Source organism: Magallana gigas, chromosome 8, assembly GCF_963853765.1.
Source record: "Magallana gigas chromosome 8, xbMagGiga1.1, whole genome shotgun sequence".
Classification (NCBI taxonomy): Eukaryota; Metazoa; Mollusca; class Bivalvia; order Ostreida; family Ostreidae; genus Magallana; species Magallana gigas.
This window is the reverse complement of record NC_088860.1, coordinates 47,699,311-47,843,489: the sequence shown is the minus strand read 5'-3', so window position 1 is coordinate 47,843,489 and position 144,179 is coordinate 47,699,311. Positions and strand designations below refer to the sequence as shown.

Here is a 144,179-nt window from a genome sequence, read left to right as displayed (position 1 = left end):
AAAAATGGGTGTACCTTGTTTACTTTTAAGTTCAAAACGTATCCACACAACAGTACTACAAAATTGGTCTACAATTGATATGTTCATGTCTAACATGTTTTTAATAAAGATAACAATGCCACCTCCTTTTCCATTTGTTCTATGAAAACTGTAATTATTATATCCATGTAGATCGAAACAATCATCTTGATTTATCCAACATTCTAATAAAATAATTATATCATATTTTATTATAAGTTCTACAAAGTCTAGATTATCTAGTTTAGTTTTTAGGCCTTTATTAACATTCCATGCGATGATAGATAAATCCTCACTCCTACTCCCGAGCCTGTCCTAGTGACCGGTAGAATGTCCAGTGTACGTGTTGGAGGTGACTGTACTGTACGCGGTCGCTGGATGTGTAGTCTGTCTTTCATGCCGTCCTGCTGTTTCGTTGGATCGTCATTGTGCTCCTGTCGATCGAGTTATGTGTTGCGCGTGTGTGGCTGCGTGGCGTTGTTGTCTATTATCTGGAGTTCCTGTGTGGTGTTCGTCTCTGCTTTCTGGACCTTTATATAACTTTCCGTTCACATACAGACGATCTTTCACTAGTTTGGTTCTCTTTCCTTGACTTCTGAGTTCCCTCATGATAGGATAGAGTTGTTTTCGTCTTTCCTCAATAGCGTGCGGGAATTGTTCATTTATGCCGAATCCACTTCCTTTTAATTTATAGGCTCTTTCTAGAACACTTACTCGGTCATTTTCATAAAGGAATTTCGCAACGATGGGTCTGCTCCTGTTCTGTTGAAATCGACCGAACCGATGTACGTTACAGAACTCCACTCTCCAGTCAACTCCTAATTCAAAATATATGAAGTCCCGCAATTTGCCCTCCGTGTCCTCTTCCTTTGTTTCCCCACCTAGCCCCGTAAACACAAGATTGTATTTCATAGAGCGGCATTGTAGAATAGAGAACAGACATACACCCTTAAAAGTAAAAATGAATGCAATAAAAAGAATGCACTGTCCAACCAGGATCTCTTGAAGCTTAAAAATTACTTCCAGTATTATGAACCATTTGAAAATAATAATTTTACATACTCTCTCTCTCTCTCTCTCTCTCTCTCTCTCTCTCTGTTGTAATTGTATACATGTATTAAGTACAACAGTTTGGACTGATAGAAAATACAAGATTCATATATTTTCTATTATTACCTAAACAAAAAAAAATATATATATATATATACATGTATCTTAGATTTTCACACCCGACAGGATCAGGATGCAGTTGAAAGATTAAACCTGTGAAACTTTTATCATATAGTGCAACAGTAATCTTGTATAAGTCATTAAATTTGAACCTGATAGTGAACATGAACCTGTAAATATGTTTATAAACATGTTTTATTTATGAAACATTTACATAAACTCTTTATTTAGCTTTTAAATTACTCTTTTAAAACTTATTGACTTTTCACAAAGTAATGGTAATGGTAATTTAATGCCCTAATTCATAAAGTAATGGTAATGTAATGCATTACTTTACAATGTAATTCGCCCCAAGCCTGAGGACACAATATACATATTTCTGACACCACCAGCCCCACAGATTTCTCTGACACCGGACAACAAGCCATGCTGGATACCTGGCTGTGTCGCGTCACCCTCATTCCATCAGACTGAAATCTGAGGTCGATAGGTCGCATCCATGGAAATTAGGGGCGGAGAATTATTTGTTATATTAATAAAAAAAACTTAGGCCCCAAACAAAATAACCTTTAATTTCTCAGGGGGTTGTTATTGTTTGCACTGGAATCTAAATGGCACATCTGTCATAATAGTTGGATGGTGGGTCTGAATACTGATCTTGCTTGCAGGGGGTGGGGATGGGTAGTCTAAGACTTATTTTTGACAAGTCTAGCATGTTCATTTGGTAATTTTTATTTTTCAAGGGGTGGGGTATCCTGATGCTTGTCTTCCATTTCCTTCTCTAGATCCGCTCTGACATAACTACATGCCATGTAGTTATATAATTGGATAAGCATTTTCAGTAAAAATGTTCAAATTTTGTTCACCACAATGACCTTTAATAATTAATTGGTGATAAGGTCACATTTGCTTTTTTTTTCTTCATATAAACATCCACACATGACACATTTAAATACATTTATACTTCACTAAATTTGTAAGCTGATGGTGGGATTTGAACCCACTCTTCATTCTCAAAGGAATGTGTGCACCATTACATCACATCAGCTTTTATAGAGAAATATCTATTGAACAGCAGAATCTTAAGACAAAACCCAATGTATTATCAAACCAAATGAATAACCTACATTTTAAAGCTGAATTAAATATATCTATAGCTCAGCGGTGATAAAGAATGTCAGATATATTTAAACCTCCCAACAATGGGTGACCTCGATTCTAGACCAACACATATACAAGCACAAGTTTGTAACTGGCATTTAATTTGATCACGTCACTTGCACAGGTAGCAACCAACCAGGAAGAATAAACACCTGACGCCCGCCATGTTGGATCGTGAAGATTTGTAGTTTACCAATGGGGTAGCGTTAGGTAAGTTTTATAATCCACCTTCTTACTGTGTTTTCTAAATAATCTAAAATCTTTGGACTAATGATTTTTATGCCTTATATTTGTTAAATTCATAATTTTTTCATAAATAGTAAAGAAAAAAGCAAATTACTTTCAAATTGTATGACCAAAAATGAAAGTGTACTGCATGCAATGGAATTTCTAATTCCTACTAATACATGTATAGAGATAGAATTACTCAAATCAAGATAATAAACGTATACATCATATATACATACTGAATATTACTTTTCAGGTTTAGTTCCCCTATAGTTACAAGGGTTCCCTGACCATGGACCCCTGGAACAGTGCCCAGGATGTTGTACGCTGCACCCTGTGTCAGGACTCTGTGGCCCCCATGTACTGTGAAGTTTGTCATATACATCTGTGTAAAGACTGTGTAGAGACCCATTTCTCTGATTCCTCTAAAGTCCATAATGTGGTGCCACTTAAACAATACTTAACCACCCTGAACTATCCCAAGTGTAGGAAACACCCCACCAAACAATGTGAACTCCACTGTGAACAATGTGACATTCCTATTTGTGCAAAGTGTATTTCTACTAAAAAACATTTAGGTCATATACAAGTTGACATTTTCCAAAGCTTTGAAAACAAAACAGAAATTTTACAAAAAGATTTGCAAGAATTAGAAAAATTCATTTATGCTAAATACAAAGAGATTGCATCAGACATCCCAGTGCAGAAAGCTGATCTGAGTAAAAACTCCCGGAAATTGACAACAGCAATTGACGAACAAGGAGAAGTCTGGCACAGAGAAATAGACACTATTATCACAAACCTGAAATCTAACGTGGAGGAAATGGAATCCAAACACCTGGTCGTCCTGAATAAACAGGACGATGAAATCACACACACCATTTCTAAAATCACACAGACCATTGCAGAACTGAAGAAGCTACTGAACTCCAACGATGTCAGCCTTGTCTCTGAGTACAAGTCCAGGAACGCTGAATTTAGAAGATTGCCTCCTAAACTCAAAGTGTCCTTACCAAACTTTAGGCCTCAGGAAATCCACACAGATCAGCTGATTAAACAGTTTGGTTCTCTGTCCGCATTATCTTTTACAACAGAGGAACAAGACTACAGCATGCCACCCCAGGGAGCTGAGTCCTCTCCCCCAGACCGGTCACTGATGGATGTACCCCGGGTCATCACAGCTATAGACACATGGTATAGACATCTATACGGTGTGGCGTGTCTGAATGATACAGAAGTATGGACGCGTGGTGATGACGACATGATGAAACTCTTCAACCTGCAGGGGGAACTAGTGGAGTCCATCCAAACCAAGTCAGGGAACCATCCATACGACATAGCAGTGACAAGGAGTGGGGATCTAGTTTATACTGACATCAGTGATAGAACTGTGAACATAGTGAAGAATACACAGATACAGACAGTGATCAGACTACAGGGGTGGGAACCTCGCAGTGTCTGTAGTACCTCCTCTGGTGACCTCCTGGTTGTCATGGACAGTGATGATAAAGATGATAGTGAGAGTGACAGTGATGATGATGATAAACAAACAAAAGTTGTGCGTTACTCTGGCTCCACAGAGAAACAAAGTATTCAGTACGACGACAAAGGACAACCTCTCTATTCATCTGGTTACATTAAATACATCAGTGAGAACAGGAACCTAGATATCTGTGTGTCAGACCGTGTAGCCGGTGCAGTAGTGGTGGTCAATCAGGCCGGGAAACTCCGGTTTACCTACACTGGTCCTCCCTCTACTACCAAGGAATCATTCTATCCACGCGGCATCACAACAGACAGCCAGGGTCGGATCCTGACAGCAGACTTTGACAACCACCGTATCCACATCCTGGATCAGGACGGACAGTTCCTCCGCTACATTGACAACTGTCATTTACAGAATCCACGGGGTTTATGTGTGGACACCAGAGACAACCTCTTTGTGGCTGAGTACACAGGTAAAGTGAAGAAAATACAATATTACATGTAAATCAACTAACTGTATAAACTATAAGACTAGTAAACAAAGCGTATAAGTATACATTACATCCTGTGTGTAGATATAATGTAAACAAACTATACACATGACATGTCATCATACGGTGTGTATCAGCTGTGTATGACGCTGTGTGTGGATAATTTAATGTATCACACATACACTGACCGTGTCTACAAGATGTAAACAGACTGTCTAGCTGTATCTATGTTAGGTTTTCATTAGTCAATCATTCCATTTCTTTAATCTTTATTTGTTTATATATCATATGTTTGTATGTAAACAAATTGTTCTTTAATATTGCATATCAAATCTCAAGGAAACAGACCATGTTTATACATATTTATATATCAAGTGATTCTATGTACATGTATATTACATATAAACAAACTCCTTTTTCTATTTATAGATGTATATATAAAGTGACTGTTTTGACTGTGTCTATAATCTGTGTTTGTTACATTAGAATGAATGGACTGTATTTGTTACATGTGGTTATCAGCAAACTCGGTGTGACATGTTTTAATTACACATAATGGGTTAACAGACAGATAGCACTCGAATCTTTACCAGCAATGGAGCGAGGCCACAAAGGGACTGAGGCCCATCACTTATAAAGAGGAGTGGTACCTGTATATTAACCCAATCAGAATTCACATCCAATGAGACAACTGTTTTGACTTACCTTTAAACCTTTAGAATTAGGGTAGATGTTTGATTTCCTGCTAATCTTGTATCTTTTGTTCTGACTTCATAGAATCCTTGTGTGGAATATTTTGTCCCTTGGTGTTTCCATCTTGGAGTTTTGCAGAACTGATTTAAAGATTCTGAAAATGTATTTAGACAATGAGTATATTGACACAGATATATATAATAATATTGCTTAAGAATACTTGACGATTATTTCATTAATAAAACTTAAAACAAAACAATATCAATGTTTTCTTTAATATCAGCACGTAGCCTTTTAAATTTGGCGTCAACAATATAGTGGCACATCAGATCAGAACTGTGGCGTTAGGGGCACCAATTGTCTTCCTGACATATAATTTCATTTAAAAGAGGGGGACGAATTACAATATATTAAAACATATAAAAGAACAAAATTTGCACATATAAGTACCGGTACCAATTTGTCTTCGTTGAAGCAGCAGTTATACTGCCTATTTGTGGTCAGTGGAGCAGTGAAGTATGAGGCTCTCTCTCCCTCTCAGCGAGTGCAGTAATGAGTGTTGGCTGACAGCGATATCTGAGATGATTTGACTGCTATTTGATGACTGTAACAAGTAAAATACATGTAAAATATGAATGAGCATGTTTGTTATAATATACCCATACGTAAAAGTATCATGAACGAATTGAATAATAAAGACAAGTAACAAAGTTTTCACTTATACTGAGACGTATTTAAATACATGCTGCCAACTGGTTGACATCAAGGTAATTAGCAGACAAAAGTTTCCAGTCTATTTCTTGCATTGTGACGGCATGTATTGATTAACTACCCCCTATACTGAGTTTACTATGTGTCGGGTGACACGCCATCCTAGCCGGCGACAGGCTATGTACTCTATTATCGAAAATGTAAAAATCAACAGACATTTAATAAATTGTCCGGTGGGTTTTTTTTTCTGAGAATCTTAAAAAATTGTTTTGCTTGCAAACAACAGCTTTAACAGTTTATGCATGATATAATTACATTTAAAAATAGCATCTAGCTGTCAAGAAAGGTCAGGCAAGCCTTTTTTAAATTTTCCAATTAAAAAGATTATAAATAGACTGTGATATATCTACATGTATTTGTATTATCTAAAAACCAACTTCTCCATATCCCAAACAAAAATTTTTCTTAAGAAATCATATCAAAATCACTTAAAAATCATATCAAACTCACAAATTCATGATTTTGTTCCATGATTTAAACATGATCCATTAAATGAATCATACCTAAATCATAGGTGACAAATAAGGAAGTATGATCCTGATGTGGTTTGTTTGTTGGTTTTGAGTCTGCTATGATTTTCTTGTGATTCTGGTATGTGCTATTATCTTAGAAGGCAACAGAGCACGCGTTTGAAATGATTTCGTTAATTGCCAGATAAACTGACCACTAAGAATTAAGATTTCTGCATAACAGGAAGTTGAGTTGCAAATTTTGAATGTTCATCTTGGAGCCTAAATGTGATGTACATGTCAGGAAAATTTGTTATTGTTGGGCATCTTGCTCTATCTTGGCATATTTATAAAGTGAATTTATGGAAGTATTTTGGGGGAATATATTCTTATTCACTTGAGGTAAATAATATTTTATAAAGACTAATTTACAATACACTATCAAGTGATTTATTAAGTGAAGCAAGCAACTAATGCATGGATGTACATGTATTATTAGTTCAGACCGGGAGCTACAGACCTGCAGCTAGGTTTTGAAATGCATACGTAATATTTAAATTTGTACAATTCATGTAATGATTGCTAGAAGAGTTTGAAATAACAGTATAATTATCATCTAAATTATTGAAGACTTTGATCCTGTGTTCTAATCCAGATTATATTGGCCTAACGATGCAGTTCATGTGACATATATGTATACTATTTTTCATATTTGGTAATTGACAATGTATTTCAAATATTAAAAGTATATAATTGTCTGTTGCAAATTATAAATTAAGTGGTCATTTTTTTCTTTAAGAAATTATTGTACAATTGTCCTTTAACAGGTCATATAAGGATCATGGTTTTGATATGAGTTGTTAGTTACAACAGATCATACCAGGACCATGGTTTTGATACGAGTCAGGCGCGTAGCTAGGCGTACGCAAGTGCTTCCATATCATTTTCAGAAAAGAAATAAATTAAAAGAATAAAAATAAAATTTAAATAATGCTGATTAATGAAAACTTTCTTTTAGGAATAAAAACTAAACTAAGCCGCTGTTATCTCAGAATTTGCTGAGAAATAGCGCAGACGACTTGCCTTCCTTTTTCAATAAATAAAAAAAAATTGCTCTTCTGTTATATTCACTTATTATTTGCATGCAATTCTATAGCCTGAGTGATAGGTTGACAATGATTATGAATAGATTATCGAGATCGAAATAACGGAATCTTAAAGTTTAAATATATGAGCATTTATGTAGACAAAAATGTTATAGAGCATTAGGAGAGAAAGCACAAGACTTTTTAGATATAGAATAAATTGATTAAATTAACTACATTATAAATAAGGCACTACTTTTTTTTCTTTATCGTTAATATTATGATGATGTTGAAGTAAGCATTTTACACATTAAAAATTAAGGTTATTTTGATGAAACTTCTTTTTATTGATACTCCAAATTAAGTGTTTGAAATGCCGAAAACTCGCCAGCTTCCGGGCGCCCCCTGGGCCCCCATCATGGCTTCGCTCTGAACCCATTGGGGGGGATCAAGGCGGCCCCCAAATCCCCTGCCTTAGTTTGCTTCCACATTAAGGAAGCCTTGGCTACGCCCCTGCGAGTTGTTAGTCACAAAAGATCATACCTGGATCATGATTTTGATATGAGTTGTTAGTTACAACAGATCATACCAGGACCATGGTTTTCTTGCAATTTGTTTAGTTTTACAGATCACCCGAGAATCATGATCCGTTAACTCATTTGCATGTGAAATTTTCCTATACCGAAATCATCTCAAAACCATGATTTACACACAAGCCATTGATATGATCCCGTAGGCTATTTTTTCTGTTTGGGTAATTTTGCATAAATCTTCATTCTTCAACAATACACGAGTTTTGATAAATTACAATGAAAAGAGGTGGTGTTGAAATATAAAATAAACGATGTAAATATAATTCTTAGACGTAGCTAGTATTTTTCCATATGAAAACGTTCAGAAAAACTTGGCATTTATACCATCTGCATCCTGCCCTGACGACTGGTCCCCGAGTCTGTATTCCGAACCCGGCTTCAAATGTACAGCACCCCCCCCCCCCCTTCTTTTCCATTTGAATGATTGACTCCAGTGACTACCTAAAATAAAATATTTATATTATACTGTTGGAGCGTAATACTATAGTAATACTGTATTTTTCGCATAATCCATTTAACATTTTTTTGCTTTCAACTCCTTCCAACATTTGTTGAAAAAAAAACTTTCTGTCGAAAAAACTTTATTTTTAATCATCGATTTAACATGATATATAAATACACTAAATTTCAGTATTTTGCTTTTCCAATACATAAATTCATGATTACATATGCTAATACACTACATGGTATTATATTCACACGTGGATCCATAGAAATGAAAATTTTAAGCGAAAAATGTCGATCGAAGAACTTTGAGACAACAGCAATAATCTGATTAAAATCTTCGATGCTTCTGTTATGGTTTTTGTATTTCGCTACAAGGCGACCTATTAGTTATAAAAGGGAACACCAAGGATATGATTTCAATCAAATTGGAGAGAAAACCAACATGTACATAACAGTTGAGAATCTCTAACCCATTGAAATTTCCAAACCTGTCAGATGGTTTCAATTTTTGTCGGAATTTTTCAGACCAATGTTTTAATTTTCTACATATATAAACATTTACTGAGATGGGTTCATTTAATTTTTTTTTTTTTTGCTCATATCTTAAGATATTGCAAAATAATCGTTATTATTATTATTTTTTTTTTTTTTGTAAAAACAAACTTTATCTCAAGATATATAGTGACATTGCTTAAAAAGCGTTTCACAGATAACATAGCGCCTTTGATACCGCGCGCTATGCCGACATCGGCGACATTTGTCGCGGTACTTAAATCAAACCGCTCGGTGGAGAAACCTTTTATTAAAGGGGCCCGATATCTCCCTTATAAAAACCATATCAGCGAGAGCAGTTTTGTCCTCCGCCAACGTGATGCAGTTAGCCAAGAGATTGGACCACCCCGAGATTTACTTTAAGAAAGCCTGCCTCCAGATTGTGATGCTCAACGAGAAACTTTCCTCTGCCAGTAGACGATACCGAATGGCGCACGCTTCTGGTCGTCGTTCCTTCCGGTACTCGCTACGTCTACGCTTGGCTGCAATCGAAGGTCTACGCAACGCGTTAAAACGTACGTTTACTTTAAATACGCCATGATCAAAGCTCAGGAGATGCAGGAAGTCAGGAGTGACGAGGATGAGGAGGGCGATCGATACGATATGGCCCAGTGATTTACAACATGTCGCACTATCTTAACGACCACAATGATGACAATGAATAAGACTTGATTTGAACATATTTTATTGTGTAAATAACACAAAATGATTGGAATAATGAATAAGAAACGGCTCTTTTCAGAGCCACTCAAATTATTCGAGAAGAATGCCTGTATTACACGTACTATTTAACAAGATTAGGATTCAAAACACATATACATTTCATTTAATTAAAGATATATCACCCAAATACAATTTTATTGCAAAAAAAAAATCATCTTGTTTTGAATGATTAAATCACAATAAAGTTCAAAGTTCGGGCCCAGTTCCGACACATGGCATCAATTCATTATAATGGAGAAGGGGAGGTAGTCATCTACTGAATTCGCCAAACCTGGAAAAATCATACACTGTCTTTTATCTTAAAGCGCAAATGACTATGTGCGGTTTGGTCAAATATCTGCCCCCGATTTTTAAGGACGTTGGATCCTGCGATCAAAAGTCTCCAAGTTTTTTTCTAAAGTATTTTTTTAATATCTACACACATATCTTAACCAAAATTCAAAACAAAATTTTGGGGTCTATATGATCCTTTTGGTGCTATGGTGTATTTAATAAGACCTTTCTGCACTGAAAGTGCAAATTGCACATAAATCGCTTTTCCCTCTATAGTTTTTATCGAAATGAACCATGGTATCAAATACAAATTTAAATTATTTAGAATTAATAAAATTAAAATTGTCATAACGAAAGAGTTTGCAATTTTTTCACCTTATTGATATTTTGACCTTTTTGCACTGAAAAAAAATACTATTTTTATTCATAAACGATTCAACATGCAATCAAATAATTTAAAAGTCTCAAACTTTTTCTCAAATTATAACAGACTTGTCAAAAGAAACTTAAATATTCAGAAAATAAAACCAAAAGTATGGGTCTATAATGTAAATTTTGAGATATGGCATGAAATAAGCTAATTTTAGGTGAAAATTGGAGTTGATTTTTTCTTCACTTTTATGAAATATCACTTAAACATGCCAATATATGTCGATAGAAATATTGAAATATTGTTGAAATATGTTTTTTGAAACAATACAAAGATATCCCAATGCATAAACTATCTGAAAATTTGGTCTGCACGGAAAATAAGAAAGCTAAAATTACGGTACTCTAAAACAACTGAGTTCTGAAAAATGTTCATACCTTCCGCCACAAAATATAGTCCCTTACTACCACACTCTCTAAATATGGAATTTTTTCTTCACTATTTTATTCAATAGAGTTTATATGGCATTGTAAAAAAGGAATTTACAAGTAGAATTCATATATGACAAAGAATTTCCAGACTAGAGGTGACACAAAATGGCTACCCAAAATCAGAGGATCGAACCTCTTTAAATAGTATCGTATTAAAATAAAATCTTCACAAATCATTGCATAGAGGATGCCTATTATGTTTTACGGTGCTACCGTTATGGCGAGCGCAGCAAGAATTATACATACCTTGCATCATTGTCAACTTATAGTTTTATTTAGGTATCAACGAACGTCCAAGAATCTTTATTATTCAACAACATTTTATCTGAGATAAATTCTATATTGGCGTGCGACCAGTATATAAACAATCTGATTAAAATCAGATCTTTGATCTGCTCCGACAAATTCTGATGTCGCTACACTTTGTTCAGCGACTATCAGAATTTCGGAGCGTTACAAAGATCTGATTTTAATCAGATTGGTATATAAATAAATAAAAAATCTTATGAATTATGACATGCATAATGAAAATTTACTGAAAAAAATAGGTATATTTATTTTATTTTGCATTCAAATTAATTGACTTTCGTCTCTACTTTTATTTTTGTTGATTTATCATAATTCAAATTTGATTACCTGCTGCGCTCGCCCCAACGGTCGCACCGTAAAACATATTAGATTCAATTGTCTAAGAAAATATCCATAAAATTATTTTTCCTATGTAAATAAATTTTGCATTTATAGAGTATAAAACATCAAACGTATCATAATCCTATGGTACGAACCATATTTGATTTAGGCCCGGTGGACACAGCTATTGATTCACATCTGTATTATATGTTTTTTATATGTTGAGCGATATCGATTCCAAAACATTTTACTTGAATAAAAGGTTATATTATCTAGTAAAACCTATACCGAAATGATTTCGTGATTACACATTTAAAGCTGCTTGGTCCGATTTTATATCAAATTTTATGCACGCTTTTAAACGATGGTTATGCTAAGCATATGTATAATAATAGACATTGCAGTAGTATCCAAGTCAATTAAGCAAACATTCAATGAAGAAAAATACGTACAAAATTTGCTGACATAAAAGGGTACCGCGTTATTTCGCTTCATGTTAAATTTCACCCCTGACGAGGAGACGGGTATGGTTTTATTACGAGTTTTTCGTCGCTTTGAATAAAGGTCGAAATGATCAGACAAATTACATATAAACATGTGTACGTTGTTCGCTAATATTTCTGAAGTTAAAAATCGATGCATAGCATGCGAGTTGAATGACCTCAATCATTCTGGGGACGAAACCAAACGGTTTCTTTTTCTAAACATTCCCGTGATGCATTTTGGTTTGTTTTTTTCGTTTTCCCAAAAAGAAATTATTTGTATTTACTTTGAATATTTCTAACTTTGAAAGGAGACTGCTGGTGTAAATAGGAAAAGTCCATAATTTCTCAGACAAATGGTTTGTATGAAAAATGTTGATACCGTAATAACAAATAAATCGGACCGAGCAGTTTTAACTTGTTGTTAACATGACTGCAGTGTTTTTTTTTTTTGATAATTCTGAATAATATTGTATCGTTGATAAATACTAATTGCTCATGTATTCACTCTGTATTCATCCTGTTCATGTTTACAGATGACAAGATGGATGCATATGATTGTCCACGAGTATCAGAAGTCGAGGACCTGTACGGGGGTCTGTGTTCTCATATAGGAACACCAACGGAAGTGATCATCAGGAGGGAGTTGATGGATATGGAAGAGATAATACGGAATTCAGTAGGAGTAAATAAGGGGATAATATGCATGCATAGTGGTAGCTACAGAGAAGGATTTAGGTCCTCAGATCAAGATATCATGCATGTTTTTGCTATAAAAGATTTAATATTATCTGTGATGTTTCAAATTCTTCTGATTTTTATCCATGTTCAATGCTCATGGAACACTTCGTTACTCCTCCGGGTTTTGTAAAATTAAAGCTTTTGACTCCAGCAATATGTTTAATAATTAAATGTTCCGTAGTCATGCATATGAATAACTAAGTACTACATATCTAGTACAAAATTCAGGAACACTATGCACCATACTTTAACAAATTCTGGAGCATGGACCTTGTTCCAATTTTTATTGGGGAGGCCATGAGATGGACTATAGTTTATGTATAGCTAGTGAATATTGGCCTCAAACAGCCCAACCTTTGATCGCTAGATGTCAGCTGAAGCAATGGCCAACACAGGCCTTTCTTAGGGAAATACTATTCAATGGATGTCACGTTATGCCCATTGGACGTAAATTAATTGATGATGAGAGTGAACTAGAATGGAGACTCTCTTTTTCTCTAGCAGAACAAAAACTCGTTTATTCACTCAATCATACTCAATTTCTTTGTTATGGAATGTTGAAAATATTTTTAAAAGAGGTTTTGAGTTCAGAGACACAGGAATCGTTAATATGTTCCTACTTTATGAGGACCATTTTGTTCTGGGAGATTCAGAACAATCCGGACGATGCATTTTGGTGTCCTTCTAATTTACTGTCTTGCTTCTGGTTGTGTTTTAAACGTTTGTGTAAGGGTGTTCTTGATGCTTACTGTCCAAACTTTTTCATCCCAGAAAACAATATGTTTAAAAACAAAGTGTTTGGTTCTTCGCGTGAAGTTTTGCTATTCCAGTTTATAAGTTACTATGAGATGGGTGTGACTTGTCTGATGCAAAGTACCACTCTCAATTCCATCCTAGTACCAGCTTTGTGTAATCCGAATTTTCATTTCCTTTCTCAGAAGGGCATGTTTTGCTACTTGCTAATATGGATTTATCTATTAATGCTCAATTACGTGTAACTCATTATGCAATGAAGTCAAAAAAAGAGTGTTATCTAACATTGAAAACGGCATCTAACTTATTGAAGCTATTACTCACTCAGGTCCAATCCTTATCATTACAATATGCGATGTCAGACATTCTTTTTCAGACGGGTTTTATACTGGCAAGTAGCTCTACAAGCAACAGGAATAAAGCATGGTACAAAACAGACAGAATGGCTAAAAACATGTTACGATAGGACCCTTGTCCCAAGTACTTTGTTTGGGTGTTTATTTCTACAACGCAGGTCGATACAACAAAGTTCAAGATATAATCAAAATATTTAAGCAGACATTCTCACAGCCCTTTGTCTTATTTGATGGTCGCGACAAAGACATGCAACAATATATCGAAAATATTTGTAAGTATCCTTTGGGCGAAAGAATGAAGAAAGCCTGGGTAAATGATTTGTTCTTTCCAATCTCCTACCCATCTGAATTTGATTTAGAGCACACTATGTGTCAAGGAGAGATTCTGGATCCACAGATTCCGCTACATGTCTCGTTTCACATGTTAAATGTGCTATCTAATCACAGACAAGGAAACAGATCCCAGTGTCTACAGTCACTGACAGACCTACAGACACTGTCTCTTTGTGATGAAGGGACATATTCACCCTCAGAATACAGAGACATCGCATGGCACAGACTGGGGATCTGTCAGCACGTTGTGGGGACCTTTTCGGGGCGTTACAGTCTTACCAACAGTCATTAAGACAAAAACCATACCATAAACTGCACAGAGCAACTGCGACCAGAATATGCCTTGTTCTTCATCAATTAATTGTGTAATAGTTAATCATTAATTGATAATCAAATGGTGGTATTTCATACATGTGTATTACAGTTGTGCAACTCTGAACAGAATATATTTTAAATTAGTTCTTCTACAGGTAAAAGTGTAGTTGTTATTATCAATCGATTTGTATATGTGAATATAAATTAGAATTGTGTTTCATATATATGATATTTTTGAAACAATAAATGTAATGAAGGGAAATAGTATCATATCGTGTATGACTAAATTTAGTTCTATAAATCGCATGCATTCAGTGAAGTCGTGTTTGTCTTTTTTATTCTTATTTGAGACTGGTTGCTTGGAAAGTGGTTAATGACAGTAAAATATATATCTCATTTCAAAAATCATTTCAAAATCATGAGCATTTACTTGCTATCAACTTACAATGAAAATCATCAAATTGGAACTTTTCAATATGACATTACCTTCCATATGCTAGTACTTCTTTTTTGAAGTTCTTTTAAATGATTTGTAAATAAATCTAATCTGAAGGTTCAGATGATTTGTTCAGATCAGAATTTCCCCTTTATGGAAAGTCGCATTGCATTGTGGGTGAAATTATCCTTCATTTTTGGGAGTTGATTTTAATCAACCCTCCTATGCAGTTACTCCGGCAAACCGGAAGTGAAAATACTAAAAGACCTGAATGACCTGAAACTGAATGTAAACGACATACTTTTATATTTTGATATATCATTTATATACAGCTAAGGAACTACATGCCAAGCAAAATTATAACATATCGTTGATTTTAGGAAAAAAATATTCAGTGAAATGGACTCCCGTTAGTACTTCAGTACTTTGATTGGAGGATAGCATGGGTACATTTCAACGGCTTCGTGCATATCTTTATTGAAAAAATGTGAGAGTCTTCGACTGAAAAAAATAATATGTTTTCTTTAAAAGCAGTCCTGCAATTAATTAAACTTTGATATTTATAAAATATCATCAATGATTATAATTAATGACAGCTATAAAATAAGGTGATTCTAATAATTATATCTTATATCATAGTTGATTACCTTTGTATAGGAAGAGTTAATATCCCTATAATTGAAAAATTCCACCAGGGGGCGCAAGCATCTATTTTCAAATTATATCGGCTTAACACAAGTGATTTCGTGAGAGTGTGAAGTGATAAAAATTGCCATGATTACGGGGAACTACTCGGACGATTAAAACAATGCATTACTGGTCCGATTTACTGACGCCAAAAAATCCGTTGAATGAATGTGCAACTAGTCCGAATTTTCTATTCACACATGCCTAGCCGGTAGAGATCGCTTCGCTCCGGCGAGCTGCGCTCGCTATTAAAGTTTTTCTCTTCATTAAAAATTGGCTGGCATGGTGGCATAGAAAAGTAAACACTAAAGAATGTCTAATTATCATTAATGTTGGTAAGGTTTAACCACTTTAATTCTCTCATTAGAAGAGTCCTAGACGGCCTAAGGTTGAAAGATCGGCGGTTAAAAGATGCTGTAAAGCTTTTATTTCCTGAATGTTTATATTCCGTAGGTTAACTTGCGCGGTATTTAATGTGTCTGCACGGCCTGGTAAGATATCTACACGTAGGCCCTTTTGGATGTAGTATCTTTTCATAAACAATTCATAAACAATCTAAACTTTAAACGCAAAAAGCTGCTATTCAACACCGTTATATAGTTTTATCAAGTACAATGCGTATGAACTATGTAACATCAAGAGACAAAGAGTCAAATAAAATACCACTATACATATATGCATGATAAACCATAATTGCAGAAAACGCTTGTAGTAAGAGTGTATAACGAGCAAAGAGAAATTAACTATACTGGAGCTTATTCCCCGGCCGGGGTTTGAACGTTAGGCCCGCGGAACAAACTCTATAGCAATTTGCGGCCAGCAAGGCAGCAGAAAATTTAAAATAATATGGTAAGGGTGCAGATACATGTATAGACAGCATCATTGCACATTTTATCAATCATCAAACCATGGATGCACTTGTAGGTACATCCTTTGTCGAAATCCAAAACAAAAAGACAGTGAAAAAACTTTTATAAAAACATCTGACATTGCATAACCTATTTAAACTCATTTTGTATAGTTTATTGATTAACATCTCTCATGTCCTATATACTGATTTAAAATGCAGATTCGGAAAAATCCATACATATCAAATGAAAAACCATTGTCTTGAGAGTATTAAACCACCTTTGTTTTAAGTGTTTCTCACCTTACAGGTGAGATATTTACCTTTAAATATTAATGTCCCGTAGGAAAATGATAATTCCCATATTAGAAACGATTCTTCTACAGGAAAAATTGAAAAAAGGAAACATTTTTCTAAACATCCTATAGGAATTATATTTCCTATAGGAATTATATTTCCTATAGGAATTATATTTGATGTAGGAATTTGATTACCATAGGTAGTTTTCCTATTAAAAAATCAAAATTTCCTTTCAGGTATTATCAAATCCAATTGTTTTTCTAATGTTTTATGATTATGTAGATGAGTGTCGATAATGTGAACATGTATTTCAAGGGTAAACTGATGACGGAAGTCAAGGTTAATAAGAAACAAGTGTCTGGCATGAACAATTTTTTTTTTTAATTTCAATATCACACTTGTCAAGAAATCAAGATTGATTATATTGTATTTGTAGATTTAACGTGCAATCAAATATATAATACCTGTGCGCCTTATGTTCAATATAAATAGTTTATAGGACGTAACTGTATTGAAATCAATGAAGGTTTGAACCAACATATATCTTTATCTGGCATGCTGCATGGTCTTAAAACTAAACTCAAGCTGAGGAAGACATGATTGTCCGTTATGATTATCAGACGTGCTCTCATATCGCAGTTGCCACTCGGTTATAATAAATATTTCAACGTTTCCCATTTATTCCAAGTTAGGAGAATTGTATGAGCAAAACTATTGGTGAACGTTTTACAAACATACAAAAATGCACAACAACCAGGAAATCTAAAGCACAGTGAGATATGCTAAATGCACATACCGACCAATCAAGTGTAACAAAATCGAACGGTTTACATACCCAGGTGTTGGTATCGAAGATAAGAAAATTAGAATGACTAGTTCCTATTTATAAACCGGGTTCATTTTTTAGTATGACTTTACTGAAGAGATATTTATTTTGCTTATAACTGTCGACAAATGAAAGTTGTTTTTGAATGTCTATCTCTACGAATCTAGCTTGAAACCAATGGAATCAAAAAAGGAGATTATCTTCATTGATACCAAGCCTTATATATGATAGTGGTTCAGTTTTAGTTGAATATACTTCGTGTACAAACAGGTATGCATGAGTCATTACATATTTTTGATTTTTTTCTCTTAATATTACATCTTCAACGATCTAAAAAAAACAAATGGATGTCTTATAATGTCTTCTTTTCTAATAATGAAATTTAAAGTTTCATTTCACTCTACAAAAAAACTCTAGGCATGTAGTGATTTACTTTCTATACTTGGTTAGCAATATACCTTCATCGCCTGCATATGGTGTGTTTTTCTCTCAGTTAATTCGGTACGCAATGACATGCTCTTCGTATGAACAGCTATCTACGGCGAGGCAAGCAACTGACAGACAAGTTGATAAAACAGGACTATCAACAGTCTCGTTTGAAGTAATTTTTTTCGTAAGTTCTATGGTCGATACAACGACCTTGTCAGCAAATACAATCTTCCACTGGGTTGCCTGCTGACAGACGTTTTTTAATCACATAATTCTCTACGGACTTTTCCGGTGTTTTCCCTCGATTACGACAAAGAGTACGTGGGGGTGGGGGTGGGGGGGGGTGACCGGTCAGCAGAGCATGCTGAATCCGCCTATGCACCTGATCCTACATCTAATGTAATGGAAGTCCGTGTTTTCTCAATGTTTGTATTTTGACCATCACAAACAAACCAAATCATCAACGCTTCGTTTTTTCCCTAATATGCGTTTTTCCGATTTTGACATTTTCCTCAATCATGGCATGCCCAATTGTGACAAGGAGCACACGGCGGGTGTGACCGGTCAGCAGAGGATGCTCACTCCTCTTAGGCACCTGATCGTACCTCTATCTTTTTCGAGGTCCATGTTGCTCTGCTTTGAATTTGAATTTCGTTTTATGGGTTTTGAGATGGTTGACAGTTTGTTATTGTTATTTTTTCACTGTACCTTATTGGAATTGTATGTGATTAAGGCATTGTTTCAATTTGACAAATTTCATTTTCATAAATAAATAAAAATGTCACAGAGAGAGAGATAGAGAGAGGGAGAGAGAGAGAGAGAGAGAGAGAGAGAGAGAGAGAGAGAAAATGGAGATCATGTCTAGTAAACTTTAACAATTACAGATCCGCCTGAAATTATGACCCACGTTTAACATTTTACATATTCATTGACTTATTATATAGATTAAATTGCAGCAGCTGCTTTTTAAAAATAAAATAAGCATCCTCTTAACACATGTTCTAAAGAATTAAATATTTAAAAGTGTATGTCCTTTTTAAAAGCGGATTTAAATTGGCTTCCCTATGTAAATAAATTTCAAACTTGTATATTAAACACTAAAAAAAACACCCTCTAAAAAATTACAGGCTGAATAAAAGAAAGCCATATAAACAAAATTAAATTGTACACTAATTGCTTGGGGGCTATGTTTCGTTAATTTATAAAATGCATTTTGTCATTTTCAAAAATTGATGAGTAAAAAATTAACAGTTTGATTTCCAATCAATATGTGCATTACAATCAGTAAGTTGTTTATATTACACTTTGTTGGACTTATTTTACTACGATGTTTAATGCAGAGGTAATTGTTAACGTAGTTTCAGGTTTTTGTACATATTACAATTGTCAAATACTTTATTTTTGATCATTTTTTATGACTTTTTGTTCTCTCTGATATCATAGTTATTTCAGTATTTCCTTGTGTCTTCATAGTAGACCTTGAGAATGTTGCATGACCAGTAAAATTGGATTTTAGTAATTATTAAAAGATTCATTTTTAAAAACACATATCAAAGATTATTAAAACCTAACCTTTAAACTATTAAAACCTTTCCGTAACCCATTTGATTATGACATTTTAAAGTGTTCATAATTTTGAAGGAAATTTTTCCTACGACCCTGTATAATAACCGTATTGTTGAGCATAAAAATTTAAATGCGTTTTGTCTTGTTTTTTTTTTTTCATCTTTTTTGTTTGTTGTTCAACTGTAGATTACAAGATGGATGATTGTCGACGGGTATCGGAAGCCATGTACGTGGGTTTGTGTCGTCAAATAGGGACACCCACAGAAGTAGTCATCAGGAGGGAGCTAATGGATGTTGATGAGATTATACACAGAAGAGTATATTTAAATGAGGGAGTCATATTCGTACAAAGTGGTAGTTATAGAGAAGGTTTCATATTCAAATCATCAGACATAGATGTAATGTTTTGGCCAACTAGGTGTAAAGTTATCTGTGGGATGTCCAATTTCAATGTTTCCGACATATTTTCAATACTCATGGAACATTCAGACGCCCCTCCAGGTTTTGTGAGATTAAAACTTTTGAATTACACTCAAGGAGAAATAATGGTTTTTTTACAGTCGACAGAAAATCATATCAATGGTTTTTACCTATCAAGTAAAAAATTTAGAGACACGTTACGAAATTATCTGTTTTGGGACCATTGCAAAAAATGTGCAACCTCATGGACCTTGTAATAGTTTTCATGCGTTTGGTTTTGAGAATGATTTCGGTGGATGCATTGCTTGTCAATATTGGCCTCAAACAGCCACACCTTGGATAACTAGATGCCAGTTAAATCGATGGCCAACCGAAATTGTTCTTAATGATATCATACCCAAAGGATGTCATGTTATGCCTATTGGTAATTTAGGCTCTGATGAAAGTGAACTTGAATGGAGACTTTCCTTTACCCAAGCAGAACAAAAAATTATTTATTCATTTAATCATACTCAGTTTCTTTGCTATGGGATTTTGAAAATATTTTTAAATGAAATTCTGTGTTTGGGAAAACGAGAATCATTAATTTGTTCCTACTTTCTGAAAACAATTTTGTTCTGGGAGATTCAAAACTATCCGGACAACATAATTTGGTGTCCTTCTAATTTATTTTGTTGTTTCTGGATGTGTTTCAAACGTTTGTGTAAGTGTGTATTTGATGCTTGCTGCCCAAACTTCTTTGTTCCAGAAAACAACATGTTTATGCACAAAGTGGTTGGTGCTTCCCGCGAAGCGTTGCTCTCCGAACTTTATGATTACTATGAAATAAGCGTGGCCTGTCTGCTTTTTAGTCCTTCTTTGAATTCTATTCTAGCGCCGGCAATTTATAATCCATTGTTTGTTAAACCTTTCACAGAAGGCCATGCTTTATCACAATATAAGTTGGAAAAATATATTTTTAACAGAATAATGCCAAAGGATTATTACATTAACTCTAAAGAAAAATGTCACGTGATACTAAGGGCAGTCACATACCTATTTGAAATACCACTCTCTTGTATCCAAAATTTAGCATTACAACATGCGCTGTCGGACATTCTTGTTCAGACGGGCTTTATACTGGCAAATCACTCTAAAAGCAACAGGAATAAAGCATGTTACAAAGCAAACAAAATGGTCATGAGCATGTTACGACTGTCTTCTAATATAGGCCCCGTGTCCCAAATTCTCTCTATGGGTGTTTATTTCTACAACATAGGCTGTTACCACAGAGTTCAAAATATCATAGAACTCTGTCGGCATAGATTCTCACAACCATTTGTTTTGTTTGTCAAATTTGATGAGCATTGGCAGCAATACCTTAATTGTGTTGGTAAGTACTCTTTGGTACGAAAGCCGAGAAGGATCATTCGAGATTCGAGATTCAAAATACGAGATTCGAAATACGAGATTCGAGATTCAATATCTAAATTAACCAATCAAATCATGGATCTGAAACCTGTATCCTAGCAACATCAAACTGTTCTAAATAAAGATCATTCGTACATGCTCTTTCCTACAAATAAATGTCTTAATAGCTCTTAATAAATGCTATGTTCACTTCTCCCTACCTAACTAAATAATTATGTGTATTTACTTTTACACAGAATATCTAAGTAGACTAGTAATATTGCAGTGTGCTTCGCGGATCTAAGTGATTTTGTTTGCCCTGGTGCATTTCCACCTGATGCATTTGAACCCTGGGGTAATTCACCACCAGTAATAGTTTAAAACCTATAATAATAATATTATTTTATAAAAGCATGCATTAATCATAAGCTAAGTCCCTTAAACCGTAAACCACGTGTGCCCCCTTGCTGAGATCGATGTCGAAATTAACTGCGCTCACTGCGGGTGCAAAGGTTTTTCTGAAGTTTGAGCGGAGAAACGACAACTTTATATCTACTAATTACAGTTAAGATGAGTAATAATTGGAAAAAGAATTTTGCTTTGAAATAAACATGCATAGCGGGAAGCATGGCGGCACTGTGTGATGCATGGCGGGGGATCTTCAATGCATGGCGGTACCGCCATGCAGAAAACACTGTCTAAAAATGGTAGAATCGGGCCATTTTTGTAGGTTAGGTCGGGTTACCCGAAACACACAACTTTTTTTTTAAAGGCCTAAGTATATGTTTTGTGGTGTTTCATTGAAAATTGGAATAAACTGTGGGTGTATAGAGCCACCTTAAGGAACCAATACTTCAAATTAGTTTTAACATGAAAAGTCAAATAACAGCAATTTTAAAACTTCTCTGGTGATGTTGATGATGTAGCCAGGCACGTAGCATCAGGGGGGCCCTGCCCCCCCCCCCCCCCCCCACTTTTTCTCGCATAGCTGCAGCAACAAATTTTTTTAAATTTACATATAAAAAATGAATTATAATGGAGTTGGCCCCCCCAAGTAAGTAAAAAATTGCTAATTGATATGAAAATAAGGAAACGAGGAGTCAAATTGAAGTTACCTCCCCCCCCCCCCCCCCCCCACGGATTAGGAATTTGATGATTTGGAGGGGGAAAAAATTGGTACGGAAGAATTTTTTTTTGAAAGTTTAGTCTAGTACCCCCCCCCCCCCCCCCCCCCCCCCACGGGTTAGGATTTTGAAGATTTTTGGAAAACTTTAATTTTCCTTTTTATTTCTGCTTGTCAAGATTTTTTGGATGGGTCTGGCCCCCCCCCCCACTTTCAAAAACGATGCTACGTGCCTGGTAGCGCTGACGCTAGGTCCCTGTACTTCATCTGGTCCCTCCCCATCACTGGGGGCGTAATCACTGTCTGGATCCTCTCCCTCAATTTCTTGGGTCTTGGGTTTCTTGTAACTATGCCACATTGTGGCTGGCTTAACTTCCTTCTTTTCCTCTGAAACTTTACCCTCTTCACTCTCTGTATCACTTTTATTTTCATGTTTTCTCTTTCGACTTAACCCAGATATATCTATAATTCATAGGCGACACTGTCTACCAGTTGCTTTTGTTTAATGCACGCGCTTAACCAAGATGATTTTACAGTCTTCACATATGGAGGAGGGTGATCTATTTTCAGAAGCCTACACATTCTGTCTGCTTCCATTTTGTCATCGACGACAACAGAGCCCGATCCTGCATCATCTGCCCCTAAATCTTCTATCCCAGACACGAGTGTGCCACCAAATCTCTCCGTCTGTCTTCGTAATATATCACAGCGAGCTTTTTCGATTCCAGCATTTAAAATAAATATGTTAACATTTGTAAAGAACTTCTGCGACTTATCAATCACGTCGCTGAAAGTTTGAGGTAGTTTTTGCGATTTTTTCGCCATTTTAATAGGAAGTAAATAAATGCAAGCTAAATGTAGAAACAAATGTGAACAGAAATGATTCCCGGATAATTTATTTCTGTTGACTACATGCGCGGATCCAGATTTAAATTAGATGAGAGGCTCGGAATAAATACCATTAAGCTTGCCCGAGGCATGCTGGGGGAGGGGGGGGGGGTATACAAAGTTCTACTTTTAAAAATAGCCCTAGGATTCTAATATCATTGTTTTGCATTAACGAAAAAATATTCAGCATAGGTCTGCGGACCTCAAAATGAAGGGGTTGAAAAATGCAACAATATTCATGGTACATTTAAAACTTTTTGACAGTTTTTTAAAGTAGTTTCTGAAAGCTTTGGAGGAGGTTTTTTGCATCAGCATGCAGCAACGACGTACCTAATCGATATATATACGCAGCTTAGTATCCAGCAACGTCTTACTTTAACACTAGGTGATAGTAGGACAAGGGTCAGCAAATGCCGTCAGCCACCAACATATCGAGACGTATATTCAAGTTTTCCTTCTTCCCAAGAACCAATGGGGACTTGAACAGTTTTTAAGATCAGGTCAAAGAAGAGGTTTCAAGCAATCTGATTAAAATCATCCAGGAGCATCGAGGATCTGATTTTAATCAGATTAAGCTAAATGGAACAGATACTAAATTTGCTTTAATTGTCGAAATTTCACATCCGTCTTCTGTTTTTCTTCTTCTAAAATATGCAATTCGTAGTCATGAAGTTTAGGTTTGTCTATTAAATCATCTGTTATAATAATGGGGCCTATTTAGCAAAGCGAGCATAATGCAGAGAGAGCGCATGCGAGCACATCATAATGCATATATATACCCCGGGGGGACCCTGAAAAGGCTTAGCGAAGGGGCGCCACAAGGCAAGCTGACAAGTACTTCAGATAAAAACTTCAAAGTGATGTTATATATGTAAAAGGGTAAAACGGGAGGCGCATCCCCCCCCCCCCCCCGGGGACACTTACAAAACATGAATGCTAAACGTATCGCCTTTAATTTCTATGTAGTTTATAAGTGAGGTCAAATTCTATGGGGGTCAGCTCTCAACGTGTGGGGGTCGTAGATCTACAGGTCTTGAATGGTTTTCTACTGTAGGAAAAGGACCCTACTTGTCATAGAACACACTGACTCTGGATCAGTTTTCTCCGTAGAAATTTAACCCGCGGGTCAATATTCTACGGGGGTCACTTTTCGTCGTTACACCGGTCCTGGCTCGGAGTCAATCTGTAATGCAAGTCGTATATTGAAAAGTGTCTTACTAATAAGTTTTATATTATGACGAAACTCAACTCAGTTCATTCTTACGTCAATACATGAACTGGAATGGGTCATTATCATATCTCTTGCACTTTAGTGGATTGTACTTTAATCAGATTACATTGAACATAGAAAATAGATCGTATTTACTGACTCCACAACTCAGAAGAATCAAATCCCAGGACACCAGGGTTTGGGGTAATGCTAAATGTAATGGTAATGCATTGCAATTCGTTACATATTTTCAAAGTAATGCTAGTAATGTGTAATTTAAGCATTACAAGTAATGGTAATGTAATGCATTACTTCCAAAATCTAGTATAATGCTGGCATTACATGGCATTACTTTGCATTACTATGCTTTTCAATGCATGTTTATTTGTAAAATCGTGATGAATTGAATAACTGTATTTGATTAAAAATTGTTTTTAAAGAAGAAAAATAATTCTTGAGATAAAAATATTTTAGTTGTATGATTAAGCATGTTAAAAAAAATTAAAAATCCATTCTTAAATTGTCAATATAACTAGCTATATCAACACAATTTCATAACATTTTAAGAGTGTCTTATTAAGAAATTCAAATCATTTGAAAAATGTACTCCAATTAGTTGTACATGTACATTCAATGAATTCTTTACTGTGAAGAATGTGTCAACAGTACACAGTGTTGTTCTAAGTATCAAAACATTCTATTGTTTAAAGAGGTGCTAAACACCCCATAACCACCCTTCTATTGGCTACATTAGAATGGAGAACAGACATACACCCTTATTTAAAAGCAAAAATGAATGCAATAAAAAGAATGCACTGTCCAACCAGGATCTCTTGAAGCTTAAAAATTACTTTCAGTATTATGAACCATTTGAAAATAATAATTTTACACACTCTCTCTCTCTCTCTCTCTCTCTCTCTCTCTCTCTCTCTCTCTCTCTCTCTGTTGTAATGTAATTGTATACATGTATTACATGTAAGTACAACAGTTTGGACTGATAGAAAATACAAGATTCATATATTTTCTATTATTACCTAAACAAAAAAATATATATATATATACATGTATCTTAGATTTTCACACCCGACAGGATCAGGATGCAGTTGAAAGATTAAACCTGTGAAACTTTGATCATATAGTGCAACAGTAATCTTGTATAAGTCATTAAATTTGAACCTGATAGTGAACATGAACCTGTAAATATGTTTATAAACATGTTTTATTTTTTGAAACATTTACAAAAACTCTTTATTTAGCTTTTAAATTACTCTTTTAAAACTTATTGACTTTTCACAAAGTAATCATTATGGTAATGGTAATTTAATGCCCTAATTCATGAAGTAATGGTAATGTAATGCATTACTTTACAATGTAATTCGCCCCAAGCCTGAGGACACAATATACATATTTCTGACACCACCAGCCCCACGGATTTCTCTGACACGGGACAACAAGCCACGCTGGATACCCGGCTGTGTCGCGTCACCCTCATTCCATCAGACTGAAATCTGAGGTCGATAGGTCGCATCCATGGAAATTAGGGGCGGAGAATTATTTGTTATATTAATAAAAAAAAACTAGGCCCCAAACAAAATAACCTTTAATTTCTCAGGGGGTTGTTATTGTTTGCACTGGAATCTAAATGGCACATCTGTCATAATAGTTGGATGGTGGGTCTGAATACTGATCTTGCTTGCAGGGGGTGGGGATGGGTAGTCTAAGACTTATTTTTGACAAGTCTAGCATGTTCATTTGGTAATTTTTATTATACCCCCCGCAAACTTCGTTTGCGGGGGTATATAGGAATCACCTTGTCCGTCTGTCCGTCCGTCCGTCCGTCTGTCTGTCCGTCCGTCTGTCTGTGCAATCGTGTCCGGTCCATATCTTTCTTATGGAGAAACATTGGAAGTTCTTACTTCACACAAAGATTGCTTATGACCTAAGGGTGTGTCATGACCTTGACCCAAGGTCATTCGGGCAAGGTCAAGGTCACTGGCAGAAAAAATATATAATTCGTGTCCGGTCCATATCTTTCTTATGGAGAAACATTGGAAGTTCTTACTTCATACAAAGATTGCTTATGACATTAGGGTGTGTCATGACCTTGAACCAAGGTCATTAGAGCAAGGTCAAGGTCACTGGCAGAAAAAGTGCAAAATTTTTGTCCGGTCCAAATCTTTCTTATGGAGAAACATTTGAAGATCTTAATTCATACAAAGATTGTTAATGACCTAAGGGTGTGTCATGACCTTGATCCAAGGTCATTTGGGCAAGGTCAAGGTCGTTGGGAAAAAAGTGCAAAATTCATGTCCGGTCATTATCTTTCTTATTGAGAAGCATTGAATGTTCTAACTTCACACAAATATTGCTTAGGACCAAAGGGTGTGTCATGACCTTGACCCTAGGTCATTTGGGCAAGGTTAAGGTCACTGGCAGAAAAAGTGCAAAATTTGTGTCCGGTCATTATCTTTCTTATGGAGAAGCATTGAATGTTCTTACTTCACACAAATATTGCTTATGACCAACAGTTTAAAAAAAAATAGAGCAGTTGTTATTTAAAGAAATTAGACGGTGAAATAGATTCATCCAATATTTTCTATAATTGGAAAAATACACGCATTATGATTTTTATCTTAGCGGGGGGTATCAATTGTGAGCTTGCTCACAGTACCTCTAGTTTTTCAAGGGGTTGGGTATCCTGATGCTTGTCTTCCATTTCCTTCTCTAGATCCGCTCTGACATAACTACATGCAATGTAGTTATATAATTGGATAAGCATTTTCAGTAAAAATGTTCAAATTTTGTTCACCACAATGACCTTTAATAATTAATTGCTGATAAGGTCACATTTGCGCTTTTTTTCTTCATATAAACATCCACACATTACACATTTAAATACATTTATACTTCACTAAATTTGTAAGCTGATGGTGGGATTTGAACCCACTCTTCATTCTCAAAGGAATGTGTGCACCATTACACCACATCAGCTTTTATAGAGAACTATCTATTGAACAGCAGAATCTTAAGACAAAACCCAATGTATTATCAAACCAAATGAATAACCTACATTTTAAAGCTGAATTAAATATATCTATAGCTCAGCGGTGATAAAGAATGTCAGATATATTTAAACCTCCCAACAATGGGTGACCTCGATTCTAGACCAACACATATACAAGCACAAGTTTGTAACTGGCATTTAATTTGATCACGTCACTTGCACAGGTAGCAACCAACCAGGAAGAATAAACACCTGACGCCTGCCATGTTGGATCGTGAAGATTTGTAGTTTACCAATGGGGTAGCGTTAGGTAAGTTTTATAATCCACCTTCTTACTGTGTTTTCTAAATAATCTAAAATCTTTGGACTAATGATTTTTATGCCTTATATTTGTTAAATTCATAATTTTTTCATAAATAGTAAAGAAAAAAGCAAATGACTTTCAAATTGTATGACCAAAAATGAAAGTGTACTGCATGCAATGGAATTTCTAATTCCTACTAATACATGTATAGAGATAGAATTACTCAAATCAAGATAATAAACGTATACATCATATATACATACTGAATATTACTTTTCAGGTTTAGTTCCCCTATAGTTACAAGGGTTCCCTGACCATGGACCCCTGGAACAGTGCCCAGGATGTTGTACGCTGCACCCTGTGTCAGGACTCTGTGGCCCCCATGTACTGTGAAGTTTGTCATATACATCTGTGTAAAGACTGTGTAGAGACCCATTTCTCTGATTCCTCTAAAGTCCATAATGTGGTGCCACTTAAACAATACTTAACCACTCTGAACTATCCCAAGTGTAGGAAACACCCCACCAAACAATGTGAACTCCACTGTGAACAATGTGACATTCCTATTTGTGCAAAGTGTATTTCTACTAAAAAACATTTAGGTCATATACAAGTTGACATTTTCCAAAGCTTTGAAAACAAAACAGAAATTTTACAAAAAGATTTGCAAGAATTAGAAAAATTCATTTATGCTAAATACAAAGAGATTGCATCAGACATCCCAGTGCAGAAAGCTGATCTGAGTAAAAACTCCCGGAAATTGACAACAGCAATTGACAAACAAGGAAAAGTCTGGCACAGAGAAATAGACATCATTATCACAAAACTGAAATCTAATGTGGAAGAAATGGAATCCAAACACCTGGTCGTCCTGAATAAACAGGACGATGAAATCACACGCACCATTTCTAAAATCACACAGACCATTGCTGAACTGAAGAAGTTACTGAACTCTAAAGATGTCAGCCTTGTCTCTGAGTACAAGTCCAGGAATGCTGAATTTAGAAGATTGCCTCCTAAACTCAAAGTGTCCTTACCAAACTTTAGGCCTCAGGAAATCCACACAGATCAGCTGATTAAACAGTTTGGTTCTCTGTCCGCATTATCTTTTACAACAGAGGAACAAGACTACAGCATGCCGCCCCAGGGAGCCGAGTCCTCTCCCCCAGACCGGTCACTAATGGATGTACCCCGGGTCATCACAGCTTTAGACACAGGGTATGAATATATATATGGTGTGACTTGTCTGAATGATAGAGAAGTATGGACGCGTGGTAATGACAGCATGATGAAACTCTTCAACCTGCAGGGGGAACTAGTGGAGTCCATCCAAACCAAGTCAGGGAACGGTCCACGGGACACAGCAGTGACAAGGAGTGGGGATCTAGTTTATACTGATGACGGTGATAGAACTGTGAACATAGTGAAGAATACACAGATACAGACAGTGATCAGACTACGGGGGTGGAAACCTCGCAGTGTCTGTAGTACCTCCTCTGGTGACCTCCTGGTTGTCATGAACAGTGATGATGATAAACAAACAAAAGTTGTGTGTTACTCTGGCTCCACAGAGAAACAAAGTATTCAGTACGACGTCAAAGGACATCCTCTCTATTCATCTGGTTACATAAAATACATCAGTGAGAACAGGAACCTAAATATCTGTGTGTCAGACTTTGGAGCCGATGCAGTAGTGGTGGTCAATCAGGCCGGGAAACTACGGTTTACCTACACTGGTCCTCCCTCTACTACCATGGAATCATTTAGTCCACTCGGCATCACAACAGACAGCCAGGGTCGGATCCTGACAGCAGACTTTTGGAACAACTGTGTCCACATCCTGGATCAGAACGGACAGTTCCTCCGCTACATTGACAACTGTCATTTACAGAATCCATTGGGTTTATGTGTGGACACCAGAGACAACCTCTTTGTGGCTGAGCAGGGCACAGGTAAAGTGAAGAAAATACAATATAACATGTAAATCAACTAACTGTATAAATTATAAGTAAACAAAGCGTATAAGTATTTATTACATACTGTGTGTACATATAATGTAAACAAACTATACACATTACATGTCATCATACGGTGTGTATCAGCTGTGTATGACGCTGTGTGTGGATAATTTAATGTATCACACATACACTGACCGTGTCTACAAGATGTAAACAGACTGTCTAGCTGTATCTGTGTTAGGTTTTCATTAGTCAATCATTCCATTTCTTTAATCTTTATTTGTTTATATATCATATGTTTGTATGTAAACAAATTGTTCTTTAATATTGCATATCAAATCTCAAGGAAACAGACCATGTTTATACATATTTATATATCAAGTGATTCTATGTACATGTATATTACATATAAACAAACTCCTTTTTCTATTTATAGATGTATAATTATATAAAGTGACTGTTTTGACTGTGTCTATAATCTGTGTTTGTTCCATTAGAATGAATGGACTGTATTTGTTACATGTGGTTATCAGCAAACTCGGTGTGACATGTTTTAATTACACATAATGGGTTAACAGACAGATAGCACTCGAATCTTCACCAGCAATGGAGCGAGGCCACAAAGGGACTGAGGCCCATCACTTATAAAGAGGAGTGGTACCTGTATATTAACCCAGTCAGAATTCACATCCAATGAGACAACTGTTTTGACTTACCTTTAAACCTTTAGAATTAGGGTAGATGTTTGATTTCCTGCTAATCTTGTATCTTTTGTTCTGACTTAATAGAATCCTTGTGTGGAATATTTTGTCCCTTGGTGTTTCCATCTTGGAGTTTTGCAGAACTGATTTAAAGATTCTGAAAATGTATTTAGACAATGAGTATATTGACACAGATATATATAATAATATTGCTTATGAATACTTGACGATTATTTCATTAATAAAACTTAAAACAAAACAATATCAATGTTTTCTTTAATATCAGCACGTAGCCTTTTAAATTTGGCGTCAACAATATAGTGGCACATCAGATCAGAACTGTGGCGTTAGGGGCACCAATTGTCTTCCTGACATATAATTTCATTTAAAAGAGGGGGACGAATTACAATATATTAAAACATATAAAAGAACAAAATTTGCACATATAAGTACCGGTACCAATTTGTCTTCGTTGAAGCAGCAGTTATACTGCCTATTTGTGGTCAGTGGAGCAGTGAAGTATGAGGCTCTCTCTCCCTCTCAGCGAGTGCAGTAATGAGTGTTGGCTGACAGCGATATCTGAGATGATTTGACTGCTATTTGATGACTGTAACAAGTAAAATACATGCAAAATATGAATGAGCATGTTTGTTATAATATACCCATACGTAAAAGTATCATGAACGAATTGAATAATAAAGACATGCAAGTAACAAAGTTTTCACTTATATTGAGACGTATTTAAATACATGCTGCCAACTGGTTGACATCAAGGTAATTAGCAGACAAAAGTTTCCAGTCTGTTAGTTTACTTAATATGCAATGACAAGAGAAGTAACTCTTGTTTATGTTTTACTTATCTCCCCCTAAGGGAGCTCTTCATCCTGTAAAGTTACTTTTAGTGAATGAGTTGAATAAAGCACATGGTCTAACAATGGTAGCAGAGCGTGGTTGAAAGAAAATTGGTGATTCCTAGTGTTAGAAACAGTGTAAGCGAGGTGTGACAATTAATTACTTGTTATTCAGAGTTTGATAAATGTGAAAAAAGGTGGTGTTAGTGGACTGAGAAAATGTCAACAAAAATCAACCCCCCTTTGTACAATCCTAAAATCAAAAGTTATGAACTCTTCAAGCAAGAACTTTTAGCATGGAAAGAGGTCACTGAGTTAGATAAAAAGAAACAAGGTGTTGCTATAGCATTGTCTCTTCCTGAAAATGATGAGTCCCAGATAAGAGAAAAAGTGTTTGATCAGCTGAATTTGGAGGATCTCAAAAAAGAGACAGGTTTGAAAACATTGATAGAATTTTTGGACAAACATTTGGCCAAAGATGATTTAGCAGATAGCTTAGAGAAATTTGAAGATTTTAAAAGGTCTGATGGACAATCTGTCAATGAATACATTTCCATTTTTGATGCTAAATACAGAAAAATTGAGAAGAAAAATATGAAATTACCTCCAGAGATTTTAGCATTCAAATTACTCAAAAGATCACAAATTAGCAAAGAAGAAAGAATGATTGTTTTGACAGGAATGAATTTTGAAAATAAAGAAACTCTGTATGAGGAAGCTAAGAAATCCCTTAAAAAATTCAAAGGTGAAACTTGTGAAGGACATTCTTCTTCTACACCAATGTCCATTAAACTTGAACCAGCATTCCTTGCAGAGAACGAAGAAGCGCTGATGGCAGCTGGATATGCTAGAATGAGGAACAACAAATTTTATCGAGGAGGGGGAAGAAGTGAGCAGATGCGGGGCAGAGGATTTCAAAGTGGCCAAAGTCGAGGCTTTTATCGAGGTCAGCATGGGGGACAATCACGTGCAGACAGTTCAGCAGTTAAAAAGAGTATGAATCCATCAGGACCAGATGGAAATGTGTTGACATGCAAGTCTTGCGGGTCATATAGACATCTGATGGCAGCATGTCCTCATAGTTGGGAAAATATGGCAAAAGTAAATGCATGTTCAACTGAAGAAGAAGAATTCGTACTGTTTACAGGTTACCAACCAAAGGAAATAAGACACCTGGGGATGGAAGCTAGAAATTGTGCAGTCCTAGACAGTGCCTGCAGTAGAACTGTGTGTGGTAGTGCATGGATCAACACATACATCGATTCACTCAATGATTTAGACAAAAATAGAGTTAAGAAAACTGAAGGCAGAAAAATGTTTAAGTTTGGAGGGGGGACTCGTCTGAAATCTGAAGGAGAATTTGCAATTCCAGCTCGTATAGCAGGGAAAGATGTGACCATAATAACTGATGTTGTTGATTCAGACATTCCGTTGCTGTTGTCAAGAACGGCTATGAAAACTGCTGGTGTGAAGTTGAACTTAGAGGATGACACAGCGGAGATTTTAGGGAAAACAATGAACCTTAATGTGACCTCTTCTGGACACTATTGTATTCCCATAGATAAAGCAGAAATGATACCTGTTGAGGAAGTTTGCTCAGTCAGGATTGATGATGTAGACCCAAAAAAGAGATACTCAACTCTGTTAAAACTGCACCGACAGTTTGCGCACCCACCAAAGAAACGACTAGTATCCCTCTTACAGGATGCGGGTGCTTGGCGAGACAACTTTGACGAGGATCTTGAAAAAATAGAAGAGAGATGTGATGTGTGCAAGACCTATGCAAGAACCCCTTCACGGCCTGTTGTGTCATTTCCAATGGCGACTTACTTTAATGAGAAGGTGGCCATGGATCTGAAGTACTGGAGAGGAAAGTGGATCTTACATTTGATTGACATGTGGTCCAGATACACAATTTCCATTTTTATCCAGAGGAAAAAGACAACTGATGTCATTGATAAAATCATGTCTCACTGGATAGGGATATTTAGTGTTATGGGTGCAATTATGACAGATAATGGAGGAGAATTTAACTCTGACGAAATGCGAGAAGTGGCATCAATTTTGAACGTCAAAGTGTGCACATCCGCAGGTGAAAGCCCATTTCAGAACGGCTTGTGTGAACGAGTGCACTCCGTAACGGATATGATGCTAACAAAATTGGAACAGGACTACAAAGATGTAAATGAGCAGAGCTTGTTGTGCTGGGCTAACATGGCAAGGAATGTATTACAGGTGTGGAACGGCTTTAGTAGCCACCAGCTTGTGTTTGGATGGAACCCCAATCTACCCAACATTATGACAGACAAGTTACCAGCTTTAGAAGGCCGTACAGTGAGTGAGACTTTTGCTAAACATCTGAATTTACTGCACAGCACCAGACGAGCATACATAGAGGCAGAAGCTGATGAGAGAATCAGACGGGCATTACTGAACAAAGTGAGGGCAGCTGAACAATGTTATGAAAATGGAGATTTGGTGTACTACAAGCGTGAGGGTAGAGACAGATGGCTTGGACCTGGTAGAGTTGTGTTTCAGGATGGAAAAGTTGTTTTTGTTCGCCATGGGGGAGTTTTTGTTCGAGTGTCCCCTAACAGATTACAAAAAGCAACCGCTGGCTGTACTCAAGTAGAAGAGAAGATATCAGACACTGAAACTACAGGCACAAATAAAGAAAGAACACCACACCAAGGAAAAGCAAGTGAAAAGCAACTTAAAAAGTGTACAGTTTCTGAATACCTGTCAGAGAACAAAGAGGAACAGAAGTTACCTTTACCTCCTCAACGCAGTTTTGCACTAAAAACAAATGACAACATTCAGTATAAGATGGGATCGGAGGATGAAAATTGGATAAAGGCAACAGTTCTTGGCAGAGCAGGCAAAGCTTCTGGTAATAACAGAAATTGGTATAATGTAAAAGATGTTGAGAGTGAAGAACAAAAGAGCATAGACCTAAGTAGGCTCCCTTGGGAAAGAATCAGCGATGAATGTGTTAATTCTACAACATGTGAAAATACAAGCTGTGACAATATATCCCTAGCTAAACAAAATGAACTAGAGAAGCTCAAAAACTTTGACACATACACTGAAGTTCTGGATGAAGGACAAAATAGACTATCTACAAGATGGGTTATCACTTCAAAAGAAGAACAAGTAAGAGCAAGACTTGTAGCACGTGGATTTGAGGAGGAATTTGATATTCCAAGAGACAGTCCGACAGTTGGAAAAGGGGGTCTTAAGATATTTTTAACAATAACAGCAAGTAAATTCTGGGATGTCAAAACCACAGACATTAAGTCAGCTTTTTTACAAGGAAAAAAACTTGATAGAGATGTTTATCTTCAACCTCCAAAGGAAAGTATCACTCCTGAAGGAATGATATGGAAGTTAAAACACTGTCTTTATGGACTGAAAGATGGTGCTAGACAGTTTTACTTAAGTGTTAAAGAAGAACTTGATAAACTCGGCTTTGAACAGTGTAGCGTAGACCCGGCTCTCTTCTGCTATAGAAAGGATGGAAGGCTTCATGGAATCATCTGCTCTCATGTTGATGATTTTCTCCATGCTGGGGACGAAATCTTTGAGGGGCAGATTTGCAGGTTTCGAGAGAGGTTTTCAGCAGGAAAAATTGCTGAATGCCAATTTCCATATATTGGTTTCTACGTTAAGCAAACTCAAGAAGGGATAGAACTGGATCACACTAGTTACATGGAGAAGTTACAAAGTATAGAGATTGATCCCCTGAGAGCATATCAGAAGGAAAGTCAGCTAAGCACTGAAGAACAGACTGCATACAGACAGATCATAGGGCAGATCAATTGGGCAGTGCAGGGGTCAAGACCAGACCTTGCATTTGAAATGATAGACATGAGCACTAAGCTGAGAAGTGGAACCATGGCAGACTTAATCAGAGCAACGAAAACCATAAATAGGCTTAAAGACTTCAAAAGTATTCTGAGATTTCCAGCTTTAGATCTCACTTCAGTGAAGATAATGACATTTACCGATGCATCTCTAGGAAACCTGAATGATGGAGTGGGAAGTACTCAAGGAGTCATTATCTGGATTATGGATAGACAAGGGAAATGCTGTCCCCTTTTCTGGCAGGCTAAAAAGATAAGAAGAGTTGTCCGCTCCACGCTAGCAGCAGAGGCGCTTAGTCTACAAGAAGGACTGGAGGCAAGTTTTTACTATCGACACATGTTAGAGGAAATATTAGGAGTCCCCAGCAAATCCATTGAAATTTATGCATTTATAGACAATAAGAGTGTGATAGAATCTGTGCATTCGACAAAACTGGTGGAGGACAGGAGACTTCATATAGATATCGCTGCATTGACTGAAGCAGTTACTCAAGGAGATGTGAGGAATATTCAGTGGTGTTCTGGACAAAAACAGCTCGCAAATTGCCTAACAAAAGCAGGAGCAAATGGTTTATGTGTTTTGAAGATTCTTCAGACAGGACGGATGTTGCCAGACTTTGTGTTTTAAATGGACAGAATTACTGTTATTCTTAAACCAGACACATTCTAATTAATTCTGAACTTTTGTCATTTTTAGTTTTGTTTACCTGTACATTATGCTCAAAAAAGAGAAAAGTATAATTAATGTTAGTTTACTTAATATGCAATGACAAGAGAAGTAACTCTTGTTTATGTTTTACTTATCTCCCCCTAAGGGAGCTCTTCATCCTGTAAAGTTACTTTTAGTGAATGAGTTGAATAAAGCACATGGTCTAACACAGTCTATTACTTGCATTGTGACGGCATGTATTGATTAACTACCCCCTATACTGAGTTTACTATGTGTCGGGTGAGACGCCATCCTAGCCGGCGACAGGCTATGTACTCTATTATCGAAAATGTAAAAATCAACAGACATTTAATAAATTGTCCGGTGGGTTTTTTTTTCTGAGAATCTTAAAAAATTGTTTTGCTTGCAAACAACAGTTTATGCATGATATAATTACATTTAAAAATAGCATCTAGCTGTCAAGAAAGGTCAGGCAAGCTTTTTTTAAATTTTCCAATTAAAAAGATTATAAATAGACTGTGATATATCTAAATGGATTTGTATTATCTAACAAGAGGCCCATGGGCCACATCGCTCACCTGAGGAACAATAGGTATGATAAAGTCAGCTTAATGGAGTCATAATACAAACAATCTGGACAATGTACAATAATACATGTAGATCCTGTATTAATAAAATCCCTTTTTCCCCCTTGGAACTCGGATAGCCCTGATTGCTGCCAATATTTACAAGAGCAGACTTTAATCACCGCTCCTGCACATATGTAGGGACTCAACATTACGCAGGCAGGGATGACCGCACACCTACGCAACTCAACAGGTACCAACGTTTACGCAAGCAGGGATGACCGCACACTTGCGCCAACAGCTCAACCTAACGCAAGCAGGGAGTGCCGCACACATGCGCTAGAGAGGCCTGAACACCAGCAGGGATGACCATACATTAGTGCTCCGCCGCAACCACCACCAATACAAGCAGGTATGACTGCACACTTGTCTTAATGCAATACAAGGCAGGAATGACCGCACACTTTGTATCGAAGGTTAGAAAACACGTAGATTAGATAGAGCAGGGATGTTCATACACTCAATCTTTCCATACCTGTTCAAGTTTAACCCCAAACAGTCGCTTTATGCAATAGACACTGTCCCTATATATGTGCCGGCCTAAAATAATTGGAAATCAAAAATAAACACACTAATCCGGCCTAACCCCAAACTTCTTATGCAGAACAACTTATATACATTGAATATTTAATATTTATTATTGTATAAAAATAATCATCACAATAATTGGTTAACAGTGGATGCATTAATTAAAATAATCAAGAATCAATAAATCAAGGGCAATAACTCAATACAGTAATACAAAAAGATTCTAATGAAAAAATAGCTGCCTGCTTTAATTTTATAGTCATTTTATAGTCATATCACATGTTGAGTATTGCAGTTCTCAAAAAGATCCTTTACAATTGTTTATATATGGGGTATTTAGCTACATCAAACTCTGAACCTTCTTGTGAGGCCGAAGAATTGTCCTGGAGCCAAAGTTTTAACAATTATAAAGAATCATCTTGCTGATTAGTTTCTGAGAAGAAGATTTTTAAAGATTTACTTTATATATTCCTATGTAAAACTTTAACACCCTCCCCTCCCATGTGGCCTCACCCTACCACCAGGGATCATGATTTTCACAACTTTGAATCTACACTACCTGAGGATGCTTCCACACAAGTTTCAGCTTTCCTGGCTGTTTAGTTTCTGAGAAGAAGATTTTTAAAGATTTACTTTTTATATTCCTATGTTAAACTTCGACCCCCCATTGTGCCCTACCCTACCCCCAGGGATCATGATTTTCACAACTTTGAATCTACACTGCCTGAGGATGCTTCCACAAAAGTTTCACCTTTCTTGGCTGATTAGTTCCTGAGAAAAAGATTTTTAAAGATTTACTCTATTTATTTCTATGTAAAATTTTAACACCCCCCCCCCCCCCAATGTGGCCTCACCCTACCCCCAGGGATCATGATTTTCACAACTTTGAATCTACACTACCTGAGGATGCTTCCACACAAGTTTCAGCTTTCCTGGCTGATTAGTTTCTGAGAAGAAGATTTTTTAAGATTTACTCTATATATTCATATGTAAAACTTCGACCCCCCATTGTGCCCCACCCTACCCCCAGGGATCATGATTTTCACAACTTTGAATCTACACTACCTGAGGATGCCTCCACACAAGTTTCAGCTTTCCTGGCTGTTTAGTTTCTGAGCAGAAGATTTTTAAAGATTTACTCTATATATTCCTATGTAAAACTTCGACCCCCCCATTGTGGCCCCACCCTACCCCGGGGGTCATGAATTTCACAACTTTGAATCTACACTACCTGAGGATGCTTCCACACAAGTTTCAGCTTTCCTGGCTGTTTAGTTTCTGAGAAGAAGATTTTTAAAGATTTACTCTATATATTCCTATGTAAAACTTCGACCCCCCCATTGTGGCCCCACCCTACCATCGGGGGTCATGAATTTCACAACTTTGAATCTACACTACCTGAGGATGCTTCCACACAAGTTTCAGCTTTCCTGGCTGTTTAGTTTCTGAGAAGAAGATTTTTAAAGATTTACTCTATATATTCCTATGTAAAACTTCGACCCCCCATTGTGGCCCCACCCTACCCCCGGGGGTCATGAATTTCACAACTTTGAATCTACACTACCTGAGGATGCTTCCACACAAGTTTCAGCTATCATGGCTTTCTGGTTCTTGAGAAGAAGATTTTTGAAAATTTCTCGAAATTGTTCATGAATTTCTAATTATCTCCCCTTTAAAACGGGTGTGACTCTTAATTTTCACAACTTTGAATCCCCTTTGCCTAAGAATGATTTGTGCCAAGTTTGGTTGAAATTGGCCTAGTGGTTCTTGAGAAGATGTTGAAAATGTGAATAGTTTACGGACAGACGGACGGACGGACAGACGGACGGACAGACGGACGACAGACAAAATGTGATCAGAATAGTTCACTTGAGCTTTCAGCTCAGGTGAGCTAAAAACCAACTTCTCCATAATTTTGCATAAATCTTCACTCTTCAACAATACACGAGTTTTGATAGAGGTGGTGTTGAAACATAAAATAAACGATGTAAATATAATTCTTAGACGTAGCTAGTATTTTTCCATATGAAAACGTTCAGAAAAACTTGGAATTTATACCATCTGCATCCTGCCCTGACGACTGGTCCCCGAGTCTGTATTCCGAACCCGGCTTGAAATGTACAGCACCCCCCCCCCCCCCCACACTTCTTTTCCATTTGAATGATTGACTCCAGTGACTACCTAAAATAAAACATTTATATAATACAGTTGGAGCGTAATACTATAGTAATACTGTATTTTTCGCATAATCCATTTAACATATTTTTGCTTTCAACTCCTTCCAACATTTGTTGAAAAAAAAATTTTTTGTCGAAAAAACTTTATTTTAAATCATCGATTTAACATGATATATAAATACACTGAATTTCAGTATTTTGCTTTTCCAATACATAAATTCATGATTACATATGCTAATACACCACATGGTATTATATTCACACGCGGATCCATAGAAATTAAAATTTTAAGCGAAAAATGTCGATCGAAGAACTTTGAGACAACAGCAATAATCTGATTAAAATCTTCGATGCTTCTGTTACTGTGTATGGTTTTTGTATTTAGCTACAAGGCGACCTATTAGTTATAAAAGGGAACACCAAGGATATGATTTCAATCAAATTGGAGAGAAAACCAACATGTACATAACAGTTGAGAATCTCTAACCCATTTAAATTTGCAAACCTGTCAGATGGTTTCAATTTTTGTCGGAATTTTTCAGACCAATGTTTTAATTTTCTACATATATAAACATTTACTGAGATGGGTTCATTTCATTTTTTTTTTTTTTGCTCATATCTTAAGATATTGCAAAATAATCGTTATTATTATTTATTTTTTTTGTAAAAACAAACTTTATCTCAAGATATATAGTGACATTGCTTGAAAAGCGTTTCACAGATAATATAGCGCCTTTGATACCGCGCGCTATGCCGACATCGGCGCCATTTGTCGCGGTACTTCAAACCGCTCGGTGGAGAAACCTTTTATTAAAGGGGCCCGACATCTCCCTTATAAAAACCATATCAACACAAAAATCCTCATTATTTCCATAAAGTCGACAGCGAGAGCAGTTTTATAAGAAGAATGTCCTCCGCCAACGTGATGCAGTCAGACAAGAGATTGGACCACACCGAGATTTACTTTAAGAAAGCCTGCCTCCAGATTGTGATGCTCAACGAGAAACTTTCCTCGGTGTCTTCCCACTTAGCCAACATTTTGAAGAGATACAGGTAAAATACAGGTAGATTTGTGTTGGCTAAGTGGGAATGGGGTGCAGGTGGAGAACAAAAGAATTTAATTACAGGTAAGCTATAGTCTGTTTTCAGATGAAAGTAGGAGAAATAATATTTATTTGTTAGCCTACAGAAGAATACATATAAATTGAGCTTCTGTCCCGTACTTTATTTTATTTAATTAATTCAGATGAAAATGTTAATTTTTAAAAATGAATTGTTACATATTCCCCTATAATTAGTGCCCTTAATTAGGGTACAAATATCATGGTTTGTCTATATATTTTCATTATAAATTGAGATAATTATATAAGCTGACTTAACTTAAACTTTGCATTGTAAAAATTTTGTAATTATAAGAATCACGTTTGAAATTTTAATTATACATCTTATGGGTCATATTTCATTTTTTTCCAATTTTCTTTGGTTTCTATGATTATTTTGATTAATTCCAAGCTACAGTATATGAAATTAAGAAAACACAAAAAGCTAGATTAAAGTGCTTACATTTTAATGGTGTATGATGCATGATCAATACATCATTAGTTATGAAGATAAAATCTTCCTTTGTCATGTTCTATAAAGTTGACCTGCACCTGAAGATTGGGCATTTTGATTTTTTATGTCTTTCAACTAACAGTCCATAAACAATTAAGAACTCATAATTTTCAGGCTTTTGATTCTGTAAATTAATGGCCTTAATAATGCTTCTCAATTTCAATTTGTTTATTCTCTCAAACCATTGAAATACACATGAACATGAGATACAAAATTGTGTTATTTGCATTAAATTGTAATGTCAAGGGTCTTATTAAATATGATATCATATTACAACATAGTAGTACGTGTTTCTAGTCTATTCTTTAAAAACCGTGATCAATCTTAGTGATGTATATATATTATATACATCCAATTTAAACGGTTTAAAATTACTTACATCAACGTTTAAACATGCAAGTGCCCGTATTGGTTTCAACATATAAAATGTTTAGGGCAATGATCTTGCAGAAGATTGCTGATCTATATTTTTAAAAAAATGATTATTTTTATTTATTTATTCTGATTATCATCTTATAGGCAAATGAATGCTATTTTTTGAATTTCTTTTTAACAAACTATTCTCGGGTAATTGAATACAAATACATAACATGTGAAAACAGACTATAGCCTCCTGATCACTCAGGTGTGAAAAATCAAAATGTTGGCCAGGTGGGAATTGAGAATTTCAGAATGTTGGCTAAGTGGGAATAAACCTTATTAACGATGAGTTTAAAATAAGCTGTTACCAGATTAATGATCGAAAAGCAAAGCGAGTGCATCTACTCCTTCGGCATACTCAAAGCGGCAGAAATACCATTTCAATTCCCCACTGGTTATCTAGTTACCACATCATTTACAAAAGTTACACACATAGATCTTGTTCTCTTAATTTCAGAATTGTCCACAGTTGTTAAGAAATCATTTGACCATGGACCCTGAGTACAGCCTCCAGGATGCGGTACGGTGTCATCTCTGTGATACCCCAGCCCCCTCTTTACACTGTGTTATTTGTAATATACATCTGTGTGAAGGCAGTGAGATGAGTCATCTCTCTGATTATTCCATGGAACACAAAGTTCTGCCATTCAAATATCGAGGATCGTTTCCTAATTGTTAAAAACATTCAACAAATATTTGTCAATATTTCGAACAATGCAGTATTGCTTTGTGTATGCTTTCTGTTTCCTCTGAGGAACACCAAGTGCATAATGTAGTGGGCATTTAAAAAAAATTACAAACAAAACATTTCTTGCAAAAAGATTTACACGATTTTGACAAATTAACTTATCCTAAATATCAAGAGGGTGTATCCAACAATTCAATTGATATGGCTAATCTAAATGAAAACTGCACGAAATTGACAACAACAATCGAAAAACAAGAAGATTTGTTCAGAAAAATAAATATCATTATACAGAAAAAGAAATCAGATCTTGATGACATGGATTTATAAACCTGGATGTTCTAGAACAATAGATAGTTGAAATACTAATATTAATCATTTTTTGAAATCACACAGAGTATTTCTGATCTAAAGCAATTCCTGGAATCAAACGATATTATCGTTGTCCACGCAACACATATCTTAACCAAAATTCAAAAAAATGTTGGGTCTATATGCTCCTTTTGGTGCTACGGTGTATTTAATATGACCTTTCTGCACTGAAAGTGCAAATTGCACATAAATCGCTTTTCCCTCTATAACTTTTATTGAAATGAACCATGGTATCAAATACAAATTCAGATTATTTAGAATGAATAAAATTAAAATTGTCATAACGAAAGAGTTTGCAATTTCCTTACCTTATTGATATTTTGACCTTTTTGCACTGAAAAAAAAAAATACTATTTTTATTCATAAACGATTCAACATGCAATCAAATAATTTAAAAGTCTCAAACTTTTTCTCAAATTATAACAGACTTGTCAAAAGAAACTTAAATATTCAGAAAATAAAACCAAAAGTATGGGTCTATAATGTAAATTTTGAGATATGGCATGAAATAAGCTAATTTTAGGTGAAAATTGGAGTTGATTTTTTCTTCACTTTTATGAAATATCACTTAAACATGCCAATATATGTCGATAGAAATATTGAAATATTGTTGAAATATGTTTTTTGAAACAATACAAAGATATCCCAATGCATAAACTATCTGAAAATTTGGTCTGCACGGAAAATAAGAAAGCTAAAATTACGGTACTCTAAAGCAACTGAGTTCTGAAAAATGTTCATTTTCTTCTTAAAAACCTTCCGCCACAAAATATAGTCCCTTACTACCACACTCTCTAAATATGGAATTTTTTCTTCACTATTTTATTCAATAGAGTTTATATGGCATTGTAAAAAAGGAATTTACAAGTAGAATTCATATATGACACAGAATTTCCAGACTAGAGGTGACACAAAATGGCTACCCAAAATCAGAGGATCGAACCTCTTTAAATAGTATCGTATTAAAATAAAATCTTCACAAATCATTGCATAGAGGATGCCTAATTTGTTTTACGGTGCTACAGTTATGGCGAGCGCAGCAAGAATTATACATACCTTGCATCATTGTCAACTTATAGTTTTATTTAGGTATCAACGAACGTCCAAGAATCTTTATTATTCAACAACATTTTATCTGAGATAAATTCTATATTGGCGTGCGACCAGTATATAAACAATCTGATTAAAATCAGATCTTTGATCCACTCCGACAAATTCTGATGTCGCTACACTTTGTTCAGCGACTATCAGAATTTCGGAGCGTTACAAAGATCTGATTTTAATCAGATTGGTATATAAATAAATAAAAAATCTTATGAATTATGACATGCATAATGAAAATTTACTGGAAAAATAGGTATATTTATTTTATTTTGCATTCAAATTCATTTACTTTCGTCTCTACTTTTATTTTTGTTGATTTATCATAATACAATTTTGATCACCTGCTGCGCTCGCCCCAACGGTCGCACCGTAAAACATATTAGATTCAATAGTCTAAGAAAATATCCATAAAATTATTTTTCCTATGTAAATAAATTTTGCATTTATAGAGTATCAAACGTATCATTTAAGAAATAAACAACGTTATTTAGTGAACATGGCGTTATGAATAGCAATTGCTCTGTTGGCATATTCCATGATGCGCGCTAGCGTATCATGGAAAATATGCCAGCAGAGCAGTTGCTATTCATAACGCCATGTTCACTAAATAATCGTTGTTTATTACTTATATTTGCATTTTACCACTCGCAAATACCCTGTATTAGCATAGACCTTGCTTAGTTATTACATCAAGAGTAAACATTCAGACTGTAATGTATCTTTTTAATTCACATAGATTTGTTAACAGAATCAATGATATGTTATAACAGTAATTCCTTTAAAATGTTATCAAAAACATGTTTTAATATTACATGTAAAAACGTCAATTTTAATGGAGTTGGAGAAAAACACATATCGTATAGTGGTTTAAATCTATAACATAATATATATAACGTTACACCTTTATGACGTCATAGTATACTGACAGAGCAATTGCGATTATAGAGAAATAATTGCAGCTCCTCCGTATGGGCTTACAGTGGGAAAGAACAATGGAAATGCAAATATAATCCTATATGGTACGAACCATATTTGATTTAGGCCCGGTGGACACAGCTATTGATTCACATCTGTATTATATGTTTTTTGAATGTTGACCGATATCGTTTCCAAAACATTTTACTTGAATAAAAGGTTATATTATCTAGTAAATCCTATACCGAAATGATTTCGTGATTACACATTTAAGCTGCTCATGGTCCGATTTTATATCAAATTAAACGATGGTTATGCTAAGTATATGTCATCTTCGCTAGCCAAGGGTGACGATCCACTCTGCTACTCTTTTCACCCTTGGCTAGCGAAGATGAGTATATGTATAATAATAGACATTGCAGTAGTTTCCCAGTCAATTAAGTAAACATTCAATGAAGAAAAATACGTACAAAATTTGCTGACATAAAAGGGTACCGCGTTATTTCGCTTCATGTTAAATTTCACCCCTGACGAGGAGACGGGTATGGTTGTATTACGAGTTTGTCGTCGCTTTTAAATAAAGGTCGAAATGATCAGACAAATTACAAATAAATATGTGTACGTTGTTCGCTAATATTTCTGAAGTTTAAAATCGATGCATAGCATGCGGGTTGAATGACCTCAATCATTCTGGGGACGAAACCAAACGGTTTCTTTTTCTAAACATTCCCGTGATGCATTTTGGTTTGTTTTTTCGTTTGCCCAAAAAGAAATTATTTTTATTTACTTTGAATATTTCTAACTTTGAAAGGAGACTGCTGGTGTAAATAGGAGAAAGTCCATAATTTCTAAGATAAATGGTTTGTATGAAAAATGTTGATACTGTAATAACAAATAAATCGGACCAAGCAGTTTTAACTTGTTGTTAACATGACTTCAGTGTTTCTTTTTGATAATTCTGAATAACAATTGTATCGTTGATAAATACTCTGTATTCATTCTGTTCATGTTTATAGACAAGATGGATGCATATGATTGTCCACGAGTATCAGAAGTATCCTGTACGGGGGTCTGTGTTCTCATATAGGAACACGAACGGAAGTGATCATCAGGAGGGAGTTGATGGATATGGAAGAGATAATACGGAATTCAATAGGAGTAAATAAGGGGATAATATGCATGCATAGTGGTAGCCGCAGAGAAGGATTTAGGTTGAAGTCCTCAGATCAAGATATATAATGTTTTGCTATATAAAAGATATAATATTATCTGTGATGTTTCAAATTCTGTTGATTTTTATCCATGTACAATGCTCATGGAACACTTCATTACTCCTCTGGGTTTTGTAAAATTAAAGCTTTTGACTCCAGCAATAATTAAATGTCCCGTAGTCATGCATATGAATAACTACTACATATCAAGTACAAAATTCAGGAACATTATGCACCATACTTTAACAAATTCTGGAGTTTTTACCGAAAAATTGCGACTGCATGGACCTTGTTCCAATTTTTATTGGGGAGGCCATGAGATGGACTATAGTTTATGTATACTAGTAGCTAGTGAATATTGGCCTCAAACAGCCCAACCTTTGATCGCTAGATGTCAGCTGAAGCAATGGCCAATCCAGACCTTACTTAGGGAAATACTATTCAATGGATGTCACGTTATGCCCATTGGAAGTAAACTAATTGATGATGAGAGTGAACTGGAATGGAGACTTTCGTTTTCTCTAGCAGAACAAAAACTCGTTTATTCATTCAATCATACTCAATTTCTTTGTTATGGAATGTTGAAAATATTTTTAAAAGAGGTTTTGAGTTCAGAGACACAGGAATCGTTAATATGTTCCTATTTTATGAAGACCATTTTGTTCTGGGAGATTCAGAACAATCCGGACGACGCATTTTGGTGTCCTTCAAATTTACTGACTTGTTTCTGGGTGTGTTTTAAACGTTTGTGTAAGGGTGTTCTTGATGCTTACTGTCCAAACTTTTTCATCCCAGAAAACAACATGTTTAAAAACAAAGTGTTTGGTTCTTTGCGTGAAGTTTTGCTATCCCAGTTTATAAGTTACTATGAGATGGGTGTGACTTGTCTGATGCAAAGTCCAATTCTCAATTCCATCCTAGTACCAGCTTTGTGTAATCCGGATTTTTCATTTCCTTTCACGGAAGGGCATGTTTTGCCACTCGCTAATATGGATGTATCTATTAAAGCTCAATTACTTGCAACTCAGTATCTTGAAGTCACAAGAGCAGTGTTATCTAACACTGAAAACGGTATCTATCACTCACTCAGGTCCAATCCTTAGCATTACAATATGCGATATCAGACATTCTTTCTCAGACGGGTTTTATACTGGCAAGTAGCTCCACAAACAACAGAAATAAAGCATGGTACAAAACAGACAGAATGGCTAAAAACATGTTACGATTGTCCTCTAGGGTAGGACCCTTGTCCCAAGTACTCTGTTTGTGTGTTTATTTCTACAACACAGGTCGATAAAACAAAGTTCAAGATTTAATAAAAATATTTAAGCAGAGATTCTCACAGCCCTTTGTCTTGTTTGATGATCGTGACAAAGACAAGCAACTGTATATAAAAAACATTGGTAAGTATCCTTTGGGCGAAAGAATGAAGAAAACCTGGGTAAATGATTTGTTCCTTCCGATCTCCTACCTATCTGAATTCGATTTAGAACACACTATGTGTCAAGGAAGCATTCTGGATCTGCAGATTCCGCTACTTGTCTCGTTTCACATGTTAAATGTGCTATCTAATCACAGACTAGGAAACAGATCCCAGTGTCTACAGTCACTGACAGACCTACAGACACTGCTTCTCTGTGATAACGGGACATATGCACCCTTAGAATACAGAGACATCGCATGGCACATACTGGGGATCTGTCAGCACGTTGTGGGGACCTTCACGGGGCGTTACAGTCTTATCAGCAGTCAATAAGACAAAATCCATACCATAAACTGCACAGAGCAACTCTTAACAGAATATATATTTAGTTCTTCAACAGTTAAACGTGTAGTTGTTATAATCAATCGATTTGTATATGTGAATATAAATTAGAATTGTGTTTTATGTATATAATATTTTTTTGGAATGTAAAGGTTCTATAAATCGCATGCATTCAGTGAAGTCTTGTTTGTCTTTTTTATTCTTATTTGAGACTGGTTGCTTGGAAAGTTGTTAATGACAGTTAAAAATATATCTCATTTCAAAAATCATTTCAAAATCATGAACATTTACTTGCTATCAACTAGCAATGAAAATCATCAAATTGAAACTTTTCAATATGACATTACCTTGAAGGCTTCCATATGCTAGAATTTCTTTTTTGAAGTTCTTTTAAATGATTTGTAAATAAATCTAATCTGAAGGTTCAGATGATTTGTTCAGATCAGAATTTCCCCTTTATGGAAAGTCGCATTGCATTGTGGGTGAAATTATCCTTCATTTTTGGAAGTTGATTTTAATTAACTCTCCTATGCAGTTACTCCGGCAAACCGGAAGTGAAAATACTATAAAGACCTGAATGACCTGAAACTGTATGTAAATGACATACTTTTATATTTTGATATATTATTCATATACAGCTAAGGAGCTACTTGCCAAGCAAAATAACATATGATACCGTTGATTTTAGCCAAAAAAAATATTCAATAAAATCAACTCCCGTCAGTACTTCAGTACTTTGATTGGGGGATAGCATGGGTACATTTCAAGGGCTTCGTGCATTTCTTTATTGAAAAAATGTGAGAGTCTTCGACTGAAAAAAAAAAGTTTTCTTTAAAATCAGCCCTGCCAGTATTAATTAATTTTATCACGCCTGTGTTTACGATCACGTGATTTACCTGGTTTAAATATGTTCAAATTAAACATCCGTTAATGGTTGAGATTTTCTCAACTGCGTTAAATAATGGCTTTAAAAATATATGAATTATTCTTATCATTTATTCAAAGGAGAAAAATATTAAAGCATAGCGTATTTTGATAAGTGTTAGGACAATATGCACATCAATGAGTCAAGCTTTAAGTACTTTCAGTACCTAAATTACACAAAGGAAACACAATTCGGTCTGCATATAACTACTTTTACCCATACCCTCAGGCTGTAATCAAAATATATTTTATGTTGCAACAAAATTATCAAATATGTGCCCATTTTACTTGCTTTTCACAATTTAGTATATCGGCTGTTCTCCTTCTTGGTAAATTTCACAAAAAGCTGTGTTAAATTTAGTCGATATAGTAACGACAACATTTTACGACAACCGTAGTTCAAACTGTCCACGTTGGAGGCAGACGCCGGTCTTCGCAGCTGGAAAACAGAACGACCGATAGAAAACGTCACAAGATGAGATGATACAAAAATGTTCCCCGGGAAACAAAATGAGAGCTTTGTTTTGTTTTTCTGTTCTTTTACTCCAAGTATTCAAATGCCACGCTAAAACAGTATCGGGAACATTTTCATCGAAAGTATCTCGTAGTGATTGGGGGCAGTATGTGACAACATTTTGTTTTCATGGTAAGCAGAGCAGCTGCAGTTCGCAGAGAGAGAGAGAGACAGACAGACAGACATACAAAGAGAGAGAGAGAGATTATCATTACATATAGTAATCTTTTATCAATCTCTAAGATTAAATATTAAAAATATCAACCGGTATATTTTACATAGTTTTGCTGTCCTATAGATGGATATATATTGTATTGTTTGGATGAGTAATCCAGTTTTAATGATAAAAGAATATCTGATAATTCACTGACAAAAGATTATATTATAAACTCTGTCCTAAGGCATTTATGCAGCACAGTTAATTTCACTCACACATTATCGCTCAGGAAAATGCACAGGAACGGAGATTTATAATGGGTAATGTTGACATCTTTTCACTATTCGGAAGTCACTTGGAATACCTCGTACAATTTTTCAACGCTATCATCCGGGTCTGTTGTTATACAAAATCCGTTTATTGAAAACTGAAAACCCGACAGGCTAGTGGGGGATTCCCAATGGAGAAATCTTTGAAATTTTACACACTTTTGAAAAAAAATCATTTGAACCCTGAGGTATTAATAAATATCGAGTACTTCAGCAAAATGTGAATCAAGAATATCTTTGGACAGAGTATGAATGTAACTTCATTCTTTAAATCTCTTTGAGTGATGGAAAGAAGAATTTAGCTAGGGCCCAGTTTCCAACAGATTCCAGTAAATTCTTCATTAATATCCATTTCAGGAAATGCCTTGATCAATTATACCTTGGAGGGAGAGACGGGTGGAACCCCTCAGCTGCTTCTATTTACAAAGGCAGACTTGGAGGATCTAGAGGAGGAGGATTGTCAGGAAAAACTCAGCAGAGCCTCCTTCACTTGTAAGGGTTGATTACTCTCCTTACATGTCTTTGCTAGAGGAGGTTGTGGGGTTTTCACATGTTATTGTTATGCATAATCATAAAACAGGGCTTCTGGTTATCTAATTCAGGGGTTGTTGAAAGGCTCCAGTCCCAATATAGAATAAAGGAACTGGCCTAAAACCAATGCTTTTGGCCTAGAACCAATTCTCACCAAGTAGTATTTCTTGCCAGTGCATTGAAACATCATCATGATCATACTATTACATATGTAACTACTCACATGAAATTACTTGGTGGCAAGAACTGGTACCTTGCGAGAATTGAATGTGTTCATATACAAATTATTATTCACCTGAAGACTATACATAAAAAAATGAAAAATATGTATCCTACATAAATTTTATTTTAGATTTTCTGTAAGTAATAAAATACAAAAAAGATTTAACAAAGCACAATTGTATACAAATGTACTTAAAATATGATGATTTTTAGTATGCACGTATGTATTCTCTAGACTCCTTAATTCTGTGAATCTGGTGGTTTGTATCAAAGGGCGATAATATAAAATCGCAAATGTGGAACTTTTATCCTATTTCGTAACTCACAAAAAAATAAAAGCAAGATTTTAAAATCAAAGAGGGGTGCTTCTCATGATTTTAGGCAAATATTAATTCCTCAAGTTAATTAGGATTCTTTGGTAATGATTTTTATCTTCAAAAACAATGTTTTTTAATAGGAGCTCGGAATGTATCATTAATTCTAAAAAAAAAACAACTTACAACCAATGTAACTTCCTTTATCGAAATTTATGCACAATTAATGTACTTTGTTAAAAACAAGTTTATTGAAAACTAATAGTACAGCAGCTGTATGTGAAAAATGACAGATGTAAAAATATTTCCTATATTACAGATGTGAACTGTATGAAACATGTATCAAATGTTGAGTTATTGTTTAGATGAGCTGAAGAATACAACAGGAAATGTGAGTGTGAATGCTCAGCCGACCCCTCACCTGTACCATGTCTTGTATGTGGACCAGTCCACCTGTCTGGGTCCGGACTCCCAGGGAGAGGGGGAGGGGAGTACAGAGACCCAGGAAATCCAGTACACAATCCAACTCCTAAATCCAGACAGTCTGGGAAATCCGACGGAACACTTCGGAGATGACGAGACAGGTAGATTCTTATGTCAGTTTATTTCTAAACTGATTTGGTTAAAAAAACATGTTGATACTTATGTCAACAGAATTCAGAGATGTTTTTAAAATAAGACTCTCTTCAGGTGACTAGATCCAAGTAACAAAGACAGATCAACAAATCTAACAGTTTCTTTGTTGCATCAGTGAACACACACAGATATACACATGGATCTATGTGTACCTTTATTTCTGTCCATCATTTTACAGGTTTTCTACATTTTTATGCTCTGTTAACCTTTCTAACATTTTATAACAGGTCTCCTTCGGTTCTACCAGCTGTTAACCTTAGCGTACTTCGTACTTGGCTGTATATTTGCGCCCCGCCTCCACGAGACCCTGAGTAAGGGCGGCCCCATGCAGCTGGTGATCGTGTTGCTGACCATTTCTACCTGTCTACAGGCCACAGGTACCTTCATCATGATGATTCACCTGGCCAGGTAACCAACACTGTGTACCTATATAATATACATTTATTTGTGAGAGCCTCATTGTCATAATTTAAAATATTTATCGCTGTGAAGCAGTCTTTTGTATTTGGTAAAACTGGTTAATGCTGGCTTGGTTGTAAAAATTTATTTCCTCAAACCAGATTTCCTATTCTGTCAAAACTGTTATCTAAGCAGTAATACCGAGTCATTTATCTTGGTCAACATTCACAGTTTCTGGGAAACTGTTTTCCAAAATTTCAAGTACATTAACCTTTGTGGGCATTGAAACAATGGGGTGAATGAAAACTACTGCTACATGATGTGTCCTTTGCTCATCATGTGGAAGAAGTCCTACTCTGTATAATTCTTTTTTTTGGTATTTTGAGGTATTCCAAAGATGGAATGGGATCGTCCGCCATTGAGTTCTTTGCTGAATGTAAGTTACAATATCAGTATGAAATGATACATTTTCCACCACAAATATACAATAACAAGTATCTTAATTGTTTAATGTAAATGAATTCATGTTTGATGTTCCCTTTTGTTTTGCTATTATGTACATTTATTGCACATTCTGTTCCAGTTTTTGACGTTCTGTCTCAGTTTGCCATGCTGTACATTTATTACACATTCTGTTCCAGTCTTTGACGTTCTGTCTCAGTTTGCCATGCTGTACATTTATTACACATTCTGTTCCAGTCTTTGACGTTCTGTCTCAGTTTGCCATGCTATACATGCTGCTCAGTCTAAGTCTGGGTTGGACGCTGGGTACGTCGTATCGCTTTGCTCATCTACAGATGGTCAGTCGCAAACCCGCCGCTAAAGTGGTTGGCACGCTGGGGATCCTGCAGGTGAGTGGCAAATCTATTCATAACCAAAAGAATTAAGTTTCACATAGTGATCTTCGTATAGCCATAATGTAATTAAGGCCCTTTTTCTTTAATGGTAATTGTTTACCTAATACAGTGTATGTGATATTTTTTTATTTTAGACATACATGTAATTTGTAACATCAGACATTGTACTTGATATTTAAATTTGTTGTTTCATTTGCTGAACCAATGGCTTGTGATATCAGACATTGTATGTTATATCTTCTGATTTCATATAGCGTGAATGTTATTCTGTAATATTAGGTGGTGTACATGTATGTGATATCTGTGGTTTCAGGCGGTGCTGTTTGTGTGGGAACAGATTCAGGACAGTGACCACCGCATGTACCACGCTCACCGCAGCTTCGCGGGCGTGGCTCTGGTGGTGCTCAGGATCCTTCTGGCGGCTCTGTTCGCCTGGAACCTGAACGTCATCGTGTCATCAGAACGCAGTGCTCTACGGCGGGAGTTCTATAAATCATTTACCAAGGTTTGTTCTTTTATTCCATCTACCGTTTGTATGGCAGTAAACTTATATATATATAATAAATGTAGATCTTCTGTGAAAGGTTTTTTTTTTCATTATGTAACCTTTTGATGGCAGCATTTCCTTATGAATATTAGGTCTTCTGTACACAATCTATCCGTTATATGTATTTAAGAGGTGTTTTTCTTGTTGGTTGATCAACGACTGGGTTAAAAATCTGAATATTATCAATTGTATTCTTTAGAAAAACAATGTTTCTGCAGTTAGTAGCTAAAATGTCAGGTTGAATAATAGGTTGAATAGTTGAAGAAGTTGATAATAATGACTTCCAACATTGCAACTGAAGGGAAGTAACTCTTGCCAAATTTTTATCGTTTGAATAGAAGAATTTATTAAGCAGCCGTTTGTTTTCTCTTCCAGAGCTGCATGCTGTGGTTTCTGTGCTATCCTTTGCTTGTTGTGATATCCTGGATATTCTATGAATATCTACGTTATAAGGTATGTACAGGTATGCATATAGGACAACAGTTGTCTTGTTTAAAGTTTACTTAGTAGATGAATGACATGCTGAAAGCCATAGATAAATGAATATTTATTATTCAATGATAATAATTATTGACACAACAGAAACTAGTAGCTGTAAACATTTATGTAAATGCTGAAATCACTTCTTACATTGTATGCTGTGAATAATGTATTACATTTGGCTGTGTAAATTCTAGTGGCTTCCGCTAAATCAAGTACATGTACATAACTAATTGACATACTTATGCATATAATTATGATAAATAAGTACATTCAGACATGCATTATTTTAAATCCACTTTGACTTGTTTAGAAAATCAATTTCTACTAAATATAATACGTTTACAGTACTCTGTTGTCATTAAGTATTTTTTTTGCCTGTATTGCAGCTGATTACAGTTGTGTGTTATATACAAACTGTTTTTGCAAATATAATACGTTTACAGTACTCTGTTGTCTCTAAGTATTTTTGTGCCTATCTTCCAGCTGATTACAATTAGTTGTGATATACAACAGTGTACAAACTGTTTTTGCATAATTCTTACAAAGTTTCCTTGCCTATCTTCCAGTTGATTACAATGGGTGTGGTGCTGTGTCAATGCTGCGCGGTGGCCATGTTGTACAAACTCTTCTTCTCCCGTAGCCTTTACTGGGAAGTGTCGGCTCTCTCCAGCACTCTACCCCTCAGAATGGACCGAACCTTAGGACATAAACTGTACTCTTGACCTTTAAGGTCACACATTTGCCAAACTTTAGGACATACCCTGTATTCTTGGTTTCAAGTTTTTTATTATTATCTAATGGTAAATGAGAATTTTACGTCTCTATTTTTGTAATGCTGTATGTTTGTATTTATTTTGTTTTAGACTGGTACCCATGGTTTGGTGCAAGGCTCTGGGTGACAGTAGATTTTTTTTTGCAGGCACAATAGACTTTCTATTTTTTCTACTGGTTTATGCTTGGTGCTTTGTTAATTGTCAAAGTAATCTTCAATATTTTGTCAAAACAGAGAGTGGAAGTATTTGTTTGATTCTCCCCAAGATCTGGAGATATTGCCACAAAAAATGTGTGCTTGCATTTTTTTTATTCAACACACCCTGTCACCAAAAAACTTGATTTTTTTTTTTTGCAAGATTCTATTTTTACATGTATATCTCATGTTCTTTAGATTGTTCAATTTATCATTGAAAACTAGTCATTCATCAGAGCATTAAATATTCTTACAAAAAGAATTTAAAGCTCATTTTCAAAGCCAAACATTTGCCTATTTCAACACATGTCCATACCAATTTAACATTTTTCACTTTTGAACAAAACATTTTACAAAAGTCATAAGTTGTTATGTGTTTCAAAGTATTCATGTTTTGTTGTATATATATTATCATATCATTGGAGAATGGGGTATGAATGTTGCATATAGATTCATTCTATGGGTAGCAGTAATTTTTATTGAAAGAAATGACTTGCTGCTGAAAAAAAGTCAGCTACCAAGCCCCCAGATGACCATGCCTTTAAACTGTATTTAATGAATCTGGTTGTTTTTTCAAACTAAGTAAAAATTGCCTAATTAAACTGAGTTCTTTATACTGCAGCCACAGTTTTATAACTATAGTATATGTGGTGTAGTGTGGTATAACCATTGGTGTACGATGTGATGACAGAGGGCGACTGGAGTTGTATGTCTGGTACATAAATATACTTTGTTTTTCTGTGATGGTATGATTGAATCAGAGCTTGTGTGTCTGTAATTGTACAGGCATTGGAGACCTGGGTTGTATGATTAACACATTGTTGAAGTTTCCTTCATGAGATATTGTATGAAATCATGTCTTAAATTGTTACTGTATGGTTGTACAATTAAAGAAATCATTCGATAAATATCATTATGGGTTGTTGTTTTTATTGGTTTTTTTTGTAATACATTGCTTCAGAGTATCAAAGTTGGCCAATTTTCTTACTGTTAAAAAGTAAAAGAGGCATTTCTCTTTATTTTGTATTGAGAAAATAATATAAATATTGGTATGTATCAGATGTACTGGTGACATAAGAGCCTCAAATTTAGATTCATTTAAAGTCAACATTTTCGTTGTACATTTGAGGATAAGAAGGTAAACATATCTTGAACTGGCTTGTTTCTGCCCAAAAATGTTGCCAAAAGAAATAAACTTAACTTTATAAATAGTATACATATTATATAAATTATAGCTTAAATAAGGAAGGTTAGACATTTTTCTCAACAAATGGTTGTAGAGAGGACACCAATGAACCCCCTTCACATATTTCAGATTGACAAAATGACACGCAAGACTCCATATTTATTGCTTTTATATATTTTGGCCAGTGTCGGGCAGAAACAAGCCAGTTCAAGAAATGTTTACATTCTCATCCTCAAATGTACAAGATGGCGGCACATCCCCCTTATTTCTCAACTGGGTCTCTTTGTTGATGAAACGTACTTCAGTGGAGGATATTTCCTACAGACTGGTACATGTGTGTCAGTAGTCCAATAACCAATTAGATAATGGAATGAATTCAATAGCGATTCACTTCACAAGAGGGTTCATACATTAATTGTGTGATCATTAGACTGGTTTTGATTGTTAGAGCCAAATATATGTAGCCAAGTTAAAAGAGCACCTGACTAAAGAATCTGGTGGACTAGGTTCAAATCCATCTTTTCTCACATCCTATAAGTTTATAACAAAGAGCATATACCACAACTCCAATATTTCTCCAATAAATGAGTAGCTTACATATATTTCATTCTATTCTTACGACTCATAGACCAAACAGGGTCATGAATGACTGATTCTGTTTGGAAAATTGTCAATTACGCATGACTTTCATCTGTCTCTACTCCGTATGATAACTTTCAATCTATGCGATGAAAATTTAAAATGATTCATGTAAATCTATTATACACATACATGTACATTAATTAGTTTCTTCACTTATTTCCATCCCTCAATGGTATTCCATATCAATATTCAAAATTCCCCATCAAAAATAAGATCCATTTTTATGTATATACCTTTACTTCCATTTCTACATTTAATGAAGTACATTTAAAGTCATTTGTATAATTCACTCAAACACAACCTCGCTCTTAGCACAAATATTCTTTCAGACACATTCATTAGACAATTTTCCCTGTAAGACAACATTCGTTTGTCTAAACCAAACAAAAGAAATCCTCCTCCAAAAACTTTGTAAAAGTGTTGGCATTATGGTCTCTGGTTTGTTGATCACTTGGATCTATCAATCTCTAGTATGTGTATTATAGTATCTATTCACCATCACTTCGATCTGCCTCTGCCGTTGTCTCTAGGTGTGATATAATCACTTTTTAACCACTATCACCTCCGCCTGTCTCTTTCTCTATCCCTATAACTATCTCTATCTCTGTCTCTATAATTATCTCTGTAACTGTCTCTAGGAGACCGATCTCTTCGTTGCGGGGATCGCTCTGACCTATATCTCTTTGGTGACAGATCTCGGGATCGTGTTGGTGGTGAGTGGTCCCTGTCCCTCCCTCGCTCTGGTGAGAGAGCCCGTCCCTTGGGGGACTCCCTGTCCTTCCGTCTAGGAGAACTCTCCCTGAATTTATTATCTCTCACTCTTTGTCTATCAGACGATTGTCTGGAATCTCTATCACGGCCATGTTCTCTCTGTCTGACAGGAGATCTTTCTCTATCTACTCTATGATCTCTACTTCCTCTATCTTCTCTGTAATCTCTAATGCCCTCTTTTCTCCTGTCCACAACTGCCTGCTGACTTCGATTTTGTTGTTGTTCTTCACTATGTTTTCTCTTTCTGCCGATGGCTTCATCTCCGAGACTCGTTTTTTTGTTGGAGATCTTGCTGGAGATCTTGCTGGAGATCTTGCTGGAGCTATCACTGTCACTGGCTGATTTCTTTTTCTCCTTCTTTTTGTTTTTCTTTTTCTTCTTCTTTGCCTTTTTTTCTGTTAAAAGTAAAACAATAAGTGGTGCCAAATATAGTTTGAATTCATTGTTGTATTTTGTAATTTCCTTTTCCCTTAATAGAAATAATAAAAAAATTAAGCTTTATTTGATATGAAAAAAAAATCAGATTTAAAAGATGATTACATTTAATTTTAAAATTCAAGATATGGAAAAAGAATTGCAATTTGCACATACAATGTATATTTAAATACTGAAAAGAAGCAAGTTCAGATTCTTTTAAAGACATTTTAATCACTTACCGGTACTTGGCCAATCATGAAATTTGAAATGGTAAATTCTGATAACTGAAACAGAAAGGCACCTCTTGCCTCCCCCTTATATAAATTATTGAAAGCACTAGTCACGTTAAAACAAACCTTTCTTGTGTTTTTTTATGGGAACAACATAATCATCCTCCTCTTCAGAATCGCTGCTGCCTTCCTCGATTTTCGGGGCAATGCCCTCCATCCTCACCCTCATGGTCTCTTCATCCTCATCGCCATGCTCCTTGGGAACTTTATACTTCTCCACATGGTCTACCCGAATTGTTCTACCTAGGAGCTGCATTTTGAAAAATCAAAACATTAAAAAACTGCCAGAAATTTTGTAGAAAAAACTTCCTGTATATGATGCATTTCAATTCAATATCGACAATTTTTATGGCAAAAGCCATCAAAGAAATTCATTCTTTGTTGGACAAAATGAACATTCAAATTTTGTAAAAGAATAAGACTGTAAATTTATAATATTTAGCATCTATGATATTTAGCAGAATTAACTTTTCAGGAAGTTAGCATAGATTTGATTTAAAGTGTTTCTGAAAGTTCCTATTTAGAACCATTTTAACAGGTTCAACAGGAGCTTGGACTTTGGGTAGTTGTGTCAAACAGCCTTGTGACATAGGCCTGTTGTCTATTTGTCTATTTCATTGCTGGCCATTCAGCCATGGCTCTTTGAAATCAACAAGATCTGTCTGGCTTTTGAGCTAAGACTACGCAATCTGTGTATATTTCACTTGAAACCAGCATCATATTCAACTTGTTTTGATGCAAGAAAAAGATAGTTACATCCTACCGAAAGTCCAAGGTCTTGTTAAAATGGTTCTATCAACACATGTATCTCTAATGCATTTATCGTCCTACAGCAAAAGCTGCATTTTAACCAAAAATGCTACATAGAATATACGGGAATATATGTTATACCTTTAAGTGAGAGTGAACTTATCAGAGTGACATTGTCCAAATGTACAAACCTTGATGCCATTCAGATTGTCTACAGCCAGAACTGTGCTTCTTTGATCTTCATAACACAGAAAACAGAAACCCCGAGACTTTCCTGTTTTTCCATCCCGAACTAAGTTAATATTGACTAACTCTCCATATCTGTGAAATGATTAAACAGCTAGATAATAAAATTGTGAAATAGATTTTTTCTTACCAATATTATACATGTAAGTAATTGCAACTTTGAAATGAATGAAATTTATGGCGGCTAAAAATAGGAAAAATACTTGTGAATCTAATTAAAACTGTATTACATAACATTATAAAAATTGCAACTTTTAAGATAATAAGATAAACTGAAAAAGAAATGGAAACCATACTGTGAGAAGACAGCTATAATGTCCCCCTCTGTTAAGTCGTAAGGCAGGCCTCCGATGAACACCCAGGCACTGTCTTTGTATTGGTCATGCCAGGACTTCTTCCCTATCAGTCCCAGCTCCAACTCGCGCTCATTCATCTTCTGCGTATTCCTAATGTTGCTGTAATATTAATAGGTACAGTGCAATAGGTTAATTTAAGTGTTCAGTTGAAAAAAGATGTGTTTATGTATACAATATGTAATCTAACATAACCTTAATTTTATTATTTTTTTCAAATTGTAACTTAGTTTGCATTATGCATGTGGTTCAATGCATGTTTTGATTAGTCAAAATCTTTTAAAACTTTTCAAATCTGTATAATTGGGGAATAAAATATTAAGGATCACTGTTACAAATGATATCCAAAACTCACTAGGTCTATCCTGCTACCATAATGATAGGATTATTTAAAATTGTTGTCAAAATTTATTTAAACACAACAAATACTGAGTTGTCTCTGCTTTGATTTCTTTAAATTCAAAAGGATGACTTGACAGTGAACTTGACTATCAATTAATCAACTGTAATTAAGAATATACAAAATCATATACGTTAATGGATTCATGGCGCCTTTGTGGATGTTATATTCAGTGTAAATCTCCAAAGTGTACCCGGCCTGGTCAAACTCGAGGTATCGTTTGTTCAGTTCGAAAACTTCCGGTGTGAGCGTGAATGACAAGTCGTACAAAGTTGATATAAGGGACTGGGTAAAAATTTCTCGACACACGAGCCGATTCGTCAGGTCGTGAGAGACATACGCAGTCAAAACTATGGAAAATCAAAGCTACAAACCATTCAAAAATTACTTTCTTGTGTACTCTCTTATATATTTTGCTGTTGTCTGTTGAATACCAACTTTTCTAAAGCAGACTTCACAATTCTTTCAAATATTCGATTGTTATAAAAAAAAAAGAAGAAGACGATCCTGATCTAGATCGTTATTATACTCAGTGTTAAAACATTGCATGTTAGAACTGTTTACACGTAAATATTTTTAAATGTAATAAAAATAATTTAGCATTATGGATATTCAACACCTAAAAAATGATATTGTAAGGATGTGTTTGAATTCCATACACAATATTTAGTGGTCGCAAATTATTTTCAATAAGCATTGTAAGTCAAATTTTTCAAATTTACTCTAATTTTCTATCATATCGGTGGACTATAAAGGTGACATCTTTTAAATATGGTCTATTTCAATAAAAAAAAATATATACAGGGAAACAACTGAACTGCTTGTGAATTATGTTAATCGGGATAAAAAAAAAAGGGGGGGGGGGGTTAGTGCGTAGATTTTACATTAAGGTAACTATGAGCTTTAAATCATTCATGCACGCGTATGTTGTTAGTGTATACTCCATTTTACTTATATAGATATTGTAATTTCAAAGACCATATTATGTAGGAATAACTAAATGGTTTGTTTTTCATAAGAGATAAGGAATTTGTAATGTAGAACTTGGATCTTAATGACTTAATCTCAATTGGAGACCTTTACTGTACAGCTGAACAATGTCGTGTGTGGTTATGGAGGAACGAGATGATGCTTCCATATCAAAATAGGTGCATATAAATATGGCCTATCTTTTATACACGCTCGATTTATTTATTCTCTAATAATGAACAATGGCGGACCCAGACTTTTTTTTGAAAGGCTGTCCACCTCTTGACTGTTTTATCATGTTTACTTCAGGTTGACCATTAGTAAATGCTGAAATACTATAGTTTAAAAGGAAAATAAGCAATATATAGAATTACATGTACGCTGTATCATACATATATATATAATAATGGTCTCATTTTTCTTCCAACATGTATACGAAATATAAAAGTGATAACTTTAGCCATTCTATACAAAACTATGTTCACGTATATCGATTTTCGCTCAGATATTTCCTTTCAATACTAAGCAATTAGATACGTTTTCCTCGTATATAAATGTGTGTGGTTTGTATGGTCAATTTCCATTATCCCCCTGCATGGACACTTATATATAAAAAATAAAAAAAAAACGTACTCAATTTAGCGGAGTCAGATTTATTAATACCTCTTCAACTGATAAACGTTATTCTCGTCAATCGCAAAAAGTAGAAGATTCAATGGTGCTGAAATATGATATCAAACATTAATTTAGTATAAACGGTAGTAACGTGACACTGTCTGTCTGTATGCTCTCTCTCTCTCTCTCTCTCTCTCTCTCTCTCTCTCTCTCTCTCTCTCTCTCTCTCTCTCTCTCTCTCTCTCTCATTGAAGTAAAAAAGACACCAAAAAACAACACTTGCGTTAGCCTCTCGGGTACCTTATATAATACGTCTTTTCGAGTACCTTATAATACGTCTTTTCGAGTACCTTATAATGCTTCTTTTGGAGGACCCTATATCACGTGTCTTTTGGAGGACCCTATATCACGCGTCATTTCAAGGACCCTATATCACGCGTCCTTTCGAGACACAACAAGACAAGAATGTAATTAATGAAAAAGAAGGGGGAAAAAGACGCGGCGGTATTAGGAAACTAAATGGTCGCCGAGATTTTAAAAACACCTTTGTCATAGCGCGGACGTTGACTGTGGATCGATTGAAGGTCTTAATTGGACAGCAGCAACAAATAAATGAAACAGTATTAAAAAAAAAGGTCTGCTTCCCTCTCCTGCAATACCATGACAGTCCTCCCGAACAGTATGCACGAGAGAGACTCAACAAGCATTTCATTTGTTGAAAAAAAAACCATGAAAATGTCTTTTTATTGATTGGAACAAAACCGTGTGATAACGCTGCCGTCCCCGGCATTGGATGAGTCGAGAACATTTCTATGGAGATTAATTAGGGCTAAGTTTTATCTTTTAAATAAAACATGGCTGATAGAGAAGCAAAAGGCTAACTTCCTTTAACAGCATCTTGAGAGGAGACTGAAGTACACTGGATGAATGAAATTGGATGAAAGGTTTCTCGTAAACTAGAGCCGATCTCTCGGCTCGTAAAATACCGCGGTAATATAATCGGCTTCCCAGCGAGCAGGCTTCTGCACCGTTTAATAATTCTCAGTATGGTTTTTATTGCATCAGGATAGAAAATAACAGCCGGATTATGCCAAAACATTTACTGATTAATTAACAAACAGCATCTGGCAATGAAAAAAAAAACATACCTTGTGTACGCTTTAAAGGACAACAAAAGTAAAAAAAAAAAATATTCAAAGAAAATTCTAATTAAGCGTTAAAGACACTAATTAGGATTATGTCTTGGTATGACCAGACAGACAAGAAGGTTCGGACTAAGTTTTATTCTCCAATTCCCCGACGTCCGTGCACTGATATAAAACATGTTGGGCACGTGTACCAATGTGAGAAAATACTGTAAACCAAATCAATCGCAACTTCTCGGGCCTTTCCGGAAAGGCCCGAGAAGTTGCGATTATAAACCAACTAATATTCGCCCGCGAATTATAAAGATATTTACAAGAACTTTGCCATCGTGAAAATTTCTTGCCGCGGACTATTTTTGTTTTTTATTGTCTCCATTTAAAAAAACCTGCATCGAAAATATTATTATATGAATATAAATAAATATTTACAGTATTACTGATGAATCGCAAAATGAAGTCGTTGCTAAATTAATTTTGTTCGCAGCATCGTCATGACAAATCCTAATAAATTATCCCGGCATCTTTTAGTATCGGCTGAGTTGAAAATATAGTTTTTTTAATTGTGTTTTCAAAGATATCATTTTCCCATACAAAACGAAAACATTTGGTCCAATATCGTTAAAACAATGTTTATATTTACCTTCTTACAGGTACATTGTTATGTAGGGAGGACCCGGAGAGGAGTCTCATTGATTATGGCATAATGATTGCGACGTTTTTGTGAATGCAATTATACGGGTTTTATTTTCTCAGAGAGAGAGAGGGGGGGGGTGCAGCTAGACAGATAGAGCAAAGAGAAAGAGAAAGATATTAATTTAATATTAACTTCGCCAAAAATGTAAAATCTGATTGTCCAATAATTTTCTCCGTCTATTGACGTAGTTCCATTATTAACCTTATAAACACATCGACTCCCCCTTTCCGTTCGCTAAAGACGGCTGGATATAGTTATGCCCAGAAAGGATGAATCGAGCCTCGCGGAGCTTTGTTTTAACCCAAAATTATATCAATGTAATGAGTCAAATTAAACTTGTATTATTTGGTTTTGTCCGTTTGAACTTCTGCTGATGAAAATAATCGATAAATTCCATTATTACTTCCCAAGTCACATCTACTTCTTAACTAAACAAAACGGCCTCAGTGGTCGATCGTGGACGCGGATTTGGACCGTGTATAGAGCGCCTGTTTTAGGAATACAATCGTGATTAACGAAAACACAGTTATTGGCAGGTTATATTTAATCAAATCTATTTCGGTCCAAACACGGATATTGTCGGTTTCCATTCTTAAAGTTTAGATCGACAATATTTTTTTCTCGTTTTTTTAGCTTTGATCTTATGGTATTGATCAAATTTTGTTTGACGTTCGGAATGCCTCAGGGTTTATCTTGTAAATTCCTCCCCGCCCAAGCGCGAAGCTATCCGAAGTTGTTAACCGCTTCCGGTACACAGTCTAACGACCTTCACTCCTGTCGTCTGCGGTTAGGAAGCGCTTGCGGAGAACGCGCTCACACAAGCGTACGGATGCCTAATTAGGTCACAGAAATGCTGACACGATGGATTTTGTTAACAATATTTTCCTCTTGATTTGATGAAACTAAAACACGTGTATTAGAATTCGATATTCCTAATATGATTGTCACAGCTACTTTTTAAAAAAAGGAAAAATCCACTCATCTATTTTCGTAAGTTAGAGTTGGAAAAAAATGTTATAGGAATACAGAATAATACTAGTGTTTCTTACTGTTAATTTCTCCATATCTCTGCGGCCGACTTGTTAATTATGATATTTACAGAATAAAGCACGAAGCCCGACTTGTGCAGCTCTTTATTGTCTGTCACACGTTATGTATGTTTTACTACATTCTGCTTATTCCGGGTTTTACTTAACCATGTTTGGTCATAAAATTGAAGCTGAAGTTACTCAAAGGTTGCCACTTTGCACGTTCTGTCAGTTGGGAGAAAGTTTATGTCTCTTAAGCATTATGCAAGATACTCATTGGTTTAAGTCTTGCAAGCTCTTCACGTCCATACAGTTAAACTCGTTTAGTACGAACACGTATATAGCGAAATCTCGGATATAGAGTCCCCGGTAAAATTCTTAACAAATCTTTGTAAAATTTCAAAGTTATAAAGAATTTGAATATAACGAATTTATGGATATAGCGAACTGATTTTGAGTCAGAACTTCGCTTTAACCAAGGTTTACTATACTTCTCCGAATCATTCGCGTTTTATTCTAATAATGCAATGGTTCAAATCTTAGAATAATAAAAGTTCATACATTTAGGTTCAAGTTCTCTAAATAGCTTTTTGTGAGTAACTTCTAGTCTAGCAAACTGTATATCAGAAGCTTCACTGACGTCACACGTTGACATAACACACAGCCTGCACGACTTGAACCTTGCGCAACTGACCTGCAGCTTTTATCGAATCTTTGAGCTATTTATATTAAACATCAATAATTTAAAGTCCGAGTTACTGATTTTGCAATACTTGAATATTTGAATGACTTTAAAAACAAAGTTTACAAAATGCGTTGTCAGTCAGTGGCATACACCTTTTAATACAGAGTAACAGCTTGTGAAAAAACTTCACACCTGAACCCAGGACTTGTAATTTCCGCGGTTACTATAAATGGAGAAGCTACATTGAAGTACTGTAATCCCGTCCTTAAAACTTTATTCTGAATCTCACCTTTTAAAACAGTGTTATCATTTTATTGCAAATGCTGACAACATTTTGTGTTGGTGCCAAGACTTTTTTTAAAACATCCCGAACTTGTTCTTTTTACAAATATTGACTGAATCGTAAGTTCTCCAGATTTAGACCCATACCGTACGAGTTAACTAACCTGCATTTCCTTATACTGTACATGTAACAATCGATAAAAATAGCCGTTATAACATTGCTATGTGAAATACTGCAAGTACAAACTGTAGTCATCAAAACCTCTAGTCAAAAGTACCATTTTCACTGTATTGTCAGAAGTGGTTGCCTCATTTATAAAAGCTTTGCATGGTTTAGTTTTTAAGATGTATGATCTGGACATATTGGTATCTGTTAACGTGTAATCGTTTTGATTTGCAATTTCTTTGATTTTTAAAACATAGGTATTTGATTTTATGAAGACAAAAAGGGGAAAACATTGGAAAAAAGAAAAACCAGCACTCCTGGCTAGGATTCTATATATCTAACAGAGCTTGTTGTAATAATATTAGGTTGAAGATGCTGTCAAAATGCTCTGCTTCTGGGTGTATGCAGTCCCACAACTTACAAATGTATTGTTCCTAGCTACGCCACTGTCTTATATAAACGTGTACCTACAGCTTTTCATATTAAAAAAAAGTCATATTAAAGTTCTTGACATAAATTTTGCAAGATCTCCAATACATACCTTATACATTTTAATTTGCAACATCTATTCACCTGCAAGACTTGAATGTTTGAGGTTTAGGTAAACAAATTGTCAGACAAGACTCGAACCTGTGTGTATCTGATACTCGGAAATGCATATTTCTCAAGCTGTATATAGACCTCGATTCCAAATTACAAGTTTCTTTAAAACTCTTCACTTGCGCTGATATCGTTGGATTCTGAGCTTTAAAAAACACGACGGGACTTTCAACAACAAAGAATCTATCAATATGATATGGCGTTTCAAAGTGCTGGGCGTGAGCAGCTGTTGCTTAAGGTCCTGATAAGACCCCTCACTGATCAACAGCAATGTTTAAGACCTTTTGATGAATCGAACGACTTCTGTGATAACAAGCATGGTTATCAAGAAACTGAAACAATAACGATGTTTGCATATATACACTCAACAAAATTTGTATTAAGGTATTCCATCCATAACTATCATATTTCATATCTAATAGATTGCAAGTTTGATCACTAAATTCTTAGAGTGATTTTGATGAGTTTATTAAATAATAAAGTTTCACCTTTGAAATCTTAAAAAAAAAATGATTTTAATAACTTTATCATATGTTGAAGTTAACATTGAAGTATATGGGGGAAAAGTATTTTTAAATATATTTCTTTTGTACAAGTAATTTTTTCACATTTCTCTTGGTAAAAAGTTGCAAAAGCTTTCTCCGTCTTCGAATATGCTAAAATAATTCATAGTTTACCATACATATTTTCTTTCAGAAAATGATTTTTTTTAAATTTTCCTAAAGGGCAGACAACTCTTGAAAAGGTTTTAAGTGAAAAAAGTTTATTTAATTGGCTACATACCTATACCCAAGTTTGGTTTATGTCAGTCTCATAAAAGCTTTAAAAGATGTATTTGATGTAGTATAGATCAATCAAAATTGTTAAATTCACCTTAGTTATGGATGGAATACCTTAAGATGTTCGCATTTTCGTCTTTTGAATTTAACTCAACATAAACACTAGTTCAGGTAAACGATGATTTTTTTTACATTTACTGTTTACAATATTCTGTCTATTTGGTAAACAAAATCTTTTTAATGATCAATTCAATCAACTGTCTATCAACATAAACTCTGACTATCTAGCTTAGACAGTGGCTGACAACAACATAATGTCAACTCAGACTATTCTTTCCACTCAGTCAGCTTAACTTACTTATAATTAACTATTGCTTTGACAATGTTGCTAGCAATTCTTTGGCAAAATATGACCACAGTGATAAAGTGTCAACTTTAGAACAGTAAAACGAATGTTGAACGTCTCGACTTCATTAAACCTGGCTACTTCAAAGAGCCTGACAACACAACAAATCTACGCCATAGAACAAGACTTTATACTTATTGTACTTTATAGAGTCTGGCTTCAAGACAGGTCTGCTTAAAAGAACCTGACTACATTACAATTCTACTTTATAGAACCTGACAACACGACTAATCAACGTCATATAACTGGGTACATAACTAGTCTACTTCATAGAACCTGTCTACATAACTAGTTTACTTCATAGAACCTGTCTACATAACAATTCTACTTCATAGAACCTGTCTACATGACTAGTCTACTTCATAGAACCTGTCAACATAACTAGTCTACTTCATAGAACCTGTCTACATAACTAGTCTACTTCATAGAACCTGTCTACATGACTAGTCTACTTCATAGAACCTGTCTACATAACTAGTCTACTTCATAGAACCTGTCAACATAACTAGTCTACTTCATAGAACCTGTCTACATAACTAGTCTACTTCATAGAACTTGGCTACATAACTAGTCTACTTTATAGAACCTGTCTACATAAGTAACCTACTTCATAGAACTTGGCTACATAACTAGTCTACTTCATAGAACCTGTCTACATAACTAGCCTACTTCATAGAACTGGGCTACATAACTAGACTACTTCATAGAACCTGTCTATATAACTAGCCTACTTCATAGAACCTGTCTACATAACTAGTCTACTTCATAGAACCTGTCTACATAACTAGTCTTCTTCATAGAACCTGTCTACATAACTAGTCTTCTTCATTGAACCTGTATACAAAACTAATCTACTTCATAGATCCTGTCTACATAACTAGTCTACTTCATTGAACCTGGCTACATAACTAGTCTACTTCATAGAACTGGGCTTCATAACTAGTCTACTTCAGAGAACCTGTCTACATAACTAGTTTACTTCATAGAACTTGGCTACATAACTAGTCTACTTAATAGAACCTGGCGATATAACTAGTTTACTTCATAGAACCTGTCTACATAACTAGCCTACTTCATAGAACCTGTCTACATAGCTAGTCTACTTCATAGAACTGGGCGACATAACTAGTCTACTTCATAGAACTGGGCTACATAACTAGTCTACTTCATAGAACTTGGCGACATAACAAATTAAGTCTACTTCATAGAACCTGACAACATTACTAGTCTACTTCACAGAATCTGACTAAACCAGTAGTCTCTTTATAAAACCTGACTACATTACCAGTCTACCTCATGGTACCTGGCTACAGAATTAATCTACTACATACAACCAGGCTACACCAGTAAACTCTCTAGTAAACCTGACTACGTAACTAGTCTACTTCATAAAATCAGACTTCATACCTTGTCTAACCCTTAAAATAAGACTTCATATCTAGTCTACTTACAATGTAATAGAGCTTATTATAACTAGTCTGCATGGAACCTCACTAGTTAGCTAGATTTCTTCATAGAACCTGACTACATATAGTTACTATACAACTCCTGAACTAGTCTTCTTCATAGAAGCTGACACCAACACTATTCTACTTTTAAATAGAATCTTACTTCACAACTAGTCTACTTCATAGAACCTGACTACATATAGTTATATACTATACAACTACTGAACTAGTCTACTTCATAGAACCTGACAACATTACAAATCTAGTCAGGGAACCTGACTACATAACAAATCTAGTCAGGGAACCTGATAATATACCGAGTATACTCCCCACTTATCTATCTGCCGCTAGCTAAATATCTTTTGGAGTAGCTTAGTAATGTGTTACCGACTACATGCAAAAAAACTCTCAACTAAAGTAGAAATCTCCGGTTACATCTGAAGATAAGATAATAAGATTACTAGATACATGTACTGATCACAATATACTGTCATCTCGTTTGTTTACGTCCATCATACTCTCACATCTAAATTGACAGTTGAGGGATATAAATTACAACTGATTTATATCCAAACAATAAGATCACGACCGTTCATTTTAGACGAATCCCTCATTGCTTTACAAATAGAACCATTTTAACATGAGCTTGGACTTTGGGTATTTGTGTCAAACAACAATCTGACGTAGGCATGTCTATTTCCTTGCTAGCTACTCAGCCATGGCTCTTTGAAATCAACAAGATCTGTCTGGCTTTTGAGCTAAGACTATGCAATCTGTGTATATTTCACTTGAAACCAGCGTCATATTCAACTTATTTTGATGAAAGAAAAAGATAGCTACGTCCTACTGAAAGTCCAAGGTCTTGTTAAAATGGTTCTAATTAGGCCAAAGTTATGACACTTAAAATGAACATTAACACAATAAACTGTCAACTAATAAACGTATCATTATTTCTCAATATTATCTTTAAATGTCTGGATACTAAATTCTCAGTTGACTGCCTTAAACCCCAAAGTCTATCTGCTAAAAGCATAATTAATCATAGACATTAATTAACTATAGTGTATCGATGACTTAATTTAGTCAACTTTTCAAGTATGATTTACAGTATATGGTTGACTTTTGACAGTGACTGACTACAGGTACTACAATCTCATTAGTCTGTCTATAATCAATGCAAACTTCTAAAAGTCTGACTACAGGTACTACAAACTCATTAGTCTGTCTATAATCAATGCAAACTGCTTAAAGTCTGACTACAGGTACTACAAACTCATTAGTCTGTCTATAATCAATGCAAACTTCTAAAAGTCTGACTACAGGTACTACAAACTCATTAGTCTGTCTATAATCAATGCAAACTGCTAAAAGTCTGACTACAGGTACTAAAATCTCATTAGTCTGTCTATAATCAATGCAAACTTCTAAAAGTCTGACTACAGGTACTACAAACTCATTAGTCTGTCTATAATCAATGCAAACTGCTTAAAGCCTGACTACAGGTACTACAAACTCATTAGTCTGTCTATAATCAATGCAAACTGCTAAAAGTCTGACTACAGGTACTACAAACTCATTAGTCTGTCTATAATCAATGCAAACTGCTAAAAGTCTGACTACAGGTACTACAATCTCATTAGTCTGTCTATAATCAATGCAAACTGCTAAAAGTCTGACTACAGGTACTACAAACTCATTAGTCTGTCTATAATCAATGCAAACTTCTAAAAGTCTGACTACAGGTACTACAAACTCATTAGTCTGTCTATAATCAATGCAAACTGCTAAAAGTCTGACTACAGGTACTACAATCTCATTAGTCTGTCTATAATCAATGCAAACTTCTAAAAGTCTGACTACAGGTACTACAAACTCATTAGTCTGTCTATAATCAATGCAAACTGCTAAAAGTCTGACTACAGGTACTACAATCTCATTAGTCTGTCTATAATCAATGCAAACTGCTAAAAGTCTGACTACAGGTACTACAAACTCATTAGTCTGTCTATAATCAATGCAAACTGCTTAAAGTCTGACTACAGGTACTACAATCTCATTAGTCTGTCTATAATCAATGCAAACTGCTAAAAGTCTGACTACAGGTACTACAAACTCATTAGTCTGTCTATAATCAATGCAAACTGCTTAAAGTCTGACTACAGGTACTACAAACTCATTAGTCTGTCTATAATCAATGCAAACTTCTAAAAGTCTGACTACAGGTACTACAAACTCATTAGTCTGTCTATAATCAATGCAAACTGCTAAAAGTCTGACTACAGGTACTACAATCTCATTAGTCTGTCTATAATCAATGCAAACTGCTTAAAGTCTGACTACAGGTACTACAATCTCATTAGTCTGTCTATAATCAATGCAAACTGCTTAAAGTCTGACTACAGGTACTACAATCTCATTAATCTGTCTATAATCAATGCAAACTGCTAAAAGTCTGACTACAGCACTGGATGAAAAATCAAGTTTCAGCAAAACTGAAACTATATGGAAACCTTGCTGAAACTTGAAGTTGAAGTTTCATGTATAGTTTCCGAAATGCGGAAACCATTATATCGATTCAGCAAGTATCCGTTAGGTTTCAGTCAGCAGAAACTTTAGTCTAAGATTCCTGATGGTTTCCGCAATGCGGAAACTAAATTTGAATCGTGTGAATAGTTGTGTAAATTATTATGGAAATATCAATCAGTTTCAGAACATTTCCGCTAGGTTTCAGTATGCTGAAACTTTAAGTTAAGATTCCAAATGGTTTACGCATTGCTGAAACTATTACTAAAATTGATTTGAGTTTAATAGTGATATCATTTATTTTCAACAGGTTTAAGTTTAATTCTAGCCTTATGATAATGAATCCGTACATACTAAAATGTATAGTAAGGTTTCAGCGTGACTGAAACTATATGTATACATGTAACTATCTTCAAATGTGGCAAATAAGGCGATTAAGAACCTTACTAAGTAATTAATTGAATTTGAAAAGAAGAACTGATGTCTGATCTTGTTTAATGCATATGATGAAATCATTAATCTTAGGTACTCGGGCACGTGTATACATGTGTATACATTCTTTGTCCAGGTGACCTCCTCTGTGATTTTCCTGTATATTCTGTGTGGATTGCAGGGTTTTTTCTGTCAGGAGTGAACAAAAGACTGTTACATAACATATACACAGTACGAAGCGTGAGTTTATAACTGGAGCCCGGCGGGAATTTTTTTTCAATGTACCTGAGTTAGTAAAATAGATAAGTAAATTATAATTATTTAGTAAAATAAATTAATATACCTATTTTGTAAGACTCCTTCTTAAATCATTTAGTTATCATTTGAATGAACCTTGAGGTAAAGTAACTAATTAAGCGAACACATTAAGGTAAAGTCGTTGTAATTTTTTACAAATCGTACCAAATATTCGTACAACCTGAAGTTTAGAGCTAATTCATTTCTTTTTTAATACCACGCCAACACATGTACACAGGATTTTTTTTTTTTAATTCTACAGTTGATAATAAGAAGTAAAACCCACTTGGAGTTTGAGTCTAATATAATAATTGTTTAATTATTTACATGCATTTCAGACTTTACTGCATGTATGACTGTATCATGATTCACTGGCGTCGGAAGCAAATTGAAAGTGGGGGGGGGGGGGGGGCTAGACTAATCCTCAGAAATATTGAGGAAAAACCCTAAAAAACCCTAATTCCCAAAATCATGAAAATCCTAATCCGTGGGGGGGAGGGGGGGGGGTATACCTATACTATATACTTCCGAAAATAAATTTCCCTACCCAAATTTTTTCCCAAAATCATGAAATTCCTAATCCGTGTCGGGGGGGGGGGGGGGGGGGGGGGCTAGTATGCCTATTACTCCAACTTCTCAATCTTTCAAGGTAAATTTAGGAACAATTACATTTCCGGCGAGAAAAAGAGGGGGGGGGGGCTATATGCCTATTGGTTAAGTCTAACTTTGCACTAAGCCCCCCCCCCCCCCCCCCCCGGTTCAACGCCTATGTGATTCGTGCATTTCTTTACTTTGTATTTACTTTCTGTACTGTAAACACAGATATTGATACATGTTTATGAAACATGCACATGTTTCTGTTATAAGATATAATAAGCATTATTTAAAATTTTACTGAAGTTATACGTTATATTACAAAATCAGTTTAAAATCCAGCACTAGCCATGTAGTGCACGTGATTTTAATCCCATTTTTAAAATTTGATTATACATTCGTATACATTTGATGTAGAAAGTATACCAAATAATTAAAATTATATTTTGTTTATATATCAGTCCGACGTGTACGTCTTACTTCCCGGCTTGTTTAACGCGTTTGTATTTTAATTTCATAAGTATTCTTAACGTACTGTTCATCGCATGACCAATCAGTGCACATGTGTAACTGTAAAATAATTGCCATCAATTCATCGTAGTTGTAAATTCACCGTACGGGTGAACGCTGTTAACCGGACCCCGCTAATTGCGATCGGCATCTAATTATATTTGTGATTTCTGTGTGTTCATGCAGAACCTGTCAAGACTAACTTGTCAGTAAACTATATATGGCTCTATCATATTTAGTTTGGCAAAATCATCAGTACATGTAAATAAAATATAGTTAAAGACAAAATCTGATACATATGTCTCATTAAAACTTGTTTAATTTCATTAGACATTTGTAAACAAACGGTCGGCCATTTTTTTTTGGTTAATCACGTGTTACAAATACAATTGTAACAAACACACGCCAATACTTTGTCGTATTTAACCAGGAAATACTGACTCTGACAGTTCTTATTTAAAATAAATATACATGTAAAAAGTATACTCTTCGGTAAAAAATGATAAGTTTGATTAAACATTATTCATTTTAAACTATCCCAAGATGCACTTTTCCAAGATTTAGCGGGTTCTGATTGGTCAGTATTGGCGCACTTTATGATTCCGAGCGAAGGTTAAAATGGACAAGAAGGTGCTGTTATAAAATGGAGAATTGAGAAACATTAATAGCCTCTACAACAAGGAGATAATGCAGGAACGAAGAACTCATGTCAAGGTAACTTAATTCACAATATAGATACTCCCAATAACATTTTCAAGGCTCTAATTTATCTTTCATTTGTAAACGAGATCTCGCGCCATCAAATCAAGATGGCGTCATTTTTTCAAACTTGGTTCGGCGTTTTGATTTTTATTACCGTATCTCTTTTAAATATACGTTTTGACCAAGTTAACCATTAACCAATTTTATATGCATGATAATCAAGATTATCCAGGGTATACACATATATAATTATATAAACGTCCCTAATATATGAATGCTTGGGTGGTAAACAAGACGAACAATGAATCTTTCGCACATTATACAATTTACAAACTCTAAATGTAACGAAAAAAAATTATTAATTAAATCCGGAAAATGAAATCTTTCACGTTTTTCTTTTTCAGCATTGACAGCATACAAAGTCAATGTTTCCGGTGATTAGTTGCTTCCTCTGTTCGGTGATTCGGGTGAATGTTTTGACCAGCTGGACGATGTGAACGCAAGGTATTGCTTTGAAATTGATTATTTTCACCATTAACTTATACATGTGTTGGATGTTTATAATTTGCTGTAGTAATTTTAGGGAAATCCAGGTCTAAGTTCTTGAAAAGGAGGTTGATGGGGAGGGGGGGGGGGGGGGTGAAACACACTTATTGTTGATAAGTTTTTCCATTGTTCAACAAACAATAATTGAATCAAAATGAAAATAACATAGCTTCAAACATAAAATAAAACATTTTAGACCAGATACTACTGTAATCATTATATGACATAGTTTAAACAGCAACTGGCAACTGCATAGTAGCTTCTGTATTCAGATTTTAATTCAGAATGCTTTTATTACATGTTAGGCTGAATGACTTATGTTTATTGTTTAAAAATCTAAATGAAACTTTATTATTCATGTTTAAGATAAATAGAACAGACATAAAGTACAGCCCAGTGTAAGGAACAAGTTCATCGCAAGAAGAAGAATGTTAATGCTACCACTGTCCAGAACTACTAAGTCTGCTGTAGCCATGATGTGATCATATGAGTGCTTCACCGGTCTGGACAATGCTCGAAAGTCCCCCAAAAAGGCCTATTTCCATAAACTACGACTCGGGTTACATCAACAACAGCCAAGGACACTCCTTATTGATTCGAATGGACACATCTCTACGACCCGACTAAACCTCTGCAGAACAAGACTTTTTAACTGTAAAGTATTCTCATTTCAAAAAACCTATAAACTATAAAAGTACTTTTTTTATATGATCGAATACCAGTATATTACAATGTCTGTCTGTAAGCTAGAATCTTAGAAAATCACATGGTTTTGACTTATTAAATGATTGATTAGACCTTGCAGATATTAACTTTCATTTTCTTAAATAATTTGTTATATTTGCAAATATTGTATAAAATTTTAGACTCCATGTAACATATATCCTCACACCTCCAAGTTGATAAGTGTTAACTACTTTTTTTTTCCATTTTCTTTGTTTAAACATTTATTGATAACTTAGTTTTTATTTGCAGCAATATATGAAAAATTAAGAAACCAATCTTAAATGTAAAAACACTGCATTAGGAGATGAATGCATGGGTCATAGAAATGATAAAATACACCAAACAATATTCAATTATGTCGTATATGAAAATATATAAAGACAACATATACCCCATGTATTACAATTTTTATATAACAAAAGTACTTGGATGGAATGTTGTTTCCATGTGGGTTTTATTTTAATCTGTGTTATGTAACTAATATATAATTGGAATTAGCTTTTATGTCATAAGTAAAATACTGGTATTGATGAGAATTGTAAGGTGAATGATCTGTGTGATACTTTGTATTTTATACATTCATGCTACAAAAAGCAAGTACATGTACATGTAGTAATACTTGTCGTATATAAACAATGTATATTTTACTTCATGTCTTGGATTTAGAAATATTTATGTAGGTAATTAAAAGTAGTGAAATGTAGGAAGGTAAACCGTGTGTAAAGAAGAATATTCATCAGGAATGAAGTGTGTTGCAATCAGCATAATTAATTAAATGTGTACATCATATTTTTGCACATGATTTGACAGACTGCTCCATTGTTAGCTTTTTATTGGCCAACAAGCTTTTCATATCTCCCTATGGGTCATCTATTAAATACTGACAGGCTTATGATATTAAAATCTGATCAGTTGGTACATCATGGGTGGAAATGAAAAGTTCACTTTGGACTTAATGGATTATCAAAAAAATGATATCAAATCCTGTTCTATTGTAAAACATTAGATTATATTACTAACAAAGAAAAGGTTTATCCCAACTTGTAAGTGGGTCACTTTGACCTCATTTTGGAATTTATTGACATATTCAAATCAAATCTGGGTCATACCTCTATAGTCAACTACTATCTTGTAGTGTATTTTTTTTTTTTTAAATGGATACTTTAGACTTTTCAAAAATATTTTATGGTGTACATATTCATTGTAGTTCAAAACAAATTGAGACAAGTGTATCATGTTCATGTAACAGTGAAGTTTTCTTTGTTTATTCATGTAGGTGCAGTTATTTTGTAAATTGCATTCATATTTTTAAAAAAGTAAGATCTTTGTTGCATTTTTAAAGGGAGATTTGATAGGCATTTAATCGAGATGAAAAAAAATACAAATGTAAAGATTTCTATGGGAGGTTTTTTTCTTGTGCAATTTTATCATTTTTTTAAATAAAAGTCCCTAATAAGGGAATTGCCATATGGATGTTTCTCCATTATTGTATCTTGGCTGTATTTTATTTATTATTGGAAACAATTTCAGATTTTTGAACAAAATAAATTTGGAACTGTTTGAAATTGTTTTGTTTTTACATAAAGTAGAAACCTTGCTCAGCTTTTGTGAAAGCAAAAATATAAAAAGTTTCAGTAAGTTTCAGTTGCGGAAACCCTTTGTAAACAATATGTTTCCCAATTGTATATGGAGGTTAAAACTATGCAGAAACTTCAAGTTTCAGTAAGTTTCCGTCGCGGAAACCAATTGTAAACAATATGTATCCCAAACGTATATGGAGATTGAAACTAAGCAGAAACTTCAAGTTTCAGTAAGTTTCCGTTGCGGAAACCATTTGGATTCATGGACAGCCTAAGTTTCAGCACTGCGGAAACTTAATGAAACTTGAAGTTTCCGTGCTGAAACCTGTCGGAAACTTAAAGTAACCTTAAGTTTCCGCAGAGTTTCCAAAGGGTTTCCGCAGCGCTGAAACCAGATATTTCATCCAGTGCAGGTACTACAAACTCATTAGTCTGTCTATAATCAATGCAAACTGCTTAAAGTCTGACTACAGGTACTACAATCTCATTAGTCTGTCTATAATCAATGCAAACTGCTAAAAGTCTGACTACAGGTACTACAGTCATTAATCTGTCTGTATTCAATGCAAACTGCTAAAAGTCTGACTACTACAAACTCATTAGTCTGTCTATAATCAATGCAAACTGCTCAAAGTATTGCTAATCTAAGAAAAAACTTGTAAAAATGTATAAATGCAAGCTCGATTAACTGTACGTCCTCAGTCGAACTCCTGAAGATAAGGGCTAAACTTGATACTGCCTGACCACAATTCACCGCCTACTTAATTAACTGTCTATCATCAAACCACCAAAGGTATGGCTTATCTCAATCTGACGTAAGCTATATCTCTGTCTAACAGGGTTCTGTCTGTAGACAGTTGACCTAATCTGAAACATCAAATGCCTATTATTTAACGTCTACTCTATTAACTGTCTCTAACCAAACTGCTGAAAGTATATGGTTAATCTTAGACAATGTAGATTACGATGTACCGTCAACTTAATTAACTGGGTCTATCCAAACTTTTAAATCACGGCTGGTCTAAGACGTGAACTACCTGTGATTTTCTCTCAACTCAATTAACTGTTTCTTACCAAAGTGCTGAAATTAGGGAAAAACTTAGAAATTAACTGACAACAATGCGCCGAAAACTCAAACAACATACTCTCGGGTTCAGGTTAATTGGTACTAATGTCGTTGCGGTCTGGTGCCAATGTCTTAGACAGTGACTTAGCATCGCCAGACCTGGGAGCGGCCGGCGAGCAGTGAAGAATGCCTCTGATTCAGGAGCCTTGATTCACAGGACCGCCAGTTTACACGTGATCTCGGGCTTCGTCTTCTGACACTTTGTCGATAGGGAGACGGCCACAATCAATGCTACCATGCCATTTGCATTTCATTTAAATACAAAAAGAAGAACGGGCTAACCATGACAACGCATGTTATTCTCTCTGAAGCGTCTGTCACTAGCTCCCGACAGTACATCGCATAGAGCGTCTGTCCCTGGCTCCATACTGTACATCACACAGAGCGTCTGTCCCTGGCTCCATACTGTACATCGCACAGAGTGTCCGTCCCTGGCTCCATACTGTACATCGCACAGAACGTCTGTCCCTGGCTCCATACTGTACATCGCACAGAGTGTCCGTCCCTGGCTCCATACTGTACATCACACAGAGCGTCTGTCCATGGCTCTCGACTGTACATCGCACAGAGTGTCCGTCCCTGGCTCCATACTGTACATCGCACAGGGCGCCTGTCTATGGCTCTCGACTGTACATCGCACAAAGCGTCTGTCCCTAGCTCCCGACAGTACAACGCACATAGCGTCTGTCCCTGGCTCCATACTGTACATCGCACAGAGCGCCTGTCCCTAGCTCCATACTGTACATCGCACAAAGCGTCTGTCCCTGGTTCCATACTGTACATCGCACAGAGCGTCTGTCCCTGGCTCCCGACTGTACATCGTACAGAGCGTCTGTCCCTGGTTCCATACTGTACATCGTACAGAGCGTCTGTCCCTGGCTCCCGACTGTACATCGCACAGAGCGTCTGTCCCTGGCTCCATACTGTACATCGCACATCGCACAGAGCGTCTGTCCCTGGCTCCATACTGTACATCGCACAAAGCGTCTGTCCCTGGCTCCATACTGTACATCACACAGAGCGTCTGTCCCTGGCTCCATACTGTACATCGCACATCGCACAGAGCGTCTGTCCCTAGCTCCCGACTGTACATCGCACAAAGCGTCTGTCCCTGGCACCATACTGTACATCGCACAAAGCGTCTGTCCCTGGTTCCATACTGTACATCGCACAGAGCGTCTGTCCCTGGCTGCCGACTGTGCATCGCACAGAGCGTCTGTCCCTGGCTGCCGACTGTGCATCGCACAGAGCGTCTGTCCCTGGCTGCCGACTGTGCATCGCACAAAGCGCCTGTCCCTGGCTCCCGATTGTACATCGCACAAAACGTCTGTCCCTGGCTCCATACTGTACATCGCAAGGAGAGATGGCTGATAGTTGTGACAGCAATGAGGGGGGGGGGTCTTGTTTGGTCTCTGTCGGTTGTTTTGCCCTATGGGAAAAAAACAAAGAAAACGGGGAGGGGTGGTGAACGGAGAGAGAGAAAGAGAGAGAGAGAGAGAGAGAGAGAGAGAGAGAGAGAGAGAGAGAGAGAGAGAGAGAGAGAGAGAGAGAGAGACAGAGACAGAGAGAGAGACAGACAGAGAGAGAGACAGAGAGAGAGAGAGACAGACAGACAGACAGACAGACAGACACAGACAGACAGACAGACAGAGATTCATGTATGCATGATCAAATGGACTTGGCTTCTGAAAAATTGCAGACATATCATAAGACATAAGACGTCAAAAATGAGCAGAATTATTATAACATCAAATCATTAATAAATTCCAAACCAAATTCATATGATATATCTACACTGTATGTGTAAAATATCGAAAATACCCTGTCTTACAATACGAACTTGTGTGGGAATATATCGACAAGTCTTTTACGCCATAGCAAAATCGAAGCTTCTTATGGCATGTCTGAACACTTGATTAAAACAAATTGTCTATAATGCATATTGACAATATTGAAAAAATTGATGAATGTGTATTATCTTTCACGAAGATTGGTATTAGCTCATTAAGACAAAAACACTGGGTAATCAAGGTACAAAGGGCGTCTAAGTGCAGCGATGGCCGCCACTTCTAAGAACATGTGGGAACAGAGGTATAACTTTAGAGTGGTAATTTGCAGTTCTGTGAGAATGTGATAATTCATCGATTGATTTCCATTGCTGACCCACCGGCAGTACACTGACCAAGGTGTGAAACAGCTCCATCTGTCGGTCGCTAATCACCACCAATAGAAAGGGAGCCTCAGTCCACACCGCCAAGTGCACATAACTTGTATTGTTCAATTATTCATTTCTCGGCGATAAAAAGCAACAGTTTAGCCCCGAATGGCGCTAATGAATGGACCGGTTGATTCGTTAGGAGAAGCGATAGAAAACCCCATCGACGCCGTCTACAATCTCTCTAAACACCATGTTTGTCAATTCTCATGTGGTATTAACTCTGTTTACTTTGTTTGTGTGCAACCTAAAAAATTAGGATTTCATTTGAATAAAAACTGATGATAGGAATACAAATACACCTACATGGTTTTCTTGAGAAAACATGACTGAATTGCATCAACATTATTAAATGTACTTCTCGAAAATACTTCAAATTGCTTTAATACAGCAAATTGAATCGAAGGTGGGTTTTGCATTTTAAAAAAATTATATTTTAAAAACTTTTTGGTGACTTAGTTGAACGTTGGCGTCCAGATTTATGCACTTCATATTTTTCTGTTGTTTCGATTTAATTTTTTTTTTTTTTTTGGGGGGGGGGGGATACGGAGATGCTGTGATACCTACAGACAGACAAACTGATAATGTGGTTTTGTGTAAACATAAAATGGCGTGACATCACGTGACAACAATCAAGAGATTTCGGCGTGAAATTGCGAGAACTGTGGACAAGTTTGCTAGCCCTTCCTGCACGCAATATATCCGTAAGAGGGTGAGCGACGGAATTTAATTGACTGTTAACGTCTCTATTCAAGAAGGATTAATGATACCCTACTGGAGCTCATTGGCGATTTTATTGAAAATAAAACCAGATATATATAACCCATTAAAGTGAAGATGCAAAATCGATCACGTGACCAATCAGCTGTTTGATCGATTCATCATTTTGAGACTGTGAAGGATCCGAATGAAATAAAAGTAATCGCATTATTCCCATCTAGAATGAATAAACAAACATCAGTTTAGTTTTAAATTGGTACTCACAATATACAAGTATCCTAATAGAATATATTTAAAGACGGAAGAAAAACCCCTTCATTGGAAATCAAATTTACACAGGTGGGGTATAAAACCATCTCCTTCTGTTGTTATGGTAAACTTAAGAGCTTTGAAATACAGTATGTCATTTGCCAAACGTATTGATTTTATTGCCTTCTGTTTCCTGGGTCGCTTGTATTGTTACACTTGACGTGTCCGAGCCCTGCATTCAATACATCCGAGTCCAGCAGATGAATCAATTCAAATTATTGATGACACTTCATGCTTTATTTACTGTACAATTTATGTGGCCTATTATTTTAAGTTCTTTAATCTGGAATCTATATTGATGTGATCGAATGATAGCTGTTCATTATAGTTGGAACCCCGGCTTTCTGAGTGAAACTAACGCAAGCACAGACCGAGGAGCTAGCCACGGCTTCGATCAGTCTTAGTTATTTTATTAACGTCAGCCACAAGCGCATCTTCGCCGTGCTAATTGTTCATAAGCAAACTGTACGTCCCTCTGACGACACACAGAGGCAGTCACTAGCGCCAGTAAGTGGCGCCAAATTGACACGTAACTACCCGTGGACGGTCACCATTACTCACCGAGGCAACCTGCCCGGATTGTCAAGATTTCCGCATAAAAAAATATTAACATAAATTGTGTGTAATCCAGGCTTTCATTGCGGGGGTTCCGAAACTTCTCACCGCGCAGCCCCACCGCGGCGATCGCCTGTAGGAGACACGGGTCACATCTCGGGCCGGCGGATCGGACTTTGTTTGAAATCCCGGATAACGTCCAGCAATCAATAGCATGTTTTGCTTTATTACTGGCGAAGAGTTAAACTCGCCATACCACTGAATATTGTCACATATACACTGCCGCTCCGAAATTCTATCGTATCGATCCGACTCTACAACTGGTGCAGTATATTTACATAAATATACGAGTGTAATTGAAAAAAAGCCCGCAAATATGTCACACATGGCGCTCTACATGGGACCGACTGACGGATGTGCTTAGAGGGAGTCTAAAAGGGAAAATTCCGTGAAATTTAGTCAATGGGTTAAAAGATATTTGTATTAATGTGTTGCTTTCCTATAGAATTGCACTGGAGAGATATAAACCGGGGAACCCGTATGGCCACTTCCTGAGATCAGGGCGAGAGAGAGCCGGACAAGCTTCTTTTATCAGAGAAATAAACACGAAATAGATCAACAAGTTCTTTGAAGCGCGCATGCGCTGCTGATGCGAGTAATTGCTGGGAATGTTAAGATGGCGGTGACTTACTTATATTTCGATATTCAACATGTGTTAAATTTGTATTTTTCTTTGGAATATTACCTCTAAAAGTGTGTGAATGATTGGAAATTACAAAACAAGTGTTGTGTGAGGGAGTGATGCCGTTTTCTTCTCGGCTGTTCATGTTTCATTGGAATGCAATCGAGTTTTGCCAGCTCGCAAGAGGATTTTTTATTCAGTCTATCGTTGAGGGCTACTCTGGCCACCGATTCAGCGGCCTCGTCATCAAGGTAATGCCAAAACGGGAAGAAAGTGTATTTTTAAACGAAGGAGTATCAAATTCTTTTGGATAAATGTAGTCATTAAACGAGAAAAAAATATTAATAACCTTTCATGCTTTTCCTAAATTTCTTGAAACTGTGCTCTTTTTCTGAACTATGATATTAAGTCATGAGGATGGGAATACGTCATACGTTAAGAACATTCACAAACCGACCGTCTGGCCAGCCGCTGGGTGCATTTACTCTCGCTGTGTGGCTCTAATTGTAATCATCATGCTGTTTACTAAAGCGTGTTTGGGGTCCGGATTCGCGGACCTCTCCAATGTCTGTGGACCCCTGTTTTACCCCGTCAAATTCAAGAACCAGTGCCTTTATCTTGATGACCAACTGACACGCAATATCTGTGACACCCCTCGGACGTTCCTGGGTCTTCCCAATAATCCGATTCACTTAAAGTTTTGCAATAAGTACACCCTCAACCACATATTACCTCAAGACAGCCCGTGGGACGGGAGGCGGGTGGGTGGTGGATGTAATGAGACGATGATAGAGCTGGTGAACAGTGACAACCGAGCTCGTGAGGAGTTTGAACTGTTTGTTAGTTTACTGGAGAGAGTCGACTGTGATAGTGTGTACTCCGTCACGTGGGGGTGCAGCATTTGCCAGGTGAGTACATTTCATTCATTCTTCTCTCTTTCTTTTTTTTAGATCAGCTACAGATAAATCATTTACATGTAACCAAACCCGCCGATTTATTTGTTTTTATACAAACCACCGTGGTTTACTTGCTCCCAGCAAAAAGCCAGCTGACCGTTAAATCGGTAGCGCAAGCATCTGGCAGTGTAGCCAAATTATTCTAAATGGCACTTTATCTACTCTGGGGCACGTCTCGGGAGTGGAATTATCTGCCGTATCTGCTTCCAGCTGACGGAGGGCTCTGTATGGCATTTATGTGGCTTTAATCGCAGATCCTCCGCCATGTTAAGATCGACCTAGTTCCGACTCGTGTGTATGTGTTTTAATGAAGGATTTGTAGAAAACACGTGTCAATTAAGGTTGAAAGTAAGTCTAACGTGATAATAGCTTCATTGCCTCAGTCAGCGCGTGTTTCCATCATTGCCTGTATACACAGGACCACATGCCTTATCAGATTTATGCATTATACATGATACGGTGGTTTCAAGAAAAAAAAATGGCTGATTTCAAGGAACGTAGCAAAGTTCAGCACTGTGGAGGAGTGACTCAAAGGAAATTAATCTCTCTCTCTCTCTCTCTCTCTCTCTCTCTCTCTCTCTCTCTCTCTCTCTCTCTCAGAAAACACTATGAAATATAGTCCTACCATCCTATACTATATGTATACGTTACATAGATAAAGAACAAAAAAACTTACAAAGATAATAAAATAAAAACCCAAGGCCTAATCCATTTCCGTATCGCCCTCTTTCCGTTCGCACCCCTCGCCACCGTCCCCTGTGTCTGAGGACATTACCGCGGGGTTCTGTGTCAATCCAGTCCTCAACCATGATTGCCTTTGATCTAGACAACGAGAGTCTTCCCCTCAATGATCCGAAAATTACCCGTCTTAGCGCAACCACCGACTGATTAGATGGGCCAGGAAGATGTCAGTTTAGCATGATCATGCCAGGACCAATCTGTGGTTTGCTGTCCATCGCCATTGCTGAATGGCACATGATATAAAGCCAGCTCAGACTTCGCCAGCTGAAATTCCGGGATTCAGGCGGTCACTGACCGGTTTCTTAATCTTATGTTATTTTTTCACAGTTATTAAAACACGTTGAGGGGAATTAAATATTCAATAGTTGTGGTAAGAATGGAATATCACTGAAAAATGAAAATCGTTTTCAGGTATATAATAATATGAGATCAAGAAATATACTTAAATAACCTAACCAGCTATTACTTAAAGAAAGAAGTTAATATTTAGAGTGATAGTCGATCGTCTGCTCGTGACAAAGATGGCGCCATCCCCCATCTACCCCCATCTCTCCTACACCACCATGTTGAATTTCTTTGCAGTTATTATAGCATTGTTTTAATCAATTCTCGACTGATCCTGACTCTGCGCCCGCCGTCCTACTGTATGTAGTACTGAATGGGTTTATTTTTCATGAGAGACAAAACACACACTAGAATTCTGTGTACTGGGTCAAAAATACACCAGGCATTGGAGAAATCAATTTAGAAGTTGCTTCTTTCTTCAAAATTTGCGATTAAATGACCATTCTGCAGCATGGCAGCCTGGAGTTAATGGAAGTTTGTCCCGAGGAAAATTAAACACCGGTGATAGTGTTATTGATTTTAAATTAAACCCAGAAATGGGACAACGCTGCTCCCCCGAGACACACTGGAATGAGAGCACTCAATTATCGCAGGCAGTCCTGTGTAGTCGCAGTGATGTATGTACTGCAATCGTAACGGGGTCGTAGAGGGAGTCCATCCACTGAAATTACGAAACAATTGGAAATGATCAAATTGTTGTATCTTTATTGGAAACGGTCGAATGTCTTCCTTATTGAAATATAGGAATTCAAGATATTGCTCTTGTTGCTCCAAGAATATTTAGATTGAATAGATGGTTATAAGAAATTGAAAAAGTGCAGCAAAGAGAAATGGTAGAATCAAACTATTGTAATTGGAAAAACTAACAACGGATTAATTTTAAATTTTGTTGTGAGATAAAAGTTTTAAGTATACAATGTATATAACTGATACATCTACAAAAAAACTGTAGAAGACATACAATTACGTAATCTGTATCATTATATTACATTACGTAAATGTTAAACACACGTATGGGGTCGCAGTACTCATTTAATTGCATTTTTTTTCAATATCAATAATGTTTGTCACATGTATGTTAAACACGTGAAGTTAACCAACCCTTGATCATCTACTCTTTCTTCTGTCATCCTTTCACCCTGAAAACTGAATTAACAAGAATGAAAACCAATTCTTCATTGGAATTTTCAATGATAAAACCAGGCAGATTTTAATTTGATCTGTTTGAGACCTTCCTGGGAACCCCTTCTCGATAACATCCGGGTATCTGCATCCTGCATGTCGTTTGAATTGCAAATGCAACTTTGTGTCCTTTAAACTAACAAAATGCACGTGTGTGTGGGGGGGGGGGGACGGGTGGGTGGGTATTGAAACTCAAACGAGAAACGGTTATATTTATTGACAGAATCGCCAAAACACGACGTCTTTGAGATCTTTGTATATACTATATATACAACCAATTAGGGGCCCTCAATGGGCAACAGGATGATTGTACAATCATGTAAATAAACAATATGGACGATAAACAAAAATACAGTAGGGGAAAGAGTAGTATAGTGTGCTGTTTTTGACAGCCATGTTTGTGTAGTCTACAAGAAAGAGAAAGACAAAATACGGTCTTGTTCCAAAGTATTGATAATTAAACTGCCGATATGATTATATAAATTGGAATCTCAGCTGCGGGTGTTGTCGACATGATTGCATGCTTGTGTGAGGCTTTTTTATCAAACATAAAGTCGTTTGATAGATGGTCTTCTAAGAAACCTTGTAGGAAACAGCTCACGACTTCAGAACACAATTTGAGTCCATTTTTTCAAGCTACCTATTTTTAACCGAATACCTGAAATCATATCTATGGTGATTGTAATATTTGCCAACCAAGAATTTTATTGAAATTTAGTTCGTCGCAGACCATTCCAAAAAAGATAACCACATTTGTGGAAAAGTTCTTTGTGAAACTCAGTTTTGATCATTACTAAGCCATAGTGTCATCTGTAGATTTGTAGATTTAAGGGCAATCACATCGATTGCGAAGGAAATATATAAGGAGCCTTACATCTTCTGGAGAGAGAGAGAGAGAGAGAGAGAGAGAGAGAGAGAGAGAGAGAGAGAGAGAGAGAGAGAGAGAGAGAGAGAGAGAGAGAGAGAGAGAAATAACATGGCATGATAAACCCATATAAACCGTGCACGACCCCCCCCCCCCCCCCCCAACACCTCCGCCTTCCAACTTAATTTTCAGAGAAGAAGGTGGATGTTAATTAGAGAGACACAGAGAGATAATGAATGGATGGACTTGATTCCAGGAATTCCTATTTCCTTGTCGCTGTACTATGTTATTGTGTGAGGGGGACTCTCCCCCCGTCCAGGATGTGACGTTAATCCATTGTCTCCATGCTACACCTGGTTCAAGGATTAGTCCCGGAGTTACCGTCTACATTCTACTTCCTTGTCTGCTGATTTCACTCATTAGTCGTCCGGTACTAAATGTTCTTACATGGATGTGTTTAACCTAATTCAAGATCAAGCTAATGTTTTGATAGAAAAACCGATTCCCATTCGAACTTCCAGTAACACCAAAAAGAAGGATAGGACCTGCAGACGAACCCAGTGCCCGTCTGTGGGACTAGGATGTTACGTGAGCTCAAGACTCCCATCTGTTCCCCCTCTTTTCCAGCTTCTCTGACTTCACGTAGCGATAAGCGAGGGTTTAGAAATATTGCCGACAATGGCTTCCCGATGGAGCTCTATGGGGGAATTTGTTTGCTTTTGACCGCTAATCCTTGTATTGACAGTTGTTATATATGGTTCTGATGGAATATTAACAAGATTGCTTTAATATTTTCTATGGAGTAATCGGAGTTCTTCTGTCTGATTTCATTTGCCCCTTCTTTTTCTTATTCTGCATAACGATTTTTAAAAGAATGGCTGCAGATAAACTGAGTGTCAGATTTATTTGGTATTACAAACTTCAATTGTTTCTTTTTTCACAGACTTTTTTTGCTCAAAATCAAATTATTACGGTTCTCCAAGAATCAAATAAGCATCATCAGCAACAGTACAAGACCGGTATAATTTCGCGTTTAATCATGTTTCCCATAGATTCCTGAAATTGGATATTGTTCTTTTGGCCCAGGAACGGGAAGACGTATCAGTTAATGATAAAACCACTGTATGGTAGAGGGGTTCATTGGATTTTGTTGGCAAGGGTGAAAGGTCAAGTTGGTACAAATGTTAGTTGCGGGGGAGGAAAAATACCTGCTAGGCAAGGATGGTTTTCAAAGCGCTAAGCATAGCTTCCATTGTTATTCTTTATTCTACCCAACCGTTTGATGCTGAGCTCGATCTGTTAGTTATGTACAGCCGTCAGTTCTGTCGTCTTGGGTTCCGATGTCTTCTTCTGACGTCATCACACACCTACAAATCTCCATCGTGCTTAGACAATTATAGAACGGAGATGATGGTACTTTTTAAACATTGAATTATTATTTTTTAAGGTGTAAAATGACCACCTCGGAACTACTAAAAATGTAGGAGTTTTACCTAGTCACGTAGCCTAATGACGTCATAGAACGGACGATGCGGTACTACTATAATTTACGTCATTTGATCTAGGAGGCTGGAGGGTCATCAAATCACCCACCAGTTCGACCCTAGAGTTTAAGATATTTTTGTAAGATGGTTTTAACCGTAAACTGTCATTAATTAAAGAAAATTCAAATTAGAATTTCAATATTCTCCTACATCTTTATACAGATTTCTTCTTATCAAGGGATGTTGATACTATAGTCTAAATGTGGTAACGGCTGCTGTCTTGAAGATAGCAGGTAGACACATATAGTCATTCAGAAAAGACGATAGTTTTATATTTGGAAACCAGCAATTTGACTAAACAAAGAATAGAGGGTTGTGGAAAATGTCTTCAATTGTATTCTAAATATGGTTACATGTTTTTGAGCTTTATATTTTATAGACAATGAGCAAGTTGTTAAACAAAAGCATTTTATTAGATTTTATTTCAGTTTATAAAAAAAAGAAACATAAATCTCTGACAGGCCAGGATTATACCGGCGCAGTTGAGAAAAATTAATATTTCATAAAGTGATGTTGAAATAGTATGGAGAATGTTTGATCAAATTAAATACAAGTTCAAAAACAGAAGTTTCTGTCATTCGACGTTGTTGACAAATCACTTTTTTCACTCAAGTAATTAAATCTCAACAGGGGAATATTGTATCGCTGTAACAGAAACAGGAAGTGCAAACAAAGCCTGCGCGACAAGTGTACACAGCGATACTGCGCGGAAGTAAGCATTTATTTGCTTCATGCATCACTCCGGAGCCGTAAATGGAGGTATTGGACAGAGCCACATAACGAGGGACGCTCATTGTTCTTCACTAATGCATTCCAAACTGAATAAGGGAATATTTTAAATACTGAGGATAAATCGGAGTGGCGGAGGGGGAGATGCTATTATTTCTTGCGGCCAACTGTTCTCGACTGACAAATATTGTATTGATTTCTGGAAACGAAGGTCTGAAGAATATGTCCGCTTGAAACCGGATCTTCTGGGGGTTAGATAGCCGAGGGACACGGGGGACTTTACTTTAACCAATATCCATAAAACTTGGCATTAAAGTCTTTTTAACTTACACAATATTAGACATAGGCTTGCTGTTATACTAGTATCATAATTCAAGCGCCGTTTTTGTATCAAGTTGTAGGTTTATGAAATACAAGGTCTAATGGGCTATGCCGCTATGCTTTTTACAGCAGAAAAAAGGAGGATTTATCAATTAAAGGCTTTTTAAAATACTGTAATACTAGAGAAAGTTCAATCTATTCACTTGCTCTTGAAGGTGCATTTCAAAAATATGTGCTAGTGATAAAACCCCAGCAATACATCATCTGCTCATTCCCGCTATGAACTTCGTGGTTTTCTTTCAACATAACACACATGCATGCCATGACCTTGAGGCAAACCCTCCCGAGATTCGAGGATCTAAACACGAATATTTGCTGTGTTCAAAATCTGGGGAATTCTTCGAGATAAGGCCACAGCATCCGATAACCCGGGCCTTGGCGCTGGTTCTACCTGTGTTAAACTTTCATCTACCGGTCAGGCCGACAGATGCCGCGGTTCTAGGACAGAACCCAACAGCAGGAACTACAAGATGCAGGCGATGAGATATAACAGTAACATTTGTCTTTGAACTGGGGAGAGGTCAGAATGGCACGAACACGGGCAACAGGAAGTGGAGGATTGGTAGAAATTCTGCCCTTTGCAGAATAGCGGAATTAGGGAGCTATGTAGATTCTGAAAGCTTATTTGGCGTTATCCTATTTTGATTGGGCTTCCTTTAGAGCGCCATCTGTCCACAATCATTGGACTTGAGATCTTATTACTAAAACCGATTTGGTTTGACTTTACCGATCGCGTCGCGTTCAACTCTTTCAGCTACGTCATACATAAACAATACCCGCACCTTAACCACAATTTTTTTATTGGTGGATTCAGCTTACCGCTGATTGGCTGCTGGTTAACTAAGACTAAATTATGCACGGACAGAACAACAACATATCTGAGAATGAAAAATTCACATGGGTACTTGTGACTGTCGAAATTGGGCTATTTTTCGAAAGTGTACACTTGTAATAAAACAATACATACGGTACATAACATATATAGCTATAGCTCTATGTATAAATTTTGGGTTAGAAAATATAAAGCTACAGTGCATACAATACTTACATGTACAAAAAAACTTCACGGCAATTTGCCGCATATAAAAATAACGCTATTTTTGAAAAAAAAATAATAATTCTTCATTTAGTTTACTACTGTTAATAATTGTATTTTACTTGCCCCAAACTTTCTCCTATTAAACAACCTTCTTCCGTACTCGGAAGGCGGATCAAGAACTGTATTTTTTATGTATGTAAACAAACCATTGTTCATGTATGGAGTTGGTGATCGGCGGTTCAGAGACAGGTAAAATAAAGAAATCTGCAGTAAATGGTTTGTGGATATTTTAGTACATATATATTACACCGAAAGTGATAGGGCAACAGAAGAGAAACGAATCGGACACTTGTCTAATGAAGACGCACATGTACAAACCCCCTTGCACTCTCCACTTCCGTCTCGTTCTTTCACACCATCGTTCAATTCTTTTATTGACTGTCGATTGCCGATCGAAAGGTGCAGAAATCGAGGAATTCATATCTATCACTTAGACTGGCAAGTTAGTAGGTAATACATGTGCATATTACACATTTACGGTATTTACATGAATTGAACGCTTAGCACATGCAACCTCTAAATATTATATTTTTTATAACGCCGTACTCTGGACCGTAACTTGAGTTGAGGCTATGGTTTAACGCCCGTTTAGAGAGAGAGAGAGAGAGAGAGAGAGAGAGAGAGAGTTTTGCACAGAATTTAAACATAGGGGATAGTCGATTTTGAATGAATAATATTGGGGGGAAATGAACTGTTCTGAGAAATCCTTCAGCTCTGGCATTGCATAAGCATGTACTGATAACTCCGCCTAACTCAACCAATCATAAAGTTTTCACAACGGCGGCGTGTATAATTTATGCATGACGTAGCTGACAGCAATGATCGTGACGCTATAGGAAAAGTCAAACCAAATCGGTTTTGATAATAAACCCCTTCACAGAACTTCTTTTGTAATTTGTAATTCGATCTGAGCAAAGTTATTAAAACCAGCCAGAATGCAGATACCAATATATTAAATTAAAGACATGGCTTGTGGGTATATTGTACTGTATTTTGATCTCGACTATTGAGACATTGAGAATGAAGGACAAACCCATATTTGCATGATCGGCGTGCCTTTTCAGAGGTTGAACTTAGAGTTTTATTTTATGTTTGAAAGATTGATTTGGATCTAGATTCAAATCCTTGTCTGGCCCAATTTATTGTTGTTAATTCTGATAAAATTTTATTTCCAAACATATACAGGAATTTAACGGACCGGGGATGTGATTGGGTGGATTAAAGGTCCACGTCATAAAAAAGGTCATACGACACGTTCCTCGAGCATCTTTTTTGTATCTTCTCGTAATGAAGAGTTCCAATAAGATTATTGTTTTTATAATTATTTTTTTTAAATGATTAGAATTTACTTGTCTATGGATGTATGCCAAGCTGGCCGAGTGGCTAGAGCCGTGGCCGCTCACTGTCAGGAGCGTAGGTTATAGAAGTTCTGAGTTCAAAGCCCGACCGCTGTGCTGTATATTTATTTGTTTTTATATCAGCAATTCAAGTGTATTTTCAAGAAGAATATATAGGAGATTGCAAAGTCTAGTATTTTGCAGAAATGCCTGGTAAGGTATCCTAATTTTTTGTAAGAAAGCTTGTCAAAGTAGCAGTAAACCATTAACAAATTCCTGGAAAAAGTTAAATAAAGTTGAGGAACGTGTCGTCTGACCTTAATCCCGGTTTATCTGCTTCGTCGTGCGATCTCCCGACTGATTATTAACCTTGTTAATTTACACCCGAGATCATCGACAGGGCAATATAGAGATAGGGCAATATACAGGGCAATATTCTTATTCACTATGTGTGTGTTCATGTGCACGTACACGTATGTGTAATATCTCAGATTCCTTTGACCCCTGCTCTCATATTACGTCACGTAAAATATATATTATACATAAATTTGACATATAAAATCAGGGATTTGTGTCAGAAGAAATCTCGGACTAGTGCGTGTATTATTAAACGTATTTTAACACGTACATTTTAATGTCTCGTACCACATGAGCAAAAAGTATATATTAATTTTTACAAAGGTAAGTAAAAAACTGGCTGTTTAGACATGAGCTTCAGAGTTTACAAACAAAGAGAATTTTGGTTAACGTATCGGGCACGGCGTATTGTAGAAGGAAGGAGAGATTCGATCGTGGAGAGGAGGCCGTATTAAGAGGCTGACGGCCTGCTATGTATCGATCCCCGGCCCGTGATGTAATCATTGTGATCGGCCAATGTCGTTATCTACCGTGCAATTTCAATTAAGCCACCTTAATTACAACAAATTGACAAGCGGTCTGTGTTTACCGCGAGTATATACCTGTTCTTCAGGTGCGACTCGCGAACTTCATCAATTTGAATCACCTGCTGGTATCGACTCGCGCCACGTGTTGCATGCCGGGCAGATATTCATTCAAGCAGCTGTCACACCGGGTTACTGCTATACGTTTATTTCTTCTATCACACAGCATTACAACAGAAACCAAAAAAAATCCTCCATAAACGTTCAATCTGATCAGCAGACATTTTCATCGAATTAAACTATGCTTAAGAGACTGGCATTGCATTCTCATAATCGGTATTTGAGCAATTTGTGGAATCCATTTATCGTGGATACACACAAGTCGGTGATTACATGCCTCGGTGATTTATCTGCAGGTCTCCCCTCCACATGTATCGCACGAACCCCCCCCCCCCCCCGTCATCATTGAATTTTAGTCTGATTTTAAACAACCAAAAAGTGCAGGCCGGGGGATGCACTTTTAGTGAAGTGACTCAATTGGCAGTTTTGTGGCTGTCGAAACATTTGCTGCCCAGATTGAAGCTCTTCACGAGGTTCGCAGAAAAGTACTCCTAAGTTGTCAACAGCGTTACATAATTTGCCTCTTGAATTCTTAAGACGTTTAGGCCGCTCAAAGCACTGAATATCGGCGTCATTTTATTGCCAAAGGATGTGGGCTTCACTGACCAATAGTACAATAAGTGGACAAAAAAGATTTTGAACATTTTTTTAATTGAATAGACAGTCGAAGGTCTGAATTTTGACAACTTTTTTAGTTCTCACCTTTTAATGAGGATAACGATAACAAAGCATTTTCAGTATTACAATGAATTAAATGGGTCAAATAGTTTATTTGAAGATGTTATAAATATTTAGTGGTACCAAAAAACGTTATTTCCTGTTTGTTGTTGACGTGGTATTAGTAAAGCTTTTGGGGAATACGACGTTCGCTCGCTACAACCGTGGGCTTTTGAGGGACATGACGCGCTTTCTTCAAGGAAGACGTTATTTATGTTAGAACGTTGAAAATTTTAAGGGGGTTTAGAGAGGCCAGGATAGGGTTTAATTTTGTACTTTTCACATGCATTGATCGTTGAAATCTGTTTTTCCTTGAAAGACTTTCAAATGGCACAAAGTTAAGAAAAAGATACGATTGTGGCGCAATGATAATGGTGGGGGGAGGACGGGGGGGGGGGGGGGGGGGTAGAGAGACATAACCGTTTATTGCTGTTTGCAACTGGGTCTTGCCTACGATTTACGTTTTCATTGATTTGAATATATTTTATTGATTTTAAAATAAATCACAACATAAGTTTTGTATACTTTGCAAGTTTTTTGCTTATTATTCTGCAAAGACTATCGAAATAAAACTGCACGCATGTTATATCAGAGCCATTGTACTGTAGGCCTACTTGTACATGTATATAGCTCGCTTTCGAAAGAAATTCGGATTGTAAAGCGTTTAGAAATCTATATTATTTTCAATCAAAGATTTTCCCCTTTTATGACCTGGTTTGTAGAATTTGTTTTGTTACATATAAAAAAAAAATCTGCTTTTGTTTACCAATTGCCTTGGGATCATATTCTCCCTGTAACAATTACCGTTAATTAGCCAAACCCCTCGACTTGAATAATCTAACACGTTTTTAATATTGTATGAATTCTGATTGCTGATGCTGATGAAAATCTATAATTCTTGATTAAATAGCTTTTTGACACCAATTAGGCACTTCAATTTAATCAAGCTTTTCCCACAAGTATTTAAATGCAATCAGTTTCGACCTGCGTGTACTGAGTATATTTAACTACGGATTGTCCTATCTTTGATGCAGTAATTGTTGTACCCGCGAGAGCACAATCTCTGAAATTGATGCCAATATTTCTCTACAAACAGCTTTCATATTGCACAAATAAGAACATGTTTTGGACGGAGGAGAGGGAACAACTGAAGGACAGCAACAATCGCATCTTCTCGGGCCTTTTCGGCAGACTCGGAAATTCCGAGCTCTGTCGGAAAGGCCCGAGAAGCTACGATTGGGACAGCAATGGATCTAAATTTACTATATTACAGACAGAACACAAATTAGACAAATCAAATCAGATAAAAATTAGATTTTGTATTATTTTACTGCTACCCGACCAATTCAAAGTCTACAACAATTACATGGCAGACGATAGTTGTATTATTATGTAGTGATCAATAATGAACATACACACCACTCGTACGTATTAATACCCCATGTTGTAATTTCCTGGGATATTAATTGTATATACATACAGTTCGACTCTTGCAGTAATAGAAGAAGGCAATGCATGTACCTGTGGAAAAATGAAATTGAGACATAAAGTATATCTGTTGGTTTTTTTTCGTGTGTCACAATATTTGCAAAACATGGGAAAATATGAAGCATTTTTAATTTGTGTCAATCATTTTTTGCTATTTTTAAAAGTTTCCAATATAAAATAATACAGGATATAATTACTTCGAATTTCTGCCAAAATCAGATCATTGCAAAAATTATAGGATATACGGTGCTTTAGAGAAATCTAAATTCGTGCTATAAGACCATCTTAGCAAATGGTTCAAACATTCAAACATGTTTACATTTTTTGGGTAGGGCAGAGCACTTTTAGAAGACTTTTTCATACGTATCATGACCTTATCCGGGAATTCCGAATGAACATGTAAAGATGGCGGCGGAAAATATATACAGCAAGTGAGAAATATCGCTAGAATTCTGTGAAGAGATACATGTAATCCTACAAATTAAAGTTTATAGGAATCTAAAGGTGAAGTTGTTATGTTGATTTTTTATCATTAACAATTAATTGACTGTTTCGTTTTTCTCATCACATTCCCTGCTTTCATTATTTTTGATAGTTATTGGAACCTGTTAGAAGTCCACTACAATGTACGATAAAACTTTGATTATATAGTTCTTGTTATATAATGCATTTAATTTTTAACTTTTAAATAGATTAGCATGCATGTAGAATAATTACACTTGTACTTTTGCGACCATTTCATTAAACCTTTTTTACTATCAACTTTTTATGCCATAAGAAAACCCACCGGCTTGATAACATGTCGAGTGTTCCTCTCACCCCAAAATTTCGATATAGATTATCATAATATTTCTCGTTTTTATATTTCTTCTATAAAACATGTTTCAAGGATATAAATATAGTTTTGTTTTCTGCAAAATAAGTGCCCATTTGTCAGGAAAATTAGCCACCTTGATGACGTATTGAACGCCAAATTGCGTCAAAAAACGCGTGAATTCTCCAAACTTAATAGTTTGTTCTTGGTAATTCATGAGCAAGAGTTCCTGGAATAAAGCTCCCACGTTGTCATACACTTGGAGCCGCCATACATGGAAATTACATAAAAACCCGCGCGGCTGGTGGAGGTATTTCGCTCGAGATAGCTGCGTTTTTGATAAATGGTTCTAATAAGATGGCTGACTGATCGTCACAATCAGTGATGGCTAACCTCGTGTGTTTGCTATGGACAGAGCCGAGCTCTCGGGGACAGAGAGGGGGGTATTGATTTCTGCCGTGGCCTGGTCTGATAAACCGTGCTTCGTATGCAGAAAGCGTCTCTAAGAGATTGGGATCTTATGCAACCAGCTTATCGAATAGAATAGCTTTATGCCCGAGGAGAGGTTAGATGTAATCATAGAGGAATACAGGGTCGAACACCAGCCCCCTCCCTCCCCCTATCCTGATCCATTCATGTAATTATTCCCGAACACTTAAATGGTTTATTACCGAATCATTTCAAATTTGTTTTCCTAACTTGTTTATTTGATTTGCCATCGTCTTCGATTTCAAGGGATATACTTTGTATGCATTATTTCTATCATTGATTACATGAAGCATTAGGGAATTAGAAATAATTAAACCGAGAACATTGGTCCGCAAAACTTAGACCCGGGGCCTAGATTCTCAGAGAGTGTTTTTCGAGAACTCGAAATGAAGTCTAACAATTAATCAACTTAATTAAGCATCACTAGAAAAAATATGAGGATTTTTCTAAGATAATGTTTTATCATTATTTGAAATTATATACATGTATTCCTATAGTTCTTGAAAAAATGAAACTGGGTGGAATTCGTTTTGAATTGAAGGCCATAGAGCTTTTAAAGTTGTGTTATATGAAAGAGCTACGAATGTTTCATACAAAATTATTTTGTATTCTTTCTTTATTTTTCAACAGTGAATTTGATGCAATTTTCGAATTCTAAATATAGAATATGAGTACAATGCATAAGTTATTATCTTCAAGTTTTCTATAAGGTTTTCCATAATTATGAACTCACATCTGTTGATAAATATTGAGTTATACCATTCTGGCTTCTTTTTCAAATTAACTATTTCATATTCTGTATTAATAGTATATCCCTTCCTCCAGACTCAAGATAAATAAAGACACATAAACAATAAACAACGCCTACCCTCTAAACGAATCCACTAAATGTTAATCAGACTGTTTAATTAACACAAGGTTCCTATCCTGTTTGATGTACAAATTACGGCGGGCAAGAACTGCACCCCCCCTCTCTCTCTCCCCCCTCTCTCTCTCTCTCTCTCTCTCTCTCTCTCTCTCTCTCTCTCTCTCTCTCTCTCTGACATCTCGTACGCCGACTATTAAGCTCATCGCCGAGACTTTGTGGGCTTTTGTTGACTGTACACAACTTATAAAAGACAAGATGAAAGGGAGAATGTAAAATTCCCGTAGTGATCTCGGCGCACTTGTTGGATGTAGCGATAACGGAACGCACACTCCGGATGTTATCTACACATCTCGTGGGGGCTGGGGAATATCTCAAAGTCTGATTTGGTAACAGAATCGTTTCCTCAGTTATATAACGCGTAGAGTTAAGTAAATGGTTTACACATGATGTAACCTTTCAGAGTTTTTTTCGTGTGTTTCCCCTGACGTGTTGTTATAATGGTAAATCATTACGCAGTACAGGATATCCAATGTATAAGGTTACCAAAGATCTATCTTACGACGTGTTACAAATGAACAACATGTCGCCCAATAATCCCAGGTGTTTACAAGATAGATAAACTCATTCATGTAATGTATCTATTCTTTTAAACTTTGTGACATTTTATAAAGAAGCTCAACCAAGAAGAAAAACCACAGGGTAATCCCACTCCTACTGTAGGTGTAGGAGTCTGTAGGAGTGCCCGGTGTTACGTCTGTGACGTCATGACTAGGATAGTCGGGCCTGCCGAGGTGTATATCGACACTTGTATGAACAAACCTCAAAAACAAAGAGGTATGGGTTAATGATCTTCAATGGATCTCATACAAAGCAACCACCACCCCCATCTAATTCCTCTATACTTGCTTCCGGTTTTATATTATTTATGGATCTGGTTTTTTTTGTGCCTGGATTTTTTTTAGTTAGATGTTTTGTTGTCTGTTTAAGGTTGTTACAATAACTGTTGCTTTACAGCACAGCTTTCTCCCAAGATAAAGCTGTACAAAAAACATACACCGGGGTATTGTAAAACGCTACACTGGTGTAATGCCCATTGTCATTGATCAATATTAAAACTGTCAAAAACCGTTCGGAATTTCCCTGCGGTTATCATTCATTGCATTATATGAATGTAAAATGAGCCGAGAATCGGAGAGAATGCCCAATTAAATGCTCCTATCCCCGGGCCCAAAGTCAATCAGCTACAAACCATGTGAGTTGTCGACTTTTTTATGTAAATAAGCAGGGAGTGTTTTTTTCTCATTCAGCTTTGAAGCGGTTCAGTGATTTCTTCATTGGATTCTGGATTAAAACAACCTCCGCTCAAACCTCGGCGAGCCTAAGCCAGGCCTAGTGTAACATGTTCTCCACGATTCCATTGATTTAATGGCTTTTTCCGATTAAATGCTCAGTAATTAAAATCTGATATCATGCATTCTTCGAAGACTCTAGTTACTAACGTGATTCTACATTTCCAGGACAACCTGTCTGCTAATGCGCTCTTTCCCGCGCCGCTTAACACTTTGATAAAATGTCCTCTGTAATAGCAAGATGACGCAATCGAGACAGCCCCTATACAGGGGTGGATAGGGCTTGGGAGTTGTGATTGGGCTATAGCCACTGTAATAATTAGTTTTCTCAACACTCACGTACAATACTACAGTCGTATAATGCATACAAAACTATAGTCGTATAATGCGTACAATACTACAGTCGTATAATGCGTACAATACTACAGTCGTATAATGCGTACAATACTACAGTCGTATAATGCGTACAATACTACAGTCGTATAATGCGTACAATACTACAGTCGTATAACGCTTACAATACTACAGTCGTATAACGCGTACAATACTACAGTCGTATAACGCGTACAATACTACAGTCGTATAACGCGTACAGTACTACAGTCGTATAACGCGTACAATACTACAGTCGTATAACGCGTACAGTACTACAGTCGTATAACGCGTACAGTACTACAGTCGTATAACGCGTACAGTACTACAGTCGTATAACGCGTACAATACTACAGTCGTATAACGAGTACAGTACTACAGTCGTATAACGCGTACAATACTACAGTCGTATAACGAGTACAGTACTACAGTCGTATAATGCGTACAGTACTACAGTCGTATAACGCGTACAGTACTACAGTCGTATAATGCGTACAGTACTACAGTCGTATAACGCGTACAGTACTACAGTCGTATAATGCGTACAATACTACAGTCGTATAATGCGTACAATACTACAGTCGTATAATGCGTACAATACTACAGTCGTATAATGCGTACAATACTACAGTCGTATAATGCGTACGATACTGCGTACAATACTACAGTCGTATAATGTAATTTAGTCCAGTAATCACACCACCCAGTTTTATACCTACAGTCTTTTTAACTCTCGAATAAACAGTGCACAAATGTATAATTATCATCGAAATACATAAATATTGTGGATATATAGACCACAGGCCTAATATTGGTGCCTGATTTAACATATCATTGATATTACAAGCCTTCTTCAGAATTACATGTTTTGTAAACCAATTGTATATTTATTTATCTTAGTTCTAAGACTATCTGCAGATATGATTTTTTCATGTTACAGTCCATTATATATTCAGAATTTGTAAAAACAAATGACATAAATTTCATTAAAAACTGATGTAATAATATAGGTTTTTCCTTCCATTTTTGTCCAGTATATTTCCAACTACGTAGAGATAAGTTTTCAGTCTGTTCAGCAATCAGACAAAGTTCACACAACGAATTGACATATCTGTTCCATTTTTTACTTAAATTCAAGTTATTGTTTTGTATGTCTGTGTAGATAATAAGCTCATCAACTTTGTTTTTACCATTTTTCTCTGGTCATGCATAGACATAATGTTCGATACTATGTATACTAATATAGATATATTAATATATACTAATATAGATATATTAATCATTGATGGTCAAAAGGTTTTGCTATATTGTGTTTACTAAAGGTCAAGTTTCAGAATTTTTACAAAACTGACACTGTTTAATGTATATTTGAAATTATCCCCACTAAAAACTAGGCGGTAGAATTTAGTATTTTTTTATATAAGGTAGAAAATGATGTTACTAATCACATATCACAATATGAGGAAAATCGCTTCTGCAATCTTTTTTGTCTGCTTCGAAATGTGGAAAAAAGCAATTTCATATTATATTCCTTTAGTAAAAGTAGATGGCCTCAAAAAAAGAACCAGATGGAATATTTTCTTAAAACTTCTCAGATATACTAGAGTTGGTATTGTAAAAAGAAAGAGTTTTGCTATGATAATAATTATAGTTTTTTCGCTAAAGAACAAATCGACATCCGTAAATAAAATGAATATCTTCTACTTGTACAAAGATATTGTACATATTTTTTCAAAGCTCACCATTTTCTTTTTAGATTTCGCATGCGTGTAATTATAAACAAAATGACGTAATCGGTTTTCCTGATAAGCATGCCTCGGTCTCAGCCCTCGGTGTAAACTACCCGGGATCTCTATCTCCTACCGTTTATGACCCACTCTCACGATCGGTCAATCAACGACTCCAAATTAAGTCAAACATCAACCAATCGTCAATGCTTCCGGTCTGCATTAACCAATTAACGTGATCTACGGCCTCCCGAATGTTAGATAAACGATCACGTGACAATTACAAATACATCAACGAATAGAAGGAGGCGATGGATATGGATTATTATATAAACTATCGCTTATCGATGTATTAGAATTAATATGTTTCTATCAAATCGATCTGACAATGGTCTTACCTGTATACACTATACATGTACATGAGGCAGGTGGGGATTCAATTATGTATGTATGTCTACCTATTATGTTGCTGTCCATAGCGAGCGTGCTTGATTCAATTTGTATGCACTGATACGACATTATTGATGACAATGCATAGTTTACACTATAGAATATTGTAAAACCTGTCTATACCGAAATGTTTGTTAACAGAATGTCAAACTGAATATTATCATGGCACCAAAACTCATGCTGTAGGCCGGGACGAGGATTTATCGTATTACAAGGGTTTCGGTATAAGAAGGTTTACCTGGTTTGTAAACGTTAATTCAGCGGGAATCTTAATCTAGAGCCTAACGAGAGGGTTACGTCTACGACCTGTTAGTGAAAGTTAAGCTTATAAAGGATAAAAAATACATGAAGAATTAGTCTTTTCAAAACCAATCAAAGATATAACATTTTAAAATCTTGTATTTATTTTCAATCTTGTATTTGAACATAGTAAATATATTGCAAACATCTTCGAGCTGGATTTTAGCTCACCTGAACATTGAAGACTCAAGTGAGGTTATTTATTCAAACTGTACCCGCTCCTGAGTTCGGCTTCTCCAAAACCCATTGATCAGTTGTCACAAAGCATCTTTGGATGCAGAAATAAGTTGTTTTTGCTTTTCTGAAGGATTGCTACATTTTTCCGAAGGAAGATACACGTCATGCCTTGTGTCCGTGGCATCAAAGGAAGCACTTTGCGGCGTTTTTCTCTGTGTTTGCTTGATTGACCCGTTGACCCCGTCAAAGTCTTCATGACCCCGTCAATGACCCGTAGAACTCTTTTAAGTTCCAAAGACCTTTTAGACCGTCAATGACCCTTTGACCCCGTCAAAGTCTTCATGACCCCGTCAATGACCCGTAAAACTATTTAAAGTTCCAATGATCCCGTCAATATTCCAATGACCCCGTCAATGACCCTTTTAACCCCGTTAGTGACCCCTTGACCCCATGATTATTATATTGCCTTAAAGTTCTCTTCTGTGTACGTTACCACGAAATCAATGAGTCCATATGGCCAAGTATTTGATGTGAGTTCACCGATCGATAGAACTTCTCCACCACTTACTTTATACTGAATTTGTACAAACACTGACATAAAACGCAGATTGGATACGGTCGTCCCGTGTTTTATATGTTTACATCGTAAATTAACATAACGAATTATAATTGAGTTTTGATGCAGAATGCTTAAAGGAAAAATAAAATCAACGGAACATATGTATATGGGAATACATGTATTTAACACAATTGCAATGTACTTATTGATATAACGATTCATTGTATAACAAAAGTGATAAAAATTACAAAACATAATATCAAATTCTATTCATGACTTCTTGTAGAATGTTAAGAAATAAATTCTTTTCACACATATAGTATGACACCCTTATATTTGCATGGTAATTTTTTGTTTGATAATAACATGAGATCTTTGTTGACTGTGTAAACATATATAAAATAACAGTTCTTTGTGACATCAGGAGGTATTCGTATATACATGTGTATTAGACATCGAATGAGGATGTAAATAAAGCGATTTCCTGTAACTTTATCTACACGTATCTGTTGATGAGTTGAATCAATGTGTATATATCTCATCCAATTCTCTGTAACATCAAGAGGCTTAGAGTTACAGATCGTTTATGATGCAGTATATATTATGTAGCTTTTACCATTCTTTGTAACTTAAGGATGCTTACACATATTATAGTTAATGGGTAGAATGACGCTGTAACTCATAGAGTTCTCTGTAATGTTTATGGATGTATTGATGCATTGAATACTGTTGTAACTCGTCCATTATTCCATTGTTTCAGAAGGCATACAGGGACTGGCTATGCACACAACATATTCCCGTGTTTAGCCGGAACTCCCCGCCCTCACGCATACCCCCCTGTGGTGATTTCTGCTCAGGAGTAGAACACAAGTGTCCATTTCTTCGACCCCTGACGGAGACAACCTATGCAGGGGAACCTAGTTTTATATGCAAAGGTAAGTCCGGCCACGCTGTCACCAAGTATTCAAATCACTCGACTCAGTACTCAACTCAAATCTATAAAACGAAAGTGCATGACTTTGAGCTCAAAACTCAGACTTGAGGCTGAGTATTACCTTGAGTAAAGTTGGCGACGGCGGGACCAGAGTCTACCGGCCAATTGTAAACCCAAGTAACACAGGTACATTTAGCTGTACCCTATTGTGGTCATTTACACTTGAAGTTTGGGCTCTTTGGGTAAACTTCAGATGTAAAACACTTTACATGAAGTTCAAGTGATATTCAAGTCAAATTGTAAGTTTAATTAGATGTGTTATAAATGTAAGGTTCACAACTATATGACAACTGGTTGTCACATTGTAAATTTTGTGGCTACACCTGCCCAGTTAATTCAAAACTCACAATATCGCAATGATTCACAAGAATTCGCAAAAAAAAACTTCTTTTACTTAAATTTCATATGACATTTTGTGATGGAGTTTAAAATTCACATCTATAATAAAAATCGTGCGTTACAATTTTGCAGCTGAAATTTAGGTCTAAAGTACGAAGCAAAGACAAGGCATTTAAAAAAAAAAACCTATTTAATTAACATCAATTAACATCCATTGATACAACAATAAAATAATATTAAAAATATTGATTACACGTACATATAACATGCATAATGAATTTTGACTTCAGATACAATAACCAAATTACCATAAATAAATGTACTACTGTGTGTTTGGTACAGTTTGATTATTCACTGATTTTCTCAATTTCTGGCATCCCAAAACGTATCGAGTCAAACATGTATATGCACTTCATTTACATGTAAATAACATCACTAAAAATAGCATATTAAACAATAAAAGTTTGGCAAGTTAACTCAATAACATATTCATTCACACTCATTATCCTGCCGATTGACATCCTATCTATGTTGTTCCGCATTTGCATACAGAAGTCTTAAGTCGGCTATCCTATAGACTTGTGCAATGTGGAATATAGAAGGCACATACCAATATTTACAGTCTAATTAACATAAACAACTGATTTGCATACGATTATATGTCATACTAATTAACATGCTGTATTTATTTAGTACATACATTACAAACCAATCACCATCACCCCATCTCGTGCTGTTTTATCTACACCTTTGACTGTTTAAGATTTTCGCACCTGGAATCGGCACGTTTAATGCCGACAGACAGGAAACATAAGCGGCCCACACCCACCAATACTCACTCATAAGCGGCCCACACCCGCAAATACTTGCTCATTTACATACCTCGTGTTAATTTTTTTCTAAGATAAAAAGATGGGAAATGCTTTTGCAGGGGAGAATTGTTCTAAACATGACACATCTAAAAGAGCAGTTATTTGTAATTAATATATCAATGCTGATTCAGCAACTATTAGCTGAGTATCTCTCCTCTCTTTTTATGGCCGATAAGCATGCATTTCTGGTACAACAAACTGTATTCATGAATGAGAATATCAACGAATAATGAATATTTATGTTTAGATTTATGACCGGGAACTGCAGGATTACGAAATCCAAGCAGTTGGAATATTTAGGTTGTTGGTTTGCAAGATAAAAAGGTGGTAATCTACACGTGTCCGTTGCTAATTGAACAACCAACTGTTTATATTTGTCAATAACAGTTATTTTCCTCTTTCCTCCTGCATCAGACGTTAACGTTAGGTTCAAATACATTATGCTAAGAAAGATAACTCTAATTTGGCCATATCGCATATCACAAGGTGCGCCGAAACGGCATGCATTTCGATGACAAAAAGGTGTTTCGTCATTTTACGATGAGCACTTAGTCTATTTTTCGTGGATTTTGGTGTTAAGCGACCCGTTTTTTATTATCAAAATTGGTCGAAGACATGCGATACAATTTTGAGATAAAAAATCTGGCTAAAAAGACGTGAATTTTAGATTCTAATTCAGAGCAATAGTTTGCACGCAATTAAAATTTGTGCATAAATGATGTTCTTTCTTCCGGTATTTTTTCCTGAAAGGCAAGTTATTAAGAACTGGTTTCGATATTAAGGTTACTTGTTTACTGATGTAACATTTATGTCATGTAAAATCGGCATGAGAAGGTAAAGTCAAGTTTGATTAAATTCATATCAAGTATTTGCAGTCCCATTTTGTATATGTTTCTATATACTGTTAAAACTACTTTCATTAAGAAATGTATAAGTGTGTTTTTTGAAAGGAACGTGTGATAAAATTGTGTGTAAACTGTTGTAGATCCATCATCGGATATGGTGCCAAGTCTTTCGGAGCAATGCTACAAACAGTGCTACTTAACGGACGACAAAAATGCAAAATGTCTTCGTCAATTTCCGTCACGTCACAACGTCAGTGCTGCCCTCTACACAAATACCACGGAACGTAACTCCTGCTGTTCTCTGACTACAAACTCATTGACAAGAATGTGTGTGTATCTAATTGGATTTGTTTTCGTTAGGACTGTGTTACTATTTTATTCTATAGGGTTAACTTAATGGTAAAATTGTGTTGACGTGTTGTAGTGAATAATCAGGAACGAATGCGCGTGTGTGTCTGTCTGTGTGTCAGTCTGTGGGTAAATATGGCGGACATAGTTTTGTTCGTATTGGTCATTTTTACTTTTTTGGTTTTTTATATACGAGAGCAATATGATGATTTATTAAGTTTTGAACTGGACAACGTGATTTTGTTTTGTTGTAGTTTGACTATTCTTCCGTACATGAACATCGGTATTTATCGTTATGTTTCGTTCATGCTGTTTTGGGCTATACAGCCAAATGTGCAGCAGCTGGTCCCCAATAATACACAGTAATAAGCCCGAGAACTCACTGATCAAGTTCATGTCTGCCATAGGTTTCTTTTTCAGTTGCTTTCTAATATCTTATGCGTATTATCAACTAATTTGGTCATTCATTGAATTTATTTATGCATTTATTTACTTATTTATTTATTGATTGATTGATTTTATTGCACTGATTGATTAATCTACCTGATCATTGATTGATATATTTATGAATTCATTGATTGGTTTATCTAGTATGTTTTGATTCGTTCATTGATCTATCCATTGACTATTTGATTGATTTATTTATTCATTCTTTACGTTGGGCTCCTAACTGATTTATCGATGAATCTGATTTGGACTTAGATCGTTATCAACTATTGATTTGACATATTTCTACTTGTTATTCGGTAGAATTGTATTGTTTGACATAATAAAGAGATGGATTTTATTCTCGGCTGACTTCAAGACTTATTGCCTCTATGTCAAGTTTAGCTGCAATAAAGGAGCTCTGGTCCTTTTTTGGAAAACGATGGACTTCAAACTTCAAATATAAAGGACATGCATCGTTACCACTACACCAGGGCCGCCACAGTCATTGATGACGAGTACATAATGGAAACACTATGTATTAAAAAACTAAATATTTACTTACATATATTTACATTTTTCAGTGTCTTTGTCTGTGTTAACACTACGAATGAATTTTTAATTTATTGTCCAATATAATTCACCAATGACTACACTAGCATTCAAAATGTAATCGTACAATCGCTGAAAATTATATAGATATAAGTAATTATAAGGAATCGTTCTTTTGATATTAAGGTGAGCGAACACGAGTCAGATCTATCATAAAGACCTTGAGGTGAGCGAACACGAGTCAGATCTATCATAAAGACCTTCAGACTTCATGGGATTTAATCCCCCTACCACATCTGATCACTTTATAATACTCAAAGAATGGTTTCTTATGTCTTAAATAAATCATTATATATCTGTGAAACAAGTAGAAACTAATATTTCTGGATTCAAGATTTATCAAACCTCTTGGTGAGGAGCGGCTTTAATTGCTATATTTATCTACTTAAAGAATCCAAAATTACTGTCTTAAGTGTTAGATATAGCAGCCACTTATTTCCTCAGATGAAAATGTCTATCATGTTTCTTAATTTTGAAGTGTTAAGAGTTGTTAAAAGCCAGATGGTATACATGGAATGGTAGAATCAGTCTTTGTTCTAAACGTTTATAATTCGGTCACATCTAACACAGCCAATTATCCAAAAGTTTTGGACAACAGGTCCACAGTTTTCACCTACAGCATGGCCACCGATTTGGGGGGGAGGAGGGGGGGGGGGTAACTCCTGCAAAATTAAGTCTATGGAAAACATCTATCGTTCTATGTACCCTGATTCAAGATCACAAATAATAGAGGAAAAAACCTAATCTGTCGTTATTTATTTAAAAAAAATCAAGATTTAATCATTTCTATACGGATAATCAGAAATATTTACCAGCAGTTTTGACAATATTTTGAAGGCGACAGAAGACATTGAGGATGACGATTCGTCGAGGGTACTCAGTCTAATATATTATATATAATATTTTAGATATTTAATATTTCCTTGGTTGTTGGAATTAAAGGTTAATTTATCATACAGAAATGAATGAGATAGTTCTAAATCTATAAGATACATGTGTGGTATCTCATTTTCACGTGCTCGAGAGAGGAGATAAAGTACTATCAGTTATGACCAATAAGTTGTTTTTTTTAATTATCAGTTATGGCCAATAACAAAATTATCCTGTATTTCAATTTGATGATCGAATGTGTCAGACAGACATTACAAACGACCTCAATATCTCCAGCAACGAAATTCATTATCTTGATGTTTGTGATTTTCTACAAATAGGAAAACTTACATGTATCACTGTGTTCATTATATTTATTAGTACTCCGTGTCATTTAAAGATATCAAGCTGTCGGTTCAAATGTCCCTGACGTTTATGATAAAACGTGTGTGTTTTGTAAAGGATTAACTGTATTATGTGTACAGGGACACACAGGAGACAAGTACAGGTAACTAACTGGTAACTAAGAGGTAGGTAACTAACAGGTAACTTACAGGTAACAATCAGGACAGGTGACCATGTTCAACAACAGATGTCACACAAATGTTTTGATGTTAAATTTATTCAGAATATATGTAGACTACATGCAGGCCAGTTATGCAATAAAATTTCGTAGAAAGCTATATTTCGATCTACCTGTGAAATATAACCTTTTTGATGAAAAACTAATTTATTTCACTAATAACTTTTGAAATACTTTTCCAATTATCACTCAATATTATGTTATTATCATGTTATTTTATGTATCTTATTATATATACTAGTCATTGTATGCTTTTGTACAAAGGACCAGGGGTTCAGGGACTTTCACATCCGCCGCATTTAAAGGTATGAGAAAAACAAACGTAAGAGCGTAAGAGGAAATCATAGTTTATTTGTTGTTAAAAATTATATAGGTACATGATATTAATAAGATTGGGAAAAAAATGTAGAAATAGTTAAATCGTGCCCATATCACCTATCATTTGTAGTCCTTGTCTAAGATTGCACCATGAATTAATTATCCTATGGAATAAACGAAAGTTTTCACGCCTTGAATTATCTGGAAATCACAAGGGGGAGAAAAGTGAACAGTCCGAATATTGTATATTGTATTATACTCCTCATCTTTGTATAAAATCTTTCAATAAAAGCAGATATTAGTCAAAATTAAGTCAAACTGAACACGATAAAGAACATTTATTTTGTATTCAGCAAATACTATACTCTGTCCCGGGCTTTTCCTTCCACCGCTTTTTGCTTGATATTTCGATAACTAAAATACAGTACCTTTGTGTTAAAACTACGTTTATCCACTAATTTGAAAAATGTCCAGATTATCTGTTTTGAAACGCCCCCTCTACCGCTTCAGGTTTCAATACACATCCCCAAAAAAGAAAGTATACGGGGATTTTGCATTGCATTAGCCATGATTAAGCCCGTATGATAACGTTAAAAAATAGTGCGAGGTATTCCAAGTGAGTTCCGAATGGAGAAAAGATGTGAAAATTTCACATTATATATCTCTGTAAGAAAATTGTTTTCATTCCTGTGAACTTTCATGAGTGAAAAATGATAATTTGTCGATGAAGATATCTTAGATATTTTACTTTTTATCGATTTCAACAGCATTTCTTTCACAGGTATGAGGTTTTTTTAAATTAAAAATCAACAAAAAGTGGTGGAAGCAAAAACAGTCTATAGTACATCTTTTTTTAACCCGTCAACATTTAAGGAGGCTGTGTGATCAACATATTAACCATCAGTTCTACCTTAATTTTTTTTTATATTAATAAACTGAAGTTTTGAGCTATAAACTTGTACTTGGTAAAGAAAAGTTCAATATAATATATTAGCTTTGAATTCTGAATATTGTTTTAAAGATCTCCTTCTTAAGGAGATAAATTTAGCCTATGAAAATAGCAACGACAATTGAATTTCTTAATTTTTGCGACATGTATAAAATGTGTCCATGTATCTGATATGTTCTGTATCGAACTGAATATGATCATGAATATACTTTAATATACATGACAGTTGGTGTTTTCATTTCCACACCTCTTTTTTTTTAAAATACTGATCAAAAACATAGCTTAACATTTAAAGGGACTTAGATAAAAATAATATTTTTCAATTTTTATGTATAAAATGGTTTACTTGCGCAATTTAAATGATTGATCAAAATTTGAAAAATTAGCAATCAACATATAGAGAGATATAAGAATTCAATGTTATGTAAACAAAGCTCAAGTCTTATATTTGTTTACAAGTAATGTAATGTATGGAATTAACATTTCTTTGACAAAATGATAAATCAAAGAATGTCAAACTCTGTATTTTGCTTATAACTCAAAATTTGACTTTCAAATTTTGACAAAGCATTAAAAATAACCGAATTAATTATTCCAAACATTAAAAATGGAAAAATAAAATTAAAAGTTATGTGCTCAAAACGTGTCTAAGTCCCTTTCAAATTCATGTTTATCAAATCCCAGGTATGTTACAATGTCTACTCTGTAATATGATATCAATGCAAACGCACGAACGACCGCGAACGTTTGGTTACCCCAAGAGCAAAATAGATGTACTTCGCAAATAAAACCGGTATGTACCGGTCTGCAACTTCTTTATAAAGTAATACACTTCAAAAGTCAAGAAACTCTTTGTCTAAAACCGAGTTCACAATCAGTATATACTTTTTATACGCATACAACACGCGCACACCATCCCTATGCATAACCTAAAAACATATAAAAATGAAACAAACATGAAGCTTAAGCAGAAGAGAGTTACCTGGGAGATCGTCCGTAGATCATTAGACTCTAAATAACGTCCCTTCTATGGGAAAGAAAGAGTTTGAGAAGGATGACGGCGAATGTTCAGAAACTCAAAAGCCAAAAGATGTTGACAAAGAGGTTAGAGACGGGAATTGGCTGGTCGTCGTGGCCGGTTTTGTTATGTACTTCTGCAGCAGCGGTATCAGCAGTGTGTTCGGACTTCTATATATAGAACTGGAGCGGGAAACGGGATCGGAAATTTTGACTCTGTCCTGGATCGGTTCTCTATTCATCGGTTTTAGCTTAGACAGTGGTGGGGTATTGTAGGAGCTATACTAATGAAATTTTCTGTTTTAACTTTGGTTTAAGTAGAAATTAATAACCTTTCTTTGATTTAAATCAAAAAGCTCCATTTGTTGGGATCATCGCGAGATACTGGAGCTACTGGTCGTTAGCAGTGGTCGGCGGACTGCTATCCAGCATTGGATATTTCCTTGGATTCATCTCTACGTCACTTCCTGTCCTCTATCTTGGACTGGGCGTATTAAGCGGTAAGAATACCTGTACTTATACAGACATGTTTGTCAAGGAGGCAAGCTGGTCAACAAATCATCCGTCAAATATGTCTTTAATTCTTAAAAATAAATGAATTTACAAAAACCGATAATTTCGTAGAAATTAGATATATATATAAGGTATAAACATGGACACGACTCTCGTGTCCTATTAAAGTAACAAATGCGGACAAAGTTAACACACGGTGATAAGGTTTGTATTATATTTATCAGGACTGGGGTTCGGGATCTCTACCTTTGCCACAGTAGTGGTAATTGGCCACACCTTTACCAGGAGGCGCCCCCTAGCGTTGGGCGTGTGTACGGCGGGGGTGGGGGCCGGCATGATAGTGTTTCCTCCCGTGTACACACTGCTGCTGGAGATGTACGGACTCCGCGGCCTCTTTCTGATCACAGCCGGCCTCTTTCTGAACAACGCTGTCCTGGGTATCTTTCTCAGATCCAGTCAGAGGGATGTCCGTAAGTTTACTTCCGTCAAAGTTTATTGACCTACAATATCCTCTCTTATTCATAATTAATATATTTTTTATGATATGGTTTTAAAACTGGTATCTGTCAAATGTATTACCAAAAAGACATTTAAATGTTTATTTTTTCATAGAATTGGTATTGTCGAAGTAAAATTAGATTTACATAGCATAAAACATGATGTGGCAGATTTTTTGGTCGTCTTGTTTTCAGAACAACCCACCCAAACAGTAATGGAGGGCATCATCAATCCAAAACTAGTAAAATCGGGGAAGTTCGCCATCTTTCTTCTCTTCAACTTCCTGTATATTTTTGCCTTCTCCGTTCCGTTTACGTACATTCCACTGAGAGCAACAGAGTTGGGAATTTCCCTTCCGCTCACTGCTCTCCTGGTGTCGATTTCTGGGGTTACCAGCATGACTGGGCGCGTCTTGATTGGAATGATAGCCGGAAATCTGCCTCGTGCACGTCCTTGGCTCTTGCTTCTGTTTATATCCCTTTCCGGTATTGTCATGAATGTTGTACCCTTTGCGCAGTCGTACGTCACTCTGGCGTTCCTAGGAGCGGTCTTTATGCTGTTTACGGGTAAAATGTTTGGCAATTTTTTACTGCACTTTCGGTCACTATTAATCTTTATTTTAAGTCTGTATTCTCCATGAACGATAGCTTTTGCATTGTTATCCTCTCTGATATCAGGGGCCGCTAACAGCCTCGTTCCAGTGTTGGTGGTGGACATGTTTGGGACCGACCTCCTCGCCTGTAGCCTGGGTCTGATCTACTTTATATACGGGATAGGCTCCATGCTAGGGGTCCCAGTAGTCGGTAGGTGGCAGCGTGACACGTAGTTAACGTGCAGTGTTTATTGCATGTTATGTTTTTTTTTTTCATTGTTTTATTTATATTTCATAAAGCCGAAAGAGTGAGATATAAATAAAGGTAAATTAAAGATAGAGTGAGAAAGAGAGAAAGAAAACAGAACGAATGCATAGAGATAGCTTGTTAAGTATTTGCAATCAGAAGCTTTTTTTTTATTTTGATGTGGATCTCAGTTTCTTATATAACGTTAAATCTTACAGCCCTGGTTTGCGAGGCAGCAGGCGACAATCAATGGGCCTTCCACGTGGCGGGGTTCTGTCTGTACGTGTCGTCTGCTTTAGTGGTCGTCTGTAACCGTATGAAAACACCGGAAGGTTTCTTCCAGACGAATGATAACGTCAAAAAGATCCCGGATGTTGAATCCAATATGGAGGCTATTGACATTTCTGTGATTGACCTACCTGAACCCGTTGGGACCCCGGCCGCTTAAGTTACTGTAAACTTCGGCTGCATAAATCACTGTAAATCTTGGCAGCGAGTTTAACTTACGAAATAAAGCTTACAGTTATTAAATATGGTGTACTGTTTTATCATTTTAGTATGATTAACATAATGATTATTTTATCAATAAATACATGTAAGCTCTTATTTTAATCACGTGTTCCCTATTTTAATCACGTGTTCCCTAGAGACTTGAAGGCGACACAGGATTCAACAGATATAAGTGAAAATAAAACTTGTACATGTTTACAAAAAGGAACTTTTGGTGGTTAGCTATAATCATCAACAGAAAGTGTTTAATATAGATTTATATTTACATCATCCAGTGTCTTTGTCTGTGATAACACTACGTATCGATTTTTTACTATATAACCCATAATACAAATGACGCCAAATTGAGGCGCCGGCGGGGTTTCTTATTTATAGTTAAAGATTTAATTGTACGATGGCTTAAAATTATATAAATATAAGTAATAAGAAATCATTCTTTGAATATTATGAGGTGATAATTTCAGTCGGGGCGTGATCAAATCTATCATAAAGCCCTTCGGGCTTTATTGGATTTGATCACGCCCCAACCCAAATTATCACCTCATAATACTCAAAGAATGATTCCTTATTCCTTATAAAGGGTTGATATGTTATGTTACTGGAAAGTAATGTGCATTAAAATATGCTACTATATATAAGTGGTGCATGTATACTTGTGTAATACAAAGTAAAGCTAGTTTGCGATATACTTGGGTCAAAATACGCTGTTGCTCGGGTGAGCAATGTGGCCCATGGACTCTTGTTAATCTCACTATAATTTCAATACCAAGCCTGTTATAATACCACCGTTATAAAAGAAACCATACACCATTTTTGGTTTTGTTTTGGGTGTATTCCATTCAAAAGATTCATGTAGCAATTTAGCAATTGCAACCAGGATCTTATCCCGAAAAATCCTACTGAGTACATCAAACATCATTCTGAATAATCAGCGAGAACAAAGCATTGCAGAAAATAATTTCAAAATTTTATAGAAAAATATATCACGGTAATGATGTGTATACATTTGTTTACGGGATAAATGGCCGTTATTATGCATAACTACTGTTAGTGTCATCATGGTCAGTTTGTCAAAAGAACGGTTAGTGATATTCGATATTGTAAAACATGATATCGAGTATTCAAGCAATACATGTATCAAGAAAACGATGTAACACACATGTATTGAAGGTTTTACTGTACAGAGGAGTTTCCGTTCATTAAAAGGGGGGAGGGGGTATTAAAAGAAGTATTTTTTAATGAATTAAGAAACTGTGTGAAATTTCAGCGATATGCAAAAGAGGTTAGAAATGTAGAATTTAAGCAAATTAACTTCAATTTATGTTTTATATTGTTAATTCTTAACAATGCAAGATGTAATGGTGTACATCTTATTTAGATTTGCCCCAAGGTCGTACCAAGATAATGGCATTATTTAACCGGGTGTAGTTCATGTCTGACGCATAACAATTATCATTATCACGAAAAAAAACAAGCACAACTTAAGGTTAAAATTTAGTCATTTTCTACATTTCTCCACCTAAAATTAAATTTCTTTATTCAAAGCATGTCCTGGGTGCACAGGACGTCTATAAAAGAAATAGGTCCGTTACCTGGATTTATTCGATTGAGCAAGCGTGGTGCGATGACTTCCGGTGGTGTCCCCTTGGAGGGGGGATATGGGTGGGTGGTCGTGTCTGTCCTATTTCTCCAGTATATTATCATGGCGGGGATTCAAGGATCAGTCGGAATCATCCACACGGAGCTGGTCAGCGAGACCTCCTATAGCCTGTCTGTGATTGGTTGGATTGGTTCTCTAATGATTGGACTGTGTACCATGTCCTGTGAGTGATTGACAACTATTCATTCTTTCTTATATGTTTCTTTCCTTTCTCTCTCCATTTAGTTCTTGGATTCGAATTCCTCTCCAATGATGTTAAAGTTTAAAGCTGTAGGAATATTTTGTTCAATACCCATATCCTCTAGTCTTAAAGAAAATTTAACTCATTGTGACTTTTGTTCTCCATTTTGAGTGCATTTTGCATTCATGATCTACCTACATGTATTGAGTAATCTTTACAAGTGCCAAAATGATTACATCATCATTTTGGTACCATGTGTACATTTATGTGTACCTGATTTACATGATTTAAAACTTTTGTTTTGGGATATTTCTTTTTACATTTTAGCACCATTTATATCAATCTTGACGAAATTTATACCATGCCGGATTCTTGCTATCACCGGAAGTTTACTAATGAGCCTGGGATTCCTCTGCGCAGCCTTCACTTCGTCAGTTCCGGTGCTCTTCTTGTGTCTAGGAATACTCCCTGGTAAACAACAGAAGTATAGTTTACATATCGTGCCTAAATTCTTAATACCACATGATTTTTGGTTTTCGTTTGGGGCTTTACATTATTAAAATCAAGTTAAATTTGTTTTCTTCATAGATCAACTTAGACTAAGTATTTAGTACTAGCATATGGTTTCATTTCAAATATGCGTCTGATTTGTTAACAACAGGTATCGGTATGAATCTAATCTCCTTCTCTTCCATCATGATATTGAGGGGATACTTCCTGAAGATACTGCCCCTGGCGTACGGCATGTGTCTGGCGGGGGTGGGGGTAGGCATGGTCAGTTTCCCACCATTCTATGTCTATCTACACGTGACCTTTGGACTCCAGGGTAGCTTCCTCATCGTATCCGCCATCTGTATGAACAGTGTGGTCTTCTCTGGACTGACTATACCAACAAGGACTCAATCTCAGAGTGAGACACGTATACATGTCTCAGTTTTATGCTTAGATATATTTCTATCACAGAGTTAACTTAAGGAAATACAAGAGTTTAATTTACGGTAACAAAGATTATATTTATTGTTATCGTTATTTTATAGTTTCTTTTACTTTTATGCAAAAATAGTGTAAAGTACTATTTTTCAGTATTTAAAAATTTGGAATTTGATTTTTATGATTTATTAAACGAAAACTGCCTAGACGGAGGAAAAATCTAAATTCTTTTCCTGTTTTTTTTCCACAGGTTCCAGTATTATTAATAATTTGAAATCAATCTGTTCTAGAAAAATCCATGGAAAAAGGCCTCTCCCTAGGGGACCTGTTTGACTTTAGTTTGTTCAAATCGTACACCTTCGTCATGTTTGTGACAGGCCATCTTATCTTTAACATCGCTTACGCAGTGCCCTTCACGTACCTGCCAATCAAGGGCGAGGAGACGGGGTTCTCGGAGCAGTCGTCCGCATTATTTATAACAGTTCTCGGAGCCGGAAGTTCGGTTGGTAGGATATTATTTGGATGGATGTCGGGGAAGTTTCCGTTGATTCGTAAGAAAGCTTTCCTGGTCGTCATGGTGTTATCGACTTTGTCCCTACTTCCGGTGTCCTTCACTAGCTCCTACTCGCTAATCATGGTCTGCTCGACAATATTTGGAGCATGCGCAGGTAAAGTGCACATACAGCAAAAAATGTGACGAAGTTCTTTAGAAAGTTAATGCTTAATCTTTCTCGACTTTTTCAAATAAAAAAAAATCTGTGTCGTGCAAACATCCACTCTATAGCTCACCAGAGGTCGCGCTTCACAAGCTTCGCTTTGCTCTGTTAACTACCGATGTACAAAATTTTTGTACAATTAAAAGTGATGGGCAAAATATTTTCAAAATCGATGTATTTACTTGTTCTACATGTATCTATTAATATGAATGCAAGTAATTCAATTCAAATCTGTAATACTTTTATTCAATTTGATTTTAAAGGGGAACTATTTTGCGGAGGTAAAAATTCTGATCACATGATCCAGCTTGACATATTTTTGAAAGTTTTAAAAATTCAGTTTCTGCACGCTCTCGATTCATCGTTGATTTTACACAAATTAGCAACAATGTCGTCCCCTATGCTAATTTGAACTTGCTAACAAAGTCTTTGTCCATTAATATCCTCTATTCAAGCTGATGGTACACGAGAAACAAATCAACAGTGCCATGTGCTCGCCACGCTTGTTTTGATCACGTGACAGACTATTTTCTGGTGTTGACAGAGGTGTAAGTAAAGCGTGTGTAACACAACCTCTGGTGAGTGAATGAAATTCACCATGACAATTTCAGAAGCCTTTTTTAAAAAAAAAAATATTTCTAATGGTATTGATGCACGCTTATCAATTGTAAAATTGCTTGAATTTTCCTTGGATTGTAAGTTGATCCATTACACAATTATGTTGCAACATTAAAAATTGAAAAAAGTAAAATTTAAAACAAATTCTGATTTCCAGCACAGCAGTCAGTTTACGTGGACTATATCTGACCACTGACAAAGAAATATTTTTCCCTGTTTCTTTTCTTTCAGCTTTCAACATACTGTTACCGAGAGTAAATTTTGAGTGAATAGGAAGTCAGTAGGAAAGAAAATTCGTATCATTAAGTTCAGATTGAGTTTTTGGTTTTGTTACGTAAGTAAACCTTATTTTACAGCACTCATTGTGAGTGGGGCTTTTTAAAAAACATGATTTCGTCATTTTCAGAACAATTTCTATGACGTCATTGGTCTCACAACATACGGCATGCGCATTTTCAATTTCCCTTGTTTCCGTGCACTTAGTTTGTCAAATTTCCTGTTTACCAGGAATCATACACACGGAAATTCCAAGCTTCCTGATTGGGCTGATCGGGATCGACAACCTCCCTAACGGCCTGTCGGTGGCCTACCTACAGCAGGGCATCGGGTCGCTGGTGGGAATCCCTATTGCAGGTCAGGGTCAAAATAATCAGCCACACATCGTACTAGTATATTGTCAAATGATACAAATGTAAGCAGTGTAGTAACTGGGTTTAAATCCTAATATATTTGCAAATTGAATTTCACCGTTTTGATTAAAACAAGGCACTATACTTTTCAAAATTTTATAATTTTTAAAATTACCAGTTAATATAAAATCAATCTAACTGCCTTGACATACCCTTTAAAATTCATCAAAACAATTAACGTTCGCCTGCAAAAAAAAAACCCACAAAAAACCCTACAAACAAACAACTGTCATTTAACAACCAAAAAAGCCCTCTAATGTTCAGATTTGAGCTGATGTTATTGTTATGTTTTTCTCCCCATTTATTTGTTTCGTACTCGTGGTGTTTATCTGTACCTGTTTGTTTTATGACAGAGGCGGTCTGTCGGAGGGTGGGTGATAACGCCGCCTTCGTCTTCACTACCGTGGTGTGCGCCCTGGTCCTGGTTCTCTTCACCCTCTCCCTGTATCTACCGGAAAGGAAACCAGAGACACCCAAAGTACCGCACATACTCCCAGAAGTCCCCAAACCGGAAGTATTTGTAGTGACCATGGCGGAAACTGGACCGACGGCCGCTTAGGTTCATGTTCTATCGAAGACTGTGTGTGCATTTGGAAAGTTATACACAATTTGTGTTGTGTGTTATTTCATGCAATGGCATTGTTATATTTTGGGGTTTGCCTTAAACGATTCGTGGCATTGTAAGACTCACTTATTAGGAGTGATTGACATGATATAAAATGTTAAATCTACATTGTAAACTTAATGCTTTGAAGGTTTTCCAATAGGAATTCAAGTGACAAGTTTGAGTAATTAAAAGACGATAACACAAAATGAATTTTTGTTTGTTTTACATTGCTATTTAATTGGCTTGAAAAATGTCTGTATCGTACTACGGTGACTCTCCACGTGACGACACAACCTTTGTCCAAAACTGTCAATCCGCTCCTTACTTCGATCAGCTATATGTATTTCTTTTTAGAACAATTCTTTTTTTTTACAAGAAAGATGAATTAAATAAGACCATTTATCAATTGTCTCGTCAATAGAAAATTTTACGTATAATTATGCGAAACTTCTTTTCTGTCTTTAAATCATAAACCTTCAACCATTATTATTGCTCAAGAAAAAAACAAATATATATATATATATATATATATATATATATATATATATATATATATATATATTGGAGACATGGCCGCAACAAATAACAATTTATATCGTTGTTTCTTTGTAATCCGTCACATCCACATCAGCGGCTGTGTAGAAATCGCACATACACTGTTACATACATAATAAGAGAGGGTAGTTTCACCATGCACCGAACACCCTTGCATTTTTCTCTATGATCACGCATCAATTATAGTCCGAATATAAATAAAATTTGTTCTATTAAAATTAGGTTTTCCAATTGCTCAATTATTGAAAAAAAATCGGGAATTAATAATTTGATATTGAATTTCTTTACCGTTAATGGAGTCGAAAACTAGTGACGTAATTCTATTATTTAGGAGCTCAAATCATCTAAAAGGATTTTAAAAGTAGTTTCATATTATCAGATCAGGAACATTAAGTAGTTACCATCCAGCAATAAAGATCCTTTAAATAAACAAGCATATGTCAACCAAATAATAGACTGATAATCATTACATGATCAGAAATTATCAACAATTGATTATAATAAAGTATTGTAATTAGATGTTATTAATCCGACAAACAATTAACAGATAATCAAATCGAATCTAAAAATGAATTACACACCCTAATATGTAATCAAAGATAGTACTAGTATGTAATTCTGATTGAAAAATAATCCGTAAAATAGTCATATCAAAAACAAAAGTTAAACTATATGTTATAAAAAACATAAAAACAACATATAAATAATATATAAATTGGCATAAACAACAAAAAATGATATATTTTCCAAAAAATAATCCTATGATATACGACCATGAAAACATAACAATAAAAAAATGCATTCCGAAGAATAAACATCAGAACATGTAATTAATCTAAAATTACATGTAAGTATGACAGATTATTAAAATCAAAAGGAAACAAACGCTCCGGGTGGGGGGATGATCACTCTGTACAACTAATATTTCCTGCTACAGAATGCTGGCCAACCATTGAACATTTCGACAATCTGCTGAACTTAACTTGTTTTTCACAATCTCAAGTTGTTTCGCTTTGGCTTGTTTTGGTTGGTTACTTATCAGCTGTGTATAGTGTATACTAAGCTAGAGTCTTCCACAGAATCAACACACACTTGGGATTTCCGCGGCCCTGCCGGACCTCACTGCACTTATTTAAGGGCATTCGTAGAGCGCTGATATTCCAAGAAAAAAAGCTGGATGAATAGGTTTTCCATTCACTTACAATAAACGATCATTTTTGAAATCTGATCTACATTCTTTCCAAGAAAACATTTATTGGAAAACCTTTTTTTGTAATAATACAATGCTAGAGGATATTACAAATTGGACCAAATAAGTGCTTAAAAAATTTGTTTTCCATCAAATTTATTGATATATTATCTATCTTTACCATTTTCTATAGTCTTGCTTTCATTTATCACTGATTGCAATATTTATATTTGTATACGACATACAAATACCACAGCGATCTCTTTGGAAATATATCTACATCCGGGAACTTTTACAATGCTCTTTTTATTTTGACAAAACTCATATAAAATTTATTCATTTATACCCATACACCAAATCAGACAAGAAATACAGTTCTTCAGAATGATCAAATAGAACGCCGATAAAACTTAAGAAATCAATCCGGAACAAGGATTTTAAAATACATCCATGTACATGTAAGGGTGGTGAGGGGTCGGGCCTGAACATATGTTTGAAATACTATAAAATGGAAGGGTGATAACTTTAATTAAAAGAAATATTTTGGAGGAGGTGTTTCTGATTATAATTGTGTGGGTGGAAGAGGGCGGGGTTTAATTAGCATAAAAGGAATAGTAACATTTTATTTCTTGTCAAAAAAGCTGGACTTGCAATGTCCATAGACTTTCAAACGTTTTAAACATGGTACAAACATAATGAAAAGCTGAAAATGATTTATTCAAAATCAAAGCATCTTCTATTACATTGTTAATATCTAAAGAATATTGCCAGGAATTAAAGCCTTTTCACAATAAAATGCCACAGTTCTATTAGTCATTGAGGTCGGTTTCTGTGCAATTCTATACCGTTTATATTTTTCTAATAAGGGAATAAACCTACCATATGATGCAACCGCGTATTTATTGCCTGTTTTGAAATTTCATAAAAGTAATCTACTTTCCCTTTACCAGGTTGAAGCAACCTTCGTTTTTGAAGGTTAGATTTTCCCTCAAAAGTTGGAGAATAGATGTTAACCCAAACTGTTTTTACAAAAACAGTGTTTCTTCTTTCATTTTGATAGGGATTGATGCGCTGATCAGTTGATTGTAATGAAATGACTTTTTGTTCAATCGTACTATAAGGATCTGAATTTTGAACTTACGGCTCAGTCAATATTTCAAAAAGTGTATTACTAGTTAGGGATGTTTCAGGAATGTTCGATAGAAACTCAAATAGTTGTCGGAAAAAGCAATTTTATGTTGAAAATTGTGATTTAGAGAAACATTTGCTAGCACTTGTTTACAGTGCTTCAATGTAGCTACTAGGGAGGGACATGTCTGAAGGACATGATGTGTCATGTCTAGACAGTTGCGTTTTAAGAGAAATAATTTACTCTGATATATGATAAAACATGTATAAAACTTAAAATAGAGAAAGGTATGCCGTAAACAAGTCACAATATATGCACGGCCACAAAAACATGTAGTAAAGTCTGAACGAGTTTCGCAAGGACGAAGTGTTGGAAGTTTGGTTCAATCCGGAGAGATCCGGTCGGTTATTATCTAGTACATAACGAAGGAGCCTTAACCCGAGGCAAAAGATGTTACAACACATACAGAACAGTTGTAAAGACTAGTTTCTCAGAACAGGGGAATAATACTCTTTTTATTAAAAAAAAAAGATGGTGGGGGGGGGGGGGGTAGGAATAAAATTTACCAGCTAAGAAAAGTATATACTTGGACTAAGTCAATGCATACTGGTATATTTACATTCAGTGTATTCATGGGAAATTGAAAGTCGCAGATATCCAAAGCAAACAGAAGGGGACAAATACACTTAGCCTATTCATGCGCCGTGAGCACAAATATAACGTCATCACGCGTTTTGAGTATAAGATTAATTGAAACGTTCAGACTAACATAACCGTTTTGATATGCAATTATGAACTACTCTGCAAAGTTTCTGGCACCAGATTTTGGTCGCGGAAGCGAACTAAAGAACATGTAAATATGGCTGTTCCATGTATGTTTCATATCCCAGACTAAGAGTAGGTATAATGGCTTTTAAGTGACGATATACAAAATTAATACTTCATACAAATAAATGATATGAATGTAAATTAATGTATTGAATGCTTATTTTTGGATATCGTCGGTCCTATAACACACCAAGGCTGTGCAGACAAATTACCTTACAATCCAATCGAATGAGTGTGCCTCCACCCCAATCTATTTGCTCTCGACGCCTTTGCAACAATTGATTACTGTTTTGTAAAGAAACATAGAGTACATCACATGAAGGGAATATGACCTAAAAAAAATAATTTTTTGCATTTTCAATTCACAGTTGCATATAAACATGATGGAAACGGGATACATCTTTTATTTGATCAGATTATGGGAGATCACTCTTGAGTACAACCTAATGTATTAAGGTGGCTCAAAACACCCACAGTTTATTTCAATTTTCAATAGAAGACCACAAAACATATACTTATCAAATATTAAAATGATGATAGGGATACTCTAGGTATTTTTATAGAATTTATGTTTATTCGTGTTTTTGTAAAGACAGCAATCAACAATTTCAGAGAATTTTTTTGTCATATGATGGATAGTTCCTTCGGACACATGAAAAAAATAAAACACTTTTTAACATCCAAAAATGTTATTATTGCAATTTTTTTAGTATTTCCCCAAAACATAATTTTTCATATTTTCTTACTCTGTTGACAAATCATCTGAAAAAGTTGCTTGATGTTATAAGAAAATGTTTTTTATATAATTGTGACATAAAAAAATGAATGAAAATCATTCAAAATAAACACAAAAAATATTTTAAATTTTATTTGGTATGAAAGTTCCTCAGGTAAGGGTTATCGTTCATAAGTCCCAAGGCCCAAACACCTTGGGGACTTTTCATTTCTGAGTTGAAGAAAATTTCCTAAATATAATGTTGGAATGATAAATACATACATATTTTATTATAGGCCTGTATAAGTGAATAAATTCGCTTTAATGCAAAACTAAGTCAAATAAATAAAGGGGGAAATTAACTAGGCTACTAGGATTTATGTATCCCAACCTGAGAGAAATTCAAAGCAACCCTCCTATCCCCTTAAGGTGTCGATATTAGTGTGCATTAAAGTATTAATATTCAATTTATGATTGAAATATTTTCACCGGTTTCGAATTTTTGTTCACAGTATTCAACCAAAAAAAAAAACGTTTTATAAAATTTTGAAAAGTTAAAAAATTTATTGTTCTCAACGGGAATCGAACTCGTGGCCTACAGGTTTGTAGTGAACCCGCAAACCCAATGCGCTACAGTGTAACATATCGATGATGGGAAAGAACTATTTAAAAAATTATACTTGATTTTATTGTTTATTTCGATAAATAATACCACACAGCGTGCAGGTGTCACATACCAAATTACTTGTAAGTAATGAATTTTCCAATTATCAAATTAAATCTATTCATTTAACAAACTTTTCAAAAGAGCGGCCCCCATACAATTCGCATCAGTTTAAATCAGCCAGAACCGGAATTGCATGCTTCCAGATTTACTTTTTTGCGTACTGCGTCATCAAAAAGTGGTGTATAGAGCCACCTTAATATAAGTTAACAGAAAAGATAAGTTTAGTCTTATATTTGAGAGAAAATTCATGAGATGGAGGATTTTTTTTAATTGATTATATCGCAAAATAGTAATTATTTAAAAAAAAAGAGACAAATGTCAAACTAGTTGCTTTGTTCATTAAAGCATGCTATTATATGTTTCATTTGTCTTGAAAATATGAATCTATTTGGTTTTGAAAGATGTAAACGTACTCTCGTCTATATTTTTAGGAGATACTGATAAAAATGGTTTTTACAAAAGCAAAGACCTGAATAGCATTATTCATCCTCTTTTTTATTCAGATGGCATGTTGCAATTTGTTTACAACAGGTGTATCCGAAGAATGTCATGTTGATGAGTTTAAAAAAAAATCCTATTGGATTTTTATGGGTTTTTTTTACTCAACTTAGCTCCTGACCTGACCCATGTTGCATAAATGTATAATTTTTAAAAGAAACTGAACGAATTGTTTATTATTCTGAGGCGTAGTTTATCCATTGCGCCGTTCATGCTCATGAACCTAATATATCCCTTCAGCGGCATGCCAAATAGATACGAACAAAATGCTTGTCCTCGAACTTAAGACGATCCTTGGATATATAATGACTGAAGAATCTGGTGCCCCGTCATGTAATCCAGCACTTATTGTGACCACACAGGCAGGTGATGGGTAAAGAGTCCGAAGTCCTGAAAGACGAGACCAAAAAAGAAATCATTAATGAATCTCTCCAGAAAAATCTTAATCGACATGGAGAAAACAAACAACCGGAAATGGAAGGACCGGAAGTTATTTCGACTGTTTTTTGTATCAGCAATGAAGAGACCGGATTTGCGAAGTCAGGAGTCGCGAAAGATTCCGAGGAGGACCATGAAAGTCTGAAAGTGATTAACCAAGATCCGGATCCGGTCTTGATCAAGGAGACTGTAACAAGGGGTAAATATGGTGGAGGGCCACAAAACAGAACCAAAGATGGCGGCTTTTGTTGGATGGTGGTTATTGCTAGCTTCCTGTCCTACTTCCTTTTCGCTGGAACCAGAAGCTGTATGGGTATCATTCAAGCGGAGCTGGAGAAAACACTGGAAGACGGATCGGCAGGGCTAGAGTGGACAGGGGCATTGGTTAACGCAGTCCCTCTGCTTCTAGGCATGTAAACTATTTGGGTTTTCCAATTTTATTCAGGTTTCGTAGCTTACATTGTAAATACTCCTTTCAAGAGTATTTTATATTGCTTTGGAAACGTCATCAATATTCTTACACTCACAGCAAACGCAGCCTCAATCATCAATTATACTCGTCTTTGCCGAAAGACCTCGTTCTTAAAATGGGTTAAATGGCAAATAATTTTTTAAAAGTTTATTTCATATTTTAGCGCCACTAATCTCCGCTATGACGAAATTCACGACGTGCGGCGTCCTGTCGTCTGCTGGCGGGGTCATGACCTTTGCTGGATTTATGGCGGTGGCTTTCACCAGATCACTTCCTGTCTATCTCGTCTGCTTAGGACTCTGTCCAGGTAACGATAATCTACACATTATGTACAATAATTTACGTGGCTGTTCGAAATAGAACTGACAGTTACAATAATCGACAAAGTAGTTTGTTCAATATTGTGGTAGCAATGTACTTCTACAAACTACACTGATACTTATAGCACGTGTTGCTGTAAGTAGGTATGTAAATAAATAAATAAATAGTGTATTTAATCTTTTTTAAGGGGAGAAGGGGTCTAATGGGCGTTCAAATTTACAGCAAACAAAATGTACACAAATGGAGAGAATTTCAAAATATACTTCAAATAATAACGAATAAAAATGAAAAAGGGGGAAAATGTTACGATAAAAGTTTAAAATCGAAGATTTCTAAACTTAATATCTATAACAATCTGATTTGTTATAGATAAGTTTAGAAATCTTCGATTTTAAACTTTTATTTTAACCAAAATGCCCATTTAAAGAAAATACTCAATTCGTGTACATGTAGTTACAATTCATCAGTACACCTTATATGTATTTATTAAGGAGCATGTCTTACACTGTCAACAATACCTAACATGTGTTTAAAATTTAACTGAACTTGGAGGAAACTTTTTTAAAAGAAAGACAATAAAAGCATAACTAAATGTATGTAATGATTGCGTGGTAAACTGTGTATAAGAAATATGTATCAATTTACAACAGTTACACGTGTTGTAATGTCGATTTTCTATTTTACTTATCAACATCAATCCTTTTTCATCTCTTATTTTGTGCATACGTTCCCATGACAACTGGTCATTTTTACATTGGTTTGTGTAACATTGTCGGACATCTAAAACACTATTCAAAAGTCAAACCAATATAATTGTTAAATCCATATTGTGACGTAGTGCAATTATCAAACTACTTTAAGTGGCTGGCTTGCTCTGCCTTGTTTTTACAGGACTGGGTTTAGGAATGATGGTGATTTCCTCCACATTTGCGGTCACTAGCTGTTTTGAAAAGCGGCGCGGCCTCGCTATGGCTCTCAGCATGGCCGGAGGTGGCCTAGGTTTCATCGTGTTTCCGGTCCTTTTCGCTGCCCTTCTGGAAGTTTATGGAACTCGGGGAACCTTGCTTCTCTGTTCCTCCCTCTACCTCAATGGTATCGTGTGCGGGGCTGTGTACCGGCAAATTCAAAAGCCACCAGTCAGAAATGGTATTGTTATCATATGCATGTATCATACAAATCGCTCCAACTACAATGAATGTCTTCGTTCATGAAGTATCATACGAAGTGTCTATAAAATCTTTTTCAGAAGACCAAACGATAATGATGGAAATAAAGAAAGCGGTTTGGGACAAGGCATTTTTTCGGTCTCCCCATTCAATATCTTTAACTCTAACACACCTGATGTTTGGCCTCTCCGACACAGTCCCTTTCCTGTTTCTCCATTTGAAGGCCATACGCATGGGCTTCTCATTAGAACTGTCCGCCATGTTGATTTCGGCCATTGGTTTTACAAGTCTAGTCGGAAGAGTCGGGATCGGGATTCTGACCGGGAATTCTCGGCGCAGACGATTCGTGTCTTTCATCACGGCATCTATAGTTTGTTCAGCATCAATGGCGTTCTATGCCTTTGCTAATTCCTACCTTGTTTTTATCATTGGTAGTTGTTTGTTTGGCATCTCAACAGGTATGAAAAATAAATATATCAAATACGTGACGCAACATAATGAATTATCTCGCTTGGTAAAACGTTCTGATATTCCATTTCTTCAAAACAAATGATCGTTGTATCTGATGCCTCGCTATGAATCTAATCATTAGGTTTGTTTCAGGGCGTTATAGACATCACTGGTCCCCGAGATGTACTTGTTGCTTGTAATGTATGTTGTTGTATAGAATGCAGTGGGAAAAAATCTTTCTGAGCATATATTTATCTATTTTTTTAATTCTTAAAAAATCTACACTTCATATTCGTAATATATATTTTTATGTAACTATACATATCATATAAACCAAATTTTAGAAAATAAGTTAAGGGTATTTTATCATTACTTTTTTATGAACGATATGCTGCATTTTGGAAATAACATTTACTTTACATTAATCATGAAAAATTAAAATTTTACTTTATTTCTATAAAATATAATCATTAACAAAATAGTTAAAAGTGGCAATAAGTGTTCATCTTATTTTGTAGGCTGCCTGTACAGTCTGCTTCCGGTCATGCTCATTGACTTGTTCCGGATCGAGATGTTCGTTCCCAGTTTTGGGGTCAGTAACTTCAGTTTCGGGATTGGCTCTTTGGCGGCTGGCCCTTTAACAAGTATGCATGTACTATAAATCTTGAAATTCTAAAAAATTATATTAACTATCTTTGGTTTTTAATGAGGCTTCATAATCGTGGTCATATTAAAGCCTTCAAACAGAAAAGAAAATAATCGGTATTTCTAATCAATATCTGTTGTGAATGGAAAGTCTTTTATAACTTAATTCCCAGAACGCAGGTTATTACCTTTATTTGTACGAATACGTTGATTTTGATTAATAGAGTAGTCGAAGTAAATTAAAATTATGTAAGTTTAAGGGAGACAGTGTACACGTGGGTTGTTGATATCTCTCTCTCTCTCTCTCTCTCTCTCTCTCTCTCTCTCTCTCTCTCTCTCTCTCTCTCTCTCTCTCTCTCGTGCCTGTCTCACTGTTTCGTCATTTCCATTGTTTAGGCGTCGTGTCAGATCTGGTCCAAAACGCCGACTTTCCCTTCTACACGGCAGGAGTGGCAATGTTCCTTGGGGCCGGGGTCCTATTATTCACCAAAGTCCGACATTCGCTTAGTATACAAAAACCGGTGATGAAGAAGCCCTCCAGTGATGACGTTTACGCCTTGAGTAACACGTCATCGATTGGGGCACCTGCTGCATAACGCTAGAGAGAAAATCGGCTTATGTAATCAAATGTGAATATTAAACGTAACATTTTGATTTGAAATTGTGAAACATGTAAGATGAAAATGGTTCTAAAATTTCATGAATTCGAACTGATTTGTATAATCGTGAGTTTTATTTATGTATGTCAATAAAACAACTTACCTTATAATAAACAGAGATTTGTTTTATTACAAAACATAACAAGGGTCTTTCTTTCTCGATCTTATTGATAAAAAAGAGGAAAATATTATTAATACTGTGTGTCGTATTCGCCAGACAAATGGCATTTTTCTATCATTCCAGCCCTTGAAACCTATTATCTGATACCCACGTTTGTCTGAGAGTATTTATTTCTAATCATAACTCCATCACTAATGTGTCTGTGTGAATTCCTCTCGTTCCGTTCGTTTCCAGTCAAATGACGATCCAGACGCTTACATTCAGCAGGTTCTTTTATTAGTCATCAGAATTACCAACCAACAAAGCTTACAAACAAAAATATACCGTCGAATGGATCTGTTGTGTGTAAACAAGTGATGTAATGATAAAAAATAAACTCGTCCTTGTATTAAATAGAAAGGTTGTGTGTTCAATTCCTTGTCGCAGCTGACACCTACTTTGAATTAAGTATCGACTGTTCCTTCATTATAACAAGCTCATCAACTATAAACTATCGTTATCTTAATAAAGGTCGCATAAGTTTCCGATTTAATCTGACCAGGAGTTAACGCTCTCGGTAATTTCAAACTAAGGTTCTTTATTTGCCACAATATTTCCAACAATAAAAAATATTTCATCACTGCTCAGAGTTTCAAGCACATTTCATCCTTTAAGGTATTTGATGACCTCTCCGTATTAGTTAAATATTCTCGAAAGGAAATAAAATAACCATGTGATTGATAAATAAGGTTTTGTATGTGTGTTACGAGTTGATTAATGAGATTGTACCAGAAAGGTTGTAAAAAAAAGGCGAGATTTAGCTCTCAGTTGCCAAGAAACATTTTTTTTTTCATATAATGAAAGGAATATTGTTGCACGCCTTCAAAACAGAGGATTCTGGTTAATGCCAGGACCTTGATCTACAAACCAATCAAAATTGTTGTCATGCATGTTTACTTTCTGACTCGGAATCCGGCTTTTATCGTGTTTTGTGATACGCAGACAAATTGCTGCTCTCTCGGAGAGTTTGAATCTTTTGATATGACGCTGTTTCTTTAATAGATCTGTAATTTAGCTTTTCAGAGGGATAACCCCACACGCATATTTTTCTTATACAAAAATCTCGGGAGTAGGAATATAGATCGTCAGTCACCCTAGGCCGCCTCTACGGGTAAGATTGGTCTATCTTTAACTATTTGATAGTATTTTGTGATCTATTTTTTTCTAATTCAGTTGTTTCGTTTATCCTGTAATATTGCCATTCTTCTTAATACTAGTTCAAGGTTTTTTTGTACAAAGTGGGATACATGCCGGATTTATTTAGAAAGACAAACATATAAACAGGTTTTTTATTAGTTATATTATTTTGTTGGTTTGTGAGCACAGGCGTATGGGATTGATAAGGTAAAATAAAATTTTAAGGTCCAGTTAAGAGTTTTAGGGCAAATTGTTCTCGTTTTTTTTTATTTATTATAATTTTTTTTTAAAGAGCGGCTAATATGTGATTTTTTTTTTTTTTAAAATGGGTTTTTTAATTGTATTTGAGGGTGCAAAAAGATTGCAATTAAAATTACATGTCTTCTCTATTCCGAAAGAGAGTGGTTAGGCGGTTTGTAAGTTTTTGTTTCTTGATTTAAAGTAAATGTATATTGTGCGTATTTTTCTGCTCATGAAGGGAGAGGGGGGTGTTAGATTAATACCTTGTCTATGAATTTAATAAAATTTCTGTAATTCATTCCCATTTCCTGTTGAATCTTCATTTTAAGCAAGTATAATCTCTGATTCCTTTGAATGAAATCTACCACATCCTGGGAGGCGATCATTTTATCCCGATATCAGCAATCCGTGCAATTACTAACAAAACCTGTTACATAATTGATTCTACATCTGAGTAAATGAAGAATGGGAATCTAATGGCTGTCTGATACACATTGGTCCGCCCTGACTCTGGGTATCAACAGAAAAGCAGCCTCGAACAATCTTCATCTGATTCGGCGGAGGCAAAACTCGAATATTAGACGGATTGATATCCGTAAATATCCGGAGTGTTACGTAACAGGGTTAGAGAAACGTTTGATTTTCAAAGCATTTCAAGTAGACTTATGTGTTAGACAAAATATTTATCTGTTTTGCTTTTTTTTTAAATCTAATCACGACGAAATCAAAAAGGACTCAAAAGCTGTAACTTAAAAATGTCATCTTTGAATCTGTTATCGAATCCGACATCAGAATAGAGAATGGGAGGAGGAAAGGAAGGGAGTGATTTAGAGTCTTCAGCTGTGAACTAACAGTGTATTTATTTTGATGATGAAGAAGAAAAGAAAATAGAGAAACACTCATGTCAGTGTATATTTGTTTATAAGAGTATATCAAACAAGTCGAGAAATTCATAGAGAGCAACAAGACATTTACTAACTGTCAGCGTGGGATTTTTTTTTTTGCTCAATCATCATGACCGAGATCTAAGCGCTTAAATCATATGAAGCACATGAACATCTTGTCTCAGAAGCTAAAAGGCAGTTAAAGCTGGCCTATCATTACTGGTTTTTCACCAAACATGCTTACAAATTCCTTGTTAGGAAAATGGTGTTTGAAACTATGCACTTGTTCATGAATTGCTTGACGTGCATGTGGCAATGTCATCTAATTCTTGGTAAAAGGTAGTTATAGATAAACAGGTGTGTCCTCTTCATTGGTTCAGTGTTGCAGTATTGAGAATCTACCAGTAATTAACCTAGAAATATGTATGGCTGTACTCAAAGTAAGAATTTGACTTATTTGAAAGTTATGTATGCTTGATTTTAAACAACAGATGCAATAAAGGCAACATTTTTTTCTAATATGTTTATACTTCAGTTATATCAGTTTTCAAGCACTAGCTTAAAAAATAAGCCACTTTACCAAAGTCAAACAAATTTCAAAGAGCAGTTATTCGGCCCAGTATTCTCAAATGAGCACACTAATGCAAGTTCATGGAAAAATTTTAAAGAGACTCAAAAATTGAAAAAGAAAACATCAATTTATATGCTTGCATCATTTATTGTTAGTATACACCATTCTGTTTAACGTTTTGTGAATATGCTTACTATACATCGTATTGTCTTCAGACAAACTTGAGGTGGGTAACAAATGTTGAACAAATTGAAAAAGCATTCGTTTATGTCTTAGCATTAAATTTTTATGAAATTATTCTCTCTAAAGAAAACGGCCATTTATTTTAAGTTGAAGTTTTGTCTTTATATACCCGATGGGTACAAAAAGGTGCCTTTTAGATACCTATCTTTGAAGACACCTCACCCCCGTTCCTCTCAAACTGCACGCGCACGATGTTACTGTCAGAGTCTTCGCACGTCCAGGGCCTGTTTGTGTCCGACACGTATAGTTTCTACAAGTGTTCATGTTCTATTCCGTAGCATTGTTTGTGTTAGTTTTGGCTTCATCCTAGGGAGGCTATATATTCAGAGACAGAAATTATTTGTTACAGACTAGCTGACGAACAAACTGGTATCAGTCCGGAGATAAGGACCGAATAGCGCACAGTAAGTTAGAAACTTTAACAATATTTAATATATTTATGATTTTTCTATTTTTGTGTGAGCAGTTTTAGGAATTATTTTTTATGGGACAAGTTGGTGTGCCTAGTGGCTAGGGAGTATCTATTTATGTTAAAAGATATGTATTAGAAAATAAAGTGAAAAAACATAAATTATAACTCGCTTAATTTCTAATTGCATATAAAATTTTTGCTTTTACATATCAAATAAATTGTGTCATCTTTTCGTGAGATAACTGAAAATTTTCAAACCTCGTAAATTGCAATTTGTGCATAGTTTACTTTTGACTGTATATAACAAAGTCGCTTGTGAATCATTGGTTTTGTAGTCATTTATTATTATATTAATAAGTGTATTACTTTTTAATAAAATTTTATTTGAATTGAAGATTTTTTTTCTTTTTTCCCCCTACAAAACACTAAAATACCTCTTGATTATAGGAATAATAAATATCTAAAGATTTTGCAAACATGAAAATTCTTAAATCAGTTTACGTCCACCAAATATAGTGTTTATAGAAATAATTATATCATTATCTCCAGATCTCTGTATAAATAATATTAAGAACGTCTAAGCTAGAAAACGAATCTGGAGCCAACACTAGAACAAAGGCGATAAAGGTACATCCGACAGTTGCTTGACTTCAGAGGTGAAAATTGGTCGTTCTTTGAGCGAGGCCCGAGGTCGATGTCTCGTTTTGCGTTAATACGATATAAACATGTCCTTGTGTGCCTATGAAGTGCTTATATATTGAGGAATATTTGAAAATTCAAAACTTTAATAAATGAACAGCATAAATCAATCAATTCTTAATCATTTTTTTTTGGGGGGGGGGGGGGTGGAAGGGATTGCAAGAGTTAATACATAGTTTGGTTCACCATAAATTAAACTGTTTTAGTAGATAGCAATGTTCTCTGTTTGATTGACATCTGTCACTGATGGGTTTGTTGCACCCCCCCCCCCCACACACACACACACATTAGTCTCCACCGTCTGTCTGTATACCGGTGACCTTCATTTTCCACATTTCCAATCTGACAACAATTATCCCTGACATGATTGCCCCCTGCTGAATGGAGCGTATCCATTGCAATCAACTAGTCTATCTGATCCTCGTAATGCTGTAACTCCGCACGCGCTCCTTCGTGTAGTTACATTATTTACACGTGAGGTTACATCGTTGGGAGTACCATTCACAACGCTGGAGTAGCAACTAGCATCACCCCCTTGATTAGCTAATTAAGTGCGCTCCATTCCTTAGTCTAATTGTAACAATCAACAAAAGATGTTAACATATGCCAGGATGTTCTAATGGTAGAAAGATCCATATTGTTCGAAGGCCACATCGGTCTCTCTATCATCACAATACTGTTGTAAAATGAACCCCCCCCCATCCGTTATTCCCCGGGGTGGAGGTGATAGGGTAGACTTTGTTTCATAATTTGATTAAAGATTGTTTCTCTTGGGGAAGGGTACATGTAGAAAGAGAACGGTGTGGTATTTTTTAGCTGAAAATCAACCTTTCTAATTACATCAATATCTCCCAAATTACGGTTGTCGTTTATGACCATAAGATTTCGCCAGACTGGGGATCATCGGCCTATAGTTTGGTGACCTACCTGTACCCAACGCATGGTTTTAGAATATCAAGTATATCATAATAATAAATATGCTCCATGACCGTGTAAAATTTTTCAGAGTACATTTAGTGACAGTCGAAAATGAAAATTTACAAAACATAACAGAACTTAAAATCTTATTCAATTCGTCTTTATTAGTAGATAGGAAAATAGTTATGAATAAATTTTGAAGTCGACCTAAAGTTTACGAACTGATTTATCTTATTTCTTTTTTTTTCACCGCTATTCGTTCGCAAGAATTCTATCTTTATGTCGCAATGCTTGTATCACACAAACATTTCTATTTAACCATGAGAGTATGTTTTTTGTAATTATGTTTGGGAGGAAAGAGGAGAGGGGGTTGTCAATATTATGAAATACAGCAGACTACTCGGACCACTCATATAAATAAACAATACAGGAATCTATGTGTAACAGTTCGTTTGAGGGGATGGGGGAGGGGGTTAATTTGAGTAAACAGCTGTGTACAGCTCTGATTGCATCATCACTGCTGGGTGTTCTAAGGGGGCAGCTTGATACATATCATAAGTTGTTGTGAGACATATTAACATAGCATGCAGACACTTTCATGACTTTGACATTTCCAATCTGTACGGTGTACATAGCTGATCATTGAGTCACGCGCATCATTGATCCGTATGGCGGGAAAAGCTATCTCAGCTCATAAGACACGCACGTGTGTTCGAATCGTTTTTTATTTCTTTTTATTGAGATAGATGTAAATCAAGACAATTTTTGGGGGAAAACTTTTTGAGCCAGTTTACCTTGAAATTGCAAAAATATGTTAAGATTAGTGAATTTTGTGATAATTTTTATTTTTTCTAATTTAGAATAATTTAGTATGAATCTTTTCCTATTCCATTTCTTTGTGAGTCACAGAATAATGATATGATTAAAAAAAATATTTTGTGGGGGAAAAACAGAGATAGTTTTAGCAATAATTCCACTCTTCTCATTAAACGCAAGATAATGTCAACCATTTTTATGGTAAAATATTTTTGAATGTAAAAAATCAAATTGAATATACGATTAAAAAGAAATAAAAAAAAGAATTGGTTAAATTCAAATGTCGTTTTAGTTATTCAATTATAAATAGCAATTTCACTTTTATTGCTTTTTACTCATTAGGTAGTACGAATAATCCTTCAGATTAATTATGTTGTACAGTTTCTTAGATTCAAACAATAATAGCACAATTCTTTGTTAAAGTTAATTTGAATACATTACCTTCTGATAAAAATATAACACATTACCTTCATATACTAAAGATAGCAGATATAGGGTTTTTCATGAAATATCTGTTTTGCTTTGAAAAACACATGGTTTTTAAATGCATTCTTTGAAAAATTGACCGTTTTTCTTTTCAGTCTTTGTATTAAAGAGGCTGGATATCAACCAATAAACCATCAGATCTTCCCAAAACTTACGATTTGAGTTGTTAAGCCACAAAGTATTATTAAATAGAGAAAAACACATATTTTACCTTTTAAATGTGGGTATTTTTAGTTATTTCTATATAGAGCTCTTCTTCTAAAGAAGATCGATACAGTCTAAAAATGGCCACGTCCATTGAGCCCTCTTCAAGAGTCTTGTACTAATCTCATTCAATGTTGTTCTTTTTTATTTTTGTTGCCTAGTAATGGATTCTCTGATTGACAACCTTGACAAAGACAAGTGGGCGGAGGTCTCGGTCGCCGACAGAGGGGACGGTAGGTCAAAGGTCAATTACCGGAAGTTGATTTGTTGTAGAAGACCGACAGGCAATGTGATATCCGATTTACTGTTCTTCCTGTACATTATAATTCTTTAGAAATCAAATGTTCAGAATAGAATATTATTCGAGTGATAAGATACAGAAACTGACATTGGCAAGTATTGACTTAGGGTTACATGAAAAGGTTAAAATCACAGAATTTCAAATTTTATCATTATAATAGTTAAGCTTAAAACATGATCCGTCATTTGCAACTTTTAATGCACCGTAAGTAAATTTCTATATCACCACATTCGAGCCGAACGAAATTATTACCTCATAATATTTAAAGAATTATGATTCCCTATTACTTATATTTGTATCATTTTGGCAATCGTGCGATTAAATATTAGAACATTGACATATTAATGTGGTTTTCGTTTCTTTTAATTATGCAAACACTGCTCGCGCCCCAAAGATGCGACATTTGAATTTATTGGACTGTTTAATAAAAAAAAATCGATTCTTAGAGTTATCACAGACAAAGACACTAAAAGATGTAAATATATCATTTAATTTATGAACGTCTGTTATAATTTTATTTAAAAGCTCGTTGAGATTAAATTAAATGAATTTGCTTATGTATGCAATGGACACAGCTTTTATTTATAATTGGTTGGGGATATTAATTTTAGGATAAGATGTTAACACAAAATCTACGAAAATTGAGCAACCTCGAATAATTTTCATTTCAAAATACTATATTCACTAATACTGTTTTGAAACATCAAAATAACTTTTCACTAGGTTATGCCGAGTACTCAATCAACCGGAACCCCAAGCAGCTGGACCCCAGTACCCTGGGCTTCATGATTACGGACGACGACGGCGAGGCCAAAAATGTGACCCTCACCGCCACCCTGGCCAACAAAAACCCCCTGAAGGGCGTGGGAAGGGCCGAGCTCAAGCTTGACCCTGACAACAAGAACATTCTGGGCATCGACCTTAACGGCGACTGCGTCGTTCTCAAGAGTTGATCACGTGTCGTGACTTTGGCGAGGCTGGCCAATCCAAAACATTTTTACTCTCACCCTTATACCGATGCTTTGTGTTTTTAATGTATTGAGTCTCAATGACATATTTGGATTGTACACATTTTACACGTCTTCCAATAAATTACTTTACATTTTTATCGTGTTTATTAGTTTTCAGTGTTTATTTTTACAAGTGATGATACAATAAATCTCTTGTTAATAACAGTAAAATTTAGTATATGTGTTTATCAATATTTCGAAGTAAGTTCTAACTTAGCTCAAAAGTTACAAGTACATGTAAGTAATCGTAATTGTTTTATGTCAAGCCACCTGAGACCCTAATTTGGAAATACATTCTATTCTATTTTACACAATAGATATTCTATTCTATCATATCCTATTCTATTCTATTCTGTTCTGTTCACATATATATAGCAGGTACTTTAAAAATAAATTAAACAACCACACTAGACCCTAAGTGGGTACCATACAGTCTATCTTCGTTCAGTATAAAAGTATACACAAGTGCTGCGACAGGTATATAACGTTGTTCAGGGCCTAAATACCACAGGTAAACTACGTCTCGGATGCCACCCAAAGTGTCCAAAGATACGACCCACGGTTGGCTGGTGGTGGCCACGTGCTCTGCGGCCTTCTTTTTGTTTATTGGGAACGCTAGCTGCCTCGGTTTGGTGGAGGTAGAACTAAGTAGCTTGTTCAAAGATTCCGGATCTTCCCTGTCGGCCATCAACGCTCTGTATAATGGACTTGGCTGGGGTCTAGGTAAAATCGGTCCCATATTAATAATAGCTGCTTTACCATATAATGTTTTGGTTAGTAATACACTATTATTATTATTATTATATTATCTAGGTTTATTTATGAGTTGAAATGTAGCAGATAAAAGGGGTTAATTGAATTTGTATTACTAAAGACGTTTGCTAACATATCTGCCAGTATTTTTAATTCACCGATTGTTAGAACAGTAGAAATCAACATAAAAGACCCTTATCCAAAATATCCGTGCCAACGAGAGATATTAATATAAGTTGTAGAACTTGTTTATCAATCGTTGTAAAATAAATAAAGTTCAGTTCATCCAAAATACGTGTATTATGCAGATTAATAGAACCTTCGCTGTGTTTTGTCTTACCAGCTCCAGTTGTAGCGGCGTTAACTAAATTTTTCTCCTGTCGTCTGCTCTCCTGTTGCGGATCTTTCCTCTGTTTCCTCGGTTTCTTTGTAGCCTCGACTTCACAATCACTTCCGGTAATCGTATTCTGTACAGGAGCTCTCCCAGGTAGACGTTTGGGTAAAACGGGGTCCACTATCTTGCTTAGTTCTTCAAAATTTACAAAATTCGATATAATAATGCATGCTAAAACTTAAATATTTTTCTTGACTTATTTTTTCAAAAAACAGGCATAGGTTTCAGTCTAATGGTTGTTTCATCAAACATTCTCCTCAGCGAATACTTTGACAAGAAGCGCCCCCTGGCGCTTATTATTAGCGTCATAGGTGGTGGTATGGGTATTGTTGTGTTTCCGCATATTTTTACAACCCTGAACCAAACATACGGAATCCACGGAACCTTCCTGATCCTATCTGCCCTAAACAGTCACGGGATCATGTTCTCAATCCTTTACGACGTCAGTCTGGCTAACAGCAAACCAAGTGAGTACCCCTTATAACTGTACAACAGTGCTCAGAAAATCACATCTTACACATTTAGATACAATGTACATGCTAAAGTAGTATCGTGGTACACAAAAAATCGATAAAAAACATTATTATACTTTCATTTTAAATACTGAAATCTAATTGGTTTAGACGAAGTTGATAATCCGTTCTATTACCCTCAGCGTTAGCAACAAACTTAGCAACGGGTAACACAATGAATTGTTACATGCGCGTAAACTATGCGCGTACGGTTCGCCAAAGAATTCACGTCATTCATATGTAAAAGTAGTTAAGTTTTCTTTGAAAATTAAGACATTCAGTATAATAAAATAAATAGTGCCTGTTTAGGAGGGTAAGAGTTGTAATTGACACCCCTTAAAAACCATTGTCAACCTCCGCTTTGCGTCGGTTGACAATAGTTTTCTCGGGGTGTCGATTTCAACTTTTACCCTCCTAAACAGGCACTATTTATATACTAGTATACTAGTACTCAATTCACGAAAATTGATTAAGAAAACTAATGTGGCCACTGTAGGTTATACCATATCCAAACTCTGTTTGACATGTTTTGAAGTTCCCTGCTTATCAAATCATCGGTCATCATTGACATCAAGTTAATCGAAATCGTTTCAGATGCAATGGCCATATTGAGGCAAGTTTACCGGACCGTATTTGACCCTGAACTTCTGAGATCGGCGCGGTATACAGGGGTGTGTGCGGCCTATCTGTTGCTCTATGTGGCCTATGGGATCCCTTTCCTGTTCCTTCCGGTCAAAAACGCAAAGACGGGACTCTCTAAGGAAGTGACATCACTTTTGATATCTGTGAGCGGAATCTCTAACCTTGCCTCCCGATTCATCATGGCGGGACTCGCCAGCACTTCCGGTCAAAGACGACGTCTTTTTCTGTCTGTATCTTTTGCTATGAACGCGGTGTCCTTTCTCTTTTTTCCACTTTTTTCTGACATTTTGTTTCTGTCAGTCGGGGCTGTGTTGTTTGGGTTTTCCGCTGGTAAGAAACGTTAATGCTTTATATTTTGAATTGCTTTTTTTTTGCTTCTTTTTAAAATGCGATCATCAAGGAGTGTCGGTATATTTTTGGTTTTAGGAATATTCGTCAGCATCACACCCCCTGTATTAATAGACCTGTTTGGAGTAGACAAGTTGTCCAGCACCCTGGGGACTAACTACCTCGTCATAGGGACCGGGTACCTGCTGGGGGGACCACTCATGCGTGCGTTATTTTTCAATACATGTTATATAATCAATTGTTGATATTTTTTGTTATTTCTTTTCAATCATTCTTAAAACTTGGAAGGGCTTTATACCTTAGTTTTGTATATGTTGAAGGAGATCAGCTGTAAAAGGGTACGTATTTCGGTTTGTTTTTACTATATATACATTGTATAACCCTTAAATTTCACATAACCTTGTATATTTTTTGCGATTGAACACGCGATTTCATCCTTTTACGTCGCGGGAAGAAACTGCGTCTCGCTTTAAAATTAAGATAAAATTTGAAGTTCGCGAGATCGACACGCGTATATTTGAATTAAAAAAACAACAACAACATTAACGTCGCTTTCAATGGTGTCAGCCAAGGTAACAAATACAGGTATCTAAATTCCAAACAGTTTGAGAATTTCCTCAATTCGTGACTGCACATTGCATAATTAAATTATAAGATACGTTGTTTACGGGCGGGGTTGATCTATTATACAGGCCACCTATCCCTGGCGATGTCGGCCATTGACCCCGTGTTCTACACTTCCGCCGGATGTACAGTTATGGGAATGGTATTGATTATGACAGTCTCTTGTAACGGCAGGAATCTGGCGAGAATTCTGAAGATGCCCAAACGACATTTTGCTCCAGTCTCAATCCCCCCGGTGTTACCGGTTAATACTGACGGTGGGATATTTACAATTAGTTACCAGAAGTACTGAAAATAGTGAAAGTATACCGGTCATGTCAGTGTGGGGGTCCCCGAAAGGCGTCGACGAAGATTCGAGTTTCAATCGGAGCAGAATTTAGGTTGACCATCAAACTTTAATTATCAGACTGTGATTTAGAAGTATTTTGTATGTGCATGTATCCTACTTGTTAAAAGTAGTTAAATATCAAGATGAAATATATACATGTATAATGGATAGGCATGAAAGAATTATAACTGTTACTCCTAAGTGTATCGTGTGTATCCACATTGTGTTTATGATTGATATTACAAAAGAAGTGAACACAATAGTGGTTCATATGTTTTTGTATTAATGTGAATTAAAAAGATGATAACAATAATAATAGTTATGATAAATAATAAAATACCGATAAAGATTTCAATGCAAATTCTACAGATTCTGTATGTGTCTTACATTGACTAAATCCAGGCCTCCACAGGACAAAAGACATGGTAATCAAGGATGACCGCCGCACGCTAGCAACGTCATTTCTAGATCTTTGGCGTCATGGTAGAATTTCGTAATTTAGTACTCTATAAAAATTGGCCACGTTGCTCTATTTTACATTTTTTCCATTTTTTTCCCCATAAAGTAACTAATTACTCTTTTTGTAATCGATGGGGTAGTATATTGGATATTATCTAATGAGCGACCAGTTTGTCGAGGTCTCTTTAAGAAGTCATGAACGTAGCTTTATGATATAGCTCATGACGTAATAACCTAGTTTTACGTTTCCTTCAGAGCGTATATCTTCTGTCTATTTAATTTATTTATCAACATGACATATGCTTTTATCAGATATTGGAACAACTTTAACGGAACCCTGTTCACTCGCTCTTAGTTTTAGGTTGATTATATATCAATTCCAGTACATCTTCTGGTTATTTCTATCCATCAAAGCAAAAAATGCCTGGTATCACTCTTCGCATGTCCAGACGACTTTTTATCCCTTGATCTAGAAACAAAAGGCATTGCTAGATATCCGGAATGGATGGTAACGTTCCATAATTTTTTTAAAAAGTTAGAAAGAGCCTATGATATATCTGTTTCAATATATTTTGTTGTTTTGGGCCTTTTTCAAATTGTGAAATTATGTTATTTATACATAAATACAAACCATAAAAAGACGTAAATTCATGACGCGGCGATGTCACGTATATATCAGGCTATAAACATCAATTATATCTTGTTAAGTGTTCAACGAAATTTAATCAAAATTTTACTTCAGATTAGAATTTCAATAAGGAAAATCAAATCTTGATGTATCATCATTTTATACAATCCAGCGCCAGTGTTAAACGCGGTGCATAGTGTGACATTACTTTTGGATCAACCCTTGTATATAAAGGTGAGACTGGGCTCACACGGGAGTTTGCCTAAACTTCATGTCGTTCAAGGACCAGAAGTCATAGTCTGTAGAGTCCTGCCGTAATTAGGTCAAAAAGATTTAAGAAAGGAGTCTTTTCTGGTTTTCGACTGGCATAGAAGAAGTAATCAATGTTAAGAATCTAACAAGGACTATATTTTTGGCGTAATATTGGCGTAGGAAAATATCACATATTTCGCAATTCAGAATTGCTGCAGATTAATGAGTCTGTTTTAGCATTTTAAAAACAATAACATAAATGTTAGATTTTTTTTCACTAAAGTGAACTAATTATATGATACTTGGGTTTCAGAATACCTTTTTAAGGTAGTCCATCCATAACTAAAGCAAACTTAATGCTTTTGATTGATCTACACTACATCAACTACGTATTTTAAAGCTATTATGAGGCTGACACGAACCAAACTTAGGTGTATGTATGTAGTCAATTAAATGAACTTTTTGCACTTAAATTTTTTTATATGCCCATTTCTGAAAATATGTATGGTAAACTATGAAATGTTTTAGCATATTCGAAAAAAGGGAAAGCTTTGCAACTTTTTACCAAAAGAAATCTGGGAAAATTACTTGTACTAAAGAAATATATTTTAAAATGCATTATTCCCATAGATTTCAATGTTAACTTTAACATATGATAAAGTATTAATATTGATTAAAGATAAATCTTTGTGATTTAATAAACTCCTTAAAATCACACTAAGAATTTAGTGATCAAACTCGCAATTTAGTAGATATGAAATATGATAGTTATGGATGGACTACCTTAAAATATGATTTGCCTATGAAATTACGTTTTTATAAGCTTTTTAAAGTGCTCATTATATACATTGATTTTTGTGGAAAAAAATCACCAAAATCAGTTTTTCACTCTTATTAAATGGCCAATATATTAGCTTTTCTGTCAATTAATTTACATCTTTATATAAAGTCTTCATAATACATAAAAATCAGAAATACTTTATTATTGAAGGCATTAACAAATAATAAAAATTTCTTCAAATTTTAAGAAAAAAGAAAAAAGTAATATCAATTTTAGTATAAATATTTATTCCAATTTAGTAGTATAAGCTGATGGCCATCTTGATATTCTATCATTTCATTGAAGAATAGAGTCTTCAAATCTTAAACAAATTTCTACAGAACTACAAAAATCTACACTTATTTTTATCATCCTTTAAGTTGAGGAAAAAGGTAGTGACCTTGACCTGACCTTTATGCGAAAACAAAAAGGTCAAATTTGATTACACTGATAGAATCATATGGTAATATGATCTGTTTGACTGTGTCAAAATTTCATGAATTTCTTATTATAAGAAGTATGTTTGATAACGAGAAGACTCCTTACTTAAATACGTATATATATATGATGTGTTAACTGAGATAAAAACCGATCGCTTCTTTAAATTTTTCACAATTAGTAATTAAAACTTTTTATCTTTTCTGATCTACACCAGATTACAGGCTTAAAAAAATAATGTTGTGTCTTTTAACTTCGTCTTACACATTTTCTCGACTATGCAAAAAAAAAAATGATTTTCAATTTATGTACGTCTGACCGATATCACGAGGAAGATTTTATAACCACATCAAACATTTTCTTCTTTTTTTTCATATACGTTACACGACCCGCTAACCTCATTATCAATCACACATCAATTTCCTCCCCAGGTTTTTCGCACACATTCATCACCGACATATATTATCGGGATCGTTATCACTGCTTATGGGTTTACGTAACAGATTTCCCTAAAACGAGCTGTATATAATCTATGCAGGCCTCTGTATTTACATATGTAAAGATACTACTCTAAATCCCATCTGATGCTGATTATTAATCCAAAGGAAAACAGAGCACGGGAATTACTCAGTATTATGTCATTCACCCGCCGGATAATAGTACATCAAGCCTTGCTTATCTCGCACGCTGACCATTCTAAACACGTGTAGCATGTCTTGAATGAATACGCTGTCAGCCAATCCGCACCCCTCAAAACGTCTAATGACGCAATACCCGCGATTGCTGGAGTTATTATTCCTGACTTTGACGGACTGTAGCGATTTTTAGACGCCTCTAAGTAAACAGCGATTTTGAGCGTCCATTTCCATTGTTTCCCGGTGGTGTCTAAGTCATAGCATTGTACACTTCTGTACGGAGTGGGTTTTCTTTTTCAAAATCAGGTAAGATGTATTTACCAAAACAATCAATAGAATATAAGTATAGAGATGAATTGTAAACTTTTTGATTAAGTGCTGCTAATTCTACGGTAATATCCTGAGGGGTGAGGCATTGGAATGTGAGTGATTCAAATGTTTCAAATGTCATTTGGTTCACAAGAAGTCGTATTGTTTAACGAACAAGCTATATAATTTTGTAATTTCATGTGGTATATCCTATCCGTTGCTAAAATGAAAATAAACTTTTTGTTCTGCTTTCTAAAAAAACTTGTAGATTAAGGAAGTAGGGTGAAATTTGAATGGGTTTTTTTCTCATTCGTTTTAATTTTCCAGTCTTAAAAAAAGTTATCTACATTGTGAGTTGTAAATTTTGATTAAAACCAGATCACGCCCCAGGATTATCTTTCTGTATCTGAATTTTAATTTACTGGTCTTTGATAAGTGGTGTAAAGCTACTAGGGACGCGGGCTACAGATAAGAGGCTGAGCACGCTTCATCAAGTAAAGGCATCCATCATCTTACAGGCAGCCATCTTTCTGTATAGTTTTTCAAGTGAGTAGGCGACCTTAAACACTTCAAATTCATTACACATAGTGTACAAACCTCCTGGGGGAGACGGGTTAAGTAAAACAATCACACTAGATATCGGTATTCCTGGAACTCGCCGCTAATTGAGGCCCATCCCCCTCTCCCTTCACATTTATACAATTGCTTTACTACGACTTGGTGCTGTAAGGCTTGTCGTAGTATTTATGATTGTTGCGAGTTTGTTCGTCTGTAAAACTATTCTAAACTTCGTAATTTCTTGATACATATATATAACATTCTGAAATGGATCCATGTTGTTTCTTGATTAAAAGAACGTGAAGATATCGATTGGGTTAACTAATGTTGTGGTAGGGATTAATTGGATTATTGGGATAAGCTGAGAAAACATATAAACAAAATTAAACCACGTTGGGTTTTAATTGAAAATTCCACAACGTTAAAAGTCAAACCTTGCTAAGAAAAATCTTCCTTTAGTTATTATCATCCAGCTATTATTTCAAGGCGAAATGCGCTTCTTACTTACATCACTAATGCGTTAGTCAATATATAATAAATCCTTTCGGCCTTTAAGATTCCGATGGATATGTCTATTTTAAGTTATAGATGCGATCTGCCAAAACTCAGATAATATTTCAAATAACTTCCGACAGGTTCAGGGTCGAATAGATATATTGTGCTCTTTATTGAATTAGACTTGTCCTTATTTCAACCAGATGTGTGCAATTTTGAAAGATTCGGAGAATGAAATCTTTTGAATGCCTATTTTTTTTTTTATAAAAGATTATAAAATCGCTTACTAGTAATCAATATTTTCAAATACATGTATACTGGTTTGTTGATCCCCTCCTTCCTAAAAAAAAAAGGTAAAAAAAAAAGATTTTTTCCACGAAAAAAAAAGAATCGATTCCAAATTGCACATAAAACTTCTAACATTCCTCCATACCCAGTGATAAACTAAATGAAAGATCTTAAATGTTGTAGCACCTATGGGATATACGACATATACATATATCTATACTGACCTACTTTCTGAGAATTACTATATAAATGGTAAGTGTCAGTGGCCTATCGGACAGAGATCTTGGTTTATGAGTGAGGACGTATATTACTGGAGTAAGGAGTGATGTGACGCGGCATCTCACGAAGTCAGATGTCACTCTTGAAGATAGGATGCGTAACATTGTCTTCTACAACTTTATCTGAAATACCCCCTCAGATCTACTAGATTTTCGTAGAGATTATGTTAAAAGTCAACGACTGTAGAGACCTAGTGTTATTGCCCCGAGTCGCTGCAATAGACAAGCTACAGCACCCGTCATGTCTCACTACTCCACTTCACATAATGATGAGTAACTGGGAGTGAATTTAGACTCATGTCACTTCTCCATTTCGAGTAGAGAGAGTTATTGGGGGTGGGACAGTCATTGAG

The 144,179-nt window shown here is 35.7% G+C and overlaps 11 protein-coding genes and 1 long non-coding RNA gene across 22 annotated transcripts; 10 read left to right on the top strand and 2 right to left on the bottom strand.

Moving 5' to 3' along the window:
* Positions 1-441: 441 nt before the first annotated feature.
* Positions 442-930, bottom strand: LOC136271030 (uncharacterized). The gene has a single exon (XM_066070099.1). The coding sequence runs from the start codon at positions 928-930 to the stop codon at positions 442-444; it is 489 nt and encodes a 162-aa protein (XP_065926171.1).
* Positions 931-2,342: 1,412 nt separating this feature from the next.
* On the top strand, positions 2,343-5,507 carry LOC117690203 (E3 ubiquitin-protein ligase TRIM71). Its single transcript, XM_034473691.2, has 2 exons — positions 2,343-2,559; positions 2,834-5,507. The coding sequence occupies exon 2, from the start codon at positions 2,870-2,872 to the stop codon at positions 4,565-4,567; it is 1,698 nt and encodes a 565-aa protein (XP_034329582.2). The 5' UTR covers positions 2,343-2,559; positions 2,834-2,869; the 3' UTR covers positions 4,568-5,507.
* A 12,262-nt stretch (positions 5,508-17,769) lies between these two features.
* Positions 17,770-30,960, top strand: LOC109619769 (E3 ubiquitin-protein ligase TRIM71-like). The gene is made up of 3 exons (XM_066068072.1): positions 17,770-17,976; positions 27,960-28,045; positions 28,320-30,960. Exon 3 carries the CDS (start codon positions 28,356-28,358, stop codon positions 30,021-30,023), a length of 1,668 nt encoding a protein of 555 aa, XP_065924144.1. The 5' UTR covers positions 17,770-17,976; positions 27,960-28,045; positions 28,320-28,355; the 3' UTR covers positions 30,024-30,960.
* A 17,799-nt stretch (positions 30,961-48,759) lies between these two features.
* LOC105339381 (integral membrane protein GPR180) lies at positions 48,760-55,292 on the top strand. 2 transcript variants are annotated; one of them, XM_066068071.1, is made up of 10 exons: positions 48,760-49,069; positions 49,781-49,915; positions 50,856-51,074; positions 51,354-51,534; positions 51,912-51,961; positions 52,225-52,376; positions 52,696-52,887; positions 53,305-53,382; positions 53,979-54,142; positions 54,276-55,292. In XM_066068071.1, exons 1-9 carry the CDS (start codon positions 48,904-48,906, stop codon positions 54,132-54,134), a joined length of 1,329 nt encoding a protein of 442 aa, XP_065924143.1. In that variant the 5' UTR covers positions 48,760-48,903; the 3' UTR covers positions 54,135-54,142; positions 54,276-55,292. The 2 variants fall into 2 exon arrangements, with proteins under 2 accessions (XP_065924143.1, XP_011443208.3); XM_011444906.4 differs by having other exon boundaries at positions 48,761-49,069; positions 53,979-55,292.
* Positions 55,293-56,425: 1,133 nt separating this feature from the next.
* Positions 56,426-59,725, bottom strand: LOC105339380 (RNA-binding motif protein, X-linked 2). The gene is made up of 5 exons (XM_011444905.4): positions 59,568-59,725; positions 58,978-59,136; positions 58,627-58,756; positions 57,752-57,935; positions 56,426-57,373 (listed from the first exon to the last, which is right to left on the bottom strand). The coding sequence occupies exons 1-5, from the start codon at positions 59,579-59,581 to the stop codon at positions 56,766-56,768; spliced, it is 1,095 nt and encodes a 364-aa protein (XP_011443207.3). The 5' UTR covers positions 59,582-59,725; the 3' UTR covers positions 56,426-56,765.
* A 13,079-nt stretch (positions 59,726-72,804) lies between these two features.
* Positions 72,805-74,517, top strand: LOC136270790 (uncharacterized). The gene is made up of 3 exons (XR_010708651.1): positions 72,805-73,321; positions 73,714-73,813; positions 74,222-74,517. It is a non-coding gene; the product is annotated as an uncharacterized lncRNA (long non-coding RNA).
* A 6,054-nt stretch (positions 74,518-80,571) lies between these two features.
* On the top strand, positions 80,572-105,446 carry LOC117690208 (NALCN channel auxiliary factor 1). The gene is made up of 3 exons (XM_034473706.2): positions 80,572-82,676; positions 102,019-102,193; positions 104,449-105,446. Exons 1-3 carry the CDS (start codon positions 82,167-82,169, stop codon positions 104,703-104,705), a joined length of 942 nt encoding a protein of 313 aa, XP_034329597.2. The 5' UTR covers positions 80,572-82,166; the 3' UTR covers positions 104,706-105,446.
* Positions 105,447-109,368: 3,922 nt separating this feature from the next.
* On the top strand, positions 109,369-111,812 carry LOC105339377 (monocarboxylate transporter 12). Its single transcript, XM_011444901.4, has 6 exons — positions 109,369-109,693; positions 109,788-109,931; positions 110,169-110,414; positions 110,637-111,008; positions 111,120-111,245; positions 111,500-111,812. The coding sequence occupies exons 1-6, from the start codon at positions 109,444-109,446 to the stop codon at positions 111,727-111,729; spliced, it is 1,368 nt and encodes a 455-aa protein (XP_011443203.3). The 5' UTR covers positions 109,369-109,443; the 3' UTR covers positions 111,730-111,812.
* A 1,510-nt stretch (positions 111,813-113,322) lies between these two features.
* Positions 113,323-117,402, top strand: LOC105339374 (monocarboxylate transporter 13). Its single transcript, XM_011444900.4, has 6 exons — positions 113,323-113,614; positions 113,960-114,103; positions 114,294-114,542; positions 114,853-115,230; positions 116,404-116,529; positions 116,939-117,402. The coding sequence occupies exons 1-6, from the start codon at positions 113,338-113,340 to the stop codon at positions 117,142-117,144; spliced, it is 1,380 nt and encodes a 459-aa protein (XP_011443202.3). The 5' UTR covers positions 113,323-113,337; the 3' UTR covers positions 117,145-117,402.
* A 5,667-nt stretch (positions 117,403-123,069) lies between these two features.
* Positions 123,070-127,098, top strand: LOC105339373 (monocarboxylate transporter 13-like). Of its 7 annotated transcripts, none has more exons than XM_066068249.1 (7): positions 123,070-123,680; positions 123,907-124,050; positions 124,956-125,210; positions 125,311-125,688; positions 125,844-125,881; positions 126,199-126,272; positions 126,722-126,933. In XM_066068249.1, the coding sequence occupies exons 1-7, from the start codon at positions 123,203-123,205 to the stop codon at positions 126,831-126,833; spliced, it is 1,479 nt and encodes a 492-aa protein (XP_065924321.1). In that variant the 5' UTR covers positions 123,070-123,202; the 3' UTR covers positions 126,834-126,933. The 7 variants fall into 7 exon arrangements, 4 of the variants coding, with proteins under 4 accessions (XP_065924321.1, XP_011443199.3, XP_065924322.1 ...); XR_004602312.2 differs by having other exon boundaries at positions 123,072-123,680; positions 125,834-125,881; positions 126,722-126,826; XR_004602311.2 differs by having other exon boundaries at positions 123,072-123,680; positions 125,834-125,881; positions 126,199-126,324; positions 126,722-126,826.
* Positions 127,099-128,065: 967 nt separating this feature from the next.
* On the top strand, positions 128,066-135,161 carry LOC117690206 (uncharacterized). 2 transcript variants are annotated; one of them, XM_034473700.2, is made up of 4 exons: positions 128,068-128,255; positions 130,569-130,623; positions 133,916-133,987; positions 134,779-135,161. In XM_034473700.2, the coding sequence occupies exons 3-4, from the start codon at positions 133,918-133,920 to the stop codon at positions 135,006-135,008; spliced, it is 300 nt and encodes a 99-aa protein (XP_034329591.1). In that variant the 5' UTR covers positions 128,068-128,255; positions 130,569-130,623; positions 133,916-133,917; the 3' UTR covers positions 135,009-135,161. The 2 variants fall into 2 exon arrangements, with proteins under 2 accessions (XP_034329593.1, XP_034329591.1); XM_034473702.2 differs by lacking the exon at positions 130,569-130,623 and having other exon boundaries at positions 128,066-128,255.
* A 347-nt stretch (positions 135,162-135,508) lies between these two features.
* LOC117680447 (monocarboxylate transporter 6) lies at positions 135,509-139,021 on the top strand. 3 transcript variants are annotated; one of them, XM_034473698.2, is made up of 6 exons: positions 135,512-135,788; positions 136,162-136,305; positions 136,428-136,679; positions 137,319-137,696; positions 137,793-137,918; positions 138,407-139,021. In XM_034473698.2, the coding sequence occupies exons 1-6, from the start codon at positions 135,593-135,595 to the stop codon at positions 138,628-138,630; spliced, it is 1,320 nt and encodes a 439-aa protein (XP_034329589.2). In that variant the 5' UTR covers positions 135,512-135,592; the 3' UTR covers positions 138,631-139,021. The 3 variants fall into 3 exon arrangements, with proteins under 3 accessions (XP_065924320.1, XP_034329589.2, XP_034329590.2); XM_066068248.1 differs by lacking the exon at positions 137,319-137,696 and having other exon boundaries at positions 135,509-135,788; XM_034473699.2 differs by lacking the exon at positions 136,162-136,305.
* The last annotated feature ends 5,158 nt before the right edge of the window (positions 139,022-144,179 follow it).

Bases quoted from the DNA above. Each gene is read 5' to 3' on its own strand.
- LOC105339380 (XM_011444905.4), bottom strand. The intron at 57,936-58,626 runs GTTTGTACATTT...TTCAAAATGCAG, and splicing joins ACAATCTGAATGGCATCAAG to CTCCTAGGTAGAACAATTCG. The intron at 57,374-57,751 runs GTTTGTTTTAAC...TACTTTTAACAG, and splicing joins CATAAAAAAACACAAGAAAG to AAAAAAAGGCAAAGAAGAAG.
- LOC109619769 (XM_066068072.1), top strand. From the start codon at position 28,356: ATGGACCCCTGGAACAGTGCCCAGGATGTTGTACGCTGCACCCTGTGT.
- LOC136271030 (XM_066070099.1), bottom strand. From the start codon at position 930: ATGAAATACAATCTTGTGTTTACGGGGCTAGGTGGGGAAACAAAGGAA.
- LOC117690206 (XM_034473702.2), top strand. From the start codon at position 133,918: ATGGATTCTCTGATTGACAACCTTGACAAAGACAAGTGGGCGGAGGTC. The intron at 133,988-134,778 runs GTAGGTCAAAGG...ACTTTTCACTAG, and splicing joins GGTCGCCGACAGAGGGGACG to GTTATGCCGAGTACTCAATC.
- LOC105339377 (XM_011444901.4), top strand. From the start codon at position 109,444: ATGGGAAAGAAAGAGTTTGAGAAGGATGACGGCGAATGTTCAGAAACT. The intron at 109,694-109,787 runs GTGGGGTATTGT...TAAATCAAAAAG, and splicing joins CGGTTTTAGCTTAGACAGTG to CTCCATTTGTTGGGATCATC. The intron at 111,246-111,499 runs GTAGGTGGCAGC...TAAATCTTACAG, and splicing joins GCTAGGGGTCCCAGTAGTCG to CCCTGGTTTGCGAGGCAGCA.
- LOC105339381 (XM_066068071.1), top strand. From the start codon at position 48,904: ATGATACAAAAATGTTCCCCGGGAAACAAAATGAGAGCTTTGTTTTGT. The intron at 51,962-52,224 runs GTAAGTTACAAT...ATTCTGTTCCAG, and splicing joins CATTGAGTTCTTTGCTGAAT to TCTTTGACGTTCTGTCTCAG. The intron at 53,383-53,978 runs GTATGTACAGGT...CCTATCTTCCAG, and splicing joins ATGAATATCTACGTTATAAG to TTGATTACAATGGGTGTGGT.
- LOC117690208 (XM_034473706.2), top strand. From the start codon at position 82,167: ATGATATTAAGTCATGAGGATGGGAATACGTCATACGTTAAGAACATT. The intron at 82,677-102,018 runs GTGAGTACATTT...CCATTGTTTCAG, and splicing joins GGGGGTGCAGCATTTGCCAG to AAGGCATACAGGGACTGGCT. The intron at 102,194-104,448 runs GTAAGTCCGGCC...AAACTGTTGTAG, and splicing joins ACCTAGTTTTATATGCAAAG to ATCCATCATCGGATATGGTG.
- LOC105339374 (XM_011444900.4), top strand. From the start codon at position 113,338: ATGTCCTGGGTGCACAGGACGTCTATAAAAGAAATAGGTCCGTTACCT. The intron at 115,231-116,403 runs GTAAAGTGCACA...CCTGTTTACCAG, and splicing joins AATATTTGGAGCATGCGCAG to GAATCATACACACGGAAATT. The intron at 116,530-116,938 runs GTCAGGGTCAAA...GTTTTATGACAG, and splicing joins GGTGGGAATCCCTATTGCAG to AGGCGGTCTGTCGGAGGGTG.
- LOC117690203 (XM_034473691.2), top strand. From the start codon at position 2,870: ATGGACCCCTGGAACAGTGCCCAGGATGTTGTACGCTGCACCCTGTGT.
- LOC117680447 (XM_034473698.2), top strand. From the start codon at position 135,593: ATGCCACCCAAAGTGTCCAAAGATACGACCCACGGTTGGCTGGTGGTG. The intron at 135,789-136,161 runs GTAAAATCGGTC...TTGTCTTACCAG, and splicing joins TGGACTTGGCTGGGGTCTAG to CTCCAGTTGTAGCGGCGTTA. The intron at 136,680-137,318 runs GTGAGTACCCCT...AAATCGTTTCAG, and splicing joins TCTGGCTAACAGCAAACCAA to ATGCAATGGCCATATTGAGG.
- LOC105339373 (XM_011444895.4), top strand. From the start codon at position 123,203: ATGGGTAAAGAGTCCGAAGTCCTGAAAGACGAGACCAAAAAAGAAATC. The intron at 125,211-125,310 runs GTATTGTTATCA...AATCTTTTTCAG, and splicing joins AAAGCCACCAGTCAGAAATG to AAGACCAAACGATAATGATG. The intron at 126,325-126,721 runs GTATGCATGTAC...TCCATTGTTTAG, and splicing joins GGCGGCTGGCCCTTTAACAA to GCGTCGTGTCAGATCTGGTC.